Genomic DNA, 144,179 nt, shown 5'->3' on the forward strand with positions numbered 1-144,179 from the left:
TTACCACGAACGGTCAACAAATAAATAGAAAAATACGGTGATGTCTTGAGTAGAATCGTCTAACGATGCAGCTCATTTTGTTGATCGAAAGCTACAAAAAAAATGTTGTTTTTTTTGCAATCAAAAAAAATATATATATATATATTTTAAATAATATATTTATGCGTTTCTGACATAAATATGTACTTATAGCAACAAGAATCGTTACAATCGACCGGATATATATCACAAAATTAGCGTTTTTAAAAGGTAGTGTTTAAAAAAAACTAAAAAAAACCGCAAACACTCTTAAATTTAATAACCCATATATATAAAGCAAATTAGTGCTTGAAGACAAATACTAAACATCAGTTGTACTACTGGTCTGAATAATTGGCACGTACTCTACAATTGAGGACAAAAAATAAATAAAACTTTTAGATTATTCTGTAAGATAAAACAACCAAGTAAATCTTTTTACCAACAGTCCTAAAGTAGTTTTTATTACCAAACTTTATATCTTTGTTGTATCTCGTGATTTCATTTTTTTTTAAATTTTAAAATTATAACTGAAAACGTCAAAAATAAGTTCATTAACGATTTAAGAACAAGTTTATTATGTAATTCGTTTAACGTGCAATTAAATGCTGTCTATACTTTAAAAAATATATTTCAAAAAATAAATATATTAAAAAACAAATGTTAAGAAAAAATATAAGCTTTTTAAATATATCGAAATGTGCTTCTAGATTTTATCTGAGCAATTGCCTAAATAGGGATGTAGCATGTGGCGTTGTTGATGGCGCTCGACTTTGTTTTATTAGTCACTTGTAGGCAAACCACAAAATAAATTGAAAATAATCTTCTAAAAGGAATTTCCATATATTTATTAAGTTTCTTTTTTGTCATTTTTATTTTTTATTTTTAACCCATTTAGTTAAGGTTATCAATAAATAAGTAAATTATATTTTAAATAAAGATAAAACTAAAACAGTTTTACGCAAAAATGTTATGTTACGAGAATATATTTACATATATAAATAGAGCAACGAAATGTAATTAGATTTTAATAAATTTATATGTACTGAACTCATTCATAACGTAATAACTGCAAAATAAAAATATAACATAACCTGAATAGAAATCCTACAATTATTATATACTAGACATGTATACTATTTTTCAGCCTTTTTTATGAAACTTTATTAAAAATTGTGAAAAAAATTCTACTGTTTGTAATTATAAATTTATAAGAAACCTTCTTATAACATTATAGATTAGGGTAGTTAAAAAAAATTGTATACTGAAAAATTTCAAAGGTAAATTCTTGAAAAAAAAAAGATTTTATACAGTATATTTTTAATACTGTTTTTATTTTCAATATAAGCTGCAATTTTTAAAAATATTGTATGGAAATCCATGCAAAACTATCTGAAAAAATTCCAAATTTTAACCGAAATTAAAAAAGGAAATGTATAGGATTTTTACAAAAATTTTAATATGTTTATTGCAGGCTATATGATGTACTATACTCTAAAATTAGCTAAAATATTGGAATTCCTAAAAATTAATGAAAAAAAAAAATCATTTTTTCGCTCACATTATTGGCTGGAATTTTGGAATATTGGCTGAATGAACTTCATAACGCTACATAATGGAATTGCCATTAAACCAATCTATAGCCAACCATAACCAACCGACTAAATCTCAATACAAGCGTATTTACATAAATTATATTGTTATATTTATGAACTCTTTTTAAAGTACCGAAGGAGAACAGGTTTAGGATTACATGAATCTAATTTTTTTTCTTAAAATTTTTACTTACAATCGGTTAAATTTTTGTCGGAACTTAAGTAAATTATATTATACATGATATAATCTCATTAAAAAGGAATCCCCTTTGAGATTTCTCAAAAATTACATACTAGTGTTATATAAAACTTCTGAAGGAAGAACGTACACAAGATAGTTTTGAAGAACTGTACGTTCAGAAGTATAATAAAAAAAAATTATAGGAAAAAACAGATTGATGAAACACAAAATAAAAAAATTAAAAAAGAACGTCAAAACAGAATTAGAGAAAAAGGGAATGAATGTTTAATTAACTAATGAAAAACACCAACAGATGTAATTAGATTATAGAATTACTACGGTCCAGAACATGTAGTCGTTTAAATGTTGTACAGCCTCATCTTTGCCCAAGAAGGTTACGGCCAAGTGGTTAACGTGGTGATTTAACCGAAGTTTATACTTCAAACTAAAACGATATATTTCTTACTAATTTTACTTAGAATAGAAATTTTCAATAAATTTTGATTCCAATATATATAAATCTCCGTGGCGGAGTGGTAACATTTCGGCCTTGCATCCAGAGGTCCCGGGTTCAAATCTCGGTCAGGCATGGGCATTTTTCATACGCTACAAAATGCCATTATCATATCACAAGCTTCAAGCTTATGTATGGCGATATCATCAAGCAAAAAAAAAAAACCTAACCGATTGTTAATTAACACCGAACAAAAACAGTTGAAGATAAATTGTTGAAAATTTGTGTACGTTCTTCTTAAGGTGTAAATGTTACTAAGAAAGGATTTTTTGAAATTCCGAACTTAAAGGATAAGGACAGAGTAACAATGAAAATTATTATTTTTTTTTAATTTTTATCGGTAATAAATTAAAATATCAACTTGATTTTTGGTGTGTATAATCTTCATGTGCATATCTAAAAACTAATTTCTTGATTTCTTGAGATTCGATCTTAAAGCGATAAAGAAAGGTAAACAATTTCGAATAATGATTTCAAATTTTATCTATTTTTCACTGTTCTAAACGAGATATTTGCACGAATTGGACTGACAAATACTCTTCAGATAAACATCTAAAAGTTATTTTCGGGTTTTTTGGATTTTAATATTTTAAGCGGTAAAAAAGCAAAAATTGTTTTTTTTTTTAATTTTTGCCGTTTTATGTTACCGCTATTGAATCAATTTTTATGATATTTGGTAACATTGTGATGGTAATTTATGTTTGTAATTTGGATTTTGTATTTCGCAAGTGAAGCCGCGACGGGAAATCTAAAAACCAATTAGTGGGTCTCCCACTGACCAAACTGTCAACGAAATTACAATACGCTGATAATTTTTATAACAGGCTTTAATTTCTATTCATTATTATTATTCCTTAAGGATGAGTTTAATGATCAAGGAGGGATCAAGACGTCTAGATGGATGCCGCAAGTAACAACCATACAGCGCGGGCGAAACCACAACAGGGATACTAGTATATATATATATATATATATATATATACTAAAAATTCCAACTAATCAAGATAACGAGAAAACGCAAAAGAAGAAAAATTTCAAGCTTGTTGTATTCTTCCTTTGCATTTATTCGCCTACTTTGTCAGCCTTTTATTTATGTGTGAATTTAATTATTCATTCGTTTGTTTATCTACTTGTGTATATATGTGCATGAGGATATTTTGTTTAATTAAAAACAACGTGTGCGAACTGAATGTTTGGACACATGTAGTCCATAGATTGGACAAGATATAGAACCCATTGATGACAATGTTTTTTTTAATTAATTTTTATTAACATAGACATTTATTGTTTTTAAAATCATTTACTGTTTATTTTTGTGGTGGGGGGTCCTTTCTGAATTGAATGGTCCTTTCTCGTGTGATATTTTAACATATTATTTAATTATAGTTTCGTCAGGAGAAATCGATTGTAAATTTTTTTTCTGAGAAAAAAAAACATATGTACGTATAATTTCAATTTTAGATTGAATAATTATTTTATATGATCTTGTTGATTGAGATTTGTAATAGAATGGTAAATTAAGAATTAAAATGTAAAAAAATGAAGAAATTATTTAAAGTTATTCTTTATATAATGCAAATAAATAATATTTTTAGTAATTAAATATTATTTATTTACAACATATAAAAAATGATGAAAATTAAAAGTTAAATTAAAGATACTAGAAATTAAATAATGATATTGAAAAATATGACAATATAATTAATTATTAAAACAATATTTACTGGTTTATAGGTTACAAGAAGATATTGTACTACTATTTTCAAATTCAAAAATTTACAAATTTTGTTAACCAAACCACTTTGTTTACGAATTAAAGACGATTTGTAATTTCCTTAACTAATCTAATATTTTAAAAATTCCGTTAATCGGTTGAAGTAAATAAAATTTTAGAATTAAATTAAAATAAGGTAGTAAGTAAATAAGAATCCTTAACGACCGTTATGGATAAAGCTACTTAGGAACTACCAAAAAAATATCAGCAATGTCTTGATTAATGTCAACAAGATTTTAACGACGACCTCTCAGCAGTTCAAAAATTATATTTAATATGCTCTATTAAGATCGATTTATCATCGATTTGTCACCCAGCTGTAATCCAATTACTAAAAAAAAGACCAAATAACCAGACACGTGCATTTTAAAAAAAAATGGTTAAGCACAAGTACACATATTAAAACGGATTTTCTAAAATTAGATTTTACTATAAAAAAAAATAAGAATCCATATCCATACATACGAGTATAAACAGAATACTTGGTATAAATTACAACTGGTTATTATTCGACTCGTAAAAAAATGCCTAATAATATCGAGGTTATGGACCCTGATCATTAATAAAATATTATTTTAGTATGAAACCAATTAAAAGGAACACACGCGCGCTCGCTCGCTCGCGCACACACACACACAAGTTAAAAAATCAACACAAGAGAAAGAAAAAAAACTGATTTTTAATACAAAAATTATGTCAGTATTTTAAGTATATTTGTGATAAACAATCATTAACATACTGTATATAGTGAAACATGATTAACTGGTCACTAATCACATCTTAAAGAGTTTTTTCGTACGCCATTTTCTAGCATTTCGTCCCCATAACCTCATTTTCCCCCACACTTATATATAATAAACGATATAATTCAGAGATTATTCCAGATTTAAAAAAACAATAACATGTATAAGAATTTCAAAACTTGATATGGTCTAGATTCTAGATCAAAGTAAACTAGTCAAATTTCAAATGATATTATTATAAGAAAACATCAAGCAGTTTTTATATGTTTTTATCATTTTTTTTCGGTTGATATTCCTTATTTTTAATCAAAATATTTAAATTATTTTCATAAAAACTGTTTAGGTTGATATAAAATAACCTGATTTAAAATTGTTTTTATTTTAGATTCATTATGAATAAATCTAGACATTTTTTACTATTGATACGGCTGGCTGAATAGAAACTAAAAGTTATTTTTAATTTCATATAAAGTAAAATAATTAGCCGTTTTACTTAACATATATTAAATATATAATTTTCAAACCTTTCATTTGGTATCAGTATGAATGAATAGTAAAGCTAAGATTTCTTGAATTTTTAAAATCGGATCACATACATACATACACGCATATTTACATGAAATTCAATGATCAAATTTCCTCAATTAATTCAAACAGAAACAGCAAAATAAATATCTTACAGTTTTCCTATAAAGTTTTTAAAATATAAAATTATTTGTTAAAATTTAGTTTATTTCCAATTTTAAAAGTTATTATTTTTTAATTCACTTATATAACCGTCTCTATCTAAAAAAAGGAAAAAATTCCAAAGAATGTTGCCATCGATATTGACGTATTTTTTCCGGATTTCTATGGTGCTTAAACTGTAATCCTTTCCCAGAGATAAAGTTGAAAAATTATTATTTCCGCTATATTTCAATTACTCGCTTTTAAATAAGTAATAATAATATTAATATATATATAAAATTAACAAATAAAATCTATAAATTGTCAGAATTTCAAAGCTGTGCTAAGATTCTTTGTATCGTAAAAGGGAATATAATCATAAATCGATCAAAATAACTCGAATAATAATTTTAGCAAACTAAAAAATTAAATTAATTTAAAAAAATAAATACATTTTTAACTTTTATTAAGACTGAAACCTATGTCCCTGAAAATAATGTATCAAAAAAAAAAGTCTGATGTGGACACCGCATGACTTCCTTGTACGCCTATTAAATTACATATACACATTTTTTGCTGCACTTCATTTAAACTTACTTTATTTGAAAGTAAAATACGATCCGCCAACTCTTTAATAAAGTGGACACTTACACAATTGCTGAAATATTAGTTTTTGTTAATATCAAATATTCATACAATTATTAATTCAACAATCTTACATAAAATATTAGGAGAGTAAAAGTAGCTTTCTTCCTCTATTACTAGATCAGTATTATTCGTATATTCGTGAATTACTGATTAACACAACTTTCAGATTTCTAGTGTGTCGTATAAATAGAAGTTAATAATAATTAAACTATTCCGTTTAGTGAACTCCTGTATAATAGTTACAAACGTTAATTTCGACCTTACGGAGTAAAATATTCAGTTTTTGTTATTGGATTTTTTGGTTAATAATCAAAAATGAAAAAGAAAAATCATCCAGGAAAAATAAAGTTAACATGCGGGAATATATCTCAAAAAAAACCATGAGAAAGTGAATATGAAGAGGAAGAAAATGTTCAGAACAAAGGAAGAATAAAAAAATGAAGAGAAGATAATAAATATAAAGAGGAAAAAACCGTTAAGACCAAGGAAGAAAAAAAAGAAATTAAAAATGGATGATGAATATAAAGACAGAGAAAATTTGAACACTAGAGACCGTGCAGTACACAAATTAAGATCAGAAGAATTATATCAACCAAAGAGCGATTAAATGATTAGCAACAAAATAAAAAATAAACGAAATGATGATCGATTTAGAGAGAATATTGTCCGACAATATTAGAGGAGTAATAATGAACTAAAAGATAAGAATTTTTGCAACTTTAATTAAAGATCGGACATGTATGCTTCAGTGTACATGTTGTTCTTGTGAGGGTATATTTTTCAGTCACTGTGTAGTTGACTTTAATGTAGATAAAATTAAATAGAAAATCTACAATAATTAAATAAAATTTAACAGAAATTAAACTAGAAAAAACAAAAATAATACAATTATAAATTATAATTTTCAATTAATATTAATATTAAGTAAGCAGACGTTTCAACAAATCTATTAGATGTACACATGTGTACTAATGCCTATTAAATTATATATTCCTAGGTTTAAAAGTACATAAAATTTTATTTCACTGATAACTTCTGAATTTTTTTTATTGTTATTGAATTATTAATTATTATAATTTTTTTTTACATTCAGGAGTTAATAATTTTGAATAAATTAATATGTTTAAATTAAAAAAAAGAAAAGGAAATAAGTCTAATTCGAATCGATGTCCCTTCACTTGTACTTGTAAGATCCAAATATTTAATTAATTAAAATTTTATTTGGCTATAACTCTGGAACCAATGAAAATAAGTACCACTTACGATTTATCGTTGAAAAGCTCTCAATGAGGGCTTATTTCTGCAGTTAAGAAAAGTAGAAATCCAATTTTTTTTTTGATTTTAATCTTTTTTAGACAATTTTAGTTCAGTCGATTGCAATCAAAAGGGGAGATGCACAACTAGATGTTACAATAGTCCTAATCCAAAATTTCAACATCCTACGGCTAATCGTTTTTGAATTATGCGAAATAAGTACCTAAGTACAGATGTCACGCTGAAACTAATCAAAATGTATTCAGGGATGCGCAAAATGGATATTTCCGTTGAAATCTAAAAACCGAATAAGGGAATAATCTTAAAGTTCATTAGAAAAAATATTTCTGCCAACACTTCATAGTCCATAAAAACAAAATATTAAAAAATAAATAAAAGATATCCTATAAACAAATAAATTGTCGAACAAAAAAAAATAAATAAATAAAGTAAACAAGAATAATATCACTAGATTTGGCGTTGTCGTTTATCAAACTGCCATGCAGTAGCCTTTAAGTCAAGCACATGGAGACGTTTCAAACTTCGGACGTCCCTGCTATTATCAAAAAGGATTGATTACTAAATAGAGGTTGAGGTGATTTTCAAGTCGTTGCTGGTACATAACACTGTGCTGTCTCACAACCTCACGAACCATCGGTAGCTCCAGATATTCATGAATTCCATTATTTCGTGCGAACCATGGTGTCTCTGCAATTGCTCTCGTTACTTTGTTTTGGAAGCTATGATATCGTTACTTTGTATATGATATCTATGTTACTATTACTTGTTGTTTCCCACAACTTCACGCCATAAGTTCAGATTGGTCGTAGGATAACTTTGTAAATCAGAACTTTATTGGTGGAAAACGTGAGGGGTGAGTTTCTACGTAGCAGCCAATGTAGTTTCCTAAACATCGCGTTCTGTTGTTTCCTTTTCATCCTCACGTGACAATTTCAGGTCAAACGCCGATCTACAAGGTCCTTGGTACCGCGCACTCTCTATTTGTAGGATCAAGACACCATCTATGTACGATCTGGGACAGTCACCCTTGCGAATGTGCTTTCATTTATGCTGTTTATTTAGGTTGGAATGTTTTGCCTAAGGGTGAAGAAAATAGATCGGCTTTCTCTCACCCATGATCCAGTACGTCCCTGTAGTGCAGGAAGCGTAGTTGTGGATCGTTGTAACCCCTTCGTAGCCTTCCGTAATGTGCATCCGTCTCTATTCAGGTTAAAAAGATTTCTGATGTGTTACTTGAATGATTCGTCTCTGATAGCCTTCAAATAGTTGTAATTGATGAATGATTTCTATAAATAAATAGATATATTTATATCAAATAACAGAAAGAAGACAGAAGTTCCTTTCCTAATATTTTCTTTATTATTTTTTTAATGATAAAACAAATTATAAAAACAAGACTCAACTGATGAATTACATATGTAGCGAAAGCGCTCAAGAATATATATATATAAGTAATCTGAGTTATTATTAATTAATTAATTATTAATTGTTATTATTAACAATAATTTAATATACTTGTATGTAATTCAATAAAGATTATTTACCTTATTTCATTTATAGCAATTGGACGGAGTAACCTCTAAAAATTTCATTTTTCTCTCTTAATTATTTTTAAAAAACTAAGCTGTTCGGATGTCATACATTGTTTTTTAGATACTGAGTATGATTTCCTGGTATAAGGTAAAATAGGTAGAACTATCTGATTGCGTCAGATTCAAAAAATGGAAGCCGTTAGGCTGTCTAATGACCTTTATAAATGAAAGAAGACAAAAAAATTAGATCATAGTTATGATAAATAAAAGAGAAGTTACTCTAACGTATTATGTAATGTATGTGTGTGTGTGCGCCCGCGCGTGTTATTTTCAAATAATGTTTACCTCGAGTAGGCAGTAACTGAAACATTTTATAAAAAAAAATTAGATAAAATTATAAACACTGAGGATTACGATATTCATCTGGTTAAACAATAAACAATAAACAGAAATCTTATATAAAGAAAAGTACCTGTTGAAAAAAAAAACTTTAATATTGAATTTAATAAATTTTTATATAATAATGTAATAATTTAAAACTATCATCCCGATAACTAATAAATTTAGAAAGAAGAGAATTTCCTTTCTAGGACATATTTTCAGAATGGAAGAGACCAGACTTATCAGACGGATAATCGAACTTTTCTGGAACAAGAAAAGCAGACCGAACTGGTTATACGAAATACAGAAAGACATGGAGGAATTAGACATAACCCGTGAAAACCTAAAAACGAAAACCGGAAACTATGAGAAATTAAAAAATAAAGAAACAAGATTCCTATCAAAACCCAAGAAAACAATAAGCCGGGTGTACTCTGAACAAGAAAGGGCAAGAAGATCTGAAACCCTTAGAAATTACTGGCAAAAAAGAAAGCTGAAAAACAACAAATCAGCAAGAAAAGAAAGAACTTGCCAAAAAAAAAAAAATGAACTAAAGTGATCCATTATGGTCTTAAAATTAATATAAAAAAAAATTGTTTAAATGTAATAATTTATCAGCTTTAATCTTTAAATGACTGTTTTTAAATGAAGTTTATTACTGTAAAATTATTTTTAAACAAAAATTTTAAAAGCTATAATTTTTTTCCAATTTAACATATTGATATATTATGCAATTTTTAATTATGTGGTACCTCTGATTAGAAAAAAATCTACTTCTCCGGTTTGGATTAATGTGATTTTTTTTATAAAATTTTACTTATTTAATAAATTTATCTACAGGCTTTTTTTGTATCGGAACAATCCTTTGATTTTGTTGAACTTTAGCTAATCAAAAGAAATATATTTAATAATTTTAAAAAATCGTACAAAATTTGAACTCCTATAACCAATGTCCAATCCTCTCTTTTTGCTGTTTTTAGCTTCCGGTTATCTTATTTTTTAGAAATAATTCACTGGAATAAAGGAAATAATGAAGAGAAAAACAATTAACTTTTATTTCTCGGCTTATCTTTTATTTCATGATATTTTAAAATAAGGAATTACTTCAGAGGATGAGTCAGGATGATGTATGAGTGTAAATGAAGTGAAGTCTTGTACAGTCTCAGTTCGACCATTTCTGAGATGTTTAGTTAATTGGAACCCAACCACCAAAGAACACCGTTATCCACGATCTAGTATTCAAATCCGTGTAAAAATTACTATTGATTTGAACGCTGGAACTTTCGACTTCCAAATCAGTTTATTTTGGAAGATGCGTTTACCACTAGACCAACTTGGTGGGTTAATGTCCAATCCTTCTTCATATAACATTTTTATTTTTTTTTATTTATTAGTTAAACCGATTTTCTAGTGAAAATTTCAATGGTTTTAAAATATTCCGGTTTGTTTATTTATATCAACTCATTCGAAAATAAGTAACGATTCTAAAAGATTCAAAAATGTTAATGAAATAATATAAATACATCCAATTTTCATTCGTTGTAAATAAAAATATAAAGTCATCGTAAATTATAAAAAAAAAGTTAATTAAGGGAGAAGATTCATTAAGATTTTCAGATAAAAAAGTAATTAATTAAGAAAATAAAAAAAAAATAATAATATTAAAACTAATTTTTAATATTATCATTTGGTAGAGTTAATTTTTAAACGTTATGCAAATGGCGGAAAGTTCTACAAAATAGTAGCCAGGTTTTTTTCTAATACTACTATCAGACTAAATTATTTCAATATAGGTTTAATTAGACACATTATACGGACAGGTAGTACCGCAATTTATATCCGAAAACTTGTTTACGTTAATTTATAATGTAACCATGTCATGATCAATGGATTTAAAAAAAAGAAAAAAATAATTTATACGTAATTTTTTTAATGGAAGGGATACGTATTATACATATTAGGCTGTATAACCAATCGGCCAATCGTGTTTCATATTTTCCCACTTTTATTTACCAAAACCTGAATTACCAGAAAAAACACACACCTTTTAATTATGTAAATTCGACCACAAAAATAAAACTTGAATAAATAATATCTGTGAATCTGATAAAATAGTAAGAATTATGTTAAAACTGATTTTCATAAAATATCTTTTTACATGAATATTTCAAATATTAATAATAGTTTAATTACAGTAAAATTGTATATATATATATAAATAATTAGCATTATTAATTTAACTTAAATAATGTAAAAATAAAGTACTAGTAATTAATTTAGTATCATAAATTTTTTACAATATTATAACGTAAAATTAGGGCTTAAGGTGTCATATTTTACTGATAAGTTATTAAACGTTCTTTCCTTTTACAAGAAATGAAACTGACGTATAAAACCAAATAAAATATAAAATTCCATCCATATTAATTATAAGATTAATCCATTTTTCTTTGTATTATTTTTATTATTATTATTATTATTATTATTATTATTATTATTATTATTATTAATTCCGTCTTTGTACAAAATAAAGGAAGTATTGTGATCGCAAAAAATTTCGGTATTCCGATTTCAACAGAAATATTCATTTTGACCATCCCTGAATCAATTTTGACTAGTTTCGTCGTGACGCTTGTACGTACGTAGGTATGAATTTATGTATGTATGCACGTATCTCGCATAAATCAAAAACGATTAGCCGAAAGAATGCTGAAATTTTGGATTTAGAACCATTGTAACATCTAATTGTGCACCTCCCTTTTGATTACAATCAGCTGAGCAAAAAATGCCCAAAATCCAACAATCATTTGAATTTTGAACTGTTTTTCTTAACTGCCCTCATTTAGAGCTTTTCAACGATATATCACAAGTGGTACTTATTTTCATTGGTTCCAGAGTTACAACCAAATGAAATTTTAATTCATGAAATTTCTGGATCTTAGAAGGGTTCGCACACTGATTCGATGAATTAAAACTTCATCTCCTTTTTTCTTTTAAACTTTTTTTTTAATTTAAATACAAGTATGCTGATTTATTAATAATTATTAACCCGTGATTGTAAAAGAAAGTGTACAATAATTAATAATTCAATAATAACAATAAGAAAAAACATCAGAAGTTATTAGTGAAATAAAATTTTGCGTACTTTTAAACACGTGTATGTGTAATTTAATAGGCATTATTACATATGTGTATGTGTAATAGAATTGGTGAACCATCTGATTTTTTAATATTAATTAAAAATTATAATTTAGAATCGTGTTATCTTTGGATTTTCTACTTTAATTTCTGTCTAATTTTATCTATATTAAATTTAACTACCGAGTGATTGAAGAATAGATCCTTAGAATAACATATACACTAAAACATACATGTCCGATCTTTGATAAATTGCAAAACATTCTTATCTTTTAGTTCATTACTCCTCTGATATTGTCGTACAATATTCTCCGTAAGTCTGAGTTGATCATCATTACATTTATTTGTTTTTGTTGCCAAACATTTAATTGATCTTTGGTTTGATGTAATTCTTCTGATTTTAATTTGTGTACACGTACTCTAGTTTACAAATTTTCTCTCTACTTTTATTCATCATCCTCTCTTAATATTTTTATTCTTTCTTTGCTTTTAACATTTTCTTCCTCTTTACATTTATCATTTTCTCTTATTGCCTTTATTCATTCTTTGTTTGCAACATTTTTTGATCTAGTAATAAATATTTAATATTTGATGTTAATAAAAACTAATATTTCAGCAATTGTGCTTGAAATTGTGTTGCTAGTATTTCAGCAAAATATCTCATTTTATATAATAAAAAAAAATATTTGTATTAAGATTATAAATTATGACAAAATTAAAAAGAGTTTATTAATGTTATTATTATTTTTTCCTTCAATTTTTCAATTATTTATTTTCAATGGGATTTTCAATATAATTTTTGGATAGTTAAAACACAAAAGCATATCTTCAGAAAGTAAAATCCCTAATCCCGGGTTCGAATCCCGGTCAGGCATGGCATTTTCACACGCTACAAAAATTATCATTCACCTCATCTTTTGAAGTAATATTTAACGGCAATCCCGGAGATTAAAAATAAATAAATCCCTAATCAAATATTAAAAAATTTTCCTCGATAAATTTCGACTGTCATTTGATTTTGTCAAAAGTTTAATAAAATGAAGAAACAACAGAACAAACACTTTTCGCATGGAATCTTAAAATGTTGAAAACCTTCCTGGAGATTCATTTATTGCATCGATATTAATATATTTCTTTCGTTATCCATTCGTTCAGCAAGTAAAAATGACAAAAATAATGTATATTTTTGAGATTTCATTAATTTTTATTACTAAAAATATCGGGATTAAATCGTATTTAATCGGTCCAGCACGCTTATATTTAAAACATCCGAAAATTTTAGTTTTAACTGATACATCCAAAGCGTGATATAATCATCTGATATTACCAACATTTAATTTTAACTGTTGCCTATTAAAGAATCAATTATATATTATATCTTGATTTACACACCCACCGAAGATAGTTTGAGTTTCGTCAGTGAACAGTCCAGAAAACAAACATGTTTTTATATGAGACTATTTACATTATCATCAATTGATATCAGGGTTAGATAAATACACCCGGTATTGTCGGTCGACACTGATATTTTCTGAACTGACGGATCCGTCGGCGTTTAACAGAACCGGCCCAAGTGTGCATAAACTCAAATCACGGCAGTCATCATTTAATTGGCAGTCATTTACATTGTGTATCTATTGTTAATTTGTAGGTAGTCAGCTATTTTTGATATATTTCTTAATCTTATAAATTTATAATATTACTAGCTGCAAATGAGTGCCGTAGGCATGCCCTCCGCAGCTAATTATATTAGATTATAATAATATTATGAATAAAGTTATAACTTTACTCTTAGAATAATTATTAATTCATTAATTTTAATTTATAATTTATTAAGTAAAAAGGAAAAATTATTAGGAAAAATTAATAGAAATTTTAAATCAGTCTCTTCTATACTTCCGACAAATACGTTCAACTAATAGTGCGAGTTACAAAAATATCTACTTAATTTTTTTTCTTTGTCTATCAAATCTATAAAAATAACATTTAATTTATAATTATATAAATATATAATATCTTTATAAATAACATATAATCTTTTGAAATAAACATACAACATATCCTTTTTTCCTGGAGGTTGCACACCTGATCTTTGTTTTGCTTTAGATTTCCTTCTCATTTATCCAAACTAATTATAATTATTGCTAAATCCTTCGTAGTTGAATTCATAGGGAAAATAACGCTATGAAAAACCATGCTGGAAAATTTTTCTACTGGAAGACGCACGCTTACTTCCCGGTATTGTATAAATTGTACGAAAATAATTATGAAGTACAGACCTAAGTTTAAAGTCCTGAAAAACGGGATTTTTCGGCATGCAGATTATTATCGATTGATGTTGAAATTTCATAACAAATATTAGATGGTTCGATGACTTAAATACTTTCAGATATGAATATTGTGCGACTGTAGCAACAATGATTTGATCTCTACAAACGTCAGAACAATTTAAATATATTAAAATTAATTAAAAAACTTTCCCAAATCCACCTTCTCCTTTTTATATTATTACTTCCGTTGAGTACTTTTGCAAAGATTTCCGTTTTTTTCAGACCGGATATCTAAAGTCATAATTAATACTTAAAGATGTTACAGATAGATGTTTGCTATATCAGGAATAAGGTGATTTATTTTGCTGTTTTTATAATCTCTTGGTAGGTAAGGAAATTATTGTTTTACCATAAATAAACGGATTTTTAAATATAAATTGATTATTCTTCAAATCAGTAATCGCGATCAAATTTTACTTGTTCTTTAGTGTTATTTTAAAATGTATCACATTTTTTAACTGTTTATTTCTAAAGTTGTTCTGTTTTTATACTAAATACTTCTGTTTTTAATACTTCCTTTACGAAGTAAAGGAAGTATTGTGACCGCCAAAAATATCGGTTTTCCAATTTCAACGGAAATATTCATTTTGAACATCCTGAATCCATTTTGATTAGTTTCGGCGTGACGTCCGTACGTATGTTTCTCACATAAGTCAAAAACTTTTACTATTAGCCGTAGGATGTTGAAATTTTGGATTTAGGACTTTTGTAACATATAGTTGTGCATTTCCTCTGTTGATTGCAATCGACTGAACCAAAAGTATCCGAAAAAGCCCGAAATCCAAATACAGTCGGATTTTTTACTTTTTCTTAACTGCAGTAATAAGTCGTCATTGAGAGAGTTTTTACGATATATCATAAGTGATACTTATTTTCATTAGTTCCAGAGTTATAACAAAATAATATTTAATTAATGAAATATTTGGATCTTATAAGGGTTGGTACATCGGTTCCTAAACATTATTTTTGCGCGTAATTATTATTTTTATTTCATTTTTCGACATACAAACAATTATGTTGTTTGGAAAGAATTGAACAGACAACATAAATTTTGTGTGTTCAATCTTTCCACCTGAGTTAATTACATGTATAAAAATGCTTAATGACTCAATCTTGTAAACAATAATAACTTCTTAATCAATGACTAATGAATGGTCTGAATGATATTACGTACAGGCCTATAAAATTTTATACATGCAGTTAGAAATTATGTTTTCATCACAAATTTATTTAGATCCGTAATTCGTAGTACACAATGTGTGTACTACGAATTACTAATAAACTTTATTACGAAATAAACTTTACTCCAGTTTATATCGTGTTAAGTGAAGATATTCGGATAGCGTTTTTGCGCAATCATATTATTTTATAATTACGCATTGTTTTCGCAAATTTTTTGTAATGTATTATTTTTGTTCGTGTGTTATTAGTGCGGTTTTTATGACAGGATTTAAATCCGTAGTTAAGAAAAAAACTTAGGAGTCAAGCACGTGAAATTATCAATAATATTTATGATTTTATGAAAAAAGGAGCTCTAAAAGTAGGTAAATTAACTGACGAAAAACATATAATTGACATTCAAAAACGCGAAGAAAGAACGGCTTCTGCTTTTGGGATATCAAGAACACAGGTTCAAAAACTCAGAAGAGAAAAAAAGACATGATTCTTCAATCATCCCAATCGTCTTTCAGAACGCTGAAAAAGTATACACGACGTTCGAAACCGCCTTTAAGTAAGCTAGTAAATAAGCTTAAAATAGCTTTAAGTAAGCTATTGTTTATTATTAAAAATTAGTAATTTAGTACAAATATCGGTTATAAAAGAATTAATTACGTATTTTTTATAATTAGTTATTTGATACGCAGAGTTGATGTTTTCAGGCCGATTAGTAATACGCAGTTTGCTCGTGACGTCACAAGGTCGTACATTGGTTGAACCTAATGTAATCATTCATTTTAATAAAAAGTTAAATTTAATTTATACTAAACATTTTACTTACGCATTCGATTTCTCTTTTGTTGTTCCTGGATGACGAAGTCTTGTTATAATGTACCGTAATTGCACATCATATATGATAACTTACGATAATTTATCAGAAAAAGAGTATTGGTAGATAAAACTACGATTTAAATCATAGTTGTATAATAATTCATAACATTTAAAATGATGTTGTTCTTCTTCTTTGAATATAAAATATTTTTAAATGTTGTTATATTTGTTATTAGTTTAACGGTACCTATCCCTTATACGGGACCCCTACTGAGGTTACACTTTGAGACATTATTTCACGAAATTCGTGTCTACTGGCCACGCAAATAGGTAAAATATATATAATTTGTATATTTAACGTTAATTAGACGAAGTTAGCGAGCGAAACGAGAGTAGGTTATTTTTTATTAGGTTACGTTGATATACGTGCGCGATTCGTCACTACGCGGAATCAACATAACCTACGCTCGCTTGTTTCGATAACCTCGTCTGATTAACGTTAAAAATAAAAATGATGTACAATAAGTTACACGTATATAAGTTTTATCGTGTCGAGTTGTGTACAAAGTTATGTTGGATTTCAATATGGATCCTTATAACCAATAAGAACCGTTTATCTATAATTTTTTTGTCTGCTCTTTATATATTTGTTTGAAACTCCGTCGTGTTTGTCCAATGTAAAATCTAATAAAGTTTGACCAGTTTATATATTTAAGGGAAGTTTTGTTTTTCTGGTCAGCATTTTTTTTCAAGTAATAATTTAATTTCGTTATTTTCATAAAATCTCCTTGTTTTCAACCTCTATAAATACACAAGCAACTTTTTATTCTTGTTTAGAAAAGGACTAATTTTTGTAGCAGTGAGTCAGTGACTGTGCAGTTAAAACCATTAGTATGTAGAATTTTTTCTAAATGTATTTATAAAATTAAAAAATTAATGATCTGTCAAAGTTGATTTTCAATATGTTTAGAAATTGCAACGCATACCAATGTTTATCTTTATCATCACTTTAAACATTTCTTCCACAAAATATCACAAATTTGTTGGCGAGCTAATGTATCAGAATTAATTTATTACCATCTAAGATAGAATTACAGATGGAATTTAAAAATTGGCATGTATATCTATTTATATTTGTTATCGTTATAAATAAATTCTTGTAAAGCATATGACAATACTAATCGTAATGGTACGATCAAGAGCTATAGACAAATAGGCTTGGAATGCGTAATCTGTATCTCAATATTAAATCGACAGGAAATTTTAAAAGATCTTAACTTTAAGAAAAATGTTCACCATATAAACATTTCATTATTCTTATAAGAAATATATATGTACAAAAAAGGTATCAAAGAATACATTTTTTTTAATCATTATAAATACAATTATTTACAAATATAATTTACATGTAGAAGAGGTAAAACAAGGAATTAACCTATTCATTTTATTGAAATTTTCTATAAACAGATCTTATACTTTGATAAGTAATAATTTTATTAAAATAATTATATGATTTAAGAAAAAAATATATACAAAATTCAATTAAAAAAAAAAGCATGAGTATCAAATTATAATAAGAATATATTAACAGAACACCTGATAAAGACCATTATTAAACCGTTGACTGAAGCATCACGGTACAGCAGAAACCAACTGAAAATATCTGTTTTCATTATCGACAATTAATTACATATGTTTTACTTATTTTTTTGAAAAATTAAATAGAAAGCTTTTTTTTTAACAGAAGAACTGATTTAATTTGAAATATTTCTGGATGAAGTAGCAACAGATTAAGTCAGTGCCTACACTTTATTCTTTGCGTTCTGCGTAATTCTGTTTCAGAACTGGTTTACAACCAAAGGAGAATAGATAGTAAATACTATCTACTGTTCATTTACGTTTTTCTCAATGCAAACTACAGATTATATTTTTAAAAGAATTTTCATTTAATCAATTTATCTATTACATACATCTATCTATTAAATCCAATTTTTATATTAATTTACTTTGAAATGATCTAAATTTTAATTGCTCTTATGATTATTTTATAACGTTTGCATTTTATAATCAATCTGCTTTGATAATATTTTTACAGATTTTAATGATATTGTCACATTGTTCACGGCTCGATCAGGATACTGAGGACAACCTCTCAGAATTTAGAATATTTATATAAATACAGTTTATTGGTTCAAAATGTTCATAATTACAACCAAACAGATTAGTAATAATAACAATGGTGATAAATAAAATAATAGTAATAATAATAAGTGGCAATAATAAAACAATTAATGAACACAAATATTAATACAATAATTACAACAATAATAATCAGCATAGTAGTAGTAAACGATAATAATATTATATGTCAGAAAAAAAATCAAACAATTAAAATATAACATAAAACATAGCATAATCAAAACAGTAAGAATGACATAAACACAGAATAATCAACAATGATAATGAAAATATTACACATCAAATAGAGATAAATGTCATTAGTAAATAATAAATACAGATTACACACAAGATGGAATTTAAAATAAATAATCGTTAGGAATTTATTACAGGTAGACAAATAGAAAACTAGACCAATTAAACAAAAGAAACAAAAGAGTAGTCTTTACCCTTTTTAACCACTAGTCTTGTATTAAAAAACAATCGTATAGTGTTCACTTCCTATCTACCCTAACGGTTTATTAATGAAGTTTATTGCATTTTTCTTTCACTTATGCACTTATAGTTTTACTGTAAATCACCAATAGTATTTCTTGTTTACTACAATTACTCGTGGCGTCATCTTACTCGTATCGAACTGGATTCGAGACTCTCCTCGCTGGATTGACTCTTGCAGATTCACACCTGTGACTCTCCTCGCTGGACTAGTTCGCAGAATTCGGCCGAACCCACACAACTCGCAGCCTCTCCACGCTGGATTGACGTAGTAAAGTCTCGCAGAACAGAACTGATTTTTAGCTGGTCTTTCTGGGCATTTTATACTTCTAACTTCTTTACTTGCCGAACCGGACCCAAGTCAAAGCGTGAGAACAGTCGACCGAGGTTTTTGTTCCCATGAATTCCAAACCTGGTCTCATCTCACCGTACAACAGATGTTTATTGTGTGTTAGTGGCAGTCTAACAAAAGACTGATTGTAAAAGGGACCTATTATTTACAAAAAGGGTTCTCCTTTTTGTCCCTTTCAAGATTGCTTCCATTATAATAATTTCTATTACTTTCAAAATAATTGATAGGAATCGTTACTCAGGCCCAGATTTCAACGGAAATATTCATTTTGACTAGTTTCGGCGTGACGTCTGTACGTACGTATCTATCACGCATAGCTCAAAAACGATTAGCCGTAACATGTTGAAATTTTGGATTTAGGACTGCTGTAACACCTAGTTGTGCACTTCCTCTTTTGATTGCAGTCGACTGAACCAAAAGTGTTCAAAAAAGCCCAAAATCCCCAAAACTGTGAATTTTTAACTTTTTCTTAACTGCAGTAATACGCCATCATTACGAGCAGTTTAATGATATATCATAAGTGGTACTTAGTTTTATTGGTTGCAGAGTTATAGCTAAAGAAAATTATAATTAATGAAATATTTGGATCTTAGGGGAAGGCACATCGGTTCAAATCAGACTTCATCTCCTTTTTTTTTCTTTTAACTCTTTTTTTTTTTAATTTAAATATATTTATTTATTAATAATTATTAGCCTCTCATTGTAAGAACATTCACGATGAATAATAATTCAATAACAAGAAAAAACGAATAAACATCAGAAGTTTTTAATGAAATAAAATTTTATGTACTTCTCATTTTAGAAAATGTATAAATGAAATTTAATAGGCGTACAAGGAAGTCGTGTGTTGTCCACATCAGATTTTTTAATATAAACTTATATATATATATATATATATATATATATATATATATATATATATACATACCATTTGGATAAGTTAGAAGATTCGAAATTACAATGCTATAAACATATGTTTATGTACAATAAAAGTAAAACGTTGCAAGCTCTACGACATGAAATAAAATTATTCTTGAAGCAATTACAAAAAAATAACAAAAAATTCCCTTGCCAGATTTAATAAAAATGTAAAACGTGAAATTGTTTTTTTCTCATCTGAACCAAAAAAACTGATGCAGATAAACATAACAAGGATACCAAAATTCAGAGAATATGAAACACCGTATTACAAAAAGGTTAACTGCGTAAAAAAAATCAAACTAACTTATCCTTTTCAATCAAAAAAATAATTTATTATATGCACTGCCACCATAAGTTGGAGATAAATACGATTACATAATACAAGCTACATTAAAAGTATTTCTTTACTTCTGCATTCTGCAAGAATACATTCTTACTTCAGAAAGGAATATAACTGTGGAGAACCATTTCTGCAGTTCTTAACGATGGGATTACATATATTGTTAACGGGTTTATCCGATGAGCTGTCAATCAGTCTCTTGACGTAAAACATGTCAGCGGTGTACATGGTTTTTTCTGTCTTTTTTTGTTAAACCTTTATATACACACACACACACACACACGCAAAGATGTGTATATATATATATATATATATATATATATATATATATATATATATATACAATAAGAACAAAAGTACGTACCTTTTTCAGCTAAAAAATGTGTAATTCCTTGAACGAAGTAAAGGAAATACTGGATCACGAAAAATTTCGGTTATCAGATTTCAACGGATATATCCATTTTGACCATCCCTGAATCCATTTTGACTAATTTCGACGTGACGTCTGTACGTACGTATCTCGCATAACTTAAAAACGATTAGCCGTAGTATCTTGAAATTTTAGATTTAGGACTATTATAACATCTAGTTGTGCACCTTCCCTTTTGATTGCAATCATCTGAACCAAAAGTGTGCAAAAAAAACAAAAATCTAAATAAGTTTGAATTTTGAACTTTTTCTTAACTGCAGTTAATAAGTCCTTAATAAGCCAGGACATATGCCAGTTCCACCGGAGTACCGGATCGGACCTCCAAGGTTAGTAGCCCTGGAGTGGAGGTGTACCCCGGCGGCTAGCCTTGCTACAGAAGGGATAAACAAAATGAACATACTTGAACAACAACCTAACATGGCAGAGGGTGCACGTAAATACACTCGTTTAGAAAACTCCGATTCGCCACAATCGAAGAAGAAAAAGAGCAAGGAGTCAGATACAATCAAGAGAGATGCTGACAAAATCAGTAGGGAATTGAAAAAGTCGTTGATTGGAAACATTGCTCCCAAATCAAGATTTTTAATTATTACAAAGGAGAATGGAAACTTTCAAAATGTTAGTCCTTTCTTAATCGCAAGAGAAATAAGAAATTGTGCTGGTGGTCCTGTTAAGGAAATTCGTAAAACTTTTAATGGATTGCATGTCGAAACCATCAACGACATGCAAAGCCAGAAAGTTCAGGAGTTGAAGAAGATCGGTGAATTTGCGGTTTCTGTCCAACCGCATGGCACACTTAACTCATCCAGAGGAGTTGTTGTTTGTCGCGATCTTCTTAATTGTACAGAAGAAGAAATTGTACAAGAAATGTCAAGTCAGGGAGTGACTCAGTGTCGCAGACTAACCATTCGATGAAATGGTGAAGTTGTTCCTTCGGCCTTGCATGTTTTAACATTTAATAGGCCAAACCTTCCTGAAAAGGTACGAGCTGGCATCCATCGGCTTGATGTACGGGCATTCATTCCGCAGCCGATGAGATGTTTTAAGTGTCAACGATTCGGACACACAGCAACTAGATGTGAAGCGCAGGAAATATGTATATGTGGAGAGAAAACACATAAGGGTGAACCATGTAAAGACTCTCCAATCTGCGTTAACTGTAAAGGGCATCACAACTGTCGTTCAAGGAACTGCCCTACATATAAATTAGAAACAGCCATTCAGGAGGTTAAAAGAAGGTCATTTATCTGAATCTATCTAGAAATATCCTTTGTGTCGGTGGAGTTAATTCATTTCTGTATCTTTTACCAACCTATAAGGAGACGGAACACAATGATAATGGTAGGTGAAGAGGAATCTTCACCTAATATATTACCAAATAGAAATACTTTATAATTTGGAAAAAGGTTTGAGTCATCAGTCATAATTTCGGAAAAAAAATTTTGAAAAGCATTTTCTAAACAAAATTTAAAAAGAGGAAGGTTATCAAATTTTCTTTTTTTTCCATTAAAAATAAACGTTACAAAAATCATGTTAATTTTGATTAGAGTGCCATGAAAATTTGTCTTGCTTTTTATTTAAGTAAAAAACAAGTTTAACCTGAAAAATTAGGAAATTATACAAAAATACTGAATTCTACTTATATGTCTACAGGAAAAAACAACTTCTTATATATTTTACGAAATTACACAAATTTACCAAAAAACGTTTAGAAACATGGAACATCAGAAAGTTGTAAAAGCATCACATATAAAAATAAAAATTTCGATGTAGGCTATACTTTTAAACTTTAGTGCGTAAATAATGACAAAAAAATCTTAAAAGTTCTCAATATTGTTAGTGATTACTTTATGATGATGGATTAAGAACTATTTAATTATTTTGTATCAGTTTTTAATAATTCAAATAAAACCTGGGTCTGTAGTATATCAAAATCTATTACCACTGATTTTTAATTGTTTTTTTATACAGAATTTTCGGTATTTTTTGTACCTTGTGCATTAACCTGTTTCTGTTACGAACTTTTGTTACCATTCCTGCTACCTACTTACTGTTGCTGTTTTATGTTACTACTGTTTTTGTATTGTTGTTTCGCAGTTACATATACTCGTATTTGCTTATTTTGTCAGCTTTTTATTTATGTCTGTGTTTAATTTTCCATTCGTTCGTTTATCTACCCGTGTTCATATATGCATAAGAATCTTCTATTTGATAAAAAAAATCATCGTGTGCGAGCTGAATATGTTGGACACGTGTGGTCCATAGATTGGACATTCTAGAACCCAGTGATAATAGTGCTTATGATATAACAAGTGTTTACTGGATCTTAATTTTTCAATATACATAAGTATGTTTATTAACATGGACGTTTACTGTTATTATAATCATTTACTGTTTGTTTTCATACGGGAGTCTTCATTGGATAGCCTTCTCTCATGTGATATTTTAATACATTATTCCACAGCAAAAGAAAAAATACACTTTTTACAGAATCTTTAATACCTGCCAACCTCAACGATGGTAGATGATCAAACAAACATGTCTCATATAGCGAACCATAAAAATAAGAGACAATCAATCCGCTCCTGAGTTATTAAGAAAAGTGGAGAGTGGTGGTTTCCCGTTGTTTTCGTCACTGAGTCAAACATATGGCTGTATAACAGCATGCTACGCCCACCGAACTGAAGATGATATACAGCTCTGCCTTTATAATTTACTGCTATACACAGTTGTTTTATATCAGTATAACAGTAGCATAACAGGAATTAATAAATTTCTGATTGACGAGCAGTTTCAGCAAATTTTAAACTTTTAATTTTTTTTATCTCAATTTACAAAAAAAGTCGCCTAATGAATCTGAAAACTTCATAAAAACACTCAGAAAGTGTATGTAGATATAATATTTACATAATTAATTATTTTTACTTTTTGCTATAGTGAATAAAAATATAAAACGATTTTTACTTATAAATAAGTTTTCGGTAGATAAGTTCTAAGTACAAGATTTTATTTATTTAAATTTAATGAAGTGTAAAAAATTATAGTCTCTTTTATTTTGCATAAAAATGAATTTATATACACAAATAATGAACTTCGTTGCATATAAATAACCGACAAGTCATTATTTTTTATAAGTTTTTTTTTACGAAAGAATTACAGATAAAAAAGAAAAATATCGAAAATTAATCTAAGATTAAAAATAATCTTAAATTAATTAATTTAAGATTAAAAATAATTAATTAATTAAAGATTAAAAATAATGAAGAAATAAAACAGACTTAAAAAAACATTCTGAAAAGTAAAAATAATATTTAATTCTTCTATAAATTTCGAATTTTAGGAAAAGATACCAAATTAGAAAACGACAATAAAACTTCAACTTTCCAATAAAAAAAAGTATGACACGTATATGAAAAAAATGTGTTGGCAAGAAAAATGTTTAAGGCAAACAAATGTGTGTTAGATAAAAATAATAAAAGTAATGTAAAAAGATTACATAGTAATGACTATCGAACGTTATATAAAATTACCTAACATACATAAAGATTTAATATTTTTTAACCGTACTTTTAAAAAAAAAATTGTCAAGTTTTACGTGAAAACAGTTTGCATTTCAGAATTGATCTAGCTTTGTATCATTATGATATAAACAATACAAAGTAAAAATTATTAAATACAAATAATCATCAAATCATCTATGCATAGTACAAAATTATTCCTTAAAAAACATTCTCCATTAAATTTATCTGAAAGAACTTTATTACACATCCGTTGTTTTCTTGTATAAAAAAATTAATAAAAGACAATCACTGAATTTAATTTGATGTAAGTAACACGCTTCAATAAGATGTGTTGATGTCTGGTAGCGAACAGATATTCTAAGTCGCAGCTCCGTACTTGTTTCATTTTTCAGTGTTCTAGTTTTGTTTTTCTGTTAGTTTTTACTTATCCGTGATTTCTGTTTTTCTAACTGCGCTTCTATTCAAGTTCTTGTATTGTTATTTCGTTATTTTCAGTTTAATTTAATTTTCTTTCCAGTTCCCAATTGCTAGGGCTTGTTGTACCTGGTTACGGTGGGCTACACCGGATGTTTGTTGTTTTCTTGTTTTGTTATGATTTTGTGTTTTCAGTCTTGTTTTCGATTGTGATATGTTATTTTGACCACTTCTTCATCATATGTCCTCCAATTGCCGGGGAGTTGATCGATCTGGTTTAGGTTTTAACTGTGGACAGGCTCTACAGGTTCAGTGCAGGAATCCGACGGCGTGTGCGGGCTGCGGGAAAGAGGGTCATAGACTAGAAAAGTGTCCTGGCCATGTGTGAAGTTCCTCAGTTTCACATAGGCGTTGAGGAGTTGTTGTTAAGGAGTTTTAAGCATTGTCAACGTCTGTTTTAGTCATCCTGCGGAGAAAGCACTGTAGCTTCTGGACATCTGCGGTAAGACTGGGCGGGGAAGTGACGGGGTGTCGGACAGTCCCCTGTGGAGTTGTCGTCTGTCCGCACTTGTGAGGGTGGACGCCGATAATGAAGCACGACCTGGCACCTCGGAGCAGTTAAGACTGAGTCCCGGCAAGGGCGGCTTTTTGGGTCGCTTCTGTTAGAGGCTGGCACTGGAAAGTCTGAGTCCCGCCGGAGGCGACTTTCGGGTTGCCTCCGTTTCAGGCAGGCACTAAACGACCGAGACGCTGGGCACGACTTTGTCAAGCCTGGAGATCTTACTCTGAAAAACGATGAGATGTGATCAACAAACAACGGCTTTAAAAAGACACCTCCCGCGGCTTTGTTAATGCTTAATTGAGGTCCGGACCTGCGAGGGGGGTTGGTGAGATGGAGAATTAATCGGTAGGGTGCAGGCACGCATATACACTCTTAATACCATTTTGCGGAAGTTATCGAGCTTGACACTTTGCCCATAAATAGGATTCTTCCGACTAACCCAAAAAAAGCTTCAGTTTTTATACGTAAAAAATACAATATATGGCGATCGAATTTAAAATCTTTTGTGAAATAGTTTGAAAATATAAAATACCATTATATAAATAAAAAACATTACTAAACAAGATTCTGATTGTGAGCGCGTGAGTAACACTATAAAATATCGATATACTTTCTCTGAAATAAAATTATCTATTCTGAAAAGTAAAATATTATAATTTGATATTTATAGTAGTAAAATACATCAAATTTATTATAACTTTTATTTCTTAATTTATACTAATAAAAATGAAATCATTACAATAAATTTTATAACTAGCAATGTAAAAAAAAAAAAATTAAAAGACTAGATTGCTAGCAGTAAAAAGATCTGATAGCAGAAATTGCATCAATTAATTTTGGGTCATAAAAAAAAATTAGAAATAAAAAAGCGATGATTTTTATTTTAAAGAAACTGTATTTCTTAAAAATATTCATATTTTTAAAGATTTGAATATTATTGTTGTTATATTTTTAAAATATTTGGTTTAAATAATAAATGCATATTCATCCAAAATGTTAAGAATGTTCGAATTTCTTAACAAATAAATTATTTGTTTAAATTTAATACAGCCCACCAGCTGGTTTAGTAGTCGTCACAAATCAGTTGTTTTACAGTTGATTTTCGAAGTCGAAGGTTCTAAGGGTCAAATCCTAGTTAAAGATTAGGCTGCTTTTAAATGGATTTCAACGCTAGACAATAGATACAATATACTAAGGTCGTTGGGGTTCAATTAACCACATATCTCAGGAATGGCCGGCCTGAGTAGGTGCAAGATTATACCGCATTTGCATGTCATATATATCATTCTCATCTCATTGAGCCGTGGTTAAGGGGGGTTGCTTATTGTTCACCAGTTGAACAGATTGCAACGTACACATTAGGAAAATAAAAATAAATAAATAAGGCACAGAAAAATTGTGTTTATATTTTTAAATTAAATGAAAGAAATAGTTTTAAAAAAGACCACACAAGTCATTAAAAAAATGTTTAAATCAAACGAGAATATTTTATTTTGAAATTAATATAATGTACGAAAAAAAGGATAAAGACAGTACGGTAAAAAAAGAAATGTTTAGCGAATCTAGATTGTAGTCGGAACAAGAAAAGACGAGGTAATAACTAGACCCAGAAAGATAATGAGAGAGAAAGATTGTATATACATAAGATTAACCGATATGAAACGAACATGAGCATACAACTTAAGATACCAAATATGTACTTACAAAGATTTAATTTTGTTATGATACAGCTTCTGTTCTAGCCGTTAACACCCTATCAGTACAATCAGTATTAAAAATTTCTAATTATTCCCTTACCATGTTGTAAACTTAAACTTTGGAAATTTATTACAAATAAATATCTAAATATAAGCACGGAACACACACAATACACGCACACAAACGGGCTCATTACGACCCAAGTGTTTCAAAACTAAAACATGTAATTTTTAAACACACCTTTACTTGGGCCAGATGCAAATCGCTTGAGGCAGAGACGTGTTAATAATGTATCTCAGCGTATTAAAGGAAAAAAAAAAGATTTATTACATATAAAACAGTTCGACGGATTGTCGGAATACGTAATAATACGCAACCATGGAGCGAAATTTATCTTTAATGGATAAAAATTAAAGCGATCCACACAGTTTAATTATTATTGATGAATAAATTGAAAGTATTATATTTAATAAATTAAATAATTACGCCTTGTCACCATCTTTAATAAATGTTATATTTGGAAATACGATATTGTTTTTATTTAACTACCTCGCACGCAGTATATATTATTAAGATTCTAGCATTCATAGTATAATATTATTGTTTCTTACGAAATGTTTTCATTAATCTCACAAAAATAATTAAATCAGAGAATAAATAATTATAGATAATTCTTGATTATCTGCAGCTTATGACAGGGAAAAGGAAAGCCAGATAAACCAGTTTTCTTAATTTTTTTTTTGTAAAAGCACGGGAAATGCAAAATGTACAGTTTAGCGTTGATAAAGATATCGAAATAATAAATATTGTACCCTGTAATAATAAACATGGTCAGTAGCAACATAAATAATCTTAACAAACATGTTGTTATTACCAGAATCTAATAAATTTTGAGTTCATAACAGTTTTTTTTTTTTTAAGTTAATAATATTGAAAAAGAATTTTTTTTTTTGTTTAACCTCCAAGTCCACAGTTAAGCATTACTTCAGAGGATGAGATGAATGATTTGTAGCGTGTGTGAAAAATGCCATGACTGACCGGGATTCGAACCCGGGACCTCTGGGTGAAAGGCCGAGACGCTAGAAAAAGAATTAAAAAATATATATATAACGATATTTCAAGTACGAACTTTTTTTTATCTTTTTTTAAAATTATAATATAAAAATTCTGAACTTAATTTTACTCCTTAAGTAAGTTGATGTGCTGTCTCGCATTACCTTTTGCTTAATTAGTAGAGTTGTAAGTCGAATACTTATTTAATTAAAATATGTGGAATACAGCTGGTTCTGCAAAATGTTTATTCAGAAGCGATTTTCTTTGATCCTCGCGAATATCCCACGTTGGGCGTCACGTGGAATGACAATAAATACAATTGTATACTGTTTATATATATATATATATATATATATTTATAATTTAACTGTTTATTATAAGCTTTTATTTAACTTGCTTTAGTTATAATCAAATTTTGCAACTGCTATATATTTTGATCTATCGTTTGAAAATCAATGAAATTTGGTACACTTATGTAACTTAGATGACAATACAGCACTACGGTGTCGGAATTTGATATGACCCACCCCCACGCAACCACTACGCTAAATTCATGCATTTAGTTGAAAATTTTCATTTCTCATGGACTATCGTATGGAAATGATTGAAATTTGGTACACGTATGTAACTTCCATGTGTAAAAATAAATATTTTTACTTTTTAGTCTTGATAAACAAACAAACTTGAACAATAATATTCAGATATAAATATTATTGAGAACATTTTTTTTGGATGTAAAAAGTTTATTGTTCATTAAGACAAAACGTAAAAAATAAAAATAAATTACAAAAATATATTTGATTACATATAATTTTTTTTTTTTTAAAAGCTTTTATTTAACAATATTAATATTAACATTAATAAAAAAAAGAAAGAAATTAGAAAAACCCTCTAAAAAGTAAAAAATAAGAATTAAATCAAATTGAGAATTTTAAACAAAAAATTACAATATATTAACAAATATAAAAATGCACTGAAAAGTAAAAAATAAATTATATAAATATGTAATAAGTAACCAATAAATAAAACAAAAATAAATATATATTTATATATTTATTATAACAATAAAAAAAAAAACTACGAAAAAATATCAGAGATTATCAATGAAATAAAATTTTATGTACGTTTCATTTTAAAACAATGTGTATTAATTTAATAGACATACAAGGAAGTCATTTGGTATCCACATCAGATTTTTTACACTGTATAAAATTATTAACAAAGTTATACTTTTAAGGAATATTTTTTATTTTTATTTAATACATTTTTAAACCTCACGTGAGGGTTTTATCTCTCCTGATGAAAAATAATTTCATGTAACATTTTCAAATTTGCAAAAAGAAATTACTAAATCACAAATTATTTTTTTTACAATTTATTTAAATACGAACCCAAGACCCCGGAATATAAGGCCGAGACGCTACTACTCCGCCGCGGAAATGGACGGAGTAAAATACTTTAACCTTTATAATTAATTCCATTATGATTTTTGTAATAATTTTTTTTAATAAAATGTTGATTTTTTATGTCGTGATATCTTCTATTATGTTATATCTTGAAAGACATAGCAGCCTATACTTTTGAAAATTAAATCTTATAACTTTTCTGTATAAGTAAATATATTTGTTTTTAAGTAAATTTAAAATATTTTACCCGACGTGTTTCGATTTAATCGCGATACTTCGCGATAAAAAATTAGATTTAATTAAAAATTAATGAAATATTTTGAGAAAAAAAAACTTTTATAATAAATGATAATTCAATAATAAGAATAACAAAATATATATAAAAAAAATCATAAGTTGTTAGTGTAATAAAAATTTATGCACTTTATATTTAAAAAAAAGGTGTATATGTAATTTAATAGGATTACAAAGAAGTTATCTGGTGTCCACATCAGATATTTTAAAATTCAGTTAAATAAAATATTTATTATTTTTTATAGAATTTATTTTCATTTATAAAAATTTTTTAGTTGTTTTTTTCAATACTATTTTCGTTTTTATAGAATTTCTGTTGATCTAATTAATATTTTAAAAAAATTATTTAAATTAATATATATTTTTGTTAAAACATTGTAAATACTTCTGTTAAATACCTATCGATGGTTGAAAAATAGTATCAGTGTTGTATTTCGTTCGAAATGCCCAACGCTGCTGCAAAATTCTATTTTACATATATATGATTTTTTGTGGGTGTGTGTGTTAATGCTTAATGATCTGCAATAACGGTAATGGCTGTAAGCGACCTGACATGAGTTAAGCAAATGACCTACCAATTCTCTAAAGTAAAAAGAATTCTATGTCCGGCTTACTAAATAAAATGAGAATTGAAGTGATTTCCAGTTGCCTTGATCACTTCCCGAATATTCAATAGTATATAATTGTGCCTAGCGCACCAAAATGTATAACATATTCGACCATACGACACTTCTTCTTCATTCATCACAGTGAGCGATTGCACAGTGAATATCATTATTCTCAAAGAAAGCAAATGTATTGCTAGATACAAAGAAATTTCCCTTGTAATGCGGTATACGCTGTTTCTTGTATACACAACAATAATAATGCGAATGTAAGTACAAAACTTAAATACAAAAACTCATAATTAAATACTGCAATTTACATATTATACTAATAAAGTTATGTACAGTGGATTCCGGTAATAGGACCACCGGTTATTTGGGGCAGCCGTTTAATTAGGGAGTTTTTGTTAAAACAGAAACATATTGGTATAGTTCATGTAAAGTTACGCCGGTTTAACGGTCCAAAATTCCGCTTATAAGGTCCAGTAGCTCGTTCGTTTCTTTCTTTTACTTCTAAAATATCGCAATTTCATTAGCCATTTAAATCGCTTGACTGTTCTATTGAGGGAGTTAACTTCCTTCTATCACTGGTCTGCACAGTACGTAGCGCGTGGCGACATAGATGCAAATATTTTTTTTTTTCTTCAGTACGATTCCGTTGTTAATTGTGTATCGTGCTGTAATTATCGATTTTCCGTAATTATTTTTAATAATCTTTTCTTAACTTTTTACTTTCGTTAATCATTTAATCACTTTTATCTTTTTACTTTGAAATGTTAGTTTAGTTAAACGTCGGTGTTCATAATTTATCAGATTCGTCGCCATGCCGCGTAAAGATATGACATTGGCAGAAAGAACTGCTTTGCTAAATAAAATAAAATGTTTTCCACCAAACTCTGGTCAACGTAAACTTGCAGAACTACTGGGAGTAGCGCTACAATGTAATTTGACGCGTGCAAACAGAACTACTGGGAGCATCAAAAACTACAATAGCTCGGATTTTACAGCAAGAAGAAACTCTTCGCACTGAATGGTCTAACAAACATGAAGAAGGAACTTCTCAAAAAGAAAACGTCAAGGAAACGACTCATTCGTTGAGAAAGCTTTAAATGAATGGTTTTCTACCGTTACTAGGAGGAGTAAGTGTCAGTGGTCTTATACTAATACAAAAGGACAAGAGCTTGCAAAAAAATTGGGACGCTGTGATTTCAAAGCAACAGACGGTTGGTTGTCACGTTGGAGATGGAAACGTGAAATAAAATTTAAAAAAGCTCACGGTGAAGAGACAAGCACCGTTACTGACAGTGCCGAACCATGGAAGAATTCTAAACTTCCTGAAATAATGAAGAAATATTCACCCGATGACAACTACATCACAGACGAAACGGGTCTGTTTTATCGTGCTACACCGGATGGGTCTCTTTGTTACAAACACATCGCGTTATCTGGCTAAAAAAAATCCAATGGGTAAAATTACTGTACTTTGTTGCACGAATATGTCTGGAAATGGCAAATTAAAACTTCTTGTTGGTAAAGCAGGTAAACCACGATGCTTGAAGTGGGAATGGAGAGTTTACTTGTGCACTAGTATTTTAATAAAAAAACCTGGATGTCGAGCCTAATTTCTCGTGATTGGCTGAGTTCTCGGGATAACGAGTTACAGAAAAAATCATGAAAAATTTTCCTTTTTACTGATAACTGTGCTGCCCAACCTAATGTAGATTTATGAAACATTCAAACTGAGTTTCTGCAACCGAATACGAATTTAATTCGACCGCTTGACATGGGAATATTAAAAAGTTTAAAATTTATTTATCGGAGTAAACTAGTAAGTTATATTTTCCAAGAAATTAAAGGAAATACGTTAGTAAACTAGTAAGTTATATTTTCCAAGAAATTAAAGGAAATACGTTGACTTCCTCGGCTAAGGCTAAAGTTGATGTTAGTGAATGAAAAAATTTTTTGCAGGCAATTCAGTTCGTATCCGATAGTTGGGATGCAGTAAAAAGTAGCACTATCAGAAATTGCTTTACCAAAAGTGATTTAAAAGTCAATACCGACGATGATACTGAAACAATCTATGCTGATGACAATGATTACGTTCTTTTGCAGCACCAGGTTCAAAATTTTGAAGAGTTTTCAAATATAGACGATAAAATACAATGTTATAATGAGAATGAAACCGGTGATGAAAAAATAATTAAAAACATTAATGGTACTCAACAAATGGACGAGATTGAAGAAGATGAAGACAAATCCGGTGTCAAACGCGTATCTACACAAGATGAAAAAGAATTCATTGACGAACCTCAGCAATATTTTATACAAGAAAAATGAAGCTCGCTAGAAGAACTACAAGTCTGTGCGAAATTTGTAGAACGCCAAATATTAAAACGGAGACGACAATGTAAAGTAAAATAATTTTTTCTAAAAATTTAAACAAATAAGAGACATTAAAGTATTTTTTTATTTTACTGATCATAAATAGTGATCATTACAACAGTATTTTGTACCTCTATTTTGTTTATCAATCGTTTTATTTAAATTTTTTTGTTTTTTTTTTTTAATTGTGTAAGATTGAAAAACTAATCCGTAATGCATTATACCAGAACAGTAGATCTTTTTAAATGTAATACGCCTGTTTTTATATGTAGCTATGTAATGTTAAAAGAGAGTAAACAATGTATTGTATTTTATTAAACAAGTATTGTACGGTAGAGTACTTAAATTTTTATTATGTTGTAATTTATAATGTTGTTCATGTAATTTTAATATTAGAAATAAAATTCAGAATAGTAAATCGCTAATTCGAGTTTAATAATTAGAATGCACCGTACTTCTGCATAGAGCCTCATTTTTCATTAATATCGCTTAATAAGCCAATTTAATCTCATTCCCGAAGTAGTCCGATTATCCGGAATTTTATATATATATTTCTTTTAATCCATTAAAGAATTTTTAATTGATGCCCACTAAATAGGTCTATACGTTTCAAAAAAAAAAAAACTTTTTCGGTTTGGAAAAAACCATCTTAGTCCGTTATTTTCGTTTTCCAAACCATCATATCGAATTGACATGTTATCACTTACGTATATCATATGGATCGATAAATAAAATAATAAAAAAAGTAATTAGAAAATACCTTCCTCAAAAGTATCCACAAAACTGGGTGATACACCATCAGTCGGTAGATTATTTAACACTCTACACGCTGTTACAGCAAATGAAGCATTATACATCATTGTTGTCTTAAGCACAGACACTTCCTAAGCATACCTGCACCAGTCCCACGAAATCCACTGAATAAAATTTAAAAAGGAACCTTTTAGGTAGGGAGGACCTATCAATTTAAAAAAGTAGTTTCAGTAAGACTAAACTTATTAAATTCCCCTTCCACCGAACAGATTTATAAATTTGGAAGACTAGTATTATGGAGAGGGAAACAGTTAGAGGGTATGAGAGAAACAGAGAATGAAGGAAGGTGAATCTAATTATAATTACTAGTGACTCAAGATTGTTGAAAAAAAAAGATTACATTTTCTGCAACATCTTTACACGTGTGGACCGGTTTTCGGATTATTTGTATTATTATTAATATTTATTATTATTATTATTTATAAAATGTCACAAATATGAGTAAATATCTTACTTACATGCAACGTAAAAAAATAAATAAATAAATAAATATAATCAACTAACCAATCTGTTTAAAAGCATAAACGTTTGATTTAGAGATATTTTATCTATGCCAAAAAATGTTCCCCTACTTAAAGATAATGCAATTTATTGTTTCTTTATTAAATCTCCTTTATATATTTCATAATATTAATGTTTACCACTGTATAGCAAGTCCAATCTGTAGAGAATTGAGTAAAGAGGTCAATTATAGAGCGAAATGTCATCAACATTCAAAGAACTTGGCATGTTGATATGCAGTACAAAATTTAGTACAATGAAAGAAGGTAAAACGATTTTATTCTTGAGTTTACTTAGTAAATCCAGTAAAGTATCAGATCGTCTAAAACTGCGACGATTCTGGCATAATATATAACATTATTTGGATTCTGAATGAATGAATATGGGAAAATGAAGTTAATTGTATAATGTTATTTGATTACTTTCGTTTCTAATTCAAATGATAAATCCAAATAAAGGGTTATTTACATGTAAGAGAAAGAACAATATGGATTATAGACTCCGAATTAATTATAATTGTTCATTAATTAATTTCGATTACCCATATTATATACCGTGTCCCACGAAGAGATATACGCTTTTGATTTCGTATCACTCGCCCATTCCACCACTAATTCTATTGAAACTTTACAGATCTTTTAAGTTCTGTGAAGATTTCAACCTTTTAGAATTAATAAAAACAAAATGGCGGCGTTCAAAGAAAAACATCAATTTCAATTAAACCACATTATTTTAATCATTACAACGCAGCCGGTAATAATGATTAAAAAACAGTTAAGCAGCTGTTCAAATTGAATAAAACAGATTAATATTTAGTCGTAATCATAACTAATTATCTAACTGTTTTTTAATTATTTTGGTTCTAATTATCTGCTTTTAATCATTTTTACCAGTTATTTTTAATGAATAAAAAATGTGGTTTATCTGAAATTGATGTTTTTATTTGAAAACGGCCATTTTGTTTCTATAAATCCTAGAAGGTTGAAATTTTCACAAGACATTTTTAGAACCTTCGTTAAAAGGTCTGTAAAATTTCAACAGAATTGGTGGGGGAATAGGCGAGTGATACTAAATCAAAAGAGTATAACCCACCGGGTTGGTCTGGTGGTGAACGCGTCTTCCCAAATCAGCTGATTTGGAAGTCGAGAGTTCCAGTGTTCAAGTCCTTGTAAAGTCAGTTATTTTTACATAGATTTGAATACTAGATCGTGGATACCGGTGTTCTTTAATCAATTAAACACACATCTCAGGAATGGTCGACCTGAGACTGTACAAGACTACACTCATACATAACATCCTCATTCATCCTCTGAAGTATTATCTGAAATGTAATTACCGGAGACTAAACAGAAAAAATGGAAAAGAAATCAAAAGCGTGGGAGACACAGTATATTAATTAAGATTTCAAGATATACAGTTTGAAAAATTTATTTTCATTTTAAGAAATTAATTATATTTTGTGTAAAAACAAAAATGCATTTATAAACACTGGAAAATTTATAATGTTACAAAATTACACAGCCTTTACGTATGAGCATTTATATACAAACCCCAAACCAAACATCCTCACAAAATTAAACCTATTTCAATATTAAAGTTGCTATAATGTTACAAAATAAAAATTAAAAAAAATAATTATACAACATTTCATATTTAGGTTACAAAATATAACAAAAAATGTTCAGCCTATTTTTAAAAAAAAGTTAAATGCAAGAATTCGACAAGATGAAATAACGGTTTGTAAAACTGAACTGCTAGATTTTTGACCACCATATACACGTAAAAATTAAAAATAAATCAAAAAATTGATGGCAAGTAATTTGATAATTTCCATTTTACTATACCTTATTTATTGATACTAACAACCTCATGTAAACAGAGTTACATAATAAAATGATTTCTAATTGGTTCTTTAAATTTTAAGATTGTAGTAAAAATAAAAAATAAACTGACTAGAGATTTAAACGGTTTACACAAATAATCTCCTAACGGAAATAAATAATTAAGCTAAAATTTCTTCTCAGTCCCGCTAGATAATTTTACATTCTGAAAAGTCAATTATAATGATAAGTTTAAACATCCTTACAAAATTAAACCTATTTCAATATTAAAGTTGCTATAGTGTTACAAAATAAAATAAAAAAAAACTAATTATACAACATTTTATATTTAGGTTACAAAATATAACAAAAAATGTTCAGCCTATTTAAAAAAAAGTTAAATGCAAAAATTTGACAAGATGAAATAACGGTTTGTAAAACTGAACTGCTAGATTTGTGACCACCATATACACGTAAAACTTAAAAATAAATCGAAAACTGATGGCAGGTAATTGGGTAATTGGTGGCGTACTACTTTGTTAATTAGTTTTTTATATTGAATATAATAATACTTCCTTATTGTTAATGAACAACATGTGTAAAATATTTGTTGCATCAATTTTCATAAAATTTGTATCAAGTAATTTTTTTTTTGTTTTCCACAAATCACAAAAAGTAAATGATGATAATTTTAGGGAAACAAAATATAAGTTTTCTAAGAGCAAAAATATCGAATTCATTTATAACTTAACACAAGAAGTAACGAAAGAGTATGAAAAGTAAGCTCAAAAATATTCTGACGTTTGTCTAGTTCTCAGGAATTTCTGGATTAAACCGCAAATAATATTTATTAAATAAAAATTTAAATATTGGAATAATTAAATCTCCTTTTAGAATACAGTCAATATTATTTTAATTACTTATTCAAACTATAAATTCTCTTATAACCTAAAAAAAATTGAATAAATATAACATTTGTTATAAAAAAAAAATAATACCTAAGTAAAAAAAATAACAAATTTCAGAATAAGTACATAAAATTTTGCAAAAGAACATAACAAAATGTAATAAAAGTGTAGATTAATTAACCAACAAAATTACAAGTTTTTATCTCCGGCCCGTTTTTATCTGGTAGATGTTTGTTAAACTACATATTTCCAAAATAAAAAATTACTAAAAAAACTTTCACGTTTGTCACGTCGCTAATAAATTAACTTAGGATTATCGATGGTTCAACAGATCTAATTTTTCCACCTTTTTTTAGAAAGAAATTAATAGTTTATACACGTGCTGCTTATCAATGCGTAATTTTCGTCACGTATACAAATGATTAAATTATTCTACTAGATAATTAATACAATTTTCACTTAATTAATAATAATTTCAATGCAGTGGCTAACAAATTAATTTATATAAGTCACTTACCGTATAATAACAACAATGAATTTAGTATATTTACTAAATTTTTATCGTTCTAAACAGTTCAAAACTTTACAAATACAGTGGATTAAGGATAATCGGACCACTTCAGAACCGGGATCATATGGCCCTAATAAACGGCAGTACATAAGTATTAATTATTAAACACGATTTAAAGTCCTATAATTAAGAATTTTATTTCTAATACAGTATTAAACTTATTATTAAATTATTTTTGTAGTCTTACATCATTATTAAAAAACAAAGATTGATAACAGACTAGAAGTAGAAGTAAAAATAATGCGAATGCGAGGCTTTTATGATCAGTATACAAAAATCTTACTTGGTTTAATTTCATAAAAAAATTCTTCTACATTGTTCTTCGTCTTCCTTTCATTACCTTGCGTTCTACAAATTTGGCACACACTCGCAGTTCTGCTAGCGAACTTTCTTCACTGTCTATTGCGTAAATTACTGCTGAAGTCTGTCCACGATTTTTTTCCCCATTTCGTGTAGATACGCGTATGTCTTCCCCTTCGTCCAGTTTTTAAGTAATTTTTTCATCACCAGTTTCGTTTTCAACGTAGCATTTTTTTTTCGTCGATTTTCGTGAACGCTTCAAAATTTTGAACCTGCTGCTCCAAAAGATTTTCGGCACCGACTATTTCAGCATTATCGTCGGAATCAACTTTTAAATCACATTTGGCAAAGCAATTTCTGATTGTGGTACTATTTACTTTTTCCCAGCTATCGTATATGAACTGAATTGCCTGGAACAAATTGACACATTTAGTCGAAACGGAATAAGCAACGTATTTACTTCAATTTCTTGAAAACTGTAGCTTTCTATTTTACTTCGATTATTAATTTTAACTTTTTTATTATAAAATAAAACTAAAGATGTATTTATTATTTTTTTACATCTCCAAATCTTTTCTCCTAACACAAATTAAATCATTAAACAAACGGAAATATTTGAATGAAACATGATGTCTAAATTTGAATAAAATATGTTCATTTTAAATTACACGGATACAGTCATCAGCTTTTCAAGATATCAATATTTGAGAATTAGGAATAATTTGGATTGATTTGAAGGAAAATTATTTTAAATACAAATGGTTTATTCATTTGCAGAAAAGCCAAAATTAAAAATTATAATTCTAGATTATTATAATTATTTTACTTAATAAAAAAACACAATTCTGCAACAACTAAAAGTTATTTCAAAACCAATTTCTCATTGTTGTTAGAAATAATAATTTTTGTGAGGAACTTTAAGTTCACATTAATTTAACATTTTGCGACATTATAAATAATAGTTCTGGAAGTTATCAACTTCCAGCGTTAATTATAATTATTTTCTAAAAGTTATGGTATCGTAAAAAAAACTTTAAAAAGTGGTTAACGGTCGATTAAAACTGGTACCAGAGTTTAAATGAAAAAACAGTTAAAAATAGATTTTTACTTACTGAATTAAAACGGGAAAAAAATTTGAAAATTCTTCCTAAGAATTCTGAGATAAATTTAGCAATTTTCTTACTAAAAACGGTTAATATCAATGAAAAAATCTACAATTTTCTAAAACAAAATAATAATTTCAAGAAAATATGGTGCAGTAGTTTGTTTTTAGTTTTTAAAATAAAAATCCAGCAAAAAATAAAGTTCTATAAGAGGTAAAGAAAATTTCGACTGAAACTTAAGATTATACATGGAATAGCCATTTTTATTTAGGATTTAATAAGTCAAATTTTTAATTTTCAAGATAGAGAAAAATGGGACTGTGATAATTTAAATTATAACAATTCCGCCGATCTCCATGAAACTCTCGACTTCGAAATCAGCTGATTTGCGAAGACGGCGTCTCGATATTTCATACATTATGAGACCGTATCCCCGTCAGATAGGCTTCATTTGCTACAAAAGATTTACATTTCATATTCCCAGACAAAAGCTTTTTCTTATATCGGTTATGTTGTGTCATAACCAGATAAGAAAAAAATAAATGTGAAAGAGTATTACAGTATTGCAGATTTTTATTGAATTTACGCTTTTGTTTTGTTTTTTTTAACCAATTAACATTTATAAATATATATGCGCACACGCGCGCGCGCACACACACACACACACAAATAAATTTAAAAAATACGCAAACATAAAGTAATTAGAAATATACACAATATTAGAGAAATAAAGCTTTAATATTTTTAACACATTAAATATACTCCAGATTAAAGATGCTGAATATAAATTAGGGTTAAAACATAAAATAAAAGTATAGTTTTAATATGATTGGAGTATCGAAAAACATATTAAATGTGTTTTTTCCCCTGATTAGCCTCCGGAAATCACCGTTAGGTAATACTTCAGAGGATGAATAAGGATGGTATGTACGAGTGTAAGTGTAGTCTTGTACAGTCTCAGGTCGACCATTTCTGAGATGCGTGGTTAATTGAAACCCAACCACCAAAGAACACCGTTATCCGCGATCTGGTATTCAAATCCTAATAAAAGTAACTGCCTTTACTACGATTTGAACGCTGAAACTCTCGACTTCGAAATCAGCTGATTTGTGAAGACGCGTTCACCACTACACCAACCCGGTGGGTTATATTAAATGTATTTAGGTAAATTTAATTGTTCTGATACGAATCATTTTTCATGGTATCAATAAATTTGCAATATGGTTTATTCGAATTTTATCATTACTGAAAAATTTTGTAATTCATCGATCAAACAATATCAATTGCCTTCATAACAAAGGCAGAAAATTCAATATTATTCTAATTTAATTACTTAATTACATTTCTGCTTTAAAAATTTTAGAAAATAAAGTTTAATTATTTTTTTTTGTTTGAACAAAATTAAAACTAAAGAAAAGGTTTATTTAACATACATAAAACTTATATTCTTATTAAAAAAACAAGAAACATTTAAAAAAAAAGAACCCTATTATTTGCCTAATATATTATTTCAATTTGTTTTTTTTTTTATTTTGACGGTGGTTTTTGAGGAACCGTTTATCGGTTACCGGAATTACGGAATTTCGCATTCATAAACTACAATCAGAAATTTTTATTTAATAAAGCTAAAAAAATAGAGATATGATTTTTATTCCTACTTTATCGAACAAAATTTAGCAGCAAGTCTTTTTATTATGTAATTTTTCTCCTGTACCTGTATAAAAAAAAAATAAACCAGTACTATTAAAATACAAAGTACAGATAAAAACATTTTTAAAAAGTCAAAATTTCTTCGATGATAAAATATTTATTAAAAAGTGTGCAAGGTACGACTTTCTTGGCAATCAACTGCAACTTGATAAGAGTATAAACTTTATGAAAGTAACGAAAAAAAATTCATTTTGAATCCCGAATATAATGTATCTGCCAAACCTAATTTAATTTTAATATCCCTTTAAGTAATGAAGAAAAATGAAAAACAAAACTTTTAATAATACAAACAAAAGAGAGCCAAAACCATAATACATACTTTTTAGACGTGGGGAATAAATTGTAAGAAAAATCATTCTAAAATTATTAATTTATAAGTAAAGCTGAACAAATTTGCTTAAGTATAATTTTCTCTACATCTTCCTTCAACATTGGCTAAAATAAGTAAAAAAAATTTTTTCAACATTTTAGGTCCGGGGTCGACAATTTTAAAATAAATTTAGATAATTCTAGATATTTTATATATGAAATATAAACTTTAAAAAAAATGTTTGGAAAATATATAAGTCAAAAGGAGTAAAAGAAAAGAAACGTTTAATTTTATTCGGGGGGGGGGGGGATCGTTTTAAAAAAAAAGTTTAGAATATTTATATATGCATTATAGGTAACAAGTTTGATTTGATAAAGGTTTTTTTTTGTTTTTAAATGTGTCTGACGAAGTTGGTTTTTTTCACGATATCCCAACCCCTTAACGAATTTGAAAGAAAACTATTTATCAATGCTCCATATAGAGAATAATAATTGAGCTAAATTTGAATTAGATATAAGGCAAAAAGCATTGCGACACACATACGTGCGCACATTAATACATAATAAATACAATTTTTTTTTTGTTTAGATGAGCTAGGCAGACAATAAAACGTAAAGATTTACAAAAACCTCGAAAAAATAGATCTGTAAGAGAATATCAAAATTTTGATATTTAAATATTAAAAATTTTAAAGAAAAATAAGAAATATTTCTTGGCGGGGGTCGATAAAATTCGAAATAAAGAGGTCTTAAGTCGAATAGGATAGAATAGAAATTTGTAAAGGAATCTTATAAAGAGATGAACAAGGATGATGGGATATATTTAACACTAATAAATTATTAATTTTATTTGAAAATAAACATAACAACTGTAAGGAAAAAAAATTGTAATATACCAAACCGCTCAAGGGATTGATGGCACAAAGAAACTCACTAGGACAGCGCTTCTTTCATGTAAAAAAGATATCTACTATGCTATTAAACATACGTTAATCAAATAGAAACATTAAAAATTTTTTCGGGTACAGAACTTTAACAATAAAGCAGTAAAATTAAACACAGAAACTTTAATGAATTATCAGAAGAAAAAAAGGACAATGTTATTCTTAACGGTTACTGAAATAATATTTTTAAATAGAAATTTTATTTTATTTTCCTAATGTGTACATTGCAATCTGTTCAACTAGTGAAAAATAAGCAACTCCCTCCCCCCCCCCCACCGGTACAATGTGATGAGGATGATATGTATGACATGTTAATGAGGTGTAGTCTTGCACAGACTCAGGTCGACTATTCCTGAGAGTGGTTAATTGAAACTCAACCACCAAAGAACATGGGTATCCATTACCTAGTTTTCAGATCCGTATAAAAACAACTTATACTACGATTTGAACCAAATTGTCATATCATCTCATCCTCTGAAGCAGTACCTAACGATGGTCCCGAAGGCTAGAAAAAAAAAGCATTTGAACCTCCGAACCTTTGACATCGAAAATCAGCTATTAAACAACTGATTTGCGACGTGTTAACCACTAGACCAGTCCGATGGGGTAAAAATGTTCAATCAATAATCATTGAACCTTACTGCCATTTAAATAAATAAAAATAATAATTAAAATCTAAAATTAGATAGTCATTTCAATTTTTAAAAAGTTATTATGATTACTTTTATTTTCATTTATATTTAGCCTTTTATATTAATTTCTCATTATCTACCAATGATTAAAATAAGAAAAAAAGCAGAATGGCTATTAAATTTTAATTATATTTTTTCGCAAACAGTTTTAGTGATATCTACTTCTAAATTTATATTAAGAAATAAATGAAAATTAGATTGATTGAAAGAACACGAAATAAATAGGTTTTAAGCTGATTTACATAAGAAAAAAATAACGTTTGAAGAATATTGTTAAAAATAATAAACAAGTCAAAACATTTAAATTCTATTAATCTACCACAGAAGATTATAAGTGAAGGAAAAGGCGAATCGGGCCACAAGAAAGATAAGCATGCGGTTGGCGACAAGGGGGCTACGACTCGCTCCATAAAAAAAGCAACTCGTGGTTATCGCAGGCCGACGTAAGATTAGAAGAATTAAAGTTACGGTTGATGGGGTTAGACTAGAATCAAAGCCCTTTGTGAAATACCTAGGGTATGGTTCGATCAAAATGGACTATACAACCGACATCTCAATGAAGTATGCAGTACAGCGGAGCAGATCGACAACGCTCTGAGTATAGGTGAAGGACGCCAAGTGGAGACCCAGAGCAGCTAAAAAAAAGCTATTGATTATAGCAGTGACTTATATAGGGTTGTATACAGTGCCTGCCTGGTTTTCGGCACCAAACACCAAGAGGAACGTGAAAATGATGACATCACTGCAGGGACGAATGAATTTAAGGAGATCGTGGTGGCGTACCGAACGGTATCAGCGGATGCGGCGGAAGTCCTGGCCGGGGTACCGACGATCCAGTTACGGGCTACCTAAATGAATCGGATCTGTGAGGGCATGGACAGGGAAGATGCCACTAATCTCTTGCTACAAGAATGGCAAGAGAAGCGGAACGCAGCTACGACTGAGGTGTGGACAAAGAAACTTATTCCTGAGCTAGAACCGTGGCTGGGGAGGAAACACGGCGACGTGGGGTACTACCTGTCACAATTCCTATCCGGTCACGGAGGATTTGGTGAATACATATACAGGTTTAAAAGAAGGGAGCTCCCAAATTGTGTGTACTGCGGTGAAGAGGACACTTCTTGCCACACCTTTTTTGAATGTGCGAGTTGGGTGGAGGCAGTTGGCTGGCTTTAGTGGTTAGAGGTAGAGGCAAGATGAGAATAAGGAAAAAATCCGGAACCGGTGAGCCGACCTGCCGGAAGGTGGGAAGGCTCATTAGAATCGCAAGGAAACTTCTCTGGGCTGATACATGATTGTTGAGCCGGCCCAGGGGAGCAGGAAAACAAAAAAAAAATTCTATCTAATCGTAAAAGGTGTTTTTCATAGTCAGTTTTTTTATATTCATAAAATAGTGATCATACTTATCATGAAAAAAGTAAATACTGGTATGTTTTCCCGATCGGTTGTGGTTTGAACACTGTACTAAGGAGAAACTGGAATATTGTTTATACTTTAACAAATTATTTAAGAAAGCGTTGACTGAACAGCATTTGTCGATGATAAAAATGTAACATAGCCAACGAAAGCCAGAAATAGCGAATAATGAGTAACTTTAAACATTTTGAACCGGTCTTTGTTATTCATTAAAAGAAAAAGAAATAATAAACCATCTTCATTGAATAACGAGTACCTTTAAACATTTTGAACCGGTCTTTGTATTCATTAAAAGAAAAAAATAATAAACCATCCTAAACTGAATGCATGAGCTTTGCGTGCTGAGTACAACTAATTAACAAAATTGAACAACTGATTTTATCAAAAACGATTTATTCGATTTTGAAAAAATTTCTTTACGTTCAAGATGGTAATCGGTACGAAAAAGTTTGCATATATTACTTTCAATATAAGTCCTAATTTCAGTAAATTATTAAAGGAAAATAATAAATCTTGTTAGTTAAGATGTTGAATTTAAAAAATGGTTTATACATTTCATATAATTACTGCTGTAATATAACTAATCTGGTAACAAATACAAATTAATCTTTGCAAATACTTCTAAAACATTCTTTACAACCTACCAGAATTGCCTAGAGGTAAACTCATCATCGTAAATCAGTTGATTTCGAAAGTTCTACGGTTCAAATCCATTGTAAAGGAACTTACTTTTATACAGATTTGGATACAAGGTCGTGGATACTGGTGTTCTTTGGTTGGGGTCAACTAACTACACGTCTCAGAAATGATCGGCCTTAGTCTGTTCAAGGCTACACATTTACACGTTAAAGTGTAATCTTGATGAGTCGCTAATGACTTTAATTGTTGATGGAACTATAAATAGAAATATTTTTTAAAAAATGAAAAAATAAAACCGAAATTATTAAGTTTGTTTCTATTTAAAATGATTTACGTTAAGTTCTTAGTACAAACAGCTATTTATTGACAAATACACTCGTGTAGACACAACTAACAAGCACAACAATTTTGCAATTGTAAAAAAAAGAAAACAGCGTGATATTTTTTCAAGAGTTTTTATTTATTACTAATGATGGTAAAAATAAATACCTAAATATTTTTGCGTATTTTTGGATCTAGCAGCTTGGAGAATTTAATAATTAACATTTTATATGTTATGCCGTAACAATATTTTTATGAGTTAAAATATTTTGAAAGGTATTATTAAATTCAGATAAATATTGTAATACAATACACTAAATCAATTTATATATATATATATATATATATATATATATATGAAACCAGGGAAGCCTGCATAGGAAGTTTCTTCTTATAAACCAATTAGCCTATTACCGGTCTTATCTAAATTGTTTGAGAAGCTACTGCCGCACAGGTCTGTGCGGCAGTAATGGAGAGTAAGGGCCACCAGTATTGGAGAGTATCGGCCAGTATTGGAGAGTAAGGACTCCGGACCACCAGTTTGGGTTCAGGTGTGGCCATTCTACAATCGAACAATTCCTTAAGAGTCATCAGTGGGTGTCTGAAGGAGAGGAAATTCTGCTCGGCGGCGTTATTAAACATCCAACAGGCCTTTGATAAGATATGGATACCTGGTTTGCTCTACAAGTTAATGCTACAACTTCCTCAACACTACCTCCTAGTCTTGTGGAATTATCTTGAGGGGCGTTTCGATCAGATGAAATGTAATGACGAATTTTCAAGATTCTTAGAGATTTTTTTTTCCCTACTCTCCCCGACCGGATATCCAATTAAGTATATTCAGTCGGGGAGAGTGTTCTTTTACTCTCAAAGGAGGCGTCCCCCACCCGCCGGCTATACGTCCGGCACGGCAGGTTGGCCTCCCCGGTCTCGGATGTTTTGTTTTACATTGCCTGCCTCTAATCCCCCGCTTTAGAGCCAAGGACCGGCTATGCCATCCCCCAGCGCCTCAGCAGGGAACCGGGACTCAGTCTTTACGCCTTTGGCCTCTAATCGACAGCGCCGACCCCACAAAGAGCCTAGGCTCCCGCAGGGACGACCCCGCCGACCGGGACTTGGTCTTTTATTTTAACCCAAACTCAAACTCCCCTGGAGTTCACCCCCTTCTCAGGTACCCGCACACCAAGGCGTACAGGCCCTCCATGGAGTGACTGTCCGCCCTACCCTACTGTTTATACTCCCATTCTTCTGTCTTCATCCTCTTTGGCCCGCAGGACCAAAGGGTTTTGACCTCTATGAACCTATTTTGCAGATATTGATCTATCTGATTTACTAAGTATTTACTTATTTGCATGGCTTGAAGCGCCTCAATGATGGCTGTCCAGGGGACCGTACCAAATGCGTTTTTAACATCAAGCATTATGATCATGGGGATTTTTCTAGTCCTCCATGTACCGCTTCTGCAATTTAATGCCCGGTTTTTTACCTTCTCGACTGCGGTCACCGTGGACCGTCCCTTTCTAAATCCGTATTGTTCCGGATGTAGACATTGTTTTTCCTCTATTTCCTCTCTAAGTCTATTTTCTAACAACCTTTCAACTACTTTTCCCATATTATTTATGAGCGAAATCGGTCTATATGCTGTGTTCTCTTGAATTTGTCCTGCCTTTGGGAGGAAGACTGTTCTTGCTTCCTTCCAGCATTCAGGGAAGCTTCTATTTTGTAGGCCGTAGCTGGCTACATCGACTATTTCCCAAGGTACGATCCTAGCTATTATCTTAATGATGGCCGCTGGGATGCCATCTGGGCCGGGGCTTTTCTTATTTTTTAATTTATTTATAGCTTCCATGACCTCTTTTTGTGTAAATCTTTGAGATTCTTTGAGATTGGGTCGGGTGTCCCTCAGGTATCTGTGCTGGGCCCCCTGTATTGTATTCCATTTTCGCTGCGGACATTCCGGTCCTAGAGAATTGCGTCGTCGGCACATTCGCTAATGACACTGCTATCCTGGCAGTTAACGAAGACCCTGGCCTAGCCTCGCAGGACATATAAATGGCGCTAGACCGTGTCTGCACGTGGCAGAAAAAGTGGAGGATTAAGGTTAATCAAGGTAAGTTGAGGCACGTCACATTCTCCATGCGGAGGGGTGACTGTCCTAGTGTGTACTTTGATGGTGTCTTGATCCCGTAAACTGAAACTGTGCGGTACCAGGGAGTTTCCGTGGATCGGCGTTTGACCTGGAAGTGTCACGTGAGAATGAAGAGAAAACAGCTGAGTGCAAGATACAGGGAACTAAATTGCTGCTACAGAGAAACTCAGCCTCACGTTACCCAACAAGATCTTAATTTATAAGGCTATTCTGTGTCCAGTCTGTACGTACGGTATAAAATTCTGGGGAACGGCTATTACTAGTAATATGGAAATTATACAACGATTCCAGAACAAAGTAGCGAGGGTGATTGCCGAAACGCCATGGTTCACGATTACTTGGAGCTCCCGTCGGTTCGTGAGATTGCACGGCACCGCAGTGTTAAATACCTGCAGAGACTTAAGAATCATGTAAACCACTTTGAAAATAATCTATTCGATAACAACAGGGACGTCCGATGGTTGAGACGTGTCCATATACTCGACTTAGGGTCTGCGTAACAGATTAAAGTCTGACAATTTTAGTAGTATCGTAATTAATTTCTTTGTTTTTACTCTTTCCTTTTATTCTTATTTTTTTTTTTTTTATTCTTTGTTATTAATGTTTGTTTTTGTGGTGCTGAAATTAATGTTATGTGATTTATGACTGAGTTTAAAATTTCATATTGGACTTTAAGTTTACTTGCAACTATTTATTGTGTATTACTTATTTTGGGGTTCTTTAAGGACCTCCTTATCACGTGGTTTTGTCAGGAAACTTACTTATGGCTCCGCATGAGAGCCGATTGTAATTATAATTGTTATTGAACAAAAAAAGAGAGAGAGAAAAAAAAAATATATATATATATATATATATGTGTGTGTGTGTGTGTGTGTGTGTGTGTGTGTGTAATTTTTAACCTGTTAGTCCTAAAAATATTTCTTCTCTATTTTTTATATTCAACCTAAAAATTCTGGGGGGGGGGGAGAATTAAATTAGCTTCCTTTTACAATTAATATAACAGGAATTATTAATTAGAAAAAAATTATGTGAAAGTAACTCAATAGATGATAAAATTTATAATTAAATTAAGAATTAATTTACTGACAGAATTAAGAATTTAAGCTACTGATTTTTAAAACTTTTTTAAAGAGGAAAATTATAATTATTGTATCATTTAAATACAGATCAAATAAAATAATAAACATATTTTCTAACGGCTAATTTATCTAAAACTACGTATGTTAAGAAATATTTAGTTATTAAAAAAAGTCTTTTAAATAAAAAACATTAAAAAAAATAAATACATTTGCATTAAAGAACAAATTTATGTTTAATATATATATATATATATATATATATATATATATATATATATTTTGTAACCCTAAAGTGAAAGCAAAATTATTTTATGAAAGAGTACTATAAAAAAAATTTTAGTTGACCGGTATATGTGATAGGAAATCAAAAAAAAAATCTTGAAGCATAAATTTCATAATATAGCCTTCGGATAGTAATAATATTAAAAACAAAATCAACTGAGTGAAATATGTAACGTTAAATCATTCAGGTACTGATATTGTTTTGAATTGTTTACAAAGTTGTGGATTTATATGCATACTATAACGGTCAAGACAGGCCAACCTAAATTAATTCATTTATAATAATAGTAATACATTGGCAATAAGTGGACATATAATTACGTAACTGAAAACAAAAAAATGGATTAAGTCTATAACTGCATGTTGTCGATTAATCTCTTTTACTTAATACCTGGAAAAAAATGTCGAAATAACGAATAACAATTTTTGACATATATTATAAAAATTGTTACGAAGATTAAATTTTGTTTTCATTAATTTTTTTTAATAAAATTAACATGTAGCAAGATATTAACAAAAAAAAATCTCTGTAGCAAGGTGAAGCGCGGTGGAGCTACGTAAAACATTTTTAAATTCTATATAAAGTATGTTTGCATTTATGCAAGCAAAATTGTGTTTTATTAAAGAAATCAGATGAGTGAACAAATAAATTATTTTCTATACTTCAAACAGTAGTTATGAATTTGAAATTCGGTAAAGGAGGTTTTTATTTATTTCTTTATTATAATTTTTTTTATTAAAGCCTGGCGAATGACCTTGCAGCTGCACTTTTACCATATTTATGGTAGTATCAATGCTCGGAGTACTTGTACAAGGTGACAAGTACATGTATGATTTCTTTAAAAAGATTTATAAATTAAGTACATTAATGTAGTATGTTGAAGTATTTGGGTTAAATTTAAAAAAAAAACTTCCATTCCGTTAGCCTAGGTTTCAATTTTTAAAAGTAAACCGCAATAGCACTGACTCGAATTAATAACTTGATAATTTACATAAACGTATCGATTACACAATCAAATAACGTGTACATAAAAAACAAAATACATAAATTGAAAAAAGTATCAAAACTAATCTTAATTAAAGTATTATCATTTTAGCAATTAATTAATAATATTTCTTTCTCATTAAATAGATTAAACATATTAATTGATATTACATATTAATAGACTAAATACATATATAGACTTAATAGACTTAATTAACATACTCAACAGGTTATACGCAATAAATCTATTACAAAAATATAAAAGCATTTAGAATTAATATTTATATAATATATATATATATATATAGAATAAGAAATAATAAATATATAAGAAGAAAAGAAATAATAAATATATAAGAAACCGTATCAAAAATAAACGGAAACATATTTTTAATTAAAATTATTTAAATAGAAAATACAATTGTATTTTTAAGATCTAAGATATACGGTTATTAAACTAATTTATCTAATACACTAATAAATTTGAATTTATATGAGACTTAAAAAAATATTTTTATAAACGTAAGTGTAAATGTAATGTAGTTACAAAAATGTAATTAAACCTTTTAACGACGTGTTTTGTAAATTCTGAGCAACGAATAATGTTGCAATTAAATCATCCATTAAAATAATTAAAAATATTAAAAACCAAAATCAAATGGTCTAAAAGTATATATATATATATATATATATTCGTATACACGGAGTGTCCTACGAAGAAGTATAAGCTTTTGATTTAGTATCGCTCGTCAATTCCCAACCGATTCTATTTGTAAATCTTTTAACGAAGATTCAACAAATGTTGTGTCGCCCGTCAATTCCCCAACCGATTCTATTTATAAATCTTTTAACGAAGATTCAACAAATGTTGTGTGAAGATTTTAACCTTCTAGGATTTATAGAAACAAAATGGTGGGTTTCAAATAAAAACGTCATTTCAGAAAAAAAAACACACATTTTTTATTCAATACAAAATAGCTTTAAAAATAGATGATGTATTGATATACAGCTGTTCAAATTGAATAAAACAAGTTAATATTTAGTCATAACCATGATTAATTATTTAACCGTTTTTATTTTTAAATTATTCAAGTTCTAATTATAACTTTTTTTAATCATTTTTACCAGCTATTTTATAATGAATAAAAAATATGGTTTATCTGAAATTGATGTTTTCATTTGAAAGCGACTATTTTGTTTCTATAAATCCTAGAAGGTTAAAATTTTCACAGAACATTTATAGAAACTTTGTTAAAAGGTCTGTCGAATTTGAATAGAATCGATGGGGGAATGGGAGAGTGATACTAAATCAAAAGTGTATAAATATTCGTAGGACACGCTCTATGTACGAGTGTGTATATACTAGTATATCTGTACCAAATAAACCATGTCCTAACTGACTCATAATCAACGCCCAGCAAAAACTGCTGAAGATAAATTAATGAAAATTTGTATACACGTTCTTCTTATTATGTAAGTTTTGGATTTTTCTACGTTTACTATGTTAAATGGAAAAACCAATAAAAATTGTATTTCTTTTTTCAGTATGGGGGATGAATTACGATGAAATTTTATTATAATATTGTTACTAAAAGCTTATTATTTAAACATTATTAAATAATGCAACATCTTAACATTATTAAAAGATTAAATAAATCAAAAAAGTTTCGAAAAATTTCAAAAAACTACACTTTTAAAAATTGATCGGCTTCCCCATCCACAATATTGGCCCCAAAATTTATTTTTTGGGTCTGTTGCATTACTGCTATGACTAGGAAGACGGTTAAAAAATGAAACATTTTAAAAAATTTTGGTTAAAAAAAAAACGGTTAAAAATGTGTAATGAATAAAAAGATAACTTTTATAGTTTTTTGGAGAAGGGGTAATTTCGGAGAAAGTTAAAAAAATGATCAAATAAGCATTCACGCATGTACTAAGCTTAATACAAAATAGGGTTATGTTTGCAAAATTTTGAGAAAATTGACCTCAAAAAACTATCTACTCCTTCCCTAGTGAAAGTTTACCAAAAAATTGACCTACATACACAAGTCTCTGTACAAAAAATTTCATCAAAATAGGTCTAGTCAAAAGCTATTAAACTTCAAACACGCCAATACACGTACACATGTATAAGTACCAGCATTACCTCCCATTTATTTTTTGTTCGTTGGGGTCACTGGGTTATGAGACTTCAAGAAATGAAAAAAAACTTTATACCCCATTTTTTGACTGAGCTTTCTTCTTGCAGCATAGCTCTAGAACTGTAAGGGCAGGAAAGTAAAAATAAACGTTATAAAATTTATCGTAAACTGAACTCCACCACAATAGTTTTGTAAAAAAAACCCTCATATACAAATATACAATTTTAATAGAATTAAAACATTTACTAGCTCGTACTTTGAGAACAGTTAAAATTACTACCGTAGTGAAATGTTGCATTAAAAAAAAAATAATAATAAAAATTAAAAAAATGAAACAATTGTTTAAATAGACAGGTAGAAAATTGCAAAAGATACAAAAGGAATTGAGAACCACCAAGAACGTAAACGTTCACGTGGGAATTTGAACAGATTTCTAACAAGAGAACTGCCCTCAGGCAGTTAACCATATGATATTATGATGATGATGACAATGAATAAATTAGAAGAACAACCGACTTAATTTCAGAATTAGTCAGAAATGTTCTTAAATAAACTATAATGAACCGAATTTTTTATTCAATAGCTCTCATCGGGTAGGTGAAGATCTTTGTAATATTTTTTTTTTAATATAACCTTTATAAGGCCCATGTATGTACTATCTGTTTTTTCATGTGATAAATTTTTATATAATGATAAGTGAAATCATGTATTTCCTACGGTAGAAAAGGTCGATAAAAATATATATTACAAAGGTTTAAAGTCTAATGGCTAATAAATAATTAATTCTATTCATTAAATGAAAAAAGAATCCGATGGAAATAACTGCGTAAACTTAAGTCCCACTGAATGGAAATCTAGATTTACGAGTACATATAAGTATCTTTAAATATGTTTTCTCGTAGAAGTTAACAACAAGCCATAATTATAAAATTATTCTAAATTAGTAAAATAATTATTACTGCTAAAATATTTAATAGATATTACGATAATTTTAAAGAAGTTGCGAAAACAACAAACACAATTTTTTGGCATGCAATAATCTAAATTTTAACAACCGATCAAAACGTTATCTAATCATTTATTTATAATTTATCTAAGCTATTAATAAGTAGATCATATATATATATATATATATATATATATATATATATATTTTTTAATTTACATAAAACGTAAATTTGAAGAAAAAAGAATCTATTTTTTTAATTCGTGTAAAATCATCTTTCGGTTGTCATTCTAGACGATACCCATTAACTTTAAACCGTTTTTTTTCTCGTAAAATATAAAACCATTACTTCAGATTATTTGATCGATGACTATGTTAATTTAATGTAAGATTGCGTTTAATAATACAAACTATAATATTACAAAGAACATACATGTAATTTAATATACATGATCAATAATTTTCTTTATCTAATTCACAAGTCCTACTGAATTCGTATAAGTGATTTTTTTGTTTCTTTTTTTAAATATTATAAGTTAAACTCTGATAGATTAGCCAGTTATATTATTTAATTCAGTAATTTTTTCCTTATTTTTAAAAGCTATTAATTTAGATTTTTTTTGTTATTTTTTTTTTTTTTAATTCTTTTTACTTTGAGCCCCTCACTTCAACTGATCTACTGATTCTGAGCAATTATGTGATTGATAAAATATAAAACCAAATACGGAGTAGAACAAAGAACATAATAGAGTTTTCAACACTGAAATCGCCGTTAAATGAAAAATAGACATCTTCTAGAAACTTATCAACGGAGCCGTATTTACAAAGATGAATTAATTATAAAAAATTTTTTATATATTATTGTCAATCTTTAAAATAATATTTTTTATTTATTTTTTTAAAATCGATTTATTTAATATAAATAAATTTTGCATATAAACAGGCTTTAAAAAAGATAAATTTTTGTATGAAATTTTTTTGTATGAAAAAAAAAATTATTTATAAAAAAACGGAAAAAGCGAAATACCTGTGCCTTGATAAAAATAGAAATAAATGAAGAAAAATGAACTGAAAAGAGTATTATCGGAATATTAACGCTAATGATCTTTGGAAGGAGAGAACACGATATTTTTTATCTCTATATCCATACATTTATATAAAATGTAAAGTCAAAGGGTTTCTTAAAATCGTTTCTTAATTAAACTTTTTACATTTAATTAATGCAAATCTACTAACGAATTTTTCTTTTAAGTTCTACGTGAAGATAATTTGGATATCAGAATATCAATTGATTTTCATGATTATGTTACAAGAAAAAATATATAATGACAATCAAATTAAAAAACGTTTGAATTACGAGGCTGGAACTTGTATAAATAACGAGGGTCAAATTATTAAAACAAATTTTCATTATGATACAGATATACATTCAAATGATGAAAAGCCTACTCTTTTCAACCGCTGAAAAATCAGAAGCGAGTATTTTTAATGTATCGGTTGTTCTTTTAATTTGATTTTAATCCGATTTAGTAGTTAGCAAGCAGAAATTAATTTGAAAGTACAACAAATATACGTACCTAAGTTTCTATATTATACTGCTTATTCTTTTGTTAATTAGGTCGGATTCTGAGGATCCGACCGAATCCGACCAAATCTTTAACACCGATCCATATTAAAGAAAAAGTATAACTTATGACTAATAACCCACTGCCTCAGAAAATTATTTTTTGAAAAATTAAATAAAAAACTATTCCGTAAACAATCTATTTTATCATTTCATTAAATCAACGATCCCAATATTTTCTCAGCCGTAGACAAAAATTCGGTATGCAATTCTTTCTAATAATGCATTCTTCCGAAGTTACGACACTCGCCAAGACTAGTATCGTAATTTACTTGCACTCGTGCATTAATAGCTATCATAATAGGCTTGTTGCATAATGTACTACTATTATGTCATCGTGATGAAAACGGGTAATTTTAGCTTCAAAAATCTTTCATTCAAGTTCGTCTGTAAAAACCTGAAACTACAACTAAACCAGAGCTACTTTTTCTACAAAATAAAATCTGATGTGGACATTACATGACTTCCTTGTTCGTCTATTAAATTACATAAACACATTTTTTTAAAATGAAAAGTACATAAAATCTTATTTCATTAATAACTTCAGCTATTTCTTCATATATATTTAAAATAAAAAAGAATCATTAAAATCACTGCCTTTAGCAAAAATACGGATTGAATTGTGAATTCGACCCGTTTTTTTATCTGAACTGAAGTCAATTTAATTATTATCGTAATTTTTTTTTTACAATCACAGTTTCATAATTAATAAATCAATATATTTAAATTAAATAAAAAGTTAAAACAAAATAAAAAAGATGAAGTTTGATTCGAACCGATGTGCCTTTCCCTTGTAAGATGCAAATATTTCATTAATTAAAATTTTATTTGGCTGTAACTCTGGGACAAATGAAAATAAGTACCAATTATGATACATCGTTGAAAAGCTCTCAATGAGGGTTTATTAGTACAGTTAAGGTAAAGTCCAAAATAAAATGTTTTGGATTTTGGGTTTTTTGGACATTTTTGGTCAAGTAAATTGCAATCAAAAGGGGAGGTGCACAATTAGATTTTACAACAGTCCTAAATCCACAATTTCAACGTCCTACGGCTAATCGTTTATGAGTTATGCGAGATATATACGTACGTATAGACGTCACACAGAAACTAGTCAAAATGGATTCAGGGATGGTCAAAATGGATATTTCCGTTGAAATCTGAAATCCGAATTTTTTCGCGCCACAATAATTTGTACAAGGAAGTAAAAACAGAATCACTGAAAACATCGCCTTTAGCAAAAAATACCTCCTATAGATTGAATTGTGAATTCGATCCGTTTTTTTATCTGAACTGAAATCAATTAAAAATAGGTAAAAATACCTATTAAAATGAAAATAATACCTCTGAAATGAAAAATGAAATGCAATGGAACATAAAATCTAGTGCAAATCTTCAATTAATCTTTGAACTCAAGAATCAGATACACAATATACTCGTACTTAACTAATTACAAACGGTGTAAAAGATCAATATAAATTTTATTTTCAGCGCTTCGCTTCGGCATTTTTTTAGAATTATATACGGCCGTCCGATTGTGGGCAATATGAATTGTTGTAAGTTCGTTATTAAAACTAAAATAAACAAAAATTTTATTAAAAACAAAAGTCTTTCACTGATTAATTATTACTACAAATATGTACAATTGTTCACTTTAATTACTGTTGGGCTAAGTTAACTAAAAAAACACAGCTCGTATTTGCCAAAAGAAATTGGACTTTAATGAGAAAGAAAAACAACTTAAGTTAAATCATAACCTTAAAAACTAAAAAGAAATTATGAAAATAACATAATTTAATGATACATAAGAATATCAAATGAAATCAGCATAGCAATAATATTAAATGAAAAAATACATGAATATACACTTTTAAATACACATTGCAAACAATAGAACATGAAACACCTTAATTTTAATTGTAAATTTAGAAAAACATAAATCAACAGAAAAATGTAACTGGCAAACAGTTGTACTACTGACATATACTATAATGTGACAAATAGCAATGAACGGATGTCATTAACTTAGATAAATGAATTACAATAAATCTTAATTAGCACTGGCCTTTTCTGAATTAAGAACATCAACAAACTTAACGTTAAATAATTAATACATGTAATTCTAGTTTAGTGTAGAAAAAAGGCCACAATGATATTCTAGTACAAAAAGAGTTAATAACAATAATCAAATTGTGATAAGTAAACATAAAAATAAAGAGTTAATTACAATGTAATCGCATTGAAATTAATTGTAGAGTTAACTACAGAATTGAAATTAATAAAGCACGTGAAATAGGTTGCAGCTGAACAATGACAACCTTATGTAAGTAACCTGTCGTGACTGTACTTAAGTGAAATTGAAACTTGAAAGGCATAGGTATGATGAACTGAATGTTCTACAAATTTTAATGATAACATAACGGTTTAACGTAATAAGTAATGAAAAACTGAACTTCCCTGTAGCACACAAATATTTGTAAGAGAGGAACTCATGAATGAAGGTAAAACGAATACATACAGTAAATTCCTGGGCGTAGTCCGCCGTGGTGTATCAGGAATACAGTGATGAGAATGTGGCTTCGAGGCTGAGCAAGACGTGCATCTGAAATGTGTAGCAATGAGTTTGAAGAAATTCTGCTTCGCTGAAATTATAATAAGAAGCTGGAGAAAATTCGGCATCGACAGAATTGAAAGCTTGTAATGATTGAAGCACTTTCCACAGAGAAGTAATGTAGAATTTGAAGAATAACTTAACGAAGAAACGAGGCTGGACGAACATAGAAAACTGTGAAATCACGAAAAACTGACGAGTAGAATTAGAAAATATTTTAACAGAGAAATACCGCAACGTTTATAAGTGCGAAGACGACGAAAGTATCAACATTAAGCGAAAGAAAGAAAACATCGAAGCCTGGCCCTCCAAGAGAACCAGGATCCGCACGACGTTAAAAATCCGAACTAGAATGAATAAAGGTGGCGTGGTGAGAAGTAATGGAAGTAATGGAAGCGAACAAAGCAATGGACAGAAGAGTGTGTGTGTGTTGACAACAAGAGTAGTGTCTTAGTGTTAGTATGAGAACGATTAGAGAAACGGTGTGGAATTCGGGAACGAAGACATAACAAAAATAATTTAAGCGAGCAGTCCACTAAAGAATTACGTAAGCCTGATAAAAATAATTTCTGAATACGCAAGTTGAAGAAATGACATCAGGGCAAACAAAGAGAAATAGACTTCTAGGAACTATGACAATATTGAAATTGGTTGAGAATAAAAAAACACTAAGCCTAATATATACATTAAAACTAAACAGCAATGAAATAATGCGTGATATATATAAGCTAACACCAATACGATGATGCAATAGTCAGACAAACTGGAGCCTGAGAGAAATTGATATCGAAAATAAATCCAAATAACCTATTTAAAAATACACGTAGATAAGCCTTACAAAAAAGCAAAATAAATTACCAAGCCTGTAAACTACAAGACTCGACCATAACCTTGAATTCATTGGAATAAAACGACTTTACACCAGTGGCGTAAACATACTGGAGGGCGAGCGAGCAATATCAAGAAGAGAAGACCAGAGGGTGAAAAACATGGATTTCGAATTCAGCAGGAGGAGAACTGGACAATAATGAGACGAAAGAGGAGTGATTTGCAAAAAGGAGAGTTTTTCCAGAGATAAAAATGCGGAGTTGAAAGAAGAAGTCTGACGAATAATTTCAGCACAAAGGCGACTAATGAGAGTGCACAAAGGCGACAAATGAGAGTACGCAAAGGCGAGAGAGAGAATGCCCAGAGATAAAATAGGTCTGACGAACAGTTTCAGCACAAAGGCGACGAGCGTGAATGCACAAAGGCGACTAATGAGAGTGCACATGGACGACATGTGAGCCATGCGTTCATGGCGACAAATGAGGATGCACAAAGGCGAGAGAGAGAATGCCCATGGTCGGCAAATGAGAGTGCACGAAGGCGAGAGAGAGAATGCCCATGGGTGGCAGATGAGAGTGAGTCGCAAGCATCCACACATCGTGGCAATTTTAACTGAACCTATACGAGAGAGAGACGAGGGCGAACCAAATGTCGTGAAAGTCGGGTCGACCATAACCTTGAATTCATTGGAATAAAACGACTTTACGCCAGTGGCGTAAACAATTACTTTTATAGGTTATGCAAAGACCTTCTTTAGCCGTAGTGAAGCTTAAGTAGTAATAAAACTTAACATTAATACAATTGGAATAATTAATGTACAAATTATCAGAAATCATATTAATTTCAAGTTCACACAAGAAAAAAAAGCACGAATCGAAATATTAGTAGAATTAATTAATGAAATGAATTTGATTTTTAATGAACTAATCAAAAATGGTCGAACTAGTCAAAATGGATGCATTCAGGGAATGTCAAAATGGATATTTCCGTTGAAATCTGAAAAGATTTGATGAAAACATCTGCAAGTAACGAACTGATAAAACATCTTTTTTAGCACACCGAGTTATAAACAAATCATAACTGTTTGTATAATGAACTAGTATTATTGAAGTGGGGGAAACGGTCCTTGTTATCCAACGTAACCGCTAATAGATTAGCAAGATACATGCGCACTGGATCAACAGTAGCAGATAAAGGGGCAAGAGGGAGAAAGGACAACGGCCAAATGTTCGTGTACAAAAGATAGGAGGGGAGAGATATATTTATGGTGGGAGAAATCTTATACCGCTAAAAACTATCTATCCCCCACCACTATTACCGATTTCCTACTACAGTTAAAATTTGGCAACTCCTTTTTAAACCTTTGACATGAATTTTATTATTATTATTTTGTTAACCTAACCTTATTTTAACTTAAAATTAAAAACCAATCTGCTGATATAAATTTACTCCAGTTAAGAATGTTTACGTAATCAGTCGAAAAAAAACACAAAATTTTGTAGATCAACATAACTGTTAATACTATGAACAAGAACAGTGTTCCTTGTTTATTAAACAGGAACACATTATCATGTCCATAATGGGACACTGCTTTTGTGATGATGATGATGATGATAATAATAAACGACGGCAATGTATCTTTTAATTTTGTGTCATCATTGCATTTTTAAAATTACCTAAATTTCTGTAATTTTATAGCAGTATTCTGCTAGATCGTATAAATAGAAATCATGTAATGTAAAACATAATCAAATATGTATTAATTAGTACACTAGGGGGGTGTTTATTCATTGAAAATTTTATTTTTCAACTTTTTTTTGGTCCTATCTTCTAGAATGGTTCTTTACTATGAAAAAATGTAATGAAGTTGCAGCAATATTTTATTAAATTAACTCTGTGCTGCCAAGAAAAAGAAAATTAAAAAAAAAGTTTTATTATTTTAAAATAAAGCACATTAAAATTGTAATTTATGTCATTTTTATAATAAAATATTGTGAATTTGTTACAATAGAATTAATTATACGTTAATTGTTTAAAATACGTTAACATTTTTACAATAAGGAACTAAGTGTTTTTTCTTTTTTTTAAATCCGGATATCGTTTTTTATAATAGGCGGCTGCGTTTTGAAAAATAAATTGAAGTAATTTTGCTAAACAATAATACCGTTACAAGTTTTTTTCATGCGGTAGTGTTCATAAATAACTATTTATACAAGATAGTTTACTCCAGCTAGACTACTAAAAAAAAATTACGTTATATTTTATTAGAAAATAAATTTAAAAAGTTTATAAAAATTTTTATTTTTTTGTTGGACGTATTTGATAAGATTTTGTAATTTTATTATATTTTTTTATTTATTCTTACGATAGAATTACTACACAAACATCAATCTCTTCATCAATGTCTTCTAAAGTTGTTTACATGAAATGAATTTTACCGATACAGTTATTTTCATTTAAAGCCATCACGTTTTCGTACGTTTTTCCGTCACATCTGGAGGTTGAATATTTTCTTTCATACATTCTTCTACACTTAAACTTCAGCTTATACTTGGAACAAAACGAAAATCGTAATCTAAGTGATATGTTGGATGCAAAAGTAAATACATTTACATTAAAACATTATTCCATTAAATGGTAACCACTGATTTTCATTATTCCCTCTTCAAGAACTTCAAAATTCGTAAGTTTGATTTTTAACTTCATTTTTTTTACCGCCAATAATTAATAACATCGTTAATTATAAAATCGTAGTCTGATAAACCAGTATTTATTTCTAACCTTAATACATAATTATAACTTCATGATGTATCTACTTAAATTATACTGTATACTGATTATTACACGCAAATTTCTTTTAATTTATAAAATGACTTTCAATACTAGATCATCTAAAAGTGATTAGTACTGACTCTGTAAACTGGATTAGATAATTAAAAGAGATCTAACGATAAAACTAATGCCGTTAGGTATTTTACAAGAAACAGTAGATTATTTTAGACGAATATTTACTAATTCGTTTCTGTCACCGTTACGCTTTTACACTATTCGCGTTACATTTTTTCCGTTATGTTCACAGCTTAACAACTACGCTTCACAATACCACCAATTTAATTTTTATTTTTTTTTACTTCTTTTTACGAAGTATTGTGATCGCGAAACATTTCAGTATTCAGATTTCAACGGAAAAATCCATTTTGACCATCTCTGAATCCATTTTGATTAGTTTCAGCGTGACGTCTGTACGTAAGATGTATTTCGTATAACTCAAAAACGATTAGCCGTAGGAAGTTAAAATTTTGGATTTAGGATTTTTGTAATATCTAGTTGTGCAGCTAGCTTCTCTTTTGATTGCGATCGACTGGACCAAAAGTGTCCAAAGAAAAATTTGGTTTTTGAATTTTTCTTATCTGGGGTAATAAGTCCTCACTGAGAGCCTTTCAACGATATATCATAAGTGGTGCTTATTTTAATTCATTCGAAAATTATAGACAAATAAAATCTTAATTAATAAAATATTTGGATCTTACAAGAGGAAGGCGGCACATCAGTTCGAATCCTAATTCATCTTCTTTTTTCTCTTTTTTTTTAATTTAAATATATTGATTTATTAATAATTATTAACCTTCGATTGTCGAAAAGAGTTACGACAAATAATAATTCAGTAATAACAATAAAAAAAAATGAAAAAATATCAGAAGTTATTAATGAAATAAAATTTTACGTACTTTTCATTGTAAAAAAAATGCGTACATGTAATTTAATAGGCGTACAAGGAAGTCACGTGGTGTCCACATCAGATTTTGAAAAAGAACCCGAATGGAAATAAGATTTTTCATAATTTTTAGCTAACTTTATGCACACGTGAATGTGTGTATGTGTATGTGCGTAAACATATATATATATGTGTGTGTGTGTGTGTGTGTGTGTTGTGCGTGTTTCACATGTATGTACAGTTGAATTACTGAAAACTTATTTTATAGGAATTAACATGGAAATATTAAATTTTAGCAGGTTGTTTAACTCTACTGCAGTCGATTCAGATTATGCAAATGTCCATTGTATCATCGAGAAAAATACTTTTTATGAATTGTAGTTTTGAAAGTAATTTTCTTGAAAACAAAATTATTTTTACTTAGTACGATTGTATTTTTTTTAAAAGCATGATTTAATTTTTTTTTTAATTTATACTTTTTAGTCATAATTAAATGAAATTTTTACATTAGTTATATATATATATATATATATACTTCGTTAAGATAGGCATCGATTTGTACAAATTTCACAGATACTAACACAAAACGTACTGATTGCATTTTCGAATCGGCATTCAATTCATGATTTTGTTGACGCCTTGCTGTAAACTATTCGTTATCAAAGTGAGCGATAACGTCCTCTTGTGAGCGACGGAAGCCTTCAGTGGGGGGACGGTAGAAGGCCCACAGAAAATTGGGGGGGGGGGGCGTTCAGGCGGTCTAAACAGGCGATGGTTGATTAAAATAAAAGAAAAAAATATGTTTTCCTAATCTTTCAAACTAAAATGAAATACCTACACTAGTACAAAAAAAAAAAATATTAAAAGGACACTTATATTTTATGATAAAAAATGATTGTATTCAAACTACTTTAACTTTGCAACCAAGAGGCTTAGAAAGACAAATAAAAAAAGAAATTAAAACTTGAATACTCTACTTTTTGACAGTGTACTTCAGATTTCAATTCTAATAAAAATACTTCCAAATATGATTAAATACGCGTTTTAACTGTTCTCATTTAATATGTAATTTTCAACTCAGAAATAGGATATGCCACGTTTAAAAACAATAATTGCAATTGCCATTTTTAAAAGTGGATCTTAAAAATAGCAATTGCAATCATTAATTTTAACAGATGGTAAGTTTAAAAATTTTGCAGGGGCGCTAGAAAATGTTTAATTTTTCAATGAGGGCGGTGGAAAAAGTTTAGCGTCTTTAGTGCCCTACATTCCAAACAGTTCTGGCGTTGACTTTGCAAGCGACTTCACGGTATTGAGGTGTATCTGTTGCTCGATATTCGATTCGCGATGGCGTCGAAGGGCCAATCAAACTTCAGGCGTGTTCTGGTGTTTATGTAGCTCTCAACTGCGTTTTGTATTGGTTATGAATATCCAATCTTGCTCGCTTGGCTTCTTTATCATAATTTGCTTTCTTTTCTTGGTATTTTTGACGCGCTTTCGTTTCTTTCGCCGAGTTGCTGTCTTTTTTTTCATCGTTGTATTTATTTATTTCCTTTCCTACGTGCTTGCCTAGATTCGGTGTCTTTCGACACTTCTTTAAATATAATTTCTGAAAAATTATAATATTCCATTTTTTTATTCCCTCCACAGAATTGAGTTGTTTGAAATCATATTTGAACAAATTAGATTCGTTTAAGTTATAAAATCTCTTTGTAAAATGTTAATTTTACCACTGTTTTTTCTTTTGTTATTGTCTCTTTAATTGTATAAGTATTTAAACTGACAAGTAAGCTTTTACTTTCAGTTTTTTTTTTAATTCTTTAGAAAAAAATACATATAAACAGTTTTACTCAATATTATCACCTGGAGAATTAGTTTCCATTATTATAAATGATAATCAGATTTATAACTAAGATGATTAGGGTAGATAAATTTTATAAGGTAAATTTATACTGGTTATATTAAAATCTGCTTCAACAGCTACCTGATCTAGTCATATTCAATCGACAGTCAAAATCAATCGGATCGATAACTACATCTTATCGATTCAGCTCCCTTCCTCAAGATGTTCCCCTTGTATGTCCGGCAACTTATATATAAATGTTCTATATGTAAAATACAGAACAAAATTACGTTCTATAAGAAAGAAAGATTACATTCTATAGAACAAAAGATGTACATTCTATATTCAGCATTACGAATATAGAATGTAACAGATTATAGTATCGTAATCCGACTTACGTCGCTGTATAAAATTTCACCGTTGTATGAGGTCGGGAAATGGGTTTAACTAAGATCACAAGATTTGAGTTTGAACCATTGTAAGTTAAAGAAAAACATGTAAAAATATAATACCTTTTTTAAATTTTTGTTTCCTTTCTCTTTTTTTTCTTATGAAAGAGCGAGAATCAACAGCTGCAGTTATTAGCCCAGTGGAAATTGTTAGTGTATGAAAAAATGCGATTTGTTTAAATTTATTTTAATTTAATAGCAACAATATTTCTTTAGTGAGTACTTTTTTGTTTAACTTATCGGGTGTGTATTTATTTGTTTCTTTTTTGATAATGGAACGTGACAGAATTTCAAATAGCGAGTTGAGTGTAAAAACATATGTTCTTAATTTTTTATTTAATTTTGTTTTTCATTGCTATAGGGTTTTTAGGCAACTTCTATTTATTTTTCTCTTTTTCCTTTATGTTCTGGTGCTAAAAAAAAATCTCTATGCTTTTTTAATCGTTAGAAAAAGAAGCTCTATGTTTTTTGATCGTTTTTTTTTGTTGGTTTTATTGAAAGCATTATATAATTACTGAAAAAAATCAATACTAAAGGCTTTCTTTTATTTTTCAGGTAATGACAAGTTTTCCATACCAAGTAAAATCTAAATAAATTATGAATATACAGTGAAATTTATAGAATATAAATATATATATATTTTTTTATCAGTAATATATATATATATATATATATTACTGATAAAAATCGTGATGACGATGGGAAACTTCAAAATGAAAAAAAGATAAAAAAGAAAATTTAAATAACAATAACAAATTCTTTAATCGACCTTTTCAGAAGACGCCAAAGTATGTTTGTTAGATATTAAGAGAAGCAGAAAACTAATTTGCAAAACTAATCACAAAAAGATATTACAGTCAACAGCATTAAGCACATAATATGAGTTTTTTTTTTGTCTTCATTCATTTGACTGGTTTGATGCAGCTCTCCAAGATTCCCTATCTAGTCGTTTCATTTCAATATACCCTCTACATCCTACATCCCTAACAATTTGTTTTACATATTCCAAACGTGGCCTGCCTACACAATTTTTCCCTTCTACCTGTCCTTCCAATATTAAAGCGACTATTCCAGGATGCCTTAGTATGTGGCCTATAAGTCTGTCTCTTCTTTTAACTATATTTTTCGAAATGCTTCTTTCTTCATCTATTTGCCGCAATACCTCTTCATTTGTCACTTTATCCACCCATCTGATTTTTAACATTCTCCTATAGCACCACATTTCAAAAGCTTCTAATCTTTTCTTCTCAGATACTCTGATTGTCCAAGTTTCACTTCCATTTAAAGCGGTACTCCAAACATACACTTTCAAAAATCTTATCCTGACATTTAAATTAATTTTTGATGTAAACAAATTATATTTCTTACTGAAGGCTCGTTTAGCTTGTGCTATTCGGCATTTTATATCGCTCCTGCTTCGTCCATCTTTAGTAATTCTACCTCCGAAATAACAAAATTCTTCTACCTCCACAATCTTTTCTCCTCCTATTTTCATATTCAGTGGTCCATCTTTGTTATTTCTACTACATTTCATTACTTTTGTTTTGTTCTTGTTTATTTTCATGCGATAGTTCTTGCGTAGGACTTCATCTATGCCGTTCATTGTTTCTTCTAAATCCTTTTTACTCTCGGCTAGAATTACTATATCATCAGCAAATCGTAGCATCTTTATCTTTTCACCTTGTACTGTTACTCCGAATCTAAATTGTTCTTTAACATCATTAACTGCTAGTTCCATGTAAAGATTAAAAAGTAACGGAGATAGGGAACATCCTTGTCGGACTGCCTTTCTTATTACGGCTTCTTTCTTATGTTCTTCAATTGTTACTGTTGCTGTTTGGTTCCTGTACACGTTAGCAATTGTTCTTCTATCTCTGTATTTGAACCCTAATTTTTTTTAAAATGCTGAACATTTTATTCCAGTCTACGTTATCGAATGCCTTTTGTAGGTCTATAAACGCCAAGTATGTTGGTTTGTTTTTCTTTAATCTTCCTTCTACTATTAATCTGAGGCCTAAAATTGCTTCCCTAGTCCCTATACTTTTCCTGAAACCAAATTGGTCTTCTCCTAACAATTCCTCCACTCTCCTCTCAATTCTTCTGCATAGAATTCTAGTTAAGATTTTTGATGCATGACTAGTTAAACTAATTGTTCTGTATTCTTCACATTTATCTGCCTCTGCTTTCTTTGGTATTATTACTATAACACTTTTTTTGAAGTCTGACGGAAATTCCCCTTTTTCATAAATATTACACACCAGTTTGTATAATCTATCAATCGCTTCCTCACCTGCACTGCGCAGTAATTCTACAGGTATTCCGTCTATTCCAGGAGTCTTTCTGCCATTTAAATATTTTAATGCTCTCTTAAATTCAGATCTCAGTATTGTTTCTCCCATTTCATCCTCCTCAACTTCCTCTTCTTCCTCTATAACACCATTTTCTAATTCATTTCCTCCGTATAACTCTTCAATATATTCCAATAATATGAGTAATACCAATCAATGTATAGTGTCTTTCCTTTCTCACTTTTGCACATGTTAACACATGTGGTAAAGTTTACATCAAACTAACATATCTACATATCTCGTGACCAATATCGATAAAATATCTGGAATTAGTAGCTCGTAACCAAACGTAAATCCTTTAACAGTAGTTAATAAGTGTATCCTTAATTTCTAGATTCTCAAAACTTTCAGTTTATCGAAAAACTTCATATTTATAAACAATTTTCAAAAGACATTAGGGTATAATATAGCCAAATTTATTACAGTTCAAAACCAGCCGTCATTTCTAAAATATAATTTTCTAATAGAAACTACTTAGGCAATTAACTAATCCATTCTTCTATGTAAAAAGTGGAAGATTACTTTAAGGGATAGCAACACGAAACGACTAATTATCAATGTATCAAGGGAAATCTACTAAAATTGCAACGACGTTATTGTAGAGTTATCTTAAGTCAATCCTGATTAAAATATTCGTTCTTTTATTTAAATTAATTAACTTTAATCTTCGTTAGAATATTTTCCCTGGGAAATATTTCTCCGTAAAGAATTTTAATATTATTTTAATTAACTATTATCATATTTACTAGGTTTATTTTTACAATTCTGAATTAACTGATGGAGGCAAAAATAAAAATACAATTTTAAATAAAGATATTTTTTTTAAAACAATCAATTGTAACTGATTATAGAATATAATGCAAAAAAAATAATCTTTTTATAATAACAATAGATATTTTAAGCGCTGTTTCCAAGAACACGCGACATAACTGAATGCACTTCCTTTTTTGAATTTTTTGTATTTTTAACTATGGTATACAGAATAAATATAAAATTTATTATTTATGAAGTAATATGTAAAAAAAATATCTGACATGTTGTGGGTCGATAAATGTGAACTAACGGTGGATGTTCTTCCCCACCAGCTGTACTTGGCTGCCATTTAGAGGTCACCATTTTAATATTTTGAAAGTAGTACAAAAAAATCGTTGCACAAAAGCTTAGTTGTCAGTTTGAATAATAACAATTAATCTTACAGAAACATCTCATAAAAATAAAAAAACGTGTTTACGTATTTGTAACCGCTTTACGAATACGAATATGGATTAAAAAAAAATCCGAATTAAAACGAGATTGTTTTGCCCGATTAACATCTACATCTAATCTACATCTGTCAATAACTTATTAACCATTAATTTGAATTGACTTCAAAAAGTTGAAATTTAAAGGATAATAATAATAATAATATATTATTATATTATAATAATATAATTTTATTCCTTTAAGAACCTTTTTACTTTCCTAGCAGCATAGCTTTAGAGCTATACTATAAGAAGGAAAGTATAAAATTCAATTAAAAATGGCGTATTTTTTTCATTTCTCGACGTTTCATGAATCAGAGACCCCAAAAATCAAAAATAACGGATGGCAATATTCGTAAGTATGTAGATAAGTATATACGTGTCTTGGCGTGTTTGAAGCCTAATAACTTTTGACTGGATAAACCGATTTTGATGACATTTTTGTAAAAAGATTGCTTTGTATGAGGCAATTTGTTGGTAAAGTTTTGGGTTCAATCCAAAACTTTGTTGGTACTCGATCCAGAGGATCGAGTAGATAGTTTTTATGATCAATTTTCGCCAAATTTTGTAAAGATAACCCCACCTTATTTTAAGCTCAATATATGAGTACATGCTTATCTTACGATTTTTAAAAATATTTTGCCCCCCAAACTCTCCTAATTTACTAAACGATATTAAAATAGATACGAAATTCTCGTAATAGTAGTGAAAAAGACTCAAAAAAAATTTTGGAAGACAATATTGAGGGTGGGGAAGCCGATCAAAGTTATAAAATTTGATTTTTTTAATTTTTTTAATTTTTTTTTGGTTTATTTAAACTTTTAATAATATTAAAAGTTAAGATAATAAATTTTTATTAATAACATTACAATAAAATTTCATTAAAAAATCTATCTACCTGCAAAAAAAAATCTTTGATAAATCTTTATTGGTTGTACGTTTTTAAATAGATTTTTTTTTAGTTTCTTCCATTTGACATAGTCAACACATGGAAGTATTAAAATAAATATTTTGTAATTTAATTTTTAAGACCAAACAACTAAAAACCAGCTAAACATGAATAAAAGAAATTCAGTTAAAATATAATATTAAGAAATTTTTTGAAAATTATATGGCTTCATTATATTCAAAACGATGAGGCGAAGACGAATAAGAAAATAAAGAAGCCACAAATAAATTGAAGACGAGAATTTGATTTGCGGTTCATCTACAAAATACCATGTACTCGTATTATACAGATGGTTCCTAATAAAATAAACAGGTTATAAATCATTATTAAAACTATTAATAAAGTTCATATAAACATAGGAACGAATATGATTTGTTTTCGAGTTACTGTTAAAAACGAAATATTTCACCTTGAATTTGGCACCCGCAGTAAAATGAGGATACACAAAACACCATTCATGGTGTTTGTCTTCTTCAGGAAGTCTACATTTAAGAAATATTTTAAAATTAATTTTTTTAAAATCGATATAAAACTATTCAGAATGAATAATAAATCTATTACTTAATTATAGTTTTTTTCTTAAAAGAAAAAAATAGTATTCTTTTCGTTTAGCTGTTAAAGAATATTCAAATAAATGTTAAAAGAGATCGTACAAAATCACTGTAAATGTTTCAGTAGCCGCAATTATTTAGTTATACCGTGTAATATAAAAGCATTTAAAACTTCTGATTTTAAACAAGCGCTCACTCGTAAAGTTTTTCATAGGGAATAGGCCTACTGTTTTACATAATTTTCATAGTAAAATATAACAAAATGTATAAAAGATTATATAGTACAAGCTGTACAGAACAATTTTAGGTACGAATGCACCATTTACATCCTAATCTAATCTACATAATAAACCCCTAACTATTCCGACAGCAACATATTAAATTTTATCAATAGTACTCATAAGCATTCAAGCGCGATTGTACAACAGACATAACTTCGGTTTAAATTTTTCGATTAATAAAACACACGGTTTATACGGTAAAATTGTTTAAACATTTTAAACAAATTACATATAAATAAGATAACTTATTATACAAAAAATACAAATGTTTATTTTTTAATATTTTTCTAAATAAAACATATTTATTTATAGAATCAAAACCTCTTTTTTAAACAAATAGAAAAAAAACGGCTCAAGACTAAGTAATGTTCATTTTATATAAAAAAACTAGAATTGCCTTTAAAAAAAATTCTTAGTTTCACTATTATATAAAGAAAATATTAAAATCAATATTAATTTTTCTAAGTAACTTATAGGCTTTAATATATGTAAATATGTATAAACGTTTTATATATATATATATATATATATATATATATATATATATATATATGTAAAATGTCTTAAAATGTAGTTTTACATATGGTTATATAAGTTAAATTTTTTACAAAAAAAGAAATCAATTTTTTTTTTATTTAAGTGTCTGCAGACATTTTGAATAAATTTTAACAACTAAATTATAAATTAGGAAACGTTTGTTACGTAAACAACCGGTAAAACTTCTGATCGTAAAGTAATTATTATTCACAAGGAAATACATAAATTTTAATAATAGATTTAATTAATATTCTTTAAAGAAAAAGAAAAAAAGAAGAGGTTTTCTAGACTAATAATAAATACAGAAAACCAAAAAAAATCGTCTGTAGCCCAACCAACATTGCTTAGAAACAAGTCACAAAATTAGTCTATTAAGAAGATGGTTTTTAAGTATGCATATAATGAACAGGAATAAAATAGCTCTATTTTTCTGTTTAGCCTTCGGAACCACCATAAGGTAATACTTCAGAGGATGAATGAGGATGATATGTATGAATGTAAAGTGTAGTCTTGTACAGTCTCAGGTCGACCATTACCGAGACGTTAATTGGAAGTCAACCACCAACGAACACCGGTTTCCACGATCTAGTATTCAAATCCGTATAACTGTTACCTTTACTAGGATTTGAACCTTTGAACTCTCGACTTCGAAATCAGCTGATTTGCGATGACAAGTTAACCACTAGACCAACCCGGTGGGCAGGAATAAAATAGCAGGAAAAGTTACATTATCAACATTGAAACATATTGTTAAACACCTTTTTGAATTGAATACTTTTTAAAAAATCCATTTTTGAAAAATTTCAATCATACCAAAATTAAACTGTTATCAACTCCCTTGAAACCCTTTTTTCATGGGCGAGGATAGTTCTTTGATTGATTTAAGCTATATTTATTTTTCTTGAAATAAGTTCTATGTAACCGACCTTTAAAAGAGGCGTTCATTTAATCGTGGTAGGCACTCTGAATTGTAGGTTTGGATGAACCAGGGAATTTTAAAATAAATTACACTTTATATTGGAATTTTTTAAAACAACAGTTTTTTTTTTACTTTTGTTTTGATTATTATTATTATTTAAAAAGAAAAAAAACACGGATGAACTACTCGTTTTACATAATTTTGTAATGTATAAGTTTGCTAGTTAATTTTTTTTATTATTTTATTTTCGTTTAATTTTTTAATAAATACATTTTTCGCCATGTTTCCTGATGACGATTATCTAAAAATCAAAAAAGCCATCTAGGTTTAGAAATTTAAGTAAAATTTTTGTATTTAGTATTATATATTAATTCATTAATACTAATAAAATTATAAGAACTTACACAAGGTCAGTTCAAATTCACTCTTCTTAATTCTTACAATACATACTATTCACATAATATTTATATTATACGTAAAATGATGATTTCTTCACCGAAATTTGTTTTAGGCCTTCATAATACAGGGTTATCATAAAAGAATGGTGCGGTTTCAGCAATTCATAGGAAGATTGTAGGAAAATTTCTAGATTTTCCAAAAGTTTGTTTATCAGCAGTTGTAACCACAATGTCTGTTCTTGTATTGTTGTTGCGGTGAGTTTAGTGAGTTACTATGTTCTCGGATAAAGACAAAGAAATGTGTGTTTTATTGATGGCTGAATTAATATCCGTAATTTTAGTTCAACGTGCGTTTCAACGTAAATTCGGAAGAGATCCACTACACAAAAATAACATAACACGTTGGTTCAAACGATTCGAAGAAACTGGATGGGTTAAGAAACAGAAATCAACCCGCAGACCAAGTGTACCAGACGAAACGGTTGAACTAATTAGGCAATCGGCAATTAGAAGGCCTGGGAAGACCATCCCCCGTCGAAGCGTCGAATTAGGTATTCCAAAATCCACAGTTCACAAAGTTTTACATAAAAAACTGAAATTACACGCTTATAAAATTCAGATACTGCAGGAATTGAAACCCGATGATGGTGTAAAACGTTACAATTTCGTTGTTGAAATGTTGGACAGAATAAGTGAAATCGAATCATTTTTAGATGATATAATTTTTACAGACGAAGCTACATTCCATGTGAATGGATGTGTTAACAGACACAATTCACGAATACGGGGCTCTGAAAACCCACACGCAATTATTGAGAAACAACGCGATTCGCCTAAAGTTAATGCTTGGTGTGGTGCGATGAAAAATCGTGTAAATCGTGTGCCTTTCTTCTTTGCTGAAAAAACAATTAATGGAGTTGTGCATCTTGACATGTTAACCAATTATTGCTTTCCTCAGCCGGGTGAACTCGAAAAGATCTATCAACATTTCTAACAAGATGGTGCTCCCTCGCACTTCAATGCATCAGTCACGGACGCTTTGAACGAAAAATTTGGAGATCGATGGATAGGCCGGCAAGGACCCATACTTTGGCCTCCAAGGAGTCCAGACCTGACACCTTGTGAGTTTTTCTTGTGGGGGTACATCAAAAGCGTTGTTTATACACAAAAAATTCGCGACCTAAACCACTTAAAAAACAGGATTAATGAAGCAATGACAACCATTAACGAAGAAATGTTAATGTTTGGAGAGAAGCTGAGTTTCGTTTGGACATTTGTCGAGCGACTAAGGGCGCACATATTGAAATTTATTAAGTAAAAAAATGTTTGAGACGACAAATTTGAAAAATAAAAAACATAAACTATAAGTAATTCTGTTTTAATTTAAACCATGTTCAAAACCGCACCATTCTTTTATGATAAACCTGTACAATAAGTAAGAGTGAAGTCACTGATCTTTGAGTACTTTTTGACTGATTAATTAATCCACCATAGAAAAACCACTAGTAATCCACCACTTGTAAAAAATGAAAATGGAAAATTTGTAGCGTATGAAAAATTGCATGCCTTTTTTAAAAAATAATTTTTTATATGTAATCAAATATATTTTTGTAATTTTTTTGTTGATTTTTTTAAATATTTTTTATTTTTTACTTTTTAGTCTTAATGAACAAACTTTTTACATCCAAAAAAAAAATATTCTTAATAATATTTATATCTGAATATTATTGTTTGTTCAAGTTCGTTTGTTTATTAAACGTGCACCAAATTTCATTGATTTTCATACGATAGATCAAAAGATAAAGGAGCTGTAACATTTGATTATAATAAAGCAAGTTAAATAAAAGCCTATAAAAAGAAAATAAAAGTTAATATATATTTTCTGATATTTAGCATTCTATATTGTATGGATGATTTTAAACAAAAAAATTGTTCTGAGCAAGATTTGCTTTTCTTTAATATAATATTTTATTGATAAAATTTATTTCTTTTTACTTTTTCTTATTTCTCTTAAGAAAAGAATGATACAGAATGTAATCAAAAAATTGCAATGTGACGAAATTCACTTGCACGCTGGAAACAGTAAATCATACTTATATTAAAAATTAAATTGTTTGCGTTTTAAGAAAAAATTCCAAGGAAATATGAGAAATATAAAAGAAACGTTAAATAAATTAATGAGCCAACAAACAGGTACCGCTTAAAGGTGGATCTAGAAAAAACATCAGGGAAATTGTAATTAGCAATTAAAAAAATATATATAATTTTTATTTTATATTGCATTAATTATTTTTAGACAGGAAAAGAAATGATAACATAAAAGGAAAAAAATTAACGAATGGAATTTTGAACAATAAAATTTAAAAAATCTTATTTTATTATATAAAGAGTATTTCACGAAAAAAATAAAAGAATTTCAGAACGAGTTCTACCATTAAAAATAATGAAAAATATTTCATTAATGGTTTTTAACTTGACAAATTGAATAAAACAGGTTTCAGAACCGTATCTGCAGTGGTTTTTGAGAAAACGGAGAAGAAATAATTGTGGTGAAAACCCCGTTTTTTAATATTTTACGTACAATATTGTTTACATCAGTAATAAATACATAATATTTTTAAACAAAGTTTGTAGAGAATTTAAATCTGAACAATATGATATAAATAAAGTCAACTACAAAAAAGGTACAAAAAATAAATTCTATTAAACAAAAAAAAAAAAATACATTAAAAAATGCATTTAATGTATAAATATACATGTTTTAAACATATTTGCATGTTTTACATGTTTGTAGTAAAATACATTTTTTTAATGTTTCTAATGTATTTAAAATGTATTTTGATGTATTTTTTCAGCATGAAAAAATGCATTAATTTTTAAACAGGAAGTATAATACTTTTAATATCCGAGAATATCTAGAAATAAAATCAGTTTTATTCAAGTTGTCAGGTCAAACCATAAAGATAAGTTTTTTCAGGTCAAAATCATAAGAAACTTTAATTTGGGTTCCCAGAATTTCAGTACAGCCTTATTTCACTCTTTTCCCAGGAATCGTGGCGAAATTTCTCGCCAGCCGTAACTCGTTAACGAAGCGTTTCCGGACCCGTGTTTATATAAACATTTTTCATTACTTTCACTGTTAGAACTCGTCCTGAAATTCTTTCCATTTCTTTGTGGATCACTATGTAAATATAGAATATAATAACATGATTTTATACTTGTTCTTAAATGTTTTGTTTAGTATTTTTATAAAGATATATTTTATAATTATCCCATAATAATTACAGTTGAGAATAACAACAGTGATTAAAAATTCATCCGTGAAATACATAAAAAAAAGTTACAGGAAAAAATGAACATTTTATAAAGATAAAACTGTAATAAATTCTTACTAAAATTTTACATAAAATGATATTGAAGCAAGAGAATGGAAATAAAATCTGTTCGACTTCGAAAAGAAAGGTACACCCAACATATCATTAAATCTCTACATTATCTAACTTTGAATAGAAACCAAAACAAATTTATTTAATAAAAGGAAAAGTCATTCAAGGGAGATAACAAAACAGATATTCATTTGCGATATGACAAACCGAAGTGCTTATCAAAGTCGAGGATATGTGTTTTTTAGTATTATCATCGCGAAAAATTTGGCTTTCAGATTTCAATAGAAATATCCATTTTGACTATCCCTGAATCCATTTTGATTAGTTTCGGCTTGACGTTTGTATGTACATATGTAATGTACCTCAGATGTATGTGTGTGTGTATATATATATATATATATATATATATATATATATATATATATATATATATATATATATATATATATATATATATATATATATATATATACATATAATACACATACCTCGTATGTATCTCGCATAACTCAAAAACGATTAGCCGTAGTATGTTAAAAGTTTGGATTTAGGGCTGTTGTAACATCTAGTTGTACACCTCCCCTTTTGACTGCAATCTACTGTATTAAAAGTGTCGAAAAAATCCAAAAAATCTAGATTTTGGACTTTTTCTTAACTGCAGTAATAAACGCTCATTGAGAGCTTTTCAACGATATATCATAAGGTGTACTTATTTTCATTGGTTTCAGAGTTATAGCCAAATGAAATTTTATTTAATGAAATTTGCATCTTATAAGAGGCATACCGGGTCGAATAGACTTCATCTCCCTTTTTGTTAACCTTTTTTTTTTAAATTTAAATATATTGATTTATTAATAATTATTAACCTGTGATTAAAAAAAATTTACGATAAATAATAATTCAATTAAACAACAAAAAAAAAAATAATAATATCTGAAGTTATTAATGAATAAAATTTAATGTACTTTTCAGTTTTTAAAAATAAGTGTATATGTAATTAACAGGCGTACAATTAAGTCATCTGGTGTCCACATCAGATTTGGCGAAACATTTGATTACTCGTTCTTGTTTTCATTTTGTTGATGATTACATGATAATAATTTAAAAAACATAGTATTATATAGACATAAGACATACATTTATTTAAAAAGTAATAAAGGGACTTTTACTCTATCTTATATTTCAGGTAATATTGTTAAATTAATAATTGTATAAATATTTGATGTTAATAAAAACGAATACTGTAGCAATTGTGTAACCTACCACTTTATTAAAGAATTGGAGGATCGTATCTCACTTTCAAATGAATTAAGAATAAGTAAAGTACAGCAAAAAGGTGTACATGTAATTTTAATAGGCGTACAAAGAAGTGATGTGGTGTCCACATCAGATTTTATTTTTTATAAAGTAATTTTATAAAAGAGGTGTTTTAAAAAACGTTGTATAGTCAACTGCATGATTATAGTTTAACTGCATGTAAACGATTAGATTATTATTTAATCGTTATTACTAGTACAATCTATCTAAATTTTCCATTAAATAAATGTATTATGTACAGATGTTAATTTTATATTTAACTGAATTTACGAATAATAAACTTTTTCAAAAAAAAATTAGACAATGAAGTAATAGAGCAACAAATACAATCAACATTAAAATGAATAAATCAAGATGGCACAAAGAGTAGTAAAAATGTAACAGTATTAAATGTAAGTATTTAGTATTACAAAGAAACTTATCACAAAATTACTTTATTAGAAAAGAGATTTATTCATAATAAACAGGAAATGCATAGTAATGATTAGATAATAAATAGGTACGAATTTTAAATAGACACGGAAAATTACCTCTTCGAAAATTACAACCGAGTATTTTACTATTGATTAACAATAGAATACGACACATCTAGCATAATTTTAAATTTACTAACATTTTTTTTTATTAATGTTTTTCGTCGTAAGAGAACTTTAGTAAAGTTTTCCTTTTCATAAGAAAATGGTTATTTCCCTCCTTAAATTTTGCTCATGGTGAGGGAAATAGGTTTGATTGGTCGAACGACCGAAAGATAAATATTTATCTTATTTAACCCCGTATAAGGGTTGTGAATTCTAGTCATGGTGAGCAACCTAAATAATGGTTTTTTTTAATTTAACGTTACAATTTCAACTGAAATTGCCTAAGATAGTATTTGTTACTTTTTTGACACTTGTATTTATTTCTATAAATACTGTTAAAAACCATTTTGTATTGTTACGTAAGAACTGTTTATTAATTAAAAATATTTATTATTATTTATTCATTAATCATTTTTTTTCCTATACGTACTAATTTCTGAATATCTACTACTGTTAGTCATCGAGTTAATTAGTGTTTATAAAAACAAGAAACTTAATTATACATAACGGAATTATACTGAAGAATATTTAGTGATCTATTTATCAAGAGAAGATTTTTACTAATATTATTATATCCATATAAAGAATTTTAGTTCACCAAACCGCCAGTTTGTTACTTGTCTTTGCCAGAAAAACGATTATAGGTGGGAAAGAAAAAAAATTAACAAATATTCAACAATTTAAACGACTGAAGTTAAATTATTATTCTAAACAGATAAATTTCAGTAATAATAATATTAGTATTATTATTATCAACAAAGTATTATGTAACAACTAAACCGGTGAAGGGAATTACGAGTAAAATATCCTCATTAAGGAAGTATTATATAACAACTAAACCTGTGAAACGAATTAAAATGTCCTCATTAGGCCACGAGTAAACAAATTACAATAAAAAAAAAAGGTTTATTTTTCATATTACATGAAAATAAGTTTTATTTATTTTTTACCTGCATTTTAATTATGATGAATTGACTGTGTAAAGCTATTTGAAGAAGTAGGAAGGGATTTTCAATTATAAATGTTAATTATAAGACAAGCATAAAACAACAACCGCTGTCGTCACAATAGAGGTAAACTTGTTAAAATTTAGTTTGATCGAAGTGGACACATTCGTGCTTAGGTAGGTAAAAACAGCATATATGATAAAGATTTAGTAAGGTAAAACATATGAATTATCTTTAAAGTAATAGATGTAATCATTAATGAATGAAAACATATTTTGTCTTGAACCTGTTATAATATATTGATGTAGATAAGCTAAAATAATAAAGCAATTTTATATTAATTACAGTTTAATTTCACTCCATGTATTAATTTATTAATGCATATTGTTTTGTTTTTTTTTTTTTAATTCTATTCAATTAGATCAAACAAGTTTAGAGTAAAAAATAAAAATAAAATAAAATTAAAAAAAAAAAACGGACAGCTGTTGCGAGTTATTGCAGGAACTAACTTCACCACTAATGAATATATATATATATATATATATATATATATACTAGAATCCCCGTCGCAGCTTCGCTCGCGCTATATTGGTACTTGCATTTTCCGACACAGTTAATTTTATTTTTATTTATTATTTTTTAATCAAGAATCGGAGGAAGGTGGAGCCAGTAGCGTCGCACAGACAGTATCACTGGCTGTGTTGGTTGGGCCGCCGCGCCGTACAACTTAGCACTCCTTAAAAATCGAAATTCAAAATACTCAAAAATTATTTTTAGATATTTATATGAAGAATATTTACAAGCTCAAATTTAGTAAATAGTCAGAAATGGGGAAAAAAAATTTGCAATCATTTTTCAAAATTCTTTTAGATTTTTTCAAGGTTGAATTTCGAAAAATCTAGAAATTTGCTTTTAGATAATCACATGAATATTATAGAACTCCAAAACTTATGTCGATATCTTCATTTATTACCGAGAAATTAAAAAAATAGTCGGGTTTCAAAAAAAATTCAAAATCCATTTTAATTCTTTACTCGGAATTTCAAAAATATCTAGAAATCTGTTTTTATATATTTACATGAAGATTAAACTCACCAAAAATCAAGTTGATATTTATATTTTTTATCGAAAAATTAAAAAAAAAATAGGAAATTTTATGGTACTCCATTTTAACCACTTAAATTCGGAATTTCTAAAATCCTTCTTAGTGTGCACTTGAAATTTAAAATATAAACACCGTAAGAAAAACGTGTTCACTAATTTATTAATTTAGTTTGTGCTGGGCGTTGATTATGAATACACATTTTTTTTTAAATTAATACAAAGTACATAAAGCAATTTCTTAAAAGAATACACAGTACAAGTAAATTCAAATAAAATATGAAGTTAAAGGGTGTTTTTATATCTTTATAAGTATTATTTATTTATTATTTATTATAGTCGAGAGTTCTAAGGTTCAAATCCTAGTAAAACTTTACTTTTACACGGATTTGAATACTAGATCGTGAATACCGGTGTTCTTTGGTGGTTGGATTTCAATTAACCACACATCTCACAAATGGTCAACCGGAGTCTGTACAAGCCTACACTTCATTTACACTCATACATATCATCCTCTGAAGTACTCCTGACGGTGGTTCTAGAGGTTAAACAGAAAAAAAGTGTTATTTTTACGCCTAAGAGTATTTCTTGAAGATTCACGAAATACTTTGAATATCAAAGTTATATTATGGATTATATTATTGCAATGTAATAATATAAACAATTTTGAAAATAAAAGAAATAATTCTATTATGTAGAATTTTTTGATCATTTAATTTAATAGAAATTAAAATTACAAATTTCAATTTAAAGCACATACTAATCTATATATATATTAAGTTTTTCAAACATGGCACCGTTGGTAAAATATAATTATTATAAATATAATCTTCAGCTGAAGTTTTGGCTTTCCCAGTTCGTGACCGGCCACGGTGGATTCTGAGTGTATCTTTGCTGGAGGTGGAGGGTTGAAGATGATGATTGTCCGTATTGTAGAACTGGACATCCCCGGCATGTAGAGTTCGAGTGCAACAGGTGGGAGATTGATCGGCGAAGTTGTGTTGAGGCGGTAGGTACGCTCTACGCCGATACCGTGGTGCAGAAGATGCCTCAAGGAGAACGGGAGTATGGCATAATAGCAGGATTCATAACAAATACGATACGGGAAAAAGAGAGCTGGTGTTCGCACGGATAGACAGTGGCTATGAGGCGGGAATTCCAGAGACCCCGAGCAATAAAAGAAGCAGTCGCGGCAAGGACGCCCCCTCCTGGGATGTTTCCTCTAGAAGCGAAGGCTTAAAGGCCGAGTTTCGGCTTGAGGAGTGAAAGAACAGGGACGACATAGTCGGGCCTGGTAACTCCGCTCCAGAAGTTAAAAGCAGAGCAAAAAATAAAAAAGAAGATCCTACCTGTCCTGCCGGACGTACAACCGGTAGACGGGGAGGCCGTTTGACTATTGGTCACTCCCCTGGGCTATGTTATACTTAACTGTACGTCCGGCCCGGGGGAGAAGGGGAAAAAATAGAATTATTAAATTATTCGTTGAGGAATTCTTCGGTAATCGTGTCGAGGCTTGTGGCCAACAAGATCTCCAGATGGGATTGCGGCGGATTTTTTTCTACGGGGTTCCCTCAAAGAAAAAGCCTACAGCGACAAACCACAAGCACTTGAACGATTGAAAGTCAATATTGAATAAGCTGTATTAAATATCCAGCCACAAACTTTGAAAAAAGTTGCAAGAAACGCTGTAAAAAGAATTGAAGCCTGTATTCAAGAAGATGGCGGCCACTTCCAACATTTACTCTAAATGTAAGTAAGGTAATGGATGTTAATAATACAAATTACATTTACATTTACACATGCCTTTTTATTATTTCAATACCTACCAATATAAGGTTGGGTTGCGTTTTATATGGGACACTGTGTATTATATATATATATATATATATATATATATATATATATATAATCTAACAGCTATTAAAGTTAACGATTAAAATAATAAACTAAAAAATTCATTACAAAACAAAATAAATGTATAACCTTAAAAAATAACAGATGTTATAAATTACAGCTAAAAGCTCCACACATGTATTCATTCTAACAACTAAACAAACAAAAAAAGACTACCAATTAGCCATCTACTAAAATTTAAATTCGCTCCATCATACAAAACAGCTAATCAAATACCAGATAAATTTCTTAACTAAACTAGTAAGAAAAAATTGTAAAGGACGCATAAACAAATTAACATACAAAATAAATACGTCCACAAAATTTACATCTTTGCATATTATAAACACGTTTAAAAACTACTCATTTGAAATCTATGTAAATAATCGTAAGTGAAATAAAATTTAAAAAAATGAATACAGTACAGCCCCACTACAACGCGGATACGGATATAACGCGGATTACAACCTGTCCCCCAAAAAATATCTGGATATCTGAAAAAATAAAATAGGATGAAGAAATGCTAGTCACCCTCCCACTGTATTCGATATTAGTATAAAACCCACGAAAATCCTTTGAAATTGTCAACAATACGCTTCTAATATAACATCTGTTATTTAGTTACGACCAATTTTAAAGGCTTGGGATTTCCAAAAACATGATTCAGTAAAACTAAACTATGATTCTAATACAGTAATAGGAGCAATTCTTATGATATACTGCACATGATTCATTTCCTGTAACAGAGAAAATACCATCAATGTGCTGCCTGTGCAAGGCACAGTATACGGTGTCTGAATGTTATTATGTATTGTGATTTATTCCGAGCTGCTTTTACTGTGTTTATCAGTATCATTAAGTTTTCTTACGTTGGTTAATTTATTAGATTTTGTAGCGTTTATTTTCGTTCGTATATGCCTAACTCGTCTAAACGAAAAACGTATTCTGTAAATGAAAAATTAGAAATTAATTATTGAAAAGGTTAAGGAAAATCGATCGAAGGCCAGTTTTTCCCGGGAATTCGGTGTGCCTGAAGGTACTATACGTGGTTGGGTGAAAGAAGAAGATAAATTGCGTTCTTTTATTGATCCTGTAGATGAAACTGTCGGACTTCATCGCAAAAAGGTTAGACTTGGTGATGTTAATGTTGTAGATGAGTGTATGTACCTTTGCTTTTTGCAAAAACGGAGTAAAGGAGTGCCGCTATCAGGCCAATACTTCAAGCTCAAGCACTAAATTTTCATGAAAAAATTAACAATGGCGAAGAATTTAGTACTTCTATCTGTTGGGTATCGTGATGAAAAATCCGTCTTGGCATAGGCCACGTAAATATCGAAGGAGAATCTCGTTCAGCAAATGCGGCGGAAGCCGAATATTTTTCACAAACAATATTATAATCAGTTATAGAAAAGAATAACTTCAGTGATGAACAGTTTTATGATTGTGATAAACTGCTTTGTATTATAAACTACTGCCAACAAAAATGTTAGATCCGAAGCGGGCACCAAATAAGTCTGGTATGAAAATGAACAAAGAAAGGATAACTTTTCTTTTGTGTGCCAATAAGTCAGAAAGTCATAAATTAAATAAAGCCGTTGCTCAATGGCAACTATGCCAACCCGCGTTGCTACAAACTCGTTAATATGAAATCATTACCGGTTAATGATTTACATCCAAGTAAAAATGCTTGGATGATGTGTAATATTTTTTTAACGTGGTTTAATGACGAATTTATGCCTTGTGTTAAAAATTATTTACGAGTTCGAAAATTGGAAAAAGCTTTATTACTTCTTGACAATTGCCCTGCTCACCCGCCTACTGACTTGCTGAAATTTAAAGATAGGAAAATAATCGCAGTATTTTTACCCAAGAACATCATATATTTGATCCAACCATTAGACCGAGGAGTTATTCCGGCATTTGAAGCTTATTACCGACGAGAGCTAAAGACCACTACCGTTAATTCAGAATTACAAGTAACAGAATTTCTTAAAATTGTGTCATTAAAAGTATTGTATACAGCGCTAGAACAGCATTGAGTAACGTAAGTTTTACTACAACTAAAAACTGTTGGTCGGTGTTGCTCTGTCACAGAGTAATACAGAAGACCAAATTTCCTGTTTCATTACTGAAACAGGAAATGTTCATATTTTTACTGACGAACACGCACTGCAATTGTCAAATTCAACCGGGCAAGAATTGTCGTAAAGTAATCTCAATAAATGGGTTCAAGAAGACAATAAAACACTCGTTGCCCATTACATGATCGACGAAGAAATTGTAAACTCCGTTCTACAACCAAACGATAATTTGTCGGAAGAAGAAGAGGAAGGTGTTGCAGAGGTTGCTGTTACGGAGAGGTCCCTTAATAAAAGACGTTCTGGAAAATATAAATAGTGTAATAACACGGATGGAGCAACAAAGTGATACCGATGATCTTCATTTATTACATTTACAAAGTGTAATATCATACATTATAAAGAAGAACCATACAACCGCGAAACAAAAAACTATAACTTCTTATTTTAATAAATAATTTACATTCAAAGAAAAAATATCGTATCTTCCGCAGTTAACTTGTTTCTACATATGTACACATTATACTGTATTGGCTTTTTCTATTAAACCATTATTGCTTGATTTTTTTTTACATTTTTTTTGTTATAGTAAATTTTTAATCTTCGTATCTTTTATAAACAAATTTTATATATTATTATGTCACATATTATTCTATTTATTATAGTAATAAATGATTAATTTTTTTTTTACAAAAGAAAATCAACAAACATGTAATTTGATTTTCACAAAATTATTTTAAAAAACACAAGAGCTGTTTCGGTGCACGGTACCTTCATCAGGTGTTACAAAGAGAATTCAACAGTATTCTGTTTGCAACACCTTAGGACGCTACTGTACACCGAAACAGCTGATTTTTTTTTTTTTAATAATCTTGTGAAAATCAAATTGCATTTTTGTTTTAGTTCCTTTTGTAAATATTGATTTTCATTAAGTAAAGGTTTCATATATCGAATTTTTTTTTAATGTAGATATTTGTAGATTTTGAATCAAATTTCTTTAAAAATTTTAAAAACTTTTTCTTAGATTCTATATTTTTTACTTATCGATAAAAATCGTAAATACCCGTGACTGTGTATACTTGAAGATTTAATTCTTTTATTTAAACTTTTGGGAACGATGTTTTACATATATATATATCTTCTTCGACGATACCAAGCAGGTAAAATGCATTATTATTTTACAATATGGGTGTCACTTAAGTCCCCCAATAACCGCGTTATAGTGAGCTTACATATATATATATATATATATATATATATACAAAATTATTTCATATATAACAATAAATATTAATACAATGATCGCAAATGAGATCACAACTTTCTACCTAATTTCCGAAATTTACACACAAGATCTGGAAGAAAATATAAAAATAAATAAAACAAATTCTACAGCAATATTGATTAGACAGTTGACAATAGCCTATACTAATTATTTAGAAAGGGGAAAAAGAAATGACGCTTCCTAAAGCAGATAAATAATGCCAAAAAACTAACGTGAAAATTATTGTATATTAATCCAATAAATATTCATTCACACCTTAAAACCAATTAAAAATAACGACTAACCAGTAGACCAACCAGGATTGGTCTAGTAGTAAACTCGTCATCGTAAACAACTGATTTCGAAGGTCTCAGGTTCAAATCCTAATGAAGGTACTTTTATTCAAATTTGAATACTAGATGATGAATACCGGAGTTCTTTGGTGGTTGGGTTTCAATTAGCCACATGTCTCAGGAGTACTCGACTTGACTTTGTTCAAGAATACAAATTTACAGGTACAGTCACATTACACTGATAAGTCGTTAATGAATTTAATTGTTAATGAAACTACAAATAAAGGTATTAAAAAAAAACTAAAAATTAAAAATCAAATGTATAGTATATAAACCGAAACCAATACTGACAGACATCACGATTCCAAAAATTTAAACCACACGCATGCACGTGTACACGTTAATACAAACTAACAAACATGATAAAAAATAAAAATTTTAAACACCCCCTACGGCAAAAATGATCGTTAATGAGTTGCTGTATATGCAAACATGAAAGAGGATGGTTTCTAGCGAAGACCAGGTGTGTTTGTATGGGTAGGTTTTTTAAAAATTCAATCACTTTAAAAATGTAATTCAGTAGCAGTACACAATTTCGGATATTTAAACAGCTAAAAAATCTTCCTTAGGGAACAACAAATCATTTCGACAAAAACCGGATTATGATACGTCAATTCGTTCAAAAATAAACAGTGCTAAAAAAAGGAATATCTTGTCTTAACACATATAATTATTTGTTTCGATTATCAGCCGTTGGGGGTAAAAATAGCAGCACCTTATTAATAGAATATTTAAAGTATCATTAAACATAAAAGATAGAATTTAATGTTATTCACAAACAGCTACAATATACAATATATACAATATATATACAATATATATATATATATATACAATATATATATATATATATATATATATTAACTTTAATTTATTTAAGTTTATTTTCCTCTTGATTGGATAGCATTAAATATAATAAAAAGACATATTTTACTTTAAAATATTACTTTTATTAATCTCTTGGGTTAACCAATCAACTATACAAATGTATAAATTAAATAGACAACGTTTCACTTAGAATTCTCTAAGGTTCCTCAGGCGACAATACACATTCATACACACTTCACACAAAATTCTCTTGCATACTAAGAAATTAACTGGTCTACCCATCCTAGTTAACAATATTTTATCCCTACCCTTGTAATAGATCTCCCTACCCATACTTGACTCATCTCTCATATTATCTTTAGATAATTATCTCTTTATATAATCTGACTGCTATTTCCTGTGTATTACAACCTTTACAATGCATATATTTTTCAAAAAAATTACAATCATTAAACATTATTTTCGTTAAAACTAAATTTACAATAAAAATATGATTTTTTAAATTAAATTAACATATATGTTTCTTAATCCGACTATGTCCGTTCTATTGTTCACAGCGTTTGTATTTTTCTTGATGTGTATCATTTCTAGAATGGTCCTTTTATATGTACTATGTCTAATATTTTGGTGCTGTTGAAATCGAATGAATGTTCATGTTCTATTGTGTTTTGTGAGCGCCGTCACTTACTTTTTTCTATATTTATGGGTTTCTATACTTTTTTTAAGGTATTGAGATGTTTGTACATTTTACAACGCGTTACAATCTTTACACGGAATGCTGTGTACTACGTTGGCCTGTTGATTTTTTTCCTATTGGCGATTTTAATTTAGAAAACATACTATTCAGATTGTTGTAATTTTTATGGGATACTGCGAAATCCTTTTGTAGCAATTTTTTTATTCTTTTCTGACAGATCTGCGACATATGGTAACGCAACATAATTCTCACTCTTATTATTTTTATTAAGATGGTTGGTTTATATATTATTATAATGCTTATAATTGTACTTTTAAATATTTTATTTATGATATTTTCCGGATAATTATTATCTAGTAATAGATCTTTTGCTTTTTTATATATTCTGGTTTATCTTCAGAGTTTATATATATAAAATGAAAGGAAATAACACAAACAACAGAATATCATAATAATAATAACAGACATTATATGTTCATGTATGTATATAAAATAAATGAAACTAAATTATAAACTTCTAAAGCATTACATAAAAAATTAATTTAATATAAAAAAAAAGAAAAGAAATCGACCCGACCTGAACGGAAAACATGTATACAACTCTAACGATAAACTATTCCGGTCGAACAAAAAAAGATCAAACATTACGAGGTTGTTGAAAGTCCTCGGTCTGACAAAGAAGCACAAGATTTCTCGATTTTTTTTTTTCAGCATAGTCACCTTAAAATCTGATACATTTACCCCAACCACTTCCTTAGTACAACGTAATTTGTTCAACTGCGCCAAATAAACAGTTGTCTCAGTTTTTATCTCATCATTTGAAATGAATTTTCGTCCATCGAGCCATTTTTTTCAAATTAGGGAAGAGGAATTAATTGCTGGAAGTCAAAGAAGTCTAATTCTGCCAATTAAGCACTTTGAAGCGGACAGGTCACGGAGTTTTGTAGCAACTAGTAATGTGTATAGACACATGATGAAAAAGCCACTTTCTTTTGCTTAGCCTAAATAGCACCCGTCAAATGGACATTTGACGGGTGCAGTACTGCAAAGCGTAATATTCCGGGGTGAGGGTCCTGCCTTTTTCCAGGTAATGTATGATTATCATACTAAGAGAATCCCAAAAAACCGTAGCCGTGAATTTTCCTGATGACGGAACCGTTTTCGCTTATTATGGCACACTTTCACCTGTTCCCACCCAATGTTTGATCTCTTGCGTTTAATGGTGAATATATATTTAATTTACGTTTATAAAAGTAACTAATCGAAATCGTATTTAAATAAGTATAAATACCTTTGAGTCGAATGCGTTTTTGGTCGACTGTTAACAAACAGGACATCCATTGAGCGGAAAGCTTTTCGAAACCCAGAAAATAATGTAAAATGTAATGGATACGGTCTATCAAGAAGTTTCAGCAAGTTTCGTACCTTTTACTATCTTGTATGACCACGTTAAAATGCAGCTGCCTACTTTTTAACGTCGAAAACAAAGAGAAAGAATTCTTTAAAGTGGAATCTAATTCCTGTGTGTCCGTCAGGGTTAAAAATTAAAAAAAAAAGTATTTTATAATAGCTCGAACTTAAAATTAATAACAACCGACCTAAAATAGAAAAACAAATTTACATGTGCAAAAAAGGACATTTTACATATAAAAAAAAAATTATTTAAGACATTGGGTGAAAAAAAGAATAAAAATTACAATTATAAGGATGAGTTTTAGTTATGTGTTACAGCAATTTTTTTAACATTCATTTAAAATATATATACTTCATAAATCACTAATAAATCTCTTTCTTGGCTGGAAAAAATTTATTCTCTTGAAATTGTCTACTGTAGTAATAGACTTTTCTCTGTCGATGAAATAGATTATATATTGTAACAAAAAGGGCAAAATTCTCTAATATTGCGTCCAGGAATACGTAGCTGTACTTCATTTTGTGTAGGATTATATCCACGTAATAATTTATGAAAAAATATTAGATCAAAGTATACTTTACGACAAGCAAGAGATGGCAATACTATAAATTGATTTTAGCTGTGTTTGTCAAGGTACTGAAGATGAAATTTGTACGAGCACCAAGACAAGAAGTTGTTCTAGGTAGATTCAATGTTTTGCGAACCATACTCTCCTCGATAATATCAGGTGGAGATGGAATATTCAAGTCGACTACGAACAAATGACTTGATGAGTAAGAAAAAAAACGCGAGAATCAACAAAATGTCTCACAAGTCATTTAAGACCAAGATTTTGCTTCGCCTTGCTCACAATCCTGTGAGCATGTTCAGAAAAGTACAGCTTAGAGTCAAGAAGGATGCCTACATCGATGTCGGAGTTTAACGTAGTAATAGAATAGGAATTTATTGTGTATTTAAAATAAGTGATGTAGTCACACCAGAGTAAGAAATATATTTTATTTTTGAAAAAAATTAATGGCACGTGATTTTTTTACAACCTGAAGATAAATAAAGTAATATTATGTTGCAAAAAACATAATCATATCTGTTTCTGAAACGGAGAAAAATTTTAGCATCATAAGCGTAAACAAACTCAGCCCAACGAAGATGAATTTAGTAACGTCATTGATAAAAATTAAAAACAGCAAAGGGCCAAAATTAGAACCTGTGGAACTCCAGATGTCTTATTAAAGTACAGATTGCTTAACTGCTAAGAGCATAGATCTGAAGATGTGCGTCTGTTACATAACATCTGCATGTCCCTCCCGAGTCACAATGTTCTTTCTTTTTTACAGTACATGAACATAAAAAAATCTGGCAAATTATTGCATGATTTTCCCGGCTACACCGGTCAAGTATAACTTTTATGAAACTAATGAAAAAAATTACTTCTCATTTTGGGTTCAGAATATAATATAGGTGCAAAAGATACTTTAATTTTTATAGACTCACAAATTTAAGATTTAAGTGATGAAGAAAAAAAAAATAAATAATAAAAATAAAAGTGAAAAAAAACTGAAGATGTATTTTTTAAAGTTGGGAATATATCTTAAGAAAACTTTTTCTGAAATTGTTCATATGCAGCTTAAGATAACAAATTTTCTTAAGTAAGTTTTTTTCTAAATCTAACACTCCCTTCAATAAAGGCTAAAATAAGAAATATAAAATTAAAAAAACGTTTCTGGATTTTAGGTCTATCATTTAAAAAAATTGTAAACAGTTCTTGACAGCTCTAAATGTGAAGTATAAACTTTCAAAAAATTTTTTAAAAAGTACTTAAAACGAAAGGTGATAAAATAAAAGAATAAGAATATATATTTAATTTTAAGAGGAGGGTTGAATTTTTAAAAAAAAACGTTCTGAGTTTCGTGTAAAGTACGGAATTTAGGTAAAAAATCTGCTTTAATAAAATTTTCTCTAAAATACCTCTGAAGAAAATCGAAGTTGGTTTTTACGCGCCGCCAGCCACCCACTCTTTAATGAATTTTGAAAAAAATTATTAATATATAGAAATATTTGAGCCAAGTTTCGAAAAAAATTGGTTAGTCAATCCTGAGATGTAAAGCCAAAAGCAGTGCAACACATACGTATTTACAAATGGTTTTTTTTTTTTTTGGTCCAGATGAAGTGGTTCGACCCTAAAACGTAAAGATTTGCAACAACAAATAAAACCGATACCCCATTTTGGACAAGATTATCATAATTTCTCTTTTAATATAGTTATATTAAAGTTAAATTTTTCACATTCACCCTTCGAAAGGAAACTGTCCAACTGTTTTTCTATATTTAATATTCCAATTCCAATTCTCAAGAATGTAAGTATTTAGGTTTTCATTTTGACCGGTGACTTATTTGGGTAAAACATATCAAATCTACGTGAATATAGATAGATCTAGAGTTTAAATACATATTGGCTAATAGGATACAGATGTCGGCTCTCAGTAGAAAATTAATTATTGATTTATAAATCCATCTTGAAACCAATCTGGTCTTATGGGCTTTAATTGTGGGGTATAACAAGCAATTCCAGTATTGACATATGTGAACGTTATCAGACAAAAACACTGTGAAAAATGTTAAACATACCTTGGTATATAAGCAATAATCTCATATATAATGATTTTAGATTATGAACCGTCAGGCAAGAAATCTCTCAGGTCAGTCAATGATATGAAAATCGTTTGGATCGGCATTCAAATTATATGGCAGTCAATGGAAAACATTATCAGCAATTTTTGAAGATTAATGAAAAACAATATCCTTAATTTGATATATCGATTCATTTAAGTGGTTTTATAATCCAGCTTTATGAAGTCCTTTTTAATTTCATTTGTTGTCGTTAACTTTTAAGTTACAAAGCACTGGATTTGTAGCTTCTTAATGTTCATTCCAAATTTAGCTTATTTACTTATTGTTTGAACAATAATGTAATTAATACTTAATTTTATGTTTGAACAGATTGTAAAGTTAATGCAATGTTATAATAATAAATATATATATATATAGCTATATTCGACGGTAAAGTAAAATTAATTATAAAATCATAAGGTAATTAGTTACACGTTAGTGTGAATGTTAAAATAAAATCTTACTTTTATTTTGTGACCATTTAAACAATAATAACTGTTTATTTTGAAAAATAAACTTTTATTTCAAGTCTGAAAATTGCTTCTTTATAATTTATTTAATTGTAATCTGTGGTTACAAATTATGTAATGATACATTATAAACATTCTTATTTATACAAACAGTTAATATAAAATTAAATAATGTAGTCCTAAATATTTACTCACAATTCATTTGAATAACCATAGGAGTAAATTGATCTCAATGGTTGTTCATCGTGCTTCTGTACATTTGGTTATCATATTACAAAACTCGTTCCGTTGTTACTAACAAACTATATTTTTTTAGAAGTATTTTAAAATAGCGTGTATTTTAAAACGGACAATTTAAAATCAGTTTAATTTTATTACTGTAATAACACGGTTCTTCATTTAATGTAGTAAAATTGTACAACTGTAATCTCCAGTAATATACCTATAATGTAATAAAATAGGATCATTATGTAAGATTAAAATATTTGATAAAATATTAGAATATAGTTTCTGTTAGTAGTTGGCAAAGCAGTTACATCGATATAAGTTTATTCCTGTATAATGTGCGTCTAGTTTAACGCCGATTAATGTTCTGCATTGGGAAGCAGAACTATAATAGTGTTTCTATTATTACTGGATAATAAACCAGTTTTTCTTCCTCAAAGATGGATAGCAGAAAAAAAAAGAACGGGGAAAAGATAGAGAACAATAGAAAGACATTCAACTTTGAAAAAACTGATAATCATCACGAAAAACCGGAACGTCTAACTATAAAAACATAAATTACCGTCTAAAATGTTGAGAACTTCAGTAAATCTCAATTCTCTTTCAAAATCACAATAATCAGATTAAAATTTGTAATAGTAGGAGAAACCTTGTTTCAATATTCATAAACACCTATTTACATGACTACCAGTCAAAATGATTAGAAATAAACAACTTTCTCTACTTAAATAACTTTATAGTAATCCGTATATCTTTACTCTGTACAACAAGTTAACAGTTCGACCAATAAAAACATAGCAAATAAACGAAAATACTTGATTCAAAAAGAGATTATATAATCACTGGATTTTTTACTAGAACCGTTATATAAAGTTAAATTTGTAGCTTAATAATTCGTTTCAGAATTTCGGTAATAAACGATATGCTATTTTATTACCTAATCGCTTTTTTTTAATTAATGAAAATAAATTTCTTTAACGAAACATGACTTCAACAGACCAAGAAAAAAATTATCGTAATCTACCTGATCTTAACGCTTGTGAAAGAGGCAAAAGAAAAATCTAAAAATGCGGTATAATAAATTTCCTAATTATCACGAAATTTGTGCGTTTTTGGCTCCGGTTCCAAACAATCTTAATAGTTGCTATTCCAGTAAGAAATAGCAAAAAAAAAATTAAACTTATTACAGTACTTGTTTAGTAACCATAATAAGAACATATATCTAGGGACAAATTGAATTTGAATTTTTTTAATATTAAAAATTGTCAAGAGAAAATTTCTATAAAACCATCACAAAATAACAAACTGCTCCTCAAATATCAACGCGCCAACTCAGCATTTTTTTTGCGAAATTTTAACGATACTACTTCGCCCATATTGATACAAAATTAAGCGTATTTTGCCATTTTTAAATACTACAACATCGGCAACAAACCAATTGATGTATATATACATTTTTAAAACTATAATTAATATTATAACTATTATTAGCCGGTCAGGGATCGCTTCGCACGACCTTCCGTTTAGCCAGGAGGTTCCGCTTCCTTGTACCCCCGCTGTGTTCTTTATTCATATTGTTGTGAGAATAACACTGACAAATAAGAGTTAAAGCCTGAAAAGCTCTCCTCCAACGTTTCTCTAGTTCTAGAAGTAGACGCTATGATAACGCTCCTGCTGTACACGAAAATATCCCTTTTGTTCCCCTTTTCGTTTCCGAGCATGAGAATATGAACACATTTCGGTCATGACACCAATATGACCATGATCGGCTTACTTAATCTGCACATTATAGATAAAGCCACTAATTAGAGACCAATCACACAGAAATATTCTTTGTTGACATCTTGTTTGGACGATGTATTATTCCAAGCAGATTTTATATAAGAATGTGTCGAGATAAAAAAAGAATATTAGGTGGTGTACCTCAAGGTTCAGTTCTTGGGACATATGCTTTTAAAACTAGAATATTCTCTAACGTTTATACTGTTAATAATAAAGCTTACGTTGTAGTTTTCCAGATGAAACTACTCAGTGTTATCGATTATTTGCCGATACGCTATTGGACTCGAATTCCATAATTATTGACCACCGTTATTAACTGATTTTCAAACAAAGAATTAAGATAAAACCAAGAAAAAAATTAATTCAGTTAGTTTCTCAGTTTAAGAAGTAGAAGTTTTTTCAAACCTAGCAGTATTAAATATTTTGGAATCAAAATTGATACCGATTTAAATTTGAACAATTTTAAATTTCCAACATAGAATTAAGTTATCTTATAATTTATGAACACCATTTATCTATTTTGTAGGTTATAGGAACACGCGAGTTAGCGTACATATTTAAATAAGTAATTTTTTATTTAATCATAAGATGTTAAATTACTTTATACTGGCATGGGGCCTCTCCCCATATGGTCGATTCTTTTATTAATCACAGGAAAGCTAACAATTTATTGCATAACTAGGGCTTAAACTGAATATCAAAATAAGTTTATAAAAAAAATAAAAAATATATATATATATTTACATATATATACTTACCTTCCATGTAAACGAATGCTATTGTTATTAGGATGGTCACGCAATAGGATGTATTGAGCTTCTATTGTTTTCACGTGTGCGTGCAATAATGAATTGTAATATGTTTTTATAGTCTATTTTTAATATTAAATTGAATAAAAATGAAGATTCTGGTACGGAGTTTACATACGGGCGTTTAATAAGACTTGCGCATTTGCAGAATAGCATTATTAGCATTTCAACTCATCTTTACAATAATAACTGAAATACCTTTTACAATACCCGTCAAAGCAAATTATAAGTTATTTTTCAAATTTTTTCTTTCAAAGTATGAATGTTAAAAAAATTAAGAAATAACTTCTATTGTATAATTCTACAGTTAAAAATATGGGTGTAAATAATGGAAACTGTATTTAATTCAGAACCAAATTCTTTGTGCATATCACAATTTTTTTTATCGCTTTATTTATCAAAACGTGATATATATTCACGTTTTGAACATATTTAATAGATATTTTTTTGTAATTATATTCTATATTAAAAGTAAGTATAACGTTAAAAATATGAAACTACTTCAAAAATATGGCCAGTTTTCTGCCAATTTCCTATTTAGTTTTCTTATTGCTAAGCATGCATATAAATAAGGTCGGGGAAAACGTTTCTTCGTATTTTAATGCAAGTTTAAAACAAGTTTTTTTAAAATTTAAATGAAGTTTATTTAACCAAATATGTACAGCTTTGATCGACCATTTTTTAACCACGTTTTTAGGTAAAATCATTATCCCGTACTGTAGGAGCACTTTTCTGAACGAAAAGCTTTGAAAAGTGATTTATCAGATCTCTTTTGAAGCCATCTTCATAACATTAAGAGAGTTCTGTAGAAAACTGTCAAAAAATAAAATGTAGGAAGGTTTCTCGGAAAGAAAAGGTTGTAGGACTGTGCAGGATCAAGATTATACGGTGGGTAGATTAAAAATTTCCAGTCAAGTTCTCTAAAATTTTCGACGGGTTAAAAAAGATGTGAGGAGTCTGACGTTGTGATGGAAGAAAAATTTGAATTATATTAAAGACACCTTCCTATTAATCAATTTTGGTTCCTTTATCTGGATTGAATGGCATTTTTCCAAATGTTGACAAAGGAGATTACAATAAATCGTTTAACCGGGCGGTGTTAGCTGATAGTAAACAATACTGTCCGATCTCACCACACACACGCACAGAGCATTTCTTTTCTTGGTATAAATTCTGGCTTTGTCACTATTTGTAGAGCTTCAACTTGCTTTGACCACGATCTTTTCCGTGTTTTATCGTGTGTGCTTCATTTTTCATCACAATAATGAATCGTTTTTAATATATTTCGATTTTAGTTCTGTTTTAGAACGATTCCCAGAAGAAAATTCGATTCATTAAATTTTTTACTGCTAAATCATGTGGCACAAAAATAATGATTTTTTTTTTATCTAACCTTTTTCAAATTGTGTAAACTGTATTGTGGTCGATGTTCATCGAGTTTTTCAGTCATGGGCCAACCAGAGCGAGATGCATTACTGACATCAAAATTTGCAAATTGAATACGCTTGAACCAGCTTTGTGCCACACGTAATGAATGCCGCATCTTTTCCATAAACATATCACAATTTCTTTTAAACAGTCTGCCGTATTCATATCTTTTTTGTTATATAATTTCAAAATTTGTCGATTTTTTTCTTTTTTTATTCATTTTCAAGACGCGATAACTTTTAAATCGTTTTTTTTTTCTTCTCCCCGGGCCAGATCCTGCAGTTAAGTAATATATAGCTCAGGGGAATGTTCTTTATTCTAACGGGCTTCCACGTCTCGGCCCGCCGGTCGGATCTCACTTTGCGCCCGCCTCAAACCCCCAGAGTAGGATCCACCAGGCCCGGCTATGCCGTCCTGGGTCACCCACTCCGGGAGTTGGGACTGGGTCTTTATGCCAATGCCTCTAACGGGAACACCCCGAGTGGGACATCCCGGCCGGGACTTGGTCTTTTTCGCTCGGGGATATGGAAGTTCCCGTGTCTCATCACTACCGCCCAGTCGGGCAAGCAAATGCGAACGGCAGCTCCGCAGAGGGCTGTCCCTCATCCCCGAGCCTCCCGATCCTTCTCCTGAAGAACCCTCGCCAGGAATTCTGTAATGGTATCAAAATTCTTGGGGCTTCGCAACATGGTGGCGATGATGTTCTCTACGCTGAGCGGTCCGGTAATCGCCGAGCAAGCTAGACGGTATTCATCCATCCCACTGCGGGCACTAGATCACCACGTATTCTAGGTTATCCGGGTCGCCGCTTTTATATAACTTTTAAATAAATTAACTGATATAATTATAACCTTATAAAAATGGTCTTCTTTTTAAACCACGCAACTGCTGCCAGATTCTATTAATATTACCAGAATTATGGATTTTAAAATCATCTAGAAAATCATCAGAAATTTATTTCTCCAATCACAAAATATATTCATCTAAAAAAAAAAAAATAATAAAAAATGTAAGAAGTTAGAATTTAGTAATAAATAGAAGTTTCATTAAGAATTTTAACTACTAACGCCACCCATTATGGTTCTACGTGTGTGGTGTTATATTGAAATTCATATACCATTAAATGGAAATTTAACATCTTGTAACTATTATTACGTTTATATGTTAACAATATTTAATAACTTTTTTATTATTATTTGGTTGAGTATATTTTTATTTGTAATACGTATTTGTAGTTTTAGAACTTGGCCAAATATCAAGGATATCAAGTTTTAAAATTCTTTATGCATCTTTTTTTTTAATCTTTTAATCTCAAATTATTCAATCTGATTCTGTTATACAAGCTCTCCAACGTGTTTTTTGCCTGTATAATAGTCATCTATGATGAATTACCTTTCTGCTTTTACATTGGCGTAATTTTTTTTACTGTATAAGTTACTACTAATGAAGCAATTATGTTTTTTTTATTCGGTTGTATAAAATGTTAAAATATTATCTGTAGATTTATATCGATCTTCACTGTATAAATATGTATTAACTGTTTATCAGAACTAATCTCTGATAGTAGTATTCGAACTAAAAAAAATTCTTATGATTTTTTTCAGTCCTTTAAAAAACCATATTTGTGTAAGTAGATTAATAATTGTTTAATCTATTATTTTATTGTAATTGTTTACAGTAATTACTTTCTTTGTATCATAGCTCTACAGCTATGTTGTTGGAAGGGAAGTACGGTAATCAGTTAAAAAATGTTGTATGGGTTTTTTCGACGTTTCATGACCCCAAAAAACAACAAAAGTGTAATGTTCTTACATATTGGTGTGTTTGAAGATGAATAGCTTTTGATTGGATATACCGATTTTGATAAAATTTGGCACAGAAACTTGATTAAGTGGAACAATTTTTTGGTAAAAGTTTGGAATCAATATCTCCAGGACGGCATAGTTTCTTTGGGCTACATTTTCTCAAAATTTTGCAAAATAACCTCCCCCTTAAAAAAATTTATTTTTTTATTTTCCCCCTTCCTCAAAAATCAAAATAAAGCTATCTTATATTTGTTGCATATATTTAATGATTTTTTTTTACGCCCTCCTAAGTGTAGTAGTAGTGCAAATGGCCCCAAAAGAAATACATTGGGAGCAATATTGGGGGTGAGGAGCCAATCAAAGTTTAAAGATATCGATTTTTAAAATTAAAAAAAAAAAACATTTTGTTTAAACTTTTAATAATAATATTACAATAAAATTTCATCATAATTCATCCCCACCCAAAAAAAGAAATCTTAGGTAACTTTTTATTGCTTGTACATTTTCATTGGGTTTTTGTTTCTTCTGTTCAACGTAGAAACGTAGACAAGTCAAAAAACTTTCTTGGCAGTTGATTTTGAGGTTGTGGGTGATCATAGTTTAAAAATATAATTTTTTCCCCATATATTACTATTTTTCCACCATAATAAAATAACCAGCCCAAGGAAATTGTAACAACATTATTTTCAGCTTTTTTTAAAATGCGTTTGACATTACAATTATCGCGTTGTACAACTTGCACGTTGGATCTGGTCTGAAATGATTATGTACGTGTAACGCGCAAGATCACAGCGTTTATTTCGGAAAATAAAAAATAATCTCATCGGTTGTTCCTATAATATTGCGATAAAAACATATTTCATATAAAAATAATACAGCGGTCTCGTGATCAAGTGACGCTAGAAATTCGACAGTATATTTTGTCAGTGCGATTATAATAAATTACTGCCACATCTTCAATACAGAAAACTCGATTCTGATGAGTCACATTCCAAAATATCTGTACTACATTCTTTAATACGATAATACACATATTTTATTGGAAAAAAAAAATTATTCCAAGATAAAGTTATTATTTTGATTTTAAATGTTAAAAACAATTTAAAATATTTTAAAATTTTTACTTACCACGCGAAGCAAGGTTTAAAAGAAAATAAAAAATTCAATTTCTTCCAATTCTAAACGGTTGAGGAACAAATTTTATTTAACCGGTAAGCAGGTGTGCAGTGTATTTTATTCTCCATACAAACATTCTGTTTTTCATATATGTATGTAATTTTGTTTTCATTATTATTAAATATTTTCAACGGTATTTCGCCGATTTCTTTTATGATATACACCAGATAAAGTAACAAATAATACTGTTTTTCAAATAATTCATTTTTTTTTTATCTTGTGTTATGCATTTATTAATACTGCAGTTATCTTTAAAATTTTATATAAGATTACTAAAAATGTTTTAAATGATACCGATTAATTTATTTTTGATTTTATTTATTTTTAGAGTTTTTTTCATCAAAATCTTACACATCTAATGAAAAATAGAAACTTTTTATGTTTGTTACAAACTTTTGTACTAGTTATATCGATAAATTCTTTGGTAACTCCCCCTATTATTTTATGTAATTTACATTTTTTTCGTCAATTAAATAGATTTCTATCAGCGCAAAAAAATTTTCCTCACTCTTTCACTCCCTATACAATTCTCAAACGTTTTAAGTTTTATTTAAGTATTATATCATATCATAATACACTTGAATTGTGTTGAATGTATTAACATTTTTGGTTACCCCTCTTTCAATCCCCTTCAGTTCTCAACATTTTCAGGGTATCGGAGTACAAAATATCTCAAGCTGTGTTGAAATACTATTTATTAAGAAACTCAAAACGTTCACCAGGATGTTAGTAAGACTACAGAATGTATTATATGAGCCAGTATCTACGGAATATTAGAAAAGAAAATTATAATCTACTCGAGGGTTAAAAACCGTTTTAGTTTTCGTCGTGTTCAGAATGGGAGACTGTTGAGCACAGCCCGTCCATCGTACTGCGTATGATGGATCGTTTGTTTATTTGGTGGTCTGCGTAAGTTGGTTTGTTATGAAATAATATGAGAGATACTGTTAATATCGATATCGTTATCTATTAATCTATGTGCATTGAAATTTCGTCTTCGCGGGCAACGAGTTTATTCAATCACTAAGCACGCGTTTGCCAATAAGGACAACGTGCATAATATTGTACTTTAATAGATTCTTTTCTATAGTCTTGTCGGCTCATTTAGGCGCCCTATTCTAATACCTCATATAATTATAGTCGTGATTTGTTTATTTATTTTATTTTATTTATAAATTATTAATTCTCTTTCTTTAGTAATTGTAAAAAATTAGCGATGATCTTACTTCATCTAATTACTTTCATTTTTAAAATCTACAAAATTCTACTTAATTTTCTAAAATATTTCTTCATAAAACTGAGTAAATATTTAAGAAAAGGACTTTTGAGTACTTTATAACATAACTTTACGACCGTCTGAAACGCGCATTAAGCAGTCATTAACCAATATTTTCGCATTCTTGTTCTAATTTGAGTGATTTTAGACATTATTAGCAGTTTCAATCAGGAACGGTTTTTTAATAATAATAATTGTAAAGTGGAACGTTTGTTCCAGTGAACCGCATCAACTTTGATATGAAAATGACTAGCTGGTGCCTATTCTTATCAGGAACATTACATAATAGCGACTGTGAGATTTGTATATTATCACGCACGCGCAAAAGACCCATACGCACGCGCGCGCACATACACACTTTTATATATAAATTTTACACTTGAGGGGCCACGCATACGTAAACGGCATAGAATGTTTCTTCCGTCAGGATGGTTAGTCTCCTGGTCAGGATTTCAATTTACAATGGCCGAATGTTTTGTTTAATTCTGAGACAGAAAAATAAAACTTTGTAAAATTATTGAGGCTACACTGATTGACTGTATGATCAGTATTTTCTACGCCATCTCCAAACCTTTTTGATCGCGTACCTCTAAGTACGCGATCTGTAATTATTTATAAATAATTAAAAAGTTATACCCCATAAAATATGTTTGTGTGTGTGCTCGTGTGTAGTCAAAAATCAAAATATTTATTATTTGGTGTACTTCTTCTTTGGTGTACGACAATTATAACTTTGCATACTTCGTGAGATACGCGTATCCCACTTTGTACAACACTGATCTACGCAGCATGTTACTGAAAATAGAGAGCGTCTGCATCGTGCGCGAGACAAGAGATATTAAATGAACGCCAGTAACTTGTAAAGTGCCCTGTTCATTTCTGTTATTTGAATCCTATATCATAATCAATCATAAGTAATGTTTTCAGAGCTCGGAATTCAGACAGGATTACAAAAATAAAAAAAAAGAATCGTGATAGATGCTTTCACAGTCAAAGTGTGTCTTTTATAAATCATTAGTTAACTTCAATAATGTATAGTTAGGGATTGTTAGTTTTTTTACTGTTATAAAGCAATTTAGTGTAGAAACTCATTGGAAAACTATAACTTACATATTTTGCAACATATGTTTGTTTTCAAACATCTACAAAAAATGACTATCTGGAAGGAAATTACTTGAATCTGTATTAGGTTTAAAGTAAAATTTACTTTACTGCAAACATCAGTTATTTTAATGATTACAATTATCGTAGTTATTTTAATTTTTTAAAGTATTTATATGAAAAAATCTATTAGATTAATGGAAGCTTCTTAATCATTCATCTAGAATATTTGAGTTAAAATTATGATCAGTTTTTTTTTACTACTAAAAAAGTAGTTTCTTATTTTCATCATTAATGAATAATAAAATTAATTTCAGCGTATAGTTACTACATTAATTAATATTAATAGAGATTCATTAAGTAAAACCACTGTTTTCTACCAAATCTAACACATTTTTGTTTTTATAGTTAATTAATTAATGGTGTAAAGCTCAAGAATCATAAAAAACCTAGTTTAGGTATAATAAGCGTTGTTATACCCTTAAAAAACATTGTTTGACTTTATAAAGAATTTTATACATCAAAAGGTAACTTATAAATATATCATTATACATTTTAGAGCATATTTCAGGGTAAAATGTACGAGATTCCATTAAATAATTCTTATTCTACCATGCAAAACAAGGTAAAAAGCTATTGGTAATAAAATTTGACAGGTGTGCGCATGCATGCTTGTTTTCATGTAGTTATTCAAATGTAATTTCTGTGGCTCGATTAATGTTACATTGCCAGTAAAAATTAACTACGCTGTTTTATGCAGCCGAACCCCATTTTTCACATATCAACAGATATCATTGTTTTTATTCATAAAATGTAGTCGTGACAAAAATGGTTTGTCTACGGTTGGCTGTAAAATTTTGTGTTGTAATTTTTTTACAATATTTGTATATATACTGTATGTACTTTTTTACAATGTCATATATTAATACCAGTGAAAAATAGAGAACTTGTTATACAATATTAAAGAAATAAAAATATCAATATTTATTTACAGCAAATTAAAAAATAATCGTACAAATAAACATACAAGCTTAAATAAAAAACTTTTTAAAAATATTTTCGTATTGATAGACTCAAAGGAAAGGGTCCTTCAGTCAAAAAATACTGAGATCTTTATTAAGAAGTTTTGTGCGATATTTAGATGTATGTATATTGAACTTTCTTTTTTTTTATTATTAATTTATAGTCGCATCAAGATAATAGTCTCTAGCGACTTAAATAAAACTAAGTTATCATAAGTAATTAGACAATCAACACCAAACACTGGATAACAAATATCGTATCAGGAACGTGATCACTAGACTATTTTCACTAAGCACACAGTACTCCGTAAGGAATCTTACGAAGGCAAAACTGCGAAATGGAGTTCTTCATTCCACTACCACAGAGAAACCGTAACAGTCCTTTGATGCATTGTACTGAACTTAAATATGTTTAATATATCAACAAAAAAAAATTACAAGGTAATTTTTGATTGAAAATGACATTAAATATTTTTCTACTATAAATTAACACCTAGAAATTTTAAACTTAATTTCTCTCCTGTCACGGAAAACATGCATATCGAATATTTTATTAAAAAAAACAAAGCACGATAATTTTCATGTTAAGAAGATAAAACAAAGTAGCTGATTTGAATATTATCCTAGAAATGTATACCAGGTGTATTTTTATCTGTTATAAGATACACCATAATTTTTTTGGTATCTATAAAATATATATATATATATATAGAGAGAGAGAGAGAGAGATTAGATCCATCTTTAAGTTAAAATTTTGTGTCGTATACCGTTCTTTTTTTGTCTATACAACCTCATTATATTACCTTCATATTTTTATAATTATTATTTAGGAAATAAATTTATCAATTTCATTTCAGACATTTACATAACATTCGAATTAGAAGAGCTTAAACCTATATAAAAAAAGTCAGTCTTTCAACACATTTCGTAAATTAAATGTAGAACTTAATATAAATAGTATAAAGAAAAAAGTTATATATCAGTAGTTATTATTCAAATGCCTTATAATCTTGATGATTATTTTAGTATTTGGACAAAAATATTGGATTTTTGATATGTTTCCTTAATTAAAAATCTCTTGATTTTTATCTTTTTATTTTTGTGGATAATTTTGATTTCTTAAAATAATTTGAATCTTGTTTGACAGCTAATAGTTTTTCGTTACCTTAATGCGTTTTATATACAATTAACGTTATTATTATTTTATTAGCTTTTATTATTATTTGCGTTATTGTGACGTAAGCTTAAATTTTGCATTATGTTGGTGACAAAGTATTAATTTGGGGGAGGAAACAGAAGGTTCGATTTTTATAAATTGAAAAATAATAAAAAAGTGTTTGTAAATTTCATTTCAGAGCGACATATGCTGCATTTTATAACCTGTAGAGTTATACAGTTATAAAATCAATTTTTATAATCTTGTAAGTATTTAAATTCGTTATTACGTATTATAAAGTTAATCTAATATTTAAATAAATGTATAATAATATGAATAATAATAATGTAGAATGTAGAATACAATAATAATATAGACTAATATTTAATAATTTTCTTTACTATATGAATATATTTGTGTTAAAGTGGGTTAGAAGCATCTTTCTGATAATACCGTCAGTCCCAGCTCGGGCTGTTACTCGAACATGGTCAGAACTACTAATATTATACCATCAAAGACTTATACCTTTAAAGATCGTATCAATACGTTGGATTCAATAAAAGTTTAACCAAAACCACTGGGGAATATTTTTAATATAATGGTAGGAGAGCCGTATTCCTACCTTTATTCATGAGAATATGGAAGAAGATTGTATGATTCTTGACAGCCGGTTTTTTCTAGACCGTAAATGTTGTAAGGACTTCACGAACACAACATATTAGTTTTGAAGTGTTTTTTTTTGTTGTCAAATCGGTATCTAAGCTATAAGTAACAGTAGCCTATAAATATTATATTAATGTACGTAATTATGTACTATATGGAGCCCATCAGGTACGATTAGTTTTATGCAATTTTACTCGTACAAAAGACCCCCCTCACCGAATTTGTCTGGATGGATCAACGAAATCCATATCAAAACAGGGTAATATATTACAAAATTAATAATAATAAAGAAATAAAAAGAGTTTACATTTAACACATAAAAATAATAATTATATTGAATAATGAAATAGTTATTATAATGATAATAAATAAAATCAGTAAAGATTAAAATAAATATTTTTAAAGCGTTAATTGAAGATTAAAGAAAATATTTAATTACACGTCAAAGAAAAATGTGAAAAATAAGGTTTATTTAATTAATAATGTTTAAAAACTCAACAGAATTTTTTTTTCAAATGAATCTTTTAATTGAATTTCAAATAAACTGCAGAAATTATCATTTAATTAGATGGAATAATAATCTATTAATCATTCCAAAAAAAGCGTAATAAAATCTTTTCTCATATAAGACCGGAATATTATGTTACGTAACGAAAAAACTTGAACTGGAGGGAAACTTTAACGAGAAATTCGGGTAACTGTAACGAGTTCAGATAACTTATTATAATTATCATGAATATTTTATTCATGAAATACAAAAAAAAAGAAGAGAACGAAGTATGCTAAAAGGTTATTAAAGTATCTTTGAAATAAAAAAAGCTATCTAAAACCGTTTATACAACTAGTCTAAAACTGGGTGGTCATTCGTTTGTTAAATATTCATTAGTAGATACTGAGAAATGAAAATGTAAATAAAAAAATGAAAAATTGGTAATGAAGAAATAATAGTTATTCTAAGAAATAAACAATAATTAAGAAATTCTATAAAACACGTTTTTCTTTAAATTTTGGTAGAATAAAGATAAAAATAACTATTGAAAAAGTGACAAAAAAGTATCGTTTCAGGCAGTCGTAATCAAAACATCAATTAGCTTAAACGTCACTGAATGTTTCCAGTTTCCATTGCATAAAAATTTCTTATTAAGCATTAGATAAGATAAAAATTTATTATCCTAAGAAAAGTAAGGATAGCTTGAACCGTGAAGAACCAACAAGTATCCACTCCGGTGAACAAAATTAAAGGTGATAATAGTTTAATGTTTTACAACAAAACATTTAACAATTTTAAAAATGTTCTTTTGATATTTTTTTTTCTAAAAATACTACTAATACTTTAGTATCTACTGATCATGATTATGTAAATGGCCGTATAGTTTTAGATTTTGAATCATTTTATTTTGTTAGCGGTTTTTGGGCGGTCTTATTTTCCAATTAACTTGTGAAAATTCAACAATATTTATTTATTTTTTATATTGCTTTATTTAAAATCATTTTTCTGAACAATGAAACTATAAATAAACGGTAAATTGTAATAATGACGTGAAAGGACGGCATCCAGTAATACCTTCCAAGACAATATAAAGGTTTAAACAAAGTATAGTACAATAAAGTATAACGAATAAAAACTAAGCGTAACAAAATACAAAGTTCGAAAATTAACTGTTAAGAACAAAAAAACGGTAAAGAGGAATGGTTGACAATAGAGAGATTCGTGGCTGAGGTTATAGAAGCAAAGGAAGTGGATTACAAGAAATGGGAGGAGATACTTTAAGAGAAAAAGAAAACATAAGACCGAGACCCGGCTGCTGGGACAGGGCCCGGGAATGGCATAGCCGGGTCCGGTGTCCCTGGCTTTGGCGGTTAGAGGCAGTGGCAAGATGAAAATAAGGAAAAGATCCGGAACCGGTGAGCCGACCTGCCATGCCGGTTGGCGGGGAGGCTCATTAGAGTCGCAAGGAAATTACCCTGGGATGAGTAATACTTGATTGTTGAGTCGATCCAGGGGAGCAGGAGAACAAACAGACAAAAAAACAGGCATTGAAGACAATAAAAGTAAATGGTTATAAAAATTGAACAAGCAATTGAGTATAAAAAAAAATTGTTACAAGTCATACGTGAGAAGAAAAGGAGATAACAAATTAACACTGAACACATATTAGATACAAATCAAAACCACGAAACTTAAAAAGTTCATAAACAAAAGAAAAGAGTTCATGTTATTAAATTATAATAATTCGTATATATTATCAGCAAAATTTCATTGTCAAAATAATTTTTATTTGTTTGTTGTCATGGCTTAATGATGAATTACGATAGCGTAATGAAATGATTGTACATATAATTATTCAAAGTTTTTGCATACGAAAATTCATGATTCTTGATTAAAAACTTAAGACAACAGAATAATGCATGAATTATTTCAAAGTTCACACAATCTTAACTCAAGATAAGTAATAAGTTTATTTAAATATTTTTTCACGACCCCTTTCTTGTTTTTATCAAATGTATGTTTCTTTAAACCGTTTTATTTACACGATCAGTAATTTTGTATGGCTATTCTTGATTAAAATAAAAATTAAAGCAATTATTTTACAAAAAATAAAGGATTTTCAAAAGCCCAGTTAAAATTTAAGAAAAATAACTTTAAATTTCGATGTATTTAAATCTCGGCATCAAATTATGAGTAATTTTGTCAGAGTCTTTTTTTATATATTCATTTGGCACTAACCTCTAAAGAAAAATTGAAAAGGTATTATTTTTTAGCATACTACTTTTTTTCTTAAGTAAACAGATAAACATGAACAAAATTTATATTTATTTTCTAAATTAGATTTAATGATACATTATTGCAGATTCTAATTATAACAATTTTTTGGTAGAATATTTGCAAAAATTTTTTTTATGTGTTTATTTTATTGAAAAATTTAAAACCGACAAAATAAATGAAAATAAGAACAGAAAACAAAAAACAAATAGGGATAAAAAAAGAAAATTGAAAAGTTTTAAGGAAGATAAAAATAAAAGAAAAACGATTGGAACTAAATAGACGTAAAAGGAAAATTTTCATCCCTATAATATGAAAGTACTTACGAGAAGAATTTAAGAAAATATAAAAGATTAGTTATATTTACGTGTCCTGAATTGGTCTGAAACGAAAAAAAAAACATTCTAGCACGTTAAATTTATATAATTCATATATCATATGTGGGAAAAATTACTAATTAAACGTGAAAAAGATATGGAATACTTTTAAAAAATCATAAAATGAAATCATTCAGTTAGTAAAAATTTTAATATGAATATTTGGTAAGTATTTTCTATGTATTACTTTTATTTACGCATAATTTACGTTATACGCATAATTTATAATTACGTTAACGCATAATTTTTCTTTACTATCATACATTCGTTAAACATCCTATCCATTTTTAATTAATGATATTAAACTTATTTAAATTTCCCGTAAAAAAAAATCTTAACACTTTTTTGTACGATTACAACTTGTATGTACAGTATAAAAATTATAAATGTAAAGAGATAAATCAGCAGAGCTTAATTAATTATTATAATTATTTAACATTTGATATTACATGCTACCATAAAAACAATGGATAAAGGCGTATGATTATAACTACATAATTTTGTAGTAATTAAAATATTATACTTCCGATGAAAAGATTTACGGATCGGAAGAAAGAGAGCGATATTTTTTTAATTCATCGGTAAAAACATGAAATTACGTATTTTTTTTTATAAATTTTTTTCACAGTTTATGAAAAATTAATTAAATAATTTGTTTTACTAATTAGCAAAAAGTAAAATTATAATATAAGTGAACACATTTTTCAAATTAACAGCCTTAAAAAAACAGCAGAAAAATCGAACTTGCAAATTTCCTTCTCAAAATCATAAATCTAGACAAACATCCAAATTATTCCAAAAAATTAATATAGGTTAAGGAGAAATAAATTTCAGAATGCAATTTAAATATTTAAAACAAATAATCAGTTAAAACGGGATAGATAAAGTAGCTTTGGAAATCTGGAGATCCAAATAGAAATATTAAATTTCCTAACCAAAAAAATTTACAAAACAAAAAAATCTTTCTATAAATGAAACATTTACATTACAATACTGTAATCAGGCCAGTGATCTTATACAAAATTGTATCAGAAAATACGACTGGTCTAGAAAATAAAAAATCTTCTCAAAATTGAAAGGAGAATCTACGAACCTAGAAAAGTAGAAGAAGGGTATATCTAAAATCAAATAATGAAATTAATAAAACTCAAGAAGATTTGGAAATCGCTACCATAAAAATAAGATTAAAATTACTCTGACATTATCCGAATGAATCAAAAAGAATTAAATTATCAAATCTTCGAAAAGATTTTGTAAACTCAAAAGCCAAACAGGACATTAAAAGTAGATAATAAAGGAACTTCAAAATCTAAGGATGAACGAAAAAACTGTTTGAATAGAATGAAGTTTAAAGAAATAATTTACAAAGTTCTCTTGTGGAAGAAGGAAACAAGAGCACCAGAAGAAAATAGGCAGAAGAAAAACGGGTGGATTCTAAAACAATTAAGAAAATAAGGAAAAGAAGAAATGATTTTGGTTTGGTTCCTAGTGTCGCTTCGAAATAAAACATGAACACATTTGATCATTATTTTCAATATATAATATTTGATATTTACCGTCAGATCTTAATTTTGGCTTTGTCTATTACTCCCTTCCCTTTCGAATAAAAGAAAGAAGAAGACTTTATTTCATAATTTATTTTCTAAAAAGCATATTTTATTTTAAACAAAATTTATTAACAAAATAGTAAGCATTCAAAATAAAGATTTAATTCTCAATAAATTTGAAAATTCATTTTAAAGAGAAATAACACATTATTGATAGTATAATAATAAAATTATTATCAAATGGATCCGTAATTAAATAAAATTAATAATATTAATAATAATTAATAATGATAGGGAAGAATACACTAACTGAAACACACCTACACCCGCACATTGACAGTAACGTTTCAAAAATGACCTAATTTATACAACTACGCAAGCGTGAAAAAAGTCCTTGTATTTTGAAAACTTTACAAGGTTTTTTCTTTACAAGGAACTTTTTTCTTTAAAAAACCTTTACACATATATTCCGTCAAAAAGCACTATGTTGGGAAAAAAAGAACAGATAATTAAATGTTACGATCTTGGTGGTCAATCCAATAGATCACTAACACTAACCTATTCAATCGACCTGCCAATTCACTATTTAATACTGTTTTACAATGTCCATATAATGGATCGAAGCATCATCTTATTAAAAAAAAAAGATTTAAAAAACACTAAAAAAAAAACAGGTGATTAGTGTATTTTAAAGGTAATGAAAACTGGTTTTTTTTTAGTTTTTTTTTTGTTTTGGTATCAATAAAATTGCAATACGATTTCATGTGACATTTTGGTTTCCGTAAAAAAAGTTCAATAATAAAAAAATCATCGATAAATAAAATAAAATAGTTATAGCCAAATCGAAGACGGAAACTTCTTTATAAGGTATCAAGAAACATAATTTACTAAGCAATACACTGTGCTAGTAGAAAATGTATAAGTATTCAGGTCAGCTAAAGAGCGCGCTAGACTGAGCAAGCACAACTGCACCTGTTTTTAAACCACTGCATGCTTCTCCGACTAAAAATCCTCAGTACATTCTGGGTAGTATTAAAAACAGACCGCAAAGTAAAATGTGATGCCTCACTATATAAAATATTATCACATATAATACAATAAAAATTATTGTTATTTTTATCGGGTATATAAAAATAACAATCGCATTCATTAAAGTGAATCCTTAAACAGAAATAATAACAGTATTCTTCAATCTTTTATTTTTTTACTTTTAAATTTGGAAGTTACTTCTTTTTGATTTATTTATTTATTCTATACTTTTTAACACCACTATTTCTATCGTACAGTGAAATTAATTATATTTAAACACATAAACAAAGCCATAAGATATTCAGTGATTGATAAAATTCAAGAATTATTACAGCAGTTTAATGATATCAAATTGTATAACGATAATTCATACACAGTATATTTCTTTATTATTAACACAAATAATTTATACGTTTGACATACAGTAACTCTAAAATGAGTAAATAATCTATAATTATAACTTTTCTTCTTTCTTTTCCTATTTAGCCTCCGGTAATTACCTTTTAGATATTACTTGAGGATGAATGAGGATGATATGTAGAGTGTAAATGAAGTGTAGTCTTGTACAGTCTCAGTTCCACCATTTCTGAGATGTGTAGTTAATAGAAACCCAACCACCAAAGAACACCGGCATCCACGATTTAGTATTCAAATCCGTGTAAAAATGACTGACTTTACTAGGACTTGAATGCTGGAACTCTCGACTTCCAAAGCAGTTGATTTGGGAAGACGCGTTCACCACAAGACCAAGCCGGTGGATTAATCTATAATTTTAACTAGAAAAGTTAACGTTGAATACGTTTAGTTGTCAATATAATGTAGAATTCTTATCAATATAAAATCTGAGAAATTACCACTCCCAAAAAAAAATTTATTTAAAGGTTATACTCTAGTTAAATCGCAACAAAACTATATTTATTCAATGTATCTAACATTTTTTATTCGGTAACGAAGATGTAACAATAATTTTACCTCATCGTATAAAAAAATACAAGTAAAAACGTTGATTCACGCTAAAGTAACCCAAAACATAATTAATTAGAAAAAAAAAAGTTGAACAATAAAAATATTTCGTAATTAAAACAAATCCATAACTACTAAACGAGAATTTTGTTTCGAGTATAAAAATATCTTATATATAAAGCCGGAAGCTGTCTGTTTGTAGAATTAACCAACCTACTGCTTTCAAATTTTCAGGAGACATTCGTACTATCCTAGGAAAGGTTTTAAGTCTAACAACAAGTTTCTAGCCCCATGGAGGTGAAGATGAGAATTAAAGATATTCATTAAAGGAAAAAGAGATTAATCCTTTTACTTCCTATTATATTTCTGTCACCATGGCAACAGAAAATAGAGTTATGAATCATTCGTCGTCAGAGGTATGTTTAGTTACCATAGTTATAATAACTGTCTTGTAATGTTTTTGTTTCAGATTTCTATAAAGTCTCAATATTTCAATTGTAATTTATCAGTATTCTTAAAATTATGAGGGTAACAATTATTACGGAAGTCAAAGGGGGGAGGGGCAGACCGGTATATACCGATATATATTTAAGTATATATAAATTATATACTAAAATATATTTGTATATACCTTTTTCCTGTTTAGCCCCCGTGAGTCAGGTAATAATTTAGAGGATGATATGTATGAGCCTAAGTGAGGTGTAGTCTTGTATAGTCTCAGTTCTACCACTTCTGAGATGTGTGGTTAATTGAAATCCAACCACCAAAGAACACCACTATCCACGATCTAATCCGTGAAAAAAATTACTGGACTTTACTAGAACTTGAACGCTGGAACTCTCGACTTCCAAACCAGCTGATTTGGGAAGACGCGTTCACTACTAGACCAACCCGATAGGTTAATGTTATCATTACCTAACAAGCAATTGCTGTACTCAACGATCCTGAAACCGATTTGGAACTACGGAAGTGAGAGTAACATGTAAATCGTACAGCAATTGCAGAATAAACTATTGAGAAATAAAAGAGAAGTGCCATGGTTTGCGAAAAATACTGAAGTACACAATTATCTGGAATCGCCCACCGTTCGAGAGAAGATACAACAATTCGGTACAAGATATAAAAGAGCTGAACAAACATGTAAATTGGCTCGCAGTTAACCGCCTGGGTAGCAGCGAGGACGTTAGGCGCCTAAAGCGACTTCACATATTAGATCTGTAAGTTCTCCAGGATTTGAAGTGAATGAGCATCTAGGGTGTGGTGCATCGTCAAAATTCTTCATACTTTTCATAAATATTTTTTTAATAGCTTTTTTTTTTATTGTTACAATATATGTATTTTTATAGTATATTGTTTTGTGTGATATAAATACGAGTATATTTTGTACACTGTGACCGTAATTTTTGATGTGAATCACTAGTCACTTCTAATAATTAAATAAATAAACACTTCAATAACTTCTCAAAAATAATAACCATTTCATATAAGGGCTAAATAAAATGAATCATTATTTTCAGTGAAAGTAACTAACATGTGTCTCAGATGTTTTTTATGTTTTATACTCAAACGAAATATTGGGATCCGATAGGATAAAGCGAAACATTATATATCCCTTTCAGTCGTAAAAATTTAGCTATACCGCTTCCAATTCAGTAGAGAGAGTTTCACAAATACTTTTAATTAAAAAAATCAGGAAAAAATCCTTTTAAATGTTTTTTTAGCCCTCTTTCGATTTTTAGAGACTGGCACCAATTTAAGTTGTTAATAATCGTTTTAATTTAGCGCGGATTTTTAAACGGCAAACCAATAGTTGAATGGAAATATGGAAAAATTTATTTGTAAAATTATAAAATAGTACATGAATAACTTCTTAATACTCTAAAATGATCTCCAGGTAATCGGAAACTAAAATGTATCAACTTTCGTAATGATAATCTCTCAGATACGTTGAAAGCTCTGATTTACCTCCAGTTTATACATTTGAAATGATCTGATCTTGAGTTTTTTATAACTTTTATGTCATAATTAGGAAATTAGGCGGATAAACTTTCTCCAGATTATTAACCACACATTTTAGGAATGGTCGACCTGAGACTGGTTTTTTGTTTTTATTTTTTTTTTCATTTCATTTATATTCATGTGTTTCATTTTCTGAAGTAATACCTTATAGTAGTTCCGAAGGTTAAACACAAAAAAATGAGAGAAATTATGAAACAGAAAGGTATTATTTAAAAAAAAAAATTAAATATCAACAATGAATTGATGGATGCATATTTTTTTAACGATGTGCACATAGATAATTATTTTACGTTGTACTCAATTTACACCAATATTTTTAAACTTTAAAAAATGTGAAATTATTTTCTAAATTTCCATAAAAGTCTTAATTATTCTTGAAAGAAATACAGAAGGGGATTTTCATTTAAAAGTTTGGATATTTTGCAAATTTAGTTTAGTCTGTTAAGTTATAGAGGAATTTTTTAAAAAAAATTATGTTGTATAAAAGCATAATTTCCAAAATTACAGTTACATTCCAATCTAAAAACAGCTTTATTTTGAAAAAAAATTGTTTTTCAATAAAAAAAAAAATTTTAAGATTAATTTCATCCCACTTTCTAAATACTGTCAAGAAATTGTTTCGACTTTCACTTATCTAAATTCATTTATGTCCAAAAACGTTTTCTTGTTAAAAAATTGTCACTTTTTTCTTTTAGATGATATATTATTTTTTTAACGGAAAGTTATTAAGATAGAATCATTTTATATGTCCCTTTTCTTAAAATTATTTCACTATAAAATTACTTACTATTCAGTAGACGAGTATTACATTAGTTTGAACTACATTTTCAATTTCAGACAGGTGTATTTATTACCGTTTGTATATGTTAAACGTAAATTACCGTAATATCTATGCAAACTTTTATCTTGACAAATTCATTCGAATTACAAGCTGCACAAAGTGTAGAATGTATTCAAACGTATTAATACTCGGAGCGCTCGTCTGAATAAATGGCCAGCCACTAGATAATATGTTAATGAGTTCCCAGTAAAGGCCTGAAATTTTACCGCTATCGTTTCATTTGTCATCATTATTTCATCTTCATTAAAATACGAGTAAAAGTGTGTCAAGATGTCATAGTAAAAAATATAAAAATTATAGTAAATGAAAATAAATACTTATAACATAAAAATAGATTATAAATTTAAGTCAAACCGGTCAATGAAATGACTGATGACAAATATATATTTTATCGTGGAAAAAAACTATGGACAGACATTAGACTAATATTAATTTTACTAATTACTATCGATAGATGCAACTTAGTTTTTATCCACAAACAACTTTACATAAAGCAGTTGGATTGCTTGATTTTTTCCGATAATGTGCATTCTTCAAAAAACCAGTAAATATTAATAATAATAATATAAATAATTTTCTAGTAAAAAAAAAATGTTTAATTAAATATATTTTTTCATCTTTTTAGAATGATATTTTTTTAAAAGAAAGGCAATAAACCATAAGGAATAGTTGTACAAATTATTAAAAAGTAACAGTTATTACAGTTGATAAGGAATAATTAAATATTATTATAGTATAAAACAAAACAAACTGATAACTACAACGCCGAAATAAGTACAAACGCCAGAATAAGTATGACTCAAGAAACCACCTCAATCATCAAATGTACAGACATTTTTCATATTTGGTCGCTTACAATGTTTTTTATGATATTTAAAATACATTTATCCTCTTAATTAGTAGAAATAGGATGGAAAGAAATTGTTTTTAATCAGTATCAAAAAAAAGGGGAGTTGTGAATCGGAAATTTTATCTTAAAAGTTAATTTTTTATACAAAAAAAACCTAAACACGAAGAAAATATTGTATTTTTTAGCATCGATATGAGCTATAATATATAGCTTAATAAAAAATATAATGTGGAAACCACATGACTTCCTTGTACGTTTATTGAATTACATATAAGTACATAAAATTTTATTTCATTAACTTCTGATATCTTTTCATATTTTTTTTAATATTATTAATGAATTATTATTTACCGTAAAAATGTTTTTACTATCAGAGGTTAATAATTATTAATAAATCAATATATTTAAATTAAAAAAAAAAAAGTTAAAAAAGAAAGGAGATGAAATCAAATTTGAACCGATGTGCCTTCCCCTTCTAGATCCAAATATTTAATTAATAAAATTTCATTTGGCTATAACTCTGGAACCAATGAAAACAAGTACCACGTATGAAATATCATTGAGAAGCTCTCAATGAGGGTTTATTACTACAGTTAAGAAAAAGTCCAAAATCCAAAAAAATTGGATTTTGTGCTTTTTGGACACTTGGTACAAAAAAATTGCAATCAAAAGGAGATGAGCACAACTAGATGTTACAATAGTTCTAAATTCAAAATTTCAACATCCTATGACCAATTGTTTTTGAGTTATGCGAGATACATCCGCACATACATACAAATGTCACGCCGAAACTACTCAAAATGGATTCAGGGATAGTCAAAGTGGAAATTTCCGTTGAAATCTGAAAACCGAAATTTTTTGCAATCACAATACTTCCTTTACTTTGTACAATGAACTAAAAAGAATGAAAAAATTACGAAGGTAATAAACAGCCTTAACAATCTTTGATAATTTATAACACAGTTGAAAAGATTAATTTATAAATATAAGATTAACAGAACAGAATTATTTTTCTTTCCAATGCTAATAAATTTCTCTGGTATATAATATTTTCACGTTATAATATATATAAATAATATATATATATATATATATATATATACACACGCATACACGAGTGAGAGAGAAACGACAATTAACCTTAATAGGGAACAAATAACACTAGTGCCCTGAGGTAGGTAATCCCCACGTCCGGAACACAACATCTACGTTCCACGTCCAGGGCATAAGCTGTACTTATGTACAATACATATAGCTGGCTAACGGGGTTCCGAGTAAATTCCTCGGATATGCTTTTCTTTTGACCTGTTTCCACCTTCAGGTCCTCACATGGTTTGGATTTTTCGGCTACTTGCAGGACATGGAATAATAAACGATTTTGGAAATGGACTAATACCACTTTTAGAGCTGGCGATGTGGCGGCCAGGGTCAATGTAATTGCAGGTGTAACGGAGACCCTTCCGTTGTCCACATGCCCCCTGCGTTGGCAAGCATGTAGCAATGGTGCCCATGTATGTCGGTGCATGGGAGCTCTGATAGCTTCGGTGAGTAGGAGCCTGGAGTCAGTGCAGAGATTGCGCATCCGCTCTCTGCCAGGACATATGCCGGTTCCACCGTCGTACCAGATAGGACCTCCAAGGTTAGTAGCCCTGGAATGGGGGTGTACCCCGACGGCTAGCCTTGCTACAGAAGGGATAAACGTTCATGAATATTGAACAAACAAACGTGGCAGAGGGTGCACGTAAATACCCTCGTTTAGAAACCTCCGATTCGCCACAAGCGAAGAGGAAAAAGAGCAAGGAGTCAGATAAAATTAAGAGAGATGCTGACAAAATCAGTAAGAAAAACAACTGTCGTACAATAAAAATAATTATTATAAATAAACACTGTAGCAATATTCATCAGAAAGTGGTTGAATTCCGTCTATTTGTCATCTTTAGAGCCGCCATCGCAACTGGAAGATGAACCACCAGATGAATCTTCTAAATTTATAATTAAATTGTCTACGCCTACGTCCAAGGGAACTTATCGTTCCATGGCTTCATATATAAAACTCCAGTAACATGTTGCACCGCTATTCTCCAATCTTCAGAGGGTACACTATTTATTCCTTGCAATGCAATTTCTTCAATTTCCGTCATTGTAAACTGTTTATTATTATTTCTTACATATATTTTGACGCGAGTCCACATAATTTCAATAGCACTGAAGTGACAATGTTAGGGAGCAATCGGATGACGTTGTGGCCTGCTACTTTTGCTATTTCATGGATAGGTCTGGAAAGTTTTTTTACCTAAATAATTTCCTAAATTTTTCCTTTAATCATTGAATGGTCTGCATTGACCTCAAATGAACCTAACCAATCAATTAACTCATGTTTTCGATTAACGTTAGTCGGTGCTTTATCCAGTTATCGGTTCTTTATTTTGTACAAAAAAAGCACCGAGTGATATGAAGCATTATCCGTTACAATAAGGCTACTCTGTTTAAATTTTTTCAAAAGAATTTCTTTGAATCATTTTGTGAATGTTTCATTATTCATCTCCTCGTGGTAATCGTTCGTTTTCTTTGATTTGTACCTTAATAGTACTCATAAACCCGTTAACTGCTCCGGGATGACGGACAATCTTCCACCTCGACCGATAAGAGTACCTTCAAGAGTTTCAACTGTCCATGGTTTTGGGTTTGAGTGGTTAGTATTAATCCAAGTTTCAGCCAACTAAACAAATTCATTAAAATTAAGTCTTCATTTGGTTCAGAAAAATACTACGATAAGCTACAATATCAAGTAAAGTTTTCGTGCTATTTTGGTACTCGAAACCAATATTATGCAATACTTTAACAAAGTTGAGTACTTTCCGTAAAATAACTCAGCCTCCCAAAGAAAATCTAATAAATTCTAAGTCGTTGGATATTCTTTCTTCGAGTAGTACTTGTAAATGAGTCGGCGAATGGCATCAGCTGCAAACGTATCTAAATCAGTTACTGGAGAATTTCGTGGTCGTTGTTTGCCCGGTGCTGATAATTTGGATAAACCTTTCTGCACAATTAAAGACTTCTCTTTAGTAATTTTGGAAACTGTATTCTTAGTAATTTTAAGAGCAGCAGCAGTACGTTCTCTAACTTTTTGAAAAGGAATTAAAAGTTCATTCTTTTCGAACATATTTTTTTATTCATTCTCAAAAAACCCTCTCATACTGCAGAACAGCTACGAAACGCCTTTGGAAATGAACCGTTACACCCCAAACCAAAAACTACACTGTCACGAACAGGGTGACTTACAGGCTCTTTTTGAAGTCATTGCACGACAAAAATCGCTAAAACCAACAGTTAACTAATGATTCTTGAAAAATATTATATAATACGTTATACAGTATATAAAAATACTATATATAAAACGTACAGTTGTATGTACAGCCTAGTTTAATTTCTGGTAGTAGTAGTACGTAAAAGTACTGTTTTTTATTACTGATAAAAATGCCGTACAAACGCGGGAAGAGTAAAATACAATACAGACTACGCCCTCCACACAGTAGCTAGTCAACAGCTATGGTAGCCTACAGCCTGGTAGTTCTGACATCAACGGAATTACGTATGGATGTGTTGCTGTGACCAGAGCCAATACCCTTCCACCATTTCATTAAGAGAGAGAGAGAGTGAGAGAGAGAGAGAGAGGGAGAGAGAGAGAGAGAGAGCAATACGGCCAGAACCAAACTTTAGATAACATTAGTATAGAAAAAAAATTAAATAAAAGTGTGTAATATTTATACTAAAAAAAAAAATACGTTAATGAGGCAAGACAACACAAAATTTCTAATAACCTTAGGCCACTTGTATCCATTTAAAAAAATCCCGATGTAAAATAACATTCTTATGGCTCAGTGGCTCAAATTTTCACGTTACTTATAACAGTAACGCCTAAAGCATTTATATATCTCCTTATCAAATAGATCTTAAAATAGTCTATAATTTCTTGAAAATGCTGTCGGTTACTTTTAAATATTATGTAAGCTGACAACGGTAGTCAAAAAATAATAAGAATAATATTTATAAATTAATTATACCCTATTATTCACTCGGGGCTGTATGGATACAGGGGCATCTCATCAATAACCTCCTGGCAATTCTCTACTGAGTGTCAGGGTCCCTCCATGTCTACGAATTAACTTATACATTTCAATATTATTTTCAGTTAATAAGGTATTAGTAAAACATAAAAGCATCATAAACAAACTGTTTATGTACAATTAAGTTAACGCATATTAAAAAAAAAGAAATGAAATACATTTATACACACATACGCAAAACACAAACGTTATAATGAAAACTTAAAGATTTAACATACTTTAATATTATTTTAGTCATTCATAATTACGTCAGAATAATAATAATAATAACAAAAACAAAAATAATAGAAGAAGAAAAAGAAGTAGATGAAGAAGGAAATAGTTGTAAGTTTCAATTCATCCACTGATTAGTAAATAATAAAGGTGTCTCCTTTATTATTAGCCGCGATATTATTATTTATTATTTAGCCGCGAAAGTAAAAACATCCTGTCTGGATGTTTTTACTTTCGGGATAAGATAAATACGGGAATGTGTATAGATCAGTCAATAAATGGTATTTATTTAATTTTTGTGCCTGACAGAGAAATTTTTTTTTTTAATTTTTAAACATTTTAAAAACATTAGATTTAAATAAATTGTAAATTACCTTCGGAAAAACGTTTTACTTCAATGCTCTAAAGTCTAAAAAATCTATATTTTCAGGCGGAAATTTGTGCTTACGTATAATTTATGTCGGCCTTTATTTGATATTATATCTCTGGACTCCCAACTATCGATTTTCTTCATACTTGGTCGACATATACTAACTTCGGGGAGAAAGAATGTATTAAATTTTTCTGAAAACTGGAAAAACAGGTGGGAGTGTTCTGGCCGAAATAAAATTTCAAATCTTTACTGGGACATTTTAGCAAAACATTTTTCGTAAAAAGTTGAGGTTTTTTTTTAATTAAGTTCACAGATTACCAAAACTTTTGTTTAATATTCATCCTCTCCCAAAAAAATGATTTATAAATACATATTCCTTTTCTTAGTTTTTTCTTTGCTTTATAAAAGGCGTTTATAGCATTAGTAAAAGATTTTTACATACAAATCTTTTGCCCACTTGCTCAAATTTGGGGGGGGGGGGGGTCTGTGGAAAAAAAAAAAATTTTTTAATTTTTAAAAGATTATCTAAAAACTTTATTTTAAATTGAAATCCATCTCGAAAGTTACCATTATAATATAAAACTCTTCACTTTTTTGATATCCCTTATTCTTCAGTATTTCTTGAAGAAAAAAAAATAGCTAAACATTTTCACCTCTTCTAAGAAATCTTCAACTTTTTTTATTTACAATTATGGTTATATTATTGTCCTTTTTTTATTTTTAAAAAGATTTTTTTTAAATTTATTATCATTAATTAGGGATTTTTAAAAATCAATTTTATCCGTATTAGTATGGAAGTCCCCAAAAAAAAAAAAAAACTTTTTTCTTCATTTTTCAATAACATAAAACAATAAACCCATAGTTCAACTTTCATTAAGTCCATAAAAATAAAAATAATCAGTTTTTTTTTGTATTTATTTAACTATGTTTCATAAAATTAGAATTAGATATTTTTACATAAAATTTAAAAATATAAGGATTTTTACTATTATTACCCATAATTTTGGTTATTGTTTATCAATAAAAAGGAATTATTTTATCATAAAGACACAGAGCTTAAAATAATTAACAATTCATGCCGGCTTTTTTTTTGTAATAGCTACATGGATCTTTTGAAAGCTCAATATAAGAATGGGTGGGCTCATCCAACAATAGCATTAAATTATACTACCAAATACTACTGATACGACGAAAAGAAAATAGTAAGATTACTGGACAAAATTTGCAAATGGATGTAGAAAAGAAGTCTCATTAGTATATATTAAGAGATTTATTGATTAAAGATCTTCATCAGCAACTTGACGAAGATCCTTACAAAAATCGAAAAGTATTAACATCTTAAATAAGCTATTTATATCTTTTTCTGAATTATAGACTGTCTTCACTCTACAAAAATGTAGAAAAATCTAATAATTTTCATCTCGGAAGAGTTATTTAAGTTCTTTCGACATAGACATTAGTATATATTCTTATAAATAATGAAAATATAGACCTAATTGATAATCTACGTACCAAAATACTTTCTATTACGTACATGAAGTTTAAGATAATTTCATACCACTCACCTGAAACAAAAAAAAAAAAATTAAACACTAAAAAATGTTTAATTGAATACACGATAATAATTATAAATAAGAGTTTACAAAAAAAGTTTTGCTTTATAAGATAACTTTATTCATTTATGTCAACACATCTATTGAATAAATTATTATTCCTTTTAAATTAGAATTAGAGTTTTTACGATATTATCTGGAATGCAATTAACTGTAGGAGTGTAACAAGCCACTAACTTACTTCACAATTATTAATTTGTATAAGATTTATTCATAATTAAGAAAAAAAAAGACAAAAAAATTGTAATACTTTGCTAGTATTGGTTATTTATTCTTATATAGTGGAAAAATAATTATACATGAATAAATTATCTTTTTTAGAGTGGGGGTAATTTATGATGAAGTTTTATTGTAAAATTATCATTATACGTTTAAATAATCCAGAAAGTTTTACCATTGCATTTTTTAATAAATGTAATTTAAATTGTATTTTTACTTTTTTCTGTTCTCCCACCTCAAAAATCACTTTCTAAGAAATTTTTTACCATGTTAAATGGAAGAAAATTAAAAAAAATTCTTCTAAAAAATATACAGTCAAATAAAGTTACCTAGATTTATTTATTTTTTTTTTTGAGGGAGGGGTGAATTATGATGAATTTTAATTGTAATATTATAATTAAAAGTTTAATATTATTAAACTTATTAAATTAAAAAAAAAAAATTAAAAAATTCAAAGAATCGATATTTTTAAATTTTGATCGGCTCCGCCTCTAACAATATTGCTCCCAAAGTATTTTTTTTTTGGGGGGGGGGGTCTTTTGTACTATTATTACGCCTAGGAATACGTAAAAAAAATTTGGTAAAAAATATTCAGTATAGTTAAAAAATATGCAATATAAACATGGTTTTTTTATTTTTGGGGAAGGGGGAATTTTAGGCTAAATTAAAAAAAAAAATAATAAGATAAACATGCATATATGAGCTTAATATAAACTAGGGTTAATTAACGGATACCAAATCCAATGTTAAATTCAGGGGAGAAATATCTGATCCATTCGATATCAAGAAAGGACTGAGACAAGGAGATGGACTGTCACCGCTTTTATTCAACTGTGCCCTTGAATTTATAATACGGGATTGGAAAAAATTAAATAAAGACAACGTTAAAATAGGAAAAGGTATCTCAGTAAATTGTATAGGCTTTGCGGACAATTTACCCTACTAGCCCAAAATATAGAAGAGGCCAGATACCAACTGTCAATACTGGAAGAGATTGCAATAAAAATCGGTCTAAAAATTTCATGCGAAAAAACCAAAATTATGGTGAGAGACCCACTATGCATAAGCAAAGTAAAAATAAACAATAATGACATAGAACTAGTTGAAAACTTTAAATATTTGGGGGAAAACATCACACACAACCTCCAAGAAAATCCAAACTGGAATGAAAGAATAAATAAACTCATCAAAGCCACAATAAAAACACAAAACATCTATAACGAAAAATGATGTCCATAAACACAAAAATAAGACATTATAACTCAGTTATCCAACCAGAAATACTTTACGGATGCGAAACCATATTTGGACCGTACCAGACAAGGTTTACCGACAAACTAGAAAAGATTGAAAGACAGATTCTACGACGATACATCGGGAAAAACATTAAAAAAGGCGGGATTTGGAGAATTATTCCAAACGGAAAGATTTACAAAACGATCATCCCTATAACTAATAAATTTAGAAAGAAGAGAATTTCCTTTCTAGGACATATTTTCAGAATGGAAGAGACCAGACTTATCAGACGGATAATCGAACTTTTCTGGAACAAGAAAAGCAGACCGAACTACGAAGTACAGAAAAACATGGAGGAATTAGACATAATCCATGAAAACCTAAAAACGAAAACCGGAAACTATGAGAGATTAAAAAATAAAGAAACAAGATTCCTATCAAAACCCAAGAAAACAATAAGCCGGGTGTACTCTGAACAAGAAAGTGCAAAATCTGAAACCCTTAGAAATTACTGGCAAAAAAGAATAGCTGAAAAACAACAAATCAGCAGGAAAAGAAAAAACTTGCCAAAAAAAATTAACTAAAGTGATCCATTAAGGTCTTAAAAGTAAAAATAAAAAAAAGGAGGGTTAAGTTTGCAAAATTTATAGAAAATTGACCTTCAAAAATCCTCCCCACCCTCACCCACTGGAAATATTAACTCCACAATTTTACCCAAAAATCGTCTCATATACACGAATTTCTGTACAAAATTTCATCAAAATCGGTTTATTCAGACGAACGTTATTAAGCTTCAAACGCGCCAACATATATACAACATTTCCTCCATTTTTTTTTTGTTTATTGAAGTCCCTGGGTTATGAAGGTTGAGAAATGCGAAAAACCCATAAAACATTTCTCAAGTGATTACCATACTTCTTGCAGTATAGCTCTTAGTCTAGAACTATGATGCCAGGTAAGTAAAAGGGTTTGATGCATGAAAATTCAAAATTTGTTTATATTATAATACTAATAAAATCATATTTAATTCAAAACAAATTATTTCACTAAAAAATTTGCAATGATTGAAATAAAATTATCTATTCAACATAATTTTTATTTTTTTATATCATTTTGTTATTTAAATGATATTTACTCGAAAATTTAAGAAAAAAATCTAGGTTGAAAAATTAATAGAAATTCTTTCGTTAATGAGTGTATTATTTTACAATATTGTACATAATAATTGTGATGTAGAAGTTCTCCTAATTTTATCGTTTAAAGCATAAATTGTATAATTACTAATGACTAAAAAACAAAATAATTACCAAAATTAATGAAATAGATTTTAGAATGTAACATATATCTTTTACAGAACCATATGTTAAGTTATATAAGATTAATATAACGTTTAATAAAATGTGAGATACTATTAATTATAAAAAATAAAGTGAAGAAAGACGTGGATTGTGTAATTAAATGAGGAACTGTTGTAACTGCTTGTCCGTATGATAGGAGTCTTGATTTTTGGAGTAAAAGTATATTTTAATTTTGAAATTTTTTTCACTAGTCATTTAATCTGTTTCAAGTTTATTATTTATTTATTATTATTATTACTTTCTGACCATCATACCACTTTCAGCTATGCTGAAAGAAGAAAAGTGTGAAAATCAGTCAAAAATTGGGGTATGGTTTTTTTTTGCATTTGTCGACGTTTCATGATCAAGGAACATCAAAAAACCTAAAAAAAGGGGATAATTTTCGCACGTACGAGTGTTGGCTGTTAGAAACTTAATAAATTTTGACTGGATTAACCTTTTTTTAAGAAGTTTTATACAGATTTTTGTGTATATAGAGCAATTTGTTGGTAAAATTTTGGGGAGAATATCTCCATGGGATGGCGGGTTTTTTTGAAGATCAATCAAGTCAAAATTTTTCAAATATAACCCTACTTTATATTAAGCTCAGTATAATTGTATATATTTAATTTACCACTTACAAAAAAAAAATAGAAAAAAGGAAATAGTAGTACAAGCAACTAAAAAAAAAATTATAATAATAAAACTATTTCAAGGTCAATACGGCGGATGAGGGAGCCGATTAAATTTTTTAAATATCAACTTTTTGAATTTTTCAAAACTTTTTTTGGTTTATCTAAACTTTTAATATCATTAAAATAATAAAATTTTAGTAATAACATTACAATAAGATTCATCATAATTCACCTCCAACCACAAGAAAAATCTTAGGTAACTCTATTAGTTGTACAGTTTTTAGTCTCTTCCAAATAACATAGTAAACGTAGGAAAATCAAAAACGTTTCTTGGAAGGTAATTTTGGAAGTGGGGAGCAAAAAAAAAATACCGAATTTTTAATTCTTTAATTTTTTTTTGCTTTATTTAAACATATAATAATTTCACAATAAAACTTCATCATATTTACTTCCACCAAAAAAAATAAATCTTTTCATGTATCATTATTTTTCCACTATTCAAGAATAAATAACCAAGCCAGGCAAGTATAACAACTTTGTTGCCAAATTTTTTATTTATATCAAATAATAGTCACATATTTACTTTTTATTATTTTATTTTCTTATCAATTTTTCGTAAGTGTCTACAAACCCCGTGCAGTTTTCTGGATTCGGAGACCGTAAGCGATGTTACCCGTGAGAGAGTAGTTATGTACAGACTCAGGCCGACCATACCCGAGAACCTTTGGTTAATTTAAACCCAACCAGCAAAGAACACTGATTTGCACACTGTAGAATTCAAATCCGTACAAAAGCAACTAACTACCTTTATTAGGATCGAACCTAAGAACTCTCGACTTCGAAATCTGCTGATTTGCGACGACGAGTTTTACCACAAGACCAACCCGGCGAGAATAATCACATATAATATATATATATATATATATATATATATATAATTTATTTGATTTCTGCCGGTAATGCGTAATAATTAAATAATCAAAACATTTACTCCAAGGATTCACTTTCGATAGCCAATTGATAACAACAGCGAGGCTATTTAACTTTTAATATTAACAAATCATGGGTAAAATGGAATCTATACTCCGAATATTTAAGTTATAAGATAAATGACAATTTTTGTAGCGTGTGAAAATGCCATGCGTGATCGGGTTTCGAACCCGGGACCTCCGGATGAAAGGCCGAGACTCTACCACTGGCACCACGAAGGTCGGCATTTAAGTTATTTTTTCCCTTGCCTCCCAGGGTCGAACCCGCATTTAAACATAAGCACAGTCCTGGAAGGTTGTATCGCCTCTAACCACTAGGAAGGAGCAGCCCCAGGCCCGGCTATGCTATTCCCAGACGCCCCAAACCAGTAGCCGAGACTCGGTCCTTTGATGTCTGGCCTCTTACGGAGGCTCCCCAGGGGGCATTCCCGCCGGGACTCGATCTTTTCAGCTTGGGGAGTCAGAAGTCCCTGTGCTTCCTCACCGCCGCCCATCCGAGCAAGCCCAGACGAACGACTACTTCACAGAAGGTTGTCCGTAATTCCCTCGCTCCCCGATCTTTCTGCTAAATCACCTCTGCTACGTACTGCGAGATCAGCATGTACCAACGCTCGCTCGTCAGCATCTTTCTTACGATGTTCTCCATACTCAGCGGCCCCACCAGCCCCACATACCTTACGGTCATGATTCCACCTATTCCACTAGAAACCCCGCCTCCTTTCCTTTGCTTTCTTAGCCCAAAGTGTCACCCTAGCGAATTCCTCAACTGCTATCCAGTTGTCTTCCGAATTCAGCGCGCGCGCGCGCGCACACACACATATATTGTATATTTTTAAAAACAACGTTATCTTTCACTAAGTAAGCAGTAAGTGAATGGAAAAGATTCACTCGAACATCAAATTCCGACAGCTTGATCTAAAAATACTTACTAAGATTTGTCTTTAAATTAAAATACGATTAAAATTTTATAATTTTTTATAATTAAATTATAACAATTAGTTAATATTTTTTTATTTCTGTAAATTTATTTGAATTATTAAATAATAAAACATACCCGCTTTCAAATTAACGGAAGTATCTCTTCAAAATTATTTCATTGCTAATTATCCTCAGTAAGTTATCCGATATTACTATTGTTAACGATAGTGATTATATCTTCATATTATTACATCGATATAATAACAGTGATATTATGATATCGATAGTGTAGTGGTAATGATCCATAATTGAGTTGATAATTAGACAAAAAAGCCTCCTTTAAAAGAAAACGTTCTATTAATTTAAAAACGAATCGTTTCATATTTAATAATTCTATATTGCATGGTTTTTTGCCGTGTTATGAATTATTAAAAAAACTAAATCTTTAAATTTTGATAAATATTCTTCAAATTATTTACAATTGAATTAGATTGAGAAAAGTTATCTAAAATAGCAAAATATTGTTATGTAAATACATCATATTAAGCATAATAAAGTATTGGATTTATTAACACCTACTGTAATATTTAATTTAAATGACACATGGCAGTTATTCAAAATAATAAGGTTGTATGTCTTGTGTTTTTATTATTAAAGTGTAATTGATGCAGTAATAATAAATCAAGAAGGAAAAACCTTGCGTAAATATTTACATGAGATATATAATAAAGATAACTAAACTTGTACTATTTTTTCCGCACTTACGTTTTTTATTTATAAGTTAAATTACTATTGCCCATATGTGCTCATTCTCATTGAAGTTAATTATTATCAACGTGTCTGGCTTTTTATGTCATTAGTTATTTATTATTATGCAACTGCATAATATTTACAAATATAAATAAATTACAATCAAAATGATCACAGTAAAAATAAGAAAATAAAATAAAAAATATTAATAACAAAGATCAACATGTATACTTTTTTAAATTTCATAAAAATTAATAACTTTCTTTGAAAAAACGAAATAAACGATCCACATCAAAGATTTTCTCAAGTCTCTTAAATACCAAATATAGAAAAATCAAGTCGATAAATTTAAATATCTGGGAGAAATAATCCAAATAAATGGTTTAAATAAAGAAGCCAATTAAACAACAAAAAAATTTAAGCGGCCTGCCTATCAACTAACAATACATATTTACCACAAAAAGAATAACTCAATAAAAGTCAAAATCAGCCCTCAAGTACAAAAATGCATCTTCAGTCTGAATTAGAGGAAAATGTAACAGAAAAAAAAAGAAAGCAAATTACTAACAAACATTAATAGATATATGTGAAAACGAATAAAATTTAGAAGTAAGAAGGATCTTTACTAGTACAATAAAACTGAGAATATATCAACTTCGATAAAAAATCTTATGTGGATAACACATTGGCTTCCTTGTACGCCTATAAATTACATTTACGCGTTTTTTTTTTAAATAAAAAGTACAAAAAATTTTATTTCATTAAAACCTTCTGTTATTTGTTCATATTTTTTGTTTTTTGTTATTGTTGAATTATTATCGTAATTTTTTTTTCAACGAAAGGTTAATAATTATTAATAAATCAATACATTTCAATAAAAAAAAGAAAGTTACAAAAAATTCGAACCGATGTACCTTTTCCTAAGATCCAAATATTATTTAAATCTTATTTTGCTACAACTCTGGAACCAAAGAAAATAAGTACCACTGATATATTTGAAAAGCTCTCAATGAGGGCTTATTACTGCAGTTAAGAAAAGTCCAAAATCCAATTCTTTTGGATTTTGGACTTTTTTGGATACTTTTGTTTCAGTAGATTACAATCAAAAATCCACAACTAGATGTTACAAATCCAAAATTTCAACATCCTACGGCTAATCATTTTTGAGTGATGCGTGATATATACGTGTATATATATATATATATACACGTACGTACAGACGTCAAACCAAAACTAGACAAAATGAATTCGGGGATGGTCAAAATGGATATTTCCGTTGAAATCTGGAAACCGACATTTTTCGCAATTATAATATTATTTTTACTTCGTACAAGGAAGTAAAAAAGAGACAAATTCATCGCCAATCTTATGGGAATAAATGATAAAAGAAGTTTACAACAAAAATCTTCTATCACATTTACAAAAGAAATAAAAAACGAAACAAATGGATCTCAAAGATTAAGAAAGAAATTAAAATAATATAAATAACTGAGGAAAGGATTACAAGATAAAATAACGTTCAAACAGCGGGTACACGATTTCTACGGTTTCCAAAAGAGAAGACAAAAAATAAACCAACAAAATCTGATGAGAAGAGATAACGTAAAAGCAAAGCGAAAGAATGAATGTTGGGAGACGAATAAATAGATCAATAAATATTTGTAGCGCTTTAAAAACTGTCAGGCAGGAGGGTAATAATTAATGCGCCGCGTAATGTTCAAAGAACTTTGCGATGACAAACGATGCTGTTTTGTGGTCTCACTAATTTAAAATTAAACCCCGCCGCCAAACGGCTGCTGGATTTGCTTCTCGGCCTCTTGGCTAAGATCAATGTAGTATCTGCTGGATTTACTATAGTAGATCTGTTAAACATACAAAAAGACGTAACAGCCTGCAAGCATACTAAATAAATATTTTTCATCACATATAGCAAAAAAACTTAATGTGTGTTTATGTACAACTAAAAAAATGATGTTAAAGATTGCTTATTTGAAAAAAAACAATTAAATTGTTAACGGAAGTTAAAATTTAAAAAAAACAGGTAGAATTATAACGTCCGAAAAACCCAGTGGTTTTTTTGTTGGTGTAATTCTGTTGTTATTTGTTCCATTGTTATCACATACAGTAAGCAACCAAGTAACAAAAAAACCTGAGACACTGTTCAACATACCTAAACAGATTTTTAAATTATGTTGTTAAATCCATCACACGTACTTAATGTCAGCTAAAAATAAAGAATAATGTTATTATTACTATTAGAATCATTATTATTTTCATTTTTTTAACATATAATTAATGAATAAACAATCTAATTTACTGTGTACAGTAGATGCATCATACATCTCCTTCTATATGACGGAACATGAACTATAATTAAAAAAATATTTTTAGGGAAGGCGAATAACGCTTTCACGTTATCATCGCCCTGAACAAACATAATGCAACATAACAAAAAAAAAAATTAAAATAATTATTAAATAGTCGAATACAGATGCACGGCCTTAAGATACAGCACGATATTCGATAGCATCCTCATATTGTTTCCTAGTATATCTTGTATGCTAGCTCCTAATTTAAATTTATGACACAACGACTCATAACACACACAGTCCAGAAGGATGTAGCATATCATTAGTTAGCAGTCGCACGAACACAAACGGGTGCATCGGACTGATTCATTTGGTTTGAACTTTAACAATTTCTTTCGTAATAACGGGGGAAAATCCAAAGTAGTCGTATTTTTCTTTACTTTTTTGTTGACCTATGTAATTTCATTTAATTACCAAAATTTCTCCTTTGAAAAAAGTTATATAAAAGTACTTAAAAAGTTTTTAAAAGCATACAAATATAAAAAATATGTCTTGCTGACTGCTTAATAATTAATCTATTTTTTGGTCTTATCGAGATAGGGCATTTTTCGACCGACGGTTTTTCTATTATTCATTTCTCAAATGGAAAATACTTCTGATTCCATCGCGAATGATTATGTTATAAAAATAAAAAAACTGGTATGTCCAGTGATAAAGTATTTGGAATAAAATTATTTAAAATAACTATTACAACAGCTGTTCTGGAGAAAAAAATTACTGTAACAATCTCTTATTATCATTGTAAACCTCTGTGCTGGACAAGATAACGGCTAACCAACTTCTCGCGAGCAATACTGTACATCATGCGTACTCAGCTAAATCTAAGCTATTGAAACGTACATAAAAATTTTTCGTCAATTTAAAAAAAAACAGATTTCTATTTTCCCAGAAATATAGAGATATTTCTAAGAAAAAGGCCAACAACTGGAAAATCTGTTGACTCAAAAACATCCAAACTGAGCAAAGGCAATATAATTCCAAAGAAGAAGGCCAATAACTGAAAAATTGTTCGTCCAAACTGATCGAACACGATAAGAAAAGGTTAATTATTATTTAGTTAATAGGGCACATACATCGTTGTGATTTATCCAGACGTGCCTGTTGATATATCCGAGGAAAACAGTTAGAAATATAGCCACTACTAATCAGATTACAACAAAGATTCTAGCTGTCTCAACATCCTCAGTATAGTATCAAACTGTAGATGCACTGGAGGAATTACAACTTAGACTTCCTGCCTTCCTTAATTTTTTTTTATCCTCCGGAACCACGGTTAGGTATTGCTTCGGAGGATGATATAAAATTACAATTTTTGACACTATCACTTGCAACTCCAGGGAGGCCGAGTCAGCCAACCACCAACAGATACCATATACGCCTTTCTAGAAGGAAATCCATTGGACCCTCCACAAAACTAGAGCACGATCAGGCGGATTCCTGCTAGACTGAAAGGCATTAGCATCGAAAGTCCTTCAGTGGAGAAAGATCACGTGGGAAGAAAGACGCAAATATCTTGCGTCTATTTTAAAACCAAACTAATAATAAAGTTGCTAAAATAAATATTAATATAATCAGTCTCTAGACTGATGTCCAAGATTTAAATAGGTACTGATAAATGGAAGGACGGCTGATGTTCAGGAAGTAAATAGGTGTTAAACCATCTCCGGACATCCTTGCGTTCCGTTCCTAGATGAATTTTAATACATATTATACCCTAGATCATCGCGGGTCGGCAACGCGGCGACCGCGGCTACCATGGCGCCCTTGATGAGATTTTTTATACGCCCTCACTATATTACACACTTACTGAGCCTAATAACCGTATCGGCTTCGCGCGTATATAAGACAATATAATTGCGCAAGCCCAATGACAGAAAATAGCAATCGAGGTCATACACTGATACACTTGCTACTTAGCACGTAGGAATATTCTCGCTTCTGATGAATTTGGCAGTATGTTACCGTTTCTGAGTGTTGTTATTAACAATATTTTTAATATTTACTTATTATTAGTAATCATATCAGGCAAGATAGTCGCGCTTTTCACTATCAAATACGTATCGTACTGGTAAATACGTATTGTAAAATAAAGAGGATTTATTGTTTTAATGTTGACTGGGAAGAAAAATTTTGCTTTATTGACTTTAAAGGCAAACGTATCTGCTTATTGTATAATAATAGTGTGGCGCCCCAATAACTTTTGAATTTATTTTGCCGACCCCTACCCTAAATAATACCGTAAATATTTACTAAGTAAGAAAAGTTGAAAAACGAATTTTATAACTGTTATAATTCTGTGTAACTGTTATGCAAAGGATCTGCTACAGAATAATTTATAGTTTAAATTAAGGATAATTCATTCAAAGTCTACCGAATAAATTTTCTAATACACCGATTTCCAAATAATAAAGAACTTAGATTAAATTGAAGTAGATAAGTTAATGGATGTAACAATTTATTCAAATCAACAATACTTATGCAACCAGTGTCTTCGTATAACTTGAGACTATGAAACAGAAATTAGAACAAAATACCTCTTCACCATTGATAAAAATTGTGAGCATTTGTTTACATTGAAAGAATAGTGTTCAGTAATGATAAAAACCACACAGCAAGTAAGAATACTCATACAGTTGAATTTTAAAAAGTGATAAATTAAATTTATTTTACAGTTAAAATAAAATAACACAATGCTATGTATTAACTTATAAGAATTTATGAAAGTACTATTAGTTATCTATTGCATTAATATAATAACAATAATAAATATTATCGTTGAACAAACTGAACATTAGTCGGTATACACAAAGCGCAAATACTATGGAGCGAAGACAGCGATCGCATGCATCTTAAACAGAAAGAGAATGCATTTTTTATTAAGTAACAGCACATTATTCATCACTCAATCCAAGAGATAAAATATGAATTTTAAACTAATACCATATCCTCAACGATACAAGGTATTAATCATGCTGCTAACACGCTTACTTACATAAGTAGTTAAAATAGCTGAGGCAACAGGAGGTGAGAGTACACGTCAATAAAACAGAAGCATACTCATTAATAATCAGCATTATTTTCTTTAACTTTTTCTTATAGTACAGCTCTAATCATCCTTGAATATTAACGTTTTATTGAGATATTACATTCCAGTATACCGTGTTCTTTCAAAGTATGGATCAAATGTAAAAAAAAAAACAAGCATCATGATACGAAATATATGACAAAAAGCCATATGTATTCTCTGAACTTAAAAATTGTACATATGTAACGTAAGCAAAAATGATCTATAATTATCTATTTATAGGATCCAATCCTATGTAATCCTTGTATCAAAAATGTTTATACTACATTTTAAATCACGAAACACTGAACACAATCAGTAACAAGATCTAATACAGATACAAATTATAGACCGCGAAATAACACGAACTAGTGAATTAACTATCATAGACAAGATAACAATTTTAATGTATTAATTCTTCGGTTCCTGTTTTTCCTTTTTTTTAGATTTACCTTACTATTATCTTCTACCTAGGAACTCAATATTACTCAATACAATAATGGTAGTTTGGTACGATATACTAAAATAACTAATAAATATCGGTTAGAAGACTGGTTATACTGGTTAGAAACTCAAGTGCATTATTAGATATGGTTAGAATAACTTCTTTCTGTAGAAACAGGGAGTAGATAATAAAAAGAGAAATTTTGAGTGTGTTTCAAATGCTTGGCAAATTTGGGATACTGCCGTTGATCGAATATAAGGTACATCGTATATTTTTCTGCACTAACCACACACTTTTCAATAAGTCAGCAAGAGAAAAGCGAATCTTCTATAAATATCCAGCGAAGAAGAACCTTCCACAATCACATTCGTTCTTTTCCTATCAATTCCGACCGATAACCAGCTATCTTTTTTTCCTGTATAGCTTCCAGGAATCACCGTTACGTATTACTTCAGAGGATGAATGTGGTTGATATGTATGACTGTAAATGAAGTACAGTTTTGTAGTCTCAGGTCGACCATTCCTAACCCATCGGGTTGGTCTAGTGGTTAACGCGTCTTCCCAAATCAGCTGATTTGAAAGTCGAGAGTTTCAGCGTTCAAGTCCTAGTAAAGCCAGTTATTTTTACACGGATTTGAATACTAGATCGTGGATACCGGTGTTCTTTGGTGGTTGGGTCTCAATTAGCCACACATCTCAGGAATGATCGAACTGAGAATGTACAAGGCTACACTTCATTTACACTCATACATATCATCCTCATTCATCCTCTGAAGAATTATCTAAACGGTAGTTACCGGAGGCTAAACAGGAAAAAGAAAGAAAGAAAGGTCGACCATTCCTGAGATGTATATTAATTAAAACCCAACCAACAAAGAACTTTATTTTGTCGTGACGGATATTAATAATTACTTAAAAACGTAAAGTAGGATTGTGTTCCCATTCTTTTAGATCGTAGATCTTTTTTAAACGCAAAGAGAATGGTTTTAACTGTGAACTTTGATTAATTGGATCATTTTACCGGAGCAGTTTTCTTTGAGTTTACTTTCTGAAAGAAGTTACGGCACCAAGACTGATCGTGGTCTAACAGGATCCCCATTAAGAAAGTTTAAGAAACTTTAAGAAAGTTCCGGTATCTACAATCTAGTATTCAAATCCGTATAAAAGTAAGGCAGTAAACTGTCTACTAGGATTTTAACGCTGGACCTCTCGAATTCGAAATCACCTGATTTGCGAAGACGCGTTCACCAATAGACCAACCCAGTGGGTGATATGCAGCTATTTGTCATCAGCCAACCTGTAGTCGTACAGAAAGTGTTTAACGACTATAAATCGTTAAAGAGCTGACGGGTAATATGGTAGTTCCTATTTTGCAATTCCTATTTTCATCGTAAGGCAACTCAGGTCGTTATGTGAGAATAAAGAACATGAAAAGGTCATCGACCGTTCAAGTAGTTTTACTATAAAATAAGGCTTTACGGTCTTCCGTTTGAGTTCTTGAATATCTATGAAACTTTTTCTCAAGTTATTTCTGAATAAATCTTTCTTTTTCGGGAACATTGTGATGATTAAACGTTTCGTCATTAGGAATCTCAGGTGTCTGTTTGTCAAGGTTCTCAAATTATATACTTGTCCAGAAAAGGATACAAAAATATATGTTATGGCTGGAACTAGAAACGTATTTATGAGGTTTACTTTAGTATTGATCCGTTCTATAGATGAATACCCTTGACAGTTGATTTTTAGTCTGCTTCTCCATCGGTTGGATAAATAGTTCTGAAATAAAATAATCGTATGTTCGATCACATTTTCAATGATCTATTAAACTTGGCTATTTCTCGTAGTATTTTCCCTCTTTACAGAAACAAGAATACAATTTTAACCTATATTAATCAACTGAATGTAATTACTAACAGATTCAGTGAAATTTATCAGCTTGAAATTTCTATGTATAATTTTAAGTCATAAATATAAAGTCATAAACATACTTATCTCCGTGGTGGAGAAACAGTGACTCAGATTTTCATCCGGAGGTCCCGGTTTCGAATCTCAATCCGGCGTGAAATTTTTTACACGCTACAGGATTAACTCTTATATGAAGCTGAAGGGACTTTCGAGGAATCGTGACGTATATCAGCTATAAACTAATCCTAGGATGTCAACGAAAGAAGAAGATAGGATTCATTAGCATCATAAGTAACTAAATGGGCTTAAGCCTGTTGTTGCTGCTGCATAAATAAATAAAATATTATAACTTAAGAAAAACCCTTCTATCTTTAATTTTACATCCTATCTCAATTTAATAAAGATTTTTGTCAGAGCCTTCAGAACCAAGCAAAAATCCTGTACGTGGATCTTTTCTGAAAATGCCGCGTTAAACAACAATTTCTTTCCGTTTTTAAACGTGCAGAGTTCGTAAAAAAAAAAAAATAAAACTTTTGTTGTTTAGTCAGCCATAGAAAAGGAAAGAAAATTGATAAAGCCAAAGAACTTATATGAAAATTAAACATATAAAATATTTGTGAGGTACCAAGTAGAAGGTTTTTTAAGCAACAAAAAAAAGAAGAGATTTCTTTTGGCCTCTCGACTTGCTTTAGTTCAATCATAGCAACATTTTATTTTTCTTTACAGCCTCAAATATTTGCCTCTTCTGTTTTTCGGTTATAAAATTCTCCACCAGAGAGATAATCATAAATTGTACCATAAATAAACTGTAATTAGTAATATATTTTGTAGTAATTACAATTTTTGGCTTGTTGTTATGTAATACCCACTTTTTTCAAAAATTAGAATCTCATTTGAATGTTAAATTAGGCGTTGAATAAAAAAAACCAACAGGTTTAAACTTTGAATACGTTTTTTTTTTATGACACTTACAATTTTACTTAAAATCTGTAAACAGTTTAATAATAAATTTTCCAAAATAATCATTTAAATTACCTAATTTTTATATTTTATACGAAATAATGTAAATTAAATTTAACATGATCAACATTATTTCGTCGATTTCAAAAATAATAAAATATCGAAAAACAGTTAAAATTGGCTTTTAAGATGTATTTAAAAACATAAAAAATTAGTCATTTCAAAATTCTGTTTAAAAATACATTTGGCTATATAAACGGTTCGAAAAATATATTTTTTTATAAGATTACGATCAAATGAGTATATCTATTAATTATTAAATTATTACAAGACTTTCTAAAAATATTTAAATGGGATGCGCCATTTTAAACTAACACATTCTGGAAGATACCTATATTCCATAATTTATTTAAAAGATACAAACTTTAAGATTTTATCTCGAAATTTAATTAATAAAATGTCTTACTAATCACAGTATAAATACCATTTAACGTGAAGAGGTTATTTTTGTTAAATCAATTATAGTTAGCTTGATAACTTATCAGAATGAACTCATAATTACATCTTAATTTAATTCTGCAGCTATAAACTAGTAAGCACCTAACGAACCGATCAAGAGAATTTCTAGTTCATACAGCTTTTTATACGTATTTTAATGACTTACAAAACCGCAATAAAATGGCTAAGAACTTACAAACACTTTTTAAGTCCTAAATTATTAATACGGAAAAAATCTTTATTCCACATAACAGTAGTAAATTGTTATAGTAAACATTTGACCAATTAAAAAAGGACTTATCACAAGGACAAGTTCCATTTATATAATTTTCTTCTTCAATATAATTATCACTTTTAGATAATATTTTTAATGTTAAAAAAAAAAGCCACACAATGCTCCATAGTTAAATACAATATGATAACACTTATTTATGGGTTGACAGAAAATATAGTGATAAGGGAATGTAAAAAATTTATTTATTCCTTATGAAACCGTAAATGTTTACAAAGAATTTTACTTTATTAATTAAAAAGAACATATAAAAAAAAGTTAAATCTTTAATGAACATCAAAATAAACTCTTTTTAACAACTAATTAAACCAGAAATTAATAAAATAAAACAGTAAGAATTTTACTATATTGATTAGTTACGGCTTATCAATAAACCGTCACTATTTCATACTCAATATTTAAATTATACAGATATATTAACTGATTTATAAATACACAATTTATTAGACAAATAATAATAAATAAATAAATAAAAGTGTTCGGAAATTCTTTGTTTTTGAGTTACAGCTAGTGAAATAGTTCTTCATTATCTTGTACTTAAGGAAAATGAAAACCTTACTGAAATTCTCCGGAATAAAATTAAGGTAATAACTGCACGTTACTGATAAACGATTAGTAATGAACAGCTCCTACAGATACTACAAAAGTTGTTCTTTTAAATTTCCCGTCTAGATAGCGCTATAGATCTAGAAGGGAAAGTACTGTAATCGGTACAATTTGGGCAGATGCATTTTTCACAGGATCTTGACGTTTTGACACCTCTTTCCAATCTCTTTCTTTTCTGTTTAGCTTCTGGAACCACCGTAAGGTATTACTTCGGATAAATGAGGATGATATGTATGAATGTAAATGAAGTGTAGTCTTGTTCCATTCCTGAGATGTATGATTAATTGAAACCCAACCCACCAAAGAACACCGGTATCCACGATCTAGTATTCAAATCCGTATAAAAGTAACTTCCTTTATTAGGATTTGAACCTTAGAACTCTCGACTTTAAAATCAGCTTTTCACCACAAATCGTCATTTGCGATGACAAGTTCACCAATAGACCAACCCGATGTGTTACGTTTTGACACCTAATAAACCTCCTCCCCAAATAAAACCAAACCCGGATGTTAATTTTCGTATGTAAGTATGCGTGTACGTTCAGTGTTGGCTTCTAAATTACCTTATATCTTCAGAACTACCCGACCGATTTTGACCAAACTTTGTCAGATTACTTCTATACATAGGGAATTGATGCCATTAAATTGTCAACTTAAAAGGTCAAGGTGGTGAGACTGTAGAGCAAGGTCACTCTCAGTATTTCGAGATTTGCCTAATTAAGGTCATATTTTTCTTAGGAACATTTGTTAACAATTAAACAATAACAATACTTGATAAAAAAATCTTTTTTGCGAAATTGCACCACCACCCAAAAAAATGTTTTTGTAGTCGTCTGCTACGTTCTGACGTCACAGGTGAGGGATAAAATGAAATAAATGAATAATATTTAAAGTATAAAAAAGTAAGTCGGTCTGGCTGGATCTCGAACTCGATCGCCGAGTTGACTGGGTACCATGTGCGTTAAACCTCGCGGTTACACCAGTCTGCCGACATACAAGCGAAATTTGTTCAATGTAAGTTTTGAGATTACATTAGTTTGATTATTGCCGACCGTCGCTGCTAGTACCGCAACAACCGCGTGAATTAAATACGGTATATGCACGTGCTTTTGTTAGAATCATTGAATTAAATAAACGAAAAAATATTATATTTAAATAAAATGATAAATATTTTACATTATTTTACATTAAGTTGTGTGTGTATGGGTGTGTGTGTAACACGAACATTAGAAACAATCCACAGTTGTAGGTCTTTCACAGTTGAAAATCCTACAACTGTGTTGTCAACTTTTTTCCATATTTTAAACAACCAAAAATAGGACCTGTTTCCTTTAAAGAAGACCTCAATCATCCATCAGGAGGAAATAAGACGTGTGAAATATATTTTTGAATCGTTCAATAAAATCTTTTCTTGAGGTAGATTAAAAATAATTAACTTTATTTATTTTATTTAATATTCTAAAATATTTTGTAAAATTATGACCAGTTCACGTTCTAGCTAAAAAATACTTACTTATGTAACTTTTGCTTTATGGTTCACTCTATCAAAAATTATGACGAAAAATTAAAACCTACTTTCAATAAGTCATGGTTAGAACGTATTTCTGAAATATAAGGAGGCTGTTATACGAGCACTGAATTTAACGAGTTGATGACAACGAGAAATAGCGCAGAAGTCGGGACTTATTGCAAAAATATTTTTAAAATGACATTCTATTGCTAATATGTACGTTGTCCCCCTCATTATCCCCTCCAACCATCGCCACCCAATCCCCCGTCACCCCCAACTATTCATCTGACGTCACTCAAGGTTGTCCCAAAAGCGGCATTTTTACACTAATTATAGACTAATATAAAATGCTAAGGAAATATTTAAGGCCATTTTTCTGTGTAACTGTCCACTTTATTAAAGAATTGGAGGATCGTATCTCACTTTCGAATAAAATAAGTTCAAATGAAGTGTAGCAAAAAAATGTGTATATGTAATTAAACAGATGTACAAGGAAGTCATGTGGGGTCCATATCAAATTTTTTGTTTAAATTATGTAAAGAAAACATCATAAATTAAAAAAACTTATTTGTAATTTAAAAGATAAAATTAAGGCTATAAAATATTAGTTAATCATGATATATTATCAATGATAAAATAAAATATGCAACTTCTTAAACGTAAAAGTTATTATTATTATTTTTTTTTTTTTAATCGCGTAGTTTCAAGATGCCCCGTTCGGATCTCCGGGTGGGGACTACTAAAGAAGAGGTCACCAGAAAATTAAAAAATAACATTCTACGAGTGGAAGCATGGAATGTTAGAAGTCTAAAAAAGGTTGGTAGATTATAAAATTTAATGAGGAAAATGGATAGGTTAAATGTAGATGTAGTAGGAATTAGCGACATTCGGGGGAAGAGAAAAACGTCTTTTGGTAATTGTAATTTTAGAATAATTAACTCAGCGTCAAATAAAGGGCAGGCAGGAGTAGGTTTCGTAATGAGCAAGATGATAAGGGAGAGAGTAGAGTATTTGAAAAAGCTTAGCGGTAGAATCATTGTAATCAGGATAAAATCCAAACCTAAACCGACAACGATTGTTAACGTCTATATGCCTACAAGCGCCCATGATGATGATGAGGTAAAGTGTGTATACGAAGAGATTGATGAAGCAATTAAACACGTAAAAGGAGATGAAAATTTAATAATAGTTGGAGATTGGAATGCAAGCATTGGAAAAGGCAAGGAAGGAAATATAGTGGGTGAATACGGGCTGGGCAAAAGGAATGAAAGAGGGGACCGACTTATAGAGTTTTGCACGAAGTATAATTTAGTAATTGCCAACACCCAATTTAAAAATCATAATAGAATATACACTTGGAAAACGCCAGGCGATACTGCAAGGTATCAAATAGATTATATCATGGTTAAGCAAAGATTTAGAAATCAACTCGTTGACTGCAAAACTTACCATGGAGCAGACATTGATAGCGACCATAATTTGGTGATAATTAAATGTAGATTGGGGTTTAAAAACCTGAAGAAAAGGTGTCAGATGAATCGGTGGAATTTAGAGAAGCTTGAGGAAGAGGAGGTAAAGAAGATTTTTGAGGAGGACATCGCAAGAGGTCTGAGTAAAAAAGATAAGGTAGAAAATGTAGAAGAAGAATGGGAGAATGTTAAAAAGGAAATTCTTAAATCAGCAAAAGCAAACTTAGGCGGAATAAAGAGAACTGGTAGAAAACCTTGGGTTTCAGACGATATATTGCAGCTGATGGATTAACGTAGAAAATATAAGAATGCTAGTGATGAAGAAAGTAAAAGGAACTATCGGCAATTAAGAAATGCTATAAACAGGAAGTGCAAACTGGCGAAAGAAGAGTGGATTAAAGAAAAGTGTTCAGAAGTGGAAAGAGAAATGAACATTGGTAAAATAGACGGAGCATACAGGAAAATTTTGGGGTACATAAATTAAAATCTAATAATGTGTTAAACAAAGATGGTACACCAATATATAATACGAAAGGTAAAGTCGATAGATGGGTGGAATATATTGAAGAGTTATACGGAGGAAATGAATTAGAAAATGGTGTTATAGAGGAAGAAGAGGAAGTTGAGGAGGATGAAATGGGAGAAACAATACTGAGATCTGAATTTAAGAAAGCATTAAAAGATTTAAATGGCAGAAAGGCTCCTGGAATGGACGGAATACCTGTGGAATTACTGCGCAGTGCAGGTGAGGAAGCGATTGATAGATTATACAAACTGGTGTGTAATATTTATGAAAAAGGGTAATTTCCGTCAGACTTCAAAAAAAGTGTTATAGTCATGATACCAAAGAAAGCAAGGGCAGATAAATGTGAAGAATACAGAACAATTAGTTTAACTAGTCATGCATCAAAAATCTTAACTAGAATTCTATACAGAAGAATTGAGATGAGAGTGGAAGAAGTGTTAGGAGAAGACCAATTTGGTTTCAGGAAAAGTATACGGACAAGGAAAGCAGTTCCAGAACGCAGATTAATAGTATAAGGAAGAATAAAGAAAAACAAAACCGACATAAATGGCATTTATAGACTTAGAAAAGGCATTTGATAACGTACACTGGAATAAAATGTTCAGCTTTTAAAAAGGTTTAGGGTTCAAGTATGGAGATAGAAGAACAATTGCTAAAATTTACAGAAACTAAACTGCAACAGTAATAATCGAAGAGCATAAGAAAAAAGCCGTAATAAAAAAGGGAGTCGACAAGGATGTTCCCTTTCGCCGTTACTTTTTAATCTTTACGTAGAACTAGCAGTTAGTGATGTTACAGAACGATTTAGATCCGGAGTAACAGTACAAGGTGAAAAGATAAAGATGCTACGATTTGCTGATGATATAGTAATTCTCTAGCTGAGAGTTAAAAAGATTTAGAAGGAACAATTAATGGCATGCATGAAGTCCTACGCTAAAACAACCGCATGAAATAAACAATAACAAAACAAAAGTAATGAGATGTAGTAAAAATAATGTGGATGGATCACTGAGTATAAAAATAGGATGAGAAAAGACTATGCAGGAGGATATAAAATGCCGAATAGTACAGGCGAAACGAGCTTTCAGTCAGAAATATAATTTTCTTACATCAAAAATTAATTTAAACATCGGGAAATCATTTTTGACTTGGATGATTGGAGTACGTGAGAAGAAAAGATTAGAAGTTTTTGAAATGTGTGCTACAGGAGAATGTTAAAAACCAGATGGGTGGATAAAGTGATAAATGAAGAGGTGTTGCGGTAAATTGAATAACAAAGAAGCATTTGGAAAAATATAATTGAAAGAAGAAATAGACTTATAGGCCACATATTAAAGCATCCTGGAGTAGTCGCTTTAGTGTTGGAGGGACAAGTAGATGGGATACATTGTGCAGACAGGCAACGTTTGGAATATGTAAAGCAAATTGTTAGGGATGTAGGATGATACCGAAATGAAACGACTGACCATAGATAGGGAATCTTGGAGAGCTGCATAAAACCAGTCAAATGACTGAAAACAAAAAAAAATTTCAAGATTGATATAAAGTTTGAAAAAACTTGCTAGGTATAAATTAAATCAATCAGTAATACAGAAAGTTTTAATTTATTTTAAGTTAGACAAGAGCACGCTTTCAAAAATTAACACAACTACGTGCTCATAGACCTAATCATAATAGCCAGTATAATGAAATAGTATTAAAATAAAATTGAGATAAAATCTAACAAAGAAAATAAAAATATGGCCATCCTTCATTCTTATTGCATCAGACAAATTAGCCATTTACAATCTTCCTTTCATCAATTAGTACGTAAATCTAATGCAAATAAGCTAAGTTTATAAAGAACAACAAAAATATTTTTCATCTTTTAAATGCAAATTCACTGATATTTAAGAAAATTTACATTCATATGATTCGATTGTGATCGACAATTAGCTTTTGATAACAGTCGGTAGATCAAATGCGGTTTAATAAATAGAACTATATAAAATAACCAGAAAAAACATACAATTAAGGAAAAATCTTTTTATTTAAACAACTTTAATATTAATTAGGTTTATAAATTTTAAACATAATGAAATCTAAAATACTAACTTTTATACATTTGCTATTTATTAACATTTGATGGAAAAAGTATGTTATCAAAATAGTGAAAAAACAATAAATTTGTTCCATGAACAGCGTCATTACAATGAATTCTATAGAGAGAAAAAATCTGTGAAAATAAGTAATTTTGATGGGAAACGAAACGATGTACAAAAAAAAAACAAGTTCGGCATCAAACAACAAATGATATCAGATTTAATTCACATCCTTCGTTCGTTATTTTGAAAAAGCTTCCTTTAAAACTAGTCTTTACACCTAATATATTATGTTGTCTATATCAGGACTTGATCTTGATAAATATATACTACCGTTAACTAGAAGAATTAAAGCATAATTTAAACGGTTACAAAGTCTTTGTAGGTAAATTAAAATTCATATGTATAAATTTCTACAATTTTTTGCTTTATGTTTGGAAATTTGCAAATATACAGAGTAACATTATAAGCCGTCCATAAATTTTGCAAAGCTCAGCGGTAGAAAGAAAGGTTCTAGATTCCGTCACGATTGTTGTTAAGAGTAGACGACGGAACTTGTGTCGCACGATAACAAATATTTTTAAGAATACGTTTTGAATATTTACATATATCTCTGTTAATGAATGGAAAAGGTCAGTGTTTTAGACTTAATAAATACAGTCTTGTAGAATTGTGACTGAGGGTACCAATTTAAACACAGACTATTGCTTTTTATTGTCCATTTTTTTTTCTGTATTTTATCAGAGATTTTACTTCTAACAACACATAATAATCACATCAAATGCATATCGAAAAGTAGATAAGTTAACTTCCTGCGTGGGTTTTTAAAATGGACTGTTAAACATTTTAATGCTACGTTATTCCAAACAAATAAACTACACCTTCTGACAGATATCTCATCGTTAGGTAACTTTTTATCATTAATTTGCTGTAAACAACATTTTAATTCTGTTATCAATCGCTGAATATATATTTATAGCTTTGTTTATGTGCTATAATGGATTGAACTTTATAAAAAAAACCAGATGTGCTAAAATAAAAATAAAAATCAGGAAGTAATCTCCAAATTTAAAATAATATTTTCCATTTTAAAAAATACTATTTAAAAATTTCTGGGGGTCTCTTCTATTATGCGCCCGCACCCTCTTTTTCTTCTCTTTTTTTTGTTATTTCTCGTGGAGTTATTCAAAATTATCAAGTAATATCGTTTAAATGAACGTATTAAATGATTAAATAATGTTGTAGATAAATAATTTTGTAAAACTGTTACTTGTAATCGACTGTACGGCTTACAAATAAGATACCTATCTGGTATTGTCCTTTTGTATGCGATGTTAATATTTCGTTATTCTGTGCTAATAATTTCTTTATTGGGTTTATTCTTTGAAAAGTTAACGATTTTTGTCTATCATCTTATTATATATGACGTGGACTTCGGCCAAAAGGAAAAATCGTAAGGAGTTCGGTACAAGTTATGGAGGCATCGGTTGCGTCAAAAACTACGCATTTCGGCAATTTTTACACGATATAGTAGTCTTTTGGCCGGCTGAATAATAAATGTTCTGTTATTCGAAATATTTCTTAGGTTAGTTTTAATGAGTTACTTGAGTAGAATATATTAAAAGTATGAGTTTAAGAGCTTCACAGCTTTTAAAAGTACTTAAAACCTTACTTTACTCCGTACGGCAAGTCTGCTTTTGGATGACCTAATTACAACAGAATGTTAAGTAAATATTTGGATTTTGTTAATATTCTACTATTGTATGATTTTTTTTTATGAATTTAAGCTGATGTTTCGCTAGTTGCAGTGTAAAACAGTATGCTGTAAAACCGTTGCCGAAAAACTCTGACACAATTATACGAGCTAAAGGTTTTCCTGCTTTACTGCAAACTCGTAGTGTCCGAATGGAAAAGTGCTAGTTTTGTGTTCGGATGATCATATTCCAAACTTAGCAACATGTGGAAAAAACAATTTGTAAATCATACATAAAAAAAACGCGGGCGCATAACAGAAAAGTCCCCTTTCTGTTTAGGAATTTATAAAATGAATATTATTATTAATTTACTAATGAACTATATTATATTACTACATAATTATAATTACACCTACAATAACTATAACTATATTAAAAATTTACTAGTGAACTAATGGCATATAAGACAGTTCACACAATGAAAATAAGTTTTTACTCTCTCTCTCTCTCTCTCTCTCTATATATATATATATATATATATATATATATATATATACTGAGTGCGTGCATGCGCGCATAAGTATATACATTTACACGTTTTATAGTTTTAATTTTAACATTACGAGTATTATGATTCTAGTGAAGATTATGCAACGGGAGAGGCACACGTGCGATTAATAACAAGTGTTCACGCTTAGACCAACGCTTTTATCAATACAGCCAACCTGTATTAAATACTTATTCCATGTAAAATAATTCTAATTTTATGTGATAGAACAAAAAACACCTGGAAAAAGGAGTGTTATAACGTTAATCAGTAATAAATCAAAACCTATTTTTAGTTAAATAGCAGACTTGGTGGCGATAAATTTTTGTATTTTTTTTTTTAACCTCTAAGTCCACCGTTAGGTATCGCTTCAGAGGATAAGATGAATGATTTGTAGCGAATGTGAGAATTACATTCCGTGAATCACCGTCAGTTATTACTTCAGAGGATGAATGAGTGTAAGTGAAGTGTAGTCTTACAGCCTCAGGTCGACCATTTCTGAGATGTGTGGTTAATTGAAACCCAGCAACCAAAGAACACTGATATTCACGATCTAGTATTCAAATCGATATAAAAGTAACTGCCTTTACTAGGACTTGAACTCTGGAAATCTCGTCTTAGA

The sequence above is a fragment of the Lycorma delicatula genome, chromosome 8 (assembly GCF_047948215.1).
Source record: "Lycorma delicatula isolate Av1 chromosome 8, ASM4794821v1, whole genome shotgun sequence".
Lineage (NCBI taxonomy): Eukaryota > Metazoa > Arthropoda > Insecta > Hemiptera > Fulgoridae > Lycorma > Lycorma delicatula.